Genomic DNA, 144,179 nt, shown 5'->3' with positions numbered 1-144,179 from the left:
GAAAGGGAGAAAAACGTGAACCACGTGAACCCCCTGTGGCTGGCTCGGAACAAAGCCGCCTAATAATCGAAATGTATTGACGTCAAAACTGCTAGAGCAAGCACAGGCATTGCCGCTTGGCCTGTGGCTCGCCGTGATCGTATAGTGGTTAGTACTCTGCGTTGTGGCCGCAGCAACCTCGGTTCGAATCCGAGTCACGGCAAAGTTGTTCGTCCAGGCAGTCACTTGATCCCTTTTGCTCCCCGCAACCAAGCGCGTCAGGGTAAGGCAGAAATGTATTCTGCAACATTCTCTTCCAGCAACTTTAGGGTGCCGTTTTAATTTCTAAATCTATGGCATATCAAATTCATCTCCTGACCACAGCAAGCTTAGCATCTACTAATGTCCGGATCCCCAGAAAACTTCTCTATAGTGTAAACACACTGGCAAGAGTTACTTCTCTGCTGTTCAACACCTAAGGGCCCTGTACCTCCCTCCATTTCTTCCCTACTCCTCTCTCACTGTGTCTCCTTCTCTGTCCTTCTCTCTCTCCTCGGGTACAGCTGAGAATCCCAGAGACACCTGAAACAGAAAAGTGGACAGGTGCAGTCTAATCTATGTCGAAGAACCCAGGTTCTGTGTTGAAAATCTGTCAGCCCTTGCCTGACCTTGGGTAAGTATCTTAAATTTTATGTGCCTCAGCATTTTTCTATGGAAGGATGGGCCACTTCCCGAACTCTGCCTTACACTGCTGTCGTCAGGCATGCCTGGATTTACTGACTATTCAATCAATAATGTAATCACTAGAATTATAAAAATCATTGTCATTGTTCTCTGCCTTATTTGTGAACAATCATTCTCCAGATTGTTTTCACTTTACCTTTGCTTCTTCTAGAACTTCATGTCGATGAAATCACAGTGCATCTACTCTGTTCTATGTGCTTCTTTCTCTCTGCATAATGTCTCTGGCTCTATCCATTGCTGAGTGCAGCACATGTTCATTCCTCTTTCATTGCTGAGTAGTATTCCATTGCAGGGAAATAGCACAGTTTGTTTGCCATTCTCGCCCCACCCCTACCCCTATAATGAGTGTTTGGGTATTGGCTATTCTGAATAAACCGGTATTGGCTATTCTGAATAAACCGGTATTGGCTGTTCTGAATAAACCTGCTTTGAACATTCTTCCCACAAGAGATATTGAGGGTGTCTGTTTTCATGTCTCTTGGGGGAAAACCTAGGTGCAGAATTGCGAATACCAAAGAGTGGGATATGTTCAAGTTCATAAAAACTGACAAAACTTGTCCCAAAGTAGTAGTGTCATTTTACATTTCCACCAATGAATGACATGTGAGAGTTGTGGTTGTTCTTCACCTTCTCCAAGATTGGGTATTTCCTCTCCTCATAAATTTACCCATGCTACTGGGAGTTATAGTGGTGTCTCAATGTGGTTTTAATTTCCATTTTCCTGATAGCTAATAATATTGAGCACTCTTTTATGTGCTTTGTTGACCATGTGTGTACCTTTTATTCTAAAGTATCTGTTCAAGTCTTTTACCCATCTAGCACATTTGGTTTTTTTTTTTTTTTTTTTTTAATTTCCAGTTAGGAAGATCTCACTATACATTATAGTTACAGGGTTTGGGGGTCAGATAGGTTTTGTAACTATTTTCTCCTCATCTGAGGCTGGCTTGTTTCTTCATTTTCTATGTAGCGTCTTCTGATGAGAAGATATGGCTAATGTTCATGAAATCGAATTTATCAAGTCTTTCCTTTTTACATGTTTTTTTCTGTGCCCTGTTTAATAAATCTTGTCTACCAACAAGTCACAAAGTATCCTCGAAATGTTTTATACCTTTAGCTTTTAAGTTTTGGTCTATAATGTGCCTCAAGTTACTTTTGAGTGTAGTGTGAGGAAGAAATAACCTTTTTGGTCTCCCTCTTCCCCCATATGAAAGTCCATTAATTGAAACTATTTCTTTTGCCTCATTGAACTGCTTTTATTGAAAACCTATGGCCAGTCATGGTGGCTCATGCCTGTAATCCCAGCACTGTGAGAGGCTGAGGCTGGTAAGTCACTTGAGCCCAGGAGTTGGAGACCAGTCTGGGCAACATGGCAAAACCTCATGTCTACTAAAAGGTGCCTGTAGTATGAGCTACCTGGGAGGCTGAGGCAGGAGGATCCCTTCAGCCTGGGAAGCAGAGTGAGACCTTGTCTCAGAAAACGAAACAAAATTAACAAACAAACAAAAAACCTATGGACTATATAGCTGTGGGTCAATTTCAGGTCTCCCAAGTCAGTCTGTTGATGTACTTGTGTCTCCCAATGCCGCTTGCACACTGCCTTGTTTATAACAGCTTAGAGTGAGTCTGAAAGTCAGGTTGTGCAAGTCCTCTGGTTTTGTTCTTTTTCACACAGCACAATAACCTTTGAAATAGGTCATAATTCATGTAACCATCACATAGATCAAGATATGCTATCACTTCAACCCTCTCATTTCAGTGTGGGACACATGTCCTCGCTCACCTATGCTGATTGCCCCCTTGGGGCCAAGGATCCTCTCTTCTACCCTCTGATGAGAATAAATCTCCAGTTGTCTGCAGGGAGGATGAACATGCAGAAAGTCCACAACACTCAGCACAAAGTCCAGATTTTAGTGGTGGGGTTGGTTGGAAGGAAACTCATGTTTCAGGCCTTTCAAAATCTTAGGGAAAGTTTTCTTTATTTCTAACTGTGAAATGTACAAAGCTTTGGGTCATTTATAATTTCTTATTCTTCTAGAAAGATCACAGAAGGCCTAATGTTTGTGTCCCCCCAAAATGCCTTGGTTGAAACTCTAACCTTCCCCCACCCACCCCTGGAAAGTGTTAAAATTAGGAGGAGGGGCCTTTGGGAGGTAATTAGATCCAGAAGGTGGAGTCCTCCTGAGTGGGATTAGTGCCCCTATAAAAGCGACACTAGAGAGCTCTCTCTGCCTCTTTCAGCCACTTGCAGATGCAATGGGAAGATGGCATCTACAAGCAGGAAGAGGTTCCTTACCATAACCCTACCATGCTGGCACCTTGATCTTAGACTTCCAAACTCCAGAACTGTGACAAATGTCTGTTGTGGATGAGCTACCCAGTTTATGGTACATTGTTATAGAAGCTCCAACTAAGACAGAGAAGGAGTCCCATGGAGGGTGTCTAATTTTTGATGCTGGTCCTTGAGTTCTTCGAGTGGGATGTTGCAAATTAGAAACTGAGGGAGAGCTGACCTTTCCTGCATATGAAAGAAGAGAGTGGAGTGGCAGGGATACAGAATGGGGAAGAATAAGCTGGTACCAGAAAACTGATTTCAGGGTCTGGCACTTGAATGTCTGATTTTGGAGAAAGAGAAGACACTGGTGGGTGTATCCAGAGAAGAAGACCTTCAGTGGAAACAGCAGATGTTTAAAAGCCATTCGATTACATCTTTCACTTGTTTGTGTGTAGACCCTCTTTTCCTATCTTTGTAAGTGTGGCACAGGTGAACTGGATGCATTTGTCCAATGTGTTTTTGGAATGCACGTGTAAATAAAAATGACTGTGTTATACTTCAAATACTCACCCCGGAACCTCATAGACTTCCCTTAGGCTCCGCCAAATGTGCATTGAAAGTACAACAGGGCAGTTGTGGGGATTAATTTTCATTGTACATTTCTAGGAAGAGGGAGGAGGAGGAAGAGTGGGACAGTCTCAACAACGGTTGCTCTACTCTTACCGAATACATGCTTCTCAACAGATCTGCCCTTACTTCAAATAAGGGCAGTTGGAACAAGAAAAGGTGTTCAGTTGTACCCTTGGAATCCACGGAAAGCTTGGGTAGGGAAGCTCGAGTACCACCAACTGGAAAGAGGGGGATGCCTACTAGCTGATTCGGGCCCATTGTGGTAGGCTTTGTCCACTTTGGCAAACTGGAGACAGGGACTCATCTCCCCTTCGCCAGCCACTGGAGGACCGGGAGGACCTTCAGAGGAGGTTAGATCGACTTCATGGTGACTTTAGATCCTGAAACCTCACAGGATTTTTCTTCTCTTCCCTTCAATCTCTCTTGCACTAACCCAACGGGACAGGACTGGCCGCCTTTCTTTCTGGTCAGAAAGGGGTCCCTTGCGGACAGGACCGAAGTGAGCAGCTTGTTTCCGCTACGTGTCCTTTTGGGCCTGGGCTTCTTGGGAGCTTATGCTGACCGGAGACCTACCTCGGGGCGAGCGGGACCAGCAGGAGCCGGGAAGGGTGGGAAGGGTGTGCACCGGGATGGAGGGCGAGCGCCAGGGGGTCGGGAACCACAGTCACACTCTCCTATTCCCCTCGCACCGCGCACCTGCCCCCTAGGATGCCGAACGAAGTGGGCCCTAAGGCTTCTCTGCAGGCCCAACCGACAGGCCTGAAGTTCCAGGAGGGGCAAGAGGATCCTCCTTGAGCGAACCCAGCCTTCGACCTGGCTGGCCCTGGTCAACAGGCTCGGAAGAGGCCGCTTTGGAGGATAGAACGGAAGGAAAGACCTAAAGGTGGAAACTCAGAGATGTTAAAAGCCTCAAATCCTAAGGTCAACTGTGCTGGGGAGGGAGGGGCTCTCCAGCTGGATCGACCCCTGAGCCTTCATCTGGAAAGTCCTCTGCACAAGCTCAGAGCAGGACTAGGCGCACCAATACTCAACAAGGGGCAACTTCGCCCTCACACGCCTTCCCCATCCCCGCTGAGACACTAGGCCACGAGTGGGGGAAGCGGGGAGGGAGAATGTTAACCCCTGGCATCCATCTAGTTAGGGGAGGCAACGGATGCTGCTAAACACCTTACAGTCCACCGGAGGGCCCTCCCCCACCCCGAAATAGCATTCTGCGGAGGTGGAGAAACTCACGTGTAGATCGATGCCCACGCACTTGGCCGACGGGAAATCACGAATTGGTTACCAGTTCGATCTTGGCTCTGAGGAAAAATCTCAAGCGTCAGTTTGTACCACCAACTGGAAAGACGGGGATGCCTACTAGACTGGACGCCTACGGGAACCAGCCCGTCTCGGTTTCCGCATCCGTCTGAGTCCTTTATTATGTCGGGGATGCCAAGGTCTGAGTCCTTTATGATGTTCGGGGTGCCCCGGTCTCACCCCGGGAGCCTCCTCCCTCCTGCCTGCTCCTGGCTACCCAGTGCGAGGCTCTGGCCCCGGCGACCCGCTACTGTCTGGTCCATGCGCTGCCGCTTCGCAAAGGCACATCTGTAGGTCAGTGGTCAGGTTCTGCCGGGACTCTGCAACTCGCTCCGGGACTCGTGGCTTTGGTGAGCCTTGCGGAATGCCGGGTGTGTCGCCTGCGTGCTCCTCTTTTGGAGAAAGGAGGGAGGAAACGGCCTTATGAGAGGACTCCAGGAGCGACCAGCGAGCCCCACAAGTCCCAAGTCTTCCCAGCGCACAGGGAAACTGTCACTTCAGTGGCGAGAAGGTTGAAAATGCCCCATGCTGTGCCTCCCAGGTGGTCTAGCGGCTAGAACAGCGCTTTCACCGGCGCAGTCCCCGGTTCAATTACCAGTCAGGAAATCGTTTTGCACTGACCGTCATCCCGCAGAAATCTTCCTTTACGCCGCTGTAAGCGGGCCTTCTCCAAGGGCCGGAGACAGAACAGTCTCCGCAGTGAGGTGCAAACCCCGGCGAAGGAGGGCAAGTCCTGGTGGGTCACCTCTCATGACACAGCGCTCTTATTTACCTCCGTGTCTGTCATCCGCACAAGCGGCTTTACAGAGCGACAGAGCGTCTCGCTCAGGTGTACACCGCCGTGCAGGGATGCCAGCCCTCCTGGAGCTGCACCCAAGAAGCCCACCGTCTTTGCCGCCTCCGCCATCCCGGAGGCGCCGATCGGGCTGAGCTGCGAATAACTAAGAGAGAGGCCAAGCCAAGTCGTGGCGTTTCTCCGTGCCACAAGTTGTCAGCTGACACGGGACGGTCAGCGGAGCGTCCTCACCTCCGTTCGCATGTAACGTGCTTCTTAGGCCTTCAGAAGAAGCGACTGGAGGAGATGCCTGCGAGGTTGGAAGTCGGGTGAGCGGCGGGTGAGGTCCTCCAGGACCGCCCGTTTGTAGACTGAGCGGTAGAGGGAGGCGATATTTGCTGAGCCAACAAAGACAGCAGGTGGAGTAGGCACAAATGGAAAACTGTGGCCGGTGCCCTAAGCAGAAGGCAGGCGTGAAAAATCAGCACTAGGACGTTAAAGCGATGGTACCACCGTCAAATCCCACAGTGTCTACACTCTACCAAGCACTTGCGCACGCTCCCCCTTTTCCATTCAGTACTCCCAAGAGGGGTTCCGAGGAATCCCGCGTCCACTGTAAGCTCAGGGGAGAGCGGGAGCCAGGGAGGTGAAGTGCACAGACTCGGCAGAGGCGGCGGGCAGAACCGCGGGGGTGAGAGGGCGCGGTGGCTGCGGGTCGGGAGCCGCTGCTGAAGGGAGGCCTGGGTTGTCTGGAGGGTGACTGTCGGTGGAATCTTTGGCGGAGAGTGGTTTGGAAGGATGGCAACTGGCGAGCAGAGGGGAAGGTGGTGACCCTGAGCGTTCGGACAGGGGAGAGGAGGCTGTACTGTTTCTCCTCTTCCCTTACCTGGCGGAGGACAGACAGTGGTTAGGAAGGGGGTTCTCCCTGGACGAGGCTAGTCCACCGCACTTCGGCTGCGCTGACCCCTGCGATTTCCCCACACGCGGGGCCCTCGTCTGCGGTGCTGTTCGCGCTACCCTGCGGCTGGGTGCGCGCACTCACTCTCCCGATAGGCCTTGGCTCACAGAAGACGCAGATATCGCCGCCACAGACCCTTCCCGCTCTTCTAGGGATTTTGAGTGCGCTTCCTTGGTTTTCTCACTGAAGTTCTCCAACAGACAGATGTGAGCTCTCGGTCTAAACACGCTGAATTTGGCTATTGGCAAAAAAAGCCCTGACCCAGAGCTTGGGTCTCCTCCCGGCCTGCACACTACTCTCCGACTCCCGCCTCCAAGCGTGGCTCTTGGCTCGCTGGTGGGCAGCGTCCACCAAGCGTGGAACCGCGGCAGCTGTAGCCCCCGCAGGCTGGCGGGCCGACACTAGCAGGAGAAAAGACACAAGGCGTCCGTGGTGGGAAAGCATGGGAGACGTCGCTTTCCCACCGGGCGAGAAGATCTCCCTACAGTCTTTGGAGACAAGATGGATAGAGGCACCCCTTCTAGGAACAAGGCGGCTGCTCCTGAGGCCTGGCTCCGCACGGAGGCTCCTGGGTCCCGCGCTCCCTCTTCCTACCCGCTGTAGCCAGAGCTGCTTCACACATCTCAGCTGGCTTCCTCTTCCGCCTCTGCCTCCTCTTCCTCCCCAGCCGTCCTTGGAACAGCAAGGCCCCCAGCCCGTGGGAAAGACCTAGCCTCCTCTCCAGCACTTGGAGAGGGAGTTGGATGCACGTCTCTTAACACCAGGAGGACAGAGACCCTGAGGCGGGAGGGGAACCCTTCCCTTGCTGCTTCTCTTGGCACAGCCGGTCCAAGGGGCTGGCTCAGGGACCAGGACTCCTCGCTCCTCCTGGAGGGCCTGGGTCGCGTGGCCCAGGAGCTGGCCACATGGGCATCTCCCGCACTGCTCCTCAGGGAACGGGAGGCATTATCCTGCAGGGCCCACTCTTCCCCATGAAAGACGCTCGGGAAATGCTCCCGCGGAAGCTGGAGCTGTATGCGCTTGACCACTTCGGGGTGAAGCTTCCGTCTGCCCATCCTTCCTTCGGAGGGTCTTGGGGGAGAGGAGAAATGCTCCAGGACGATGCCCTTTGCAGCGTCTTAGCCGAGACCAGAGGAAAGGAGGGTGCGTCTTCCTAGAAGAAGGTGGCCCGAGGCCTGCGGTGGCAGGGAGGCTCGCGGAGCAGGAGCGCCCTCTCTCCACCCGAGCTATCCGGTGGCTTCCTGCATCCCTCTTGCTTTCTCTCCTACTCCGGCTCTTCTATCCTGGTGTTCCTTGAATGCCTATCTTCCTTTTGTGCCACAGAACTTCTGACGCCCGCTACAAGTTACTCATTTCCTTGGTTGTTCTGAACTTTAAATAAGGTAAGGTATGTTACCTTATGCATTTTTCATTGTTAAAAATAGACAATACTGATGATTCAGATGATGTTACTGATGAAAATAATAAAGAAGACAATTATTGAGCATTTATGGCACTTTTACATACATGGGGTATTGAATATTTTATACTAAAGGAATTTGAGGAAATATTTATACTAAAGGAATTTGAGAAAACAACAGAAGCAGGAAGGTGACTGTCACCCTCCCCCTGCCCTTATTCCCTGAAGCCGATCATAACACTCTCATGTGAGAGGTGCCCTCCCTGTACCCACAGGAAAGGTGCATTCTGGAGTGTGAAGACACAGGGACACAGAGAAGAGCCTGAACACAGAGGCCTGGCTACATTTTCCCCAGTTTCTTACTGTTAGGTCATACTTTTTTTGTCTTATCATACTTCTCCATGAGTATCCACTCTTCATAAAACATACTGTTAAAAAACAACAACAACTGAGATTTAGCTGTTTCCACGGGTCTTCATTTCCTTTGAAGGCACTCCTGTCATGTAAAACTTACATTAAATAAATACATATGCTCTTCTCTTGTTAGTCTGTCATATATATTATATTTATAAAAGTATATATACTTATATGTAATTTATATAGATAATATGTAAGTATATATATACTTTTATAAAATTGAGCTTAGACTCTATTTTACAAATATTCCATTTAATAGTGCATGAATTTAACTGAAGACACAGAGACAGAAACAGAAATCAAGGAATTCCTGAACTCTCAATCACCGATACACTTTTCTAAGGCTAAACATACACTAAATTAAGTAGAAGACATTAAGATTTGGAGGTTTTTTTTCTCTTTTCATATACTATATGTTTTATTAGTTTGTACTAACATATTCTCATATTACAAAGGCAATTTAGTGGAAGAATCTTCTGATATTTGAATCATCTGAAATAACACGAACAGAACTATACATTCAAAATAATTCTCATTTAGATAACAAAAAAAGACAAGTTAAACAACAAAAAAACTTCCTTTCTCACAGGCGGACACTGAAGTGAACCTAATTCGGTTTTCCTTTTAAAAGCCCCCATAAACAAAAGTAGTTTAAAGCCTATTTAAAATGAATAAAAGATTGGTTTACTAAACCACTGGTCTTCAGCACCGTTTTCTCTTTTCTGTTGTTTGGATATAGGTTCTTGTTTGTCTGTTTCTTCTCTTGCTCTTTTCACAGGTCCAGTTGCACCATTTTCATCATGTTCATCATTAGCAAAGTTCATTTTCTTGCCCTAAAACTGTACTTTTTCTTTACCAGACCCAGGATAGGCAGCTTTATTACCCTTTCCTTTTCCTTTAAATCTGCAACCTTTTGACTTCCATATGTTTAGGGATTCTTGTTGGTCTTCTGTTATTTTCTTCAGTGCTTCTTTTTCCACCTCTCCTTCTAGTACTTCCCAAGTCACTTCTTTATTCCATAATTGTAGGTTACCATTATTCGCATCTTTGGCTTTACCCAATGCTTCCTTGGCTTTTACTTTAAATAGAATTATTCCCTCTTTTGCTCCTCTGATGAAGTCTATCCATTTTATTTCACCATGATTTGAGATAAGGATGTGTAAATCTTCTCTACAGGTCTGATCATCTAAATCACCTGAAAACTTCAGCAAGCATCCAATCTTTTTTTCTAGAGATTTCTTTTCAGCATCTTCTTCTAACTTTTGATTTGCTTCTTGCTCTCATTTAGCTCTTAATTTAGCTTCCACTTTATTTTGTTTTCTTACTTCATTTATTTATTTATTTAGGCAAAGTAATTATCCTTGAAAAGTATTAGCAGGCCTGTGTTCTTTGTACTTCTGGCCAGGGGCCTCTACAAACTTCTTAGTAGATTCAATGCTATCAAACACAACAAAAATTGATCCCTTAAATGTTTTATGCAATGTTCTTCTCATCTGAGTATTTAGTACTTGACCTTTATCTTCTAACCATTCTTTTATGTCATCGAGAGTTGCATCAGTTTGGAAGCCTTTAATATAAACAGATCTGTTTCTTCACATCACTTTTGTACTCATCAGTCACTTCAGGTAGGGGTTTGCTTGGAGACCTTCTGATTTTAGTTTTATCTTCACTAATTTCCATGAGTTCTGCCTCAGATTTGCTCAGTGTTTCCACAATTACATTAAAGTCTGTTGTTAGACAGTTCAACCTGTTGAATTTTATCATTATCTCCAAAGATACCCAGCCTTCGTCCAGTTTCATCTGTTCCCTTAAAAGCTTGTCCCGTGGCAAATTGAAGTCTCCAAAATAATATTCAATTTGATGACAGATTTTGGCCTCCAGGGCAGCCATCTTTTCATTATCACCATTTTCAGCCATTGTGGCTGTCTTTAAAGTTCCAGTCCCACAGAGCCGTGCCACAGGCTCACAAACAGCAACAGCAACGACTCCTGCAGTGGTTTTCTTATTACTTTTTACAATTAAGTTGATTAAGGTGTGAGTTGACTATGGTACAACGCATCCATTTCAAGTTTGATGACGTGTCTATTACTCTAAAAGGTCTTTTTATGCTCTTTGCAGTCAGTCCCACCCTCCCCCTGACCCCAGCAATCAATGATGTAGTTTCTGTCACTATATGATGTAGCTTCTGTCACTATATGTTAGTTTTACCTGTTCTAGAAATTCACCTTGATGGCGCCACACAGGATGCACTCTTTTCATCACTCAGCATGAGGTTTTTGAGATTATCCACACTATCTCATGTTTTGTAATGTGTCCCATTTTATTGCTGGATAGTTCCGGTAATTCGAGTAGATCGCAGCGCATTCTGCTGACAGGTGAGACTGCGGTTCTGACCTGCGGGCCTCTGTGAATATGCGCAAGGGCACCTGGGCTCAGAGCCATTCCCATCCACAAAGTAAGCGTGTTATGTCTACAACCGAAGACGGACACAGAGCCCCAAAGACCCTGCTTTCATCCCAGAGAACAGCACCCAACTGCGTAGAGTTTCTACCTGGCTCTATGAGGTGAGAACACATTCCCCGCCAGCACAGAAATCCCACAAACGCCTGTGGGTGCTGCAGTTAGAAGCAGAGGCTGTGTTAACGGTAACTCTAGAGGCTGTGGAAAAACACGAAGATTTTCACAGAGCGTGAGAACCCAGGAGACTGGAGACCATGGACCAATCTCTGCTAAAAGCAGCCCCACGTAGAAAGGAAAGAGTTCTGGGGCCCTCGCGCTAGTTAACTTGTGTTAAACAATCTCACTACGGCTGACCCTTAGAATTTCTCTGGCGGCAAGGACAGCAACGTGTTACTTTCTGTTTCATAGCCTCCTAACTACAAGGAAAACACTTGGGATACCATCCAGGATATAACGCGGTAGAAACTCACAATAACCACTGCGTGCAGTCTATCCTTCCGCACTGAAAACAAACAAACAAATATATATATATATAATCATAAGTATTCTTTCCAAGGGGCTCAGGAAAGAAAGAAAAACAAGAGTCTACATGGATGGAGTTAGCAAACAGAGAGTGGGGATTGTAACCATGGCCCGACTTATTTTCTCTAATTCCCTGAAGTTGATTCCACACCTGGTTACGCCTTCAGGCATTTAGCAATATTCTCAATATCTAGACCAACAAAACTCTGAAGTGAGAGGGACGCCCAAGACAGTAGCAGTGGGAACAGAGCAGAGTTCAGAGAGCAAAGAGCAGATGGGAATGGAAAGTCTTGGCAGGGTGGCAGCCCATGAGACACAGACGTAAGACCAGACAGATGTGACAGCAGCTGCTGGAGAGAACAAATAGGGAAGAGAAAAGCAATGGGAGAATGAGCTGTCATCATAGACAGAAATAAGGAGCGAGTGCAGCTAACAGCCATAGATGTGATTACCTTTGTACCCTAAGCTTGCAGGCCAGGGAATCTGCATGCCAGTCTCCACTTGCTGAACGGTAGTTTTCTTTTGATCATCTTTGGTTTTAGGACACTTGAGGCATGAATGTGGCCAATGACTTGATACCCATGTGTGTTGTCAGCTGAGCCTTCAAGAGCCTCACCTTCCAGCTGGGGAGGGTTCTTCATTCCAAGGGAAGGCTCTAAACCCAACTCTGAAAAGGAAACCACACCTAATAGTGTTCACTGTTATCCATGATCTTATTGTGACTTTCTCTTCCACCCAAGAGGATCATCAGAGAAGGAAAGTGGCCTTGAATAAGAAAGTCCGAGGGGTAAAGGGAAGTCAAGGAAGACATTTTGGTATTTTCTGCATTGTTGGTTTTTCATGCATCACCCAGTAATGACGAGATTGCCAGGAGGAAAAGGTGATCCCAATTGACAAACATATTCAAGAAATTTAGGATTAATAAACACGAGTAGCTTCCAGGTAGACAAGGCAAAGGCAAGGAAGTCACACTGGATACAGGCTGTGTTTTGGGAGGGAGGAGATTCTAAAAATCAAGCAAAATCAACATTAAATGAACATATGAGAGAAAAGAATTGGAAAGACTAAACGTGGGATATTGATGAAATGATCATACAGATATGTATGCAGCATATATACACATTTTATTAAAAATACATGCCAAATATGCACAATGTACATGACAAATGACATAAATGCATATATTTATATATAAAAATCTATTGGAAGAAAGTATTACATAGGCATGTGGAGGATGTTGAATTAACATTATAATCACTAACACTATAATCTGGTCCATTGAAACTGGAAAAAAATTCAGAAATATAAGATGAATGAGAGAGAGAAGACATGGTGAGAAACAAATGCCCTATTAGACAGCAGGGAGAAGTCACCAGGTAAAGGAGAATGAAACAAAAGGCATTCACTCTGTCCTCTTGCCTGGAGCCTGGTTAGTGCTCTGGACTCCTGGGGAAGCCAGCAGATGAGAGTGTTGGAGCCAGCGGGGTGAGTCCTGACTGGGAATCCATGGAGAAGCAAAAGAGAAATCAGTTTAAATACTCAAAGTTATCAGGGCACGTCAGAGACTACGCATCCCCCGACACTCAATGAGCATATTTCATGTGTCCTTTCCACGGACCCAGATGTTGCTCATTACCTCACGTGACCCTCCTTCCTCCTGAGGACTTGGGTCTCCTTATTCCTCAGCTGAGGGCATCGCCTGACAGATGAACAGCAGGCAGCCCCAGGGGATCCAGGAGGAGATGTTGAGTGGGATGGAGAGTAGGATGAACACGACCCAGGGTTTTAAGGAAATCTGAGCAGAAGTGGATCCCTGGGAGAAGGAAACTGAGGACATGGCCGTGGACATGAGTGGAGATGACAGACTAAATGGAGTTTCATAAAAGAGACAGATTTGTACACTTTCCAAGAGAAGGTTGCCATTTTATTCTTTTATTTCAAAACAAGGGGGGAAAAAACAGAGCAAGAAGCTGGGTATATCAGGAGACTGACTTGTGGGCCCAGGATTTGCACTTTTGCTGAATGTGCCTAATAGGTTGCTACTGAAAGTGCTCGATAGGGGAAAATTGACTTTAAAAGGGACGCCGACAGAGAGGAAGAAAACTGGCAAAAGAGACTTTCTAAGAAAACACAGGAAGGGGGTCCCTAGAAAGTAGAGATCCTAACAGTTACTCCTCCTCAGTTGAAACAACGAATGTCAAGTCATTTCCTAAGTGCTAACTTACCAGAAAGATAACAGAATTAGATAACATTTATTCATAGATTTATTGAGCAATTTTAACTGAATTAGCCCTTTGGAAATTACCATAATTAATGTTATCAACAATGATTGAATGAAGATATTATTTTTCAAGTCTTTCAGATGACAGAACTGAGATGTAAATGCCAACACCACAAATGACTTGGCCGAGGTGAATAATGAGTAAGGGTTAAACCCAGGACCTGAGAGCAGATTTGATCCTAAACCCCAGGCTCTTGCTCACTCACTGGGCTGCAACATTGTGGATTTCTACTTGACTCTGAGGGAGCATGAAGAGACCCCATTGCCTCCTCCCCTCACAGCACCATGATCACCAACACCCGGATTAGAGCTTCCTGGTCCCCTTTCCTTCCCTACCTTGGAAGGGCCATTGCTTTCCAGGATCAGCGTTGGCTGTGAAGCTGCAGGTGGCGGAGGAAACGCCCCACCTGGCTAAGCCATAGCCACAGTCAAACCCTTGATCCAGCTGCAGTCACAGACAATTGGGCACCAGGGTTCTCGGCTCCAGCTGTGCCTGTGAAGCCTGCACTTCTGACAGGTGGTGGCTCAAGTCTCCACTCCAAGGCCTATAAGGACAGGCTGCCTGGGTGGGAACTGAAAGGAGAAGGGGCTTCAGTAGGAACGCTCTCAGTTTTCCCTTTGTTTATCATGCCCAGAACACCTATCTCTGGCATTTCCGCCTCTGAGGTAAAAGCCACCCAGTGGCCCAGGCCACAAAAACAGACATCATGTAAATGGGTGATGTCACTTCCTGTCTGTGCCTGGGGATGCTGAGATGGAAGGTACCCAGGCTGGATGTCACTGAAGTGAAAATCCCCCACTTCAGCCCAGAGGGCTTTGGATTGGCTAACAAGACCATGCCGATTATTCTGTTATTATTAATCTCCATCCTGCAGCCTAGAAAGAATGTTCTGGAGAGCCTTCAGAGCATAGGAAATGCTGTTTTTCTCAACACACAGGAGTATAAGAACAGGGGAGGACTCAGAGCCTCCAGGCTTTGGGAAGGAACCGTAGAAAAGGGTTTTGGGACACTGTAGACCAGCAGTCTCCAAACTTTTTGCCCCAGAGACTGGTTTCATGGAAGACAATTTTTCCTTCTCTCAGGGGTGGGGGACGTGAGAAGAGGGAAAGATCATTTCGGAATGAAACTGTTCCACCTCAGATCACCAGACATTAATTAGATTCTCATAAGGAGCGCACAACCTAGATCCCTTTCATGCACAGTTCACAATAGGGTTTGTGCTTCTATGAGAATCTAATGCCACCGCTAATCTGACAGGAGGCGGGGCTCAGGCTGGAATGCTCGCTTGCCGGCTGCTTATATCCTGCTGTGCGGCCTGGTGCCTAACAGGCTCAGGACAGGTAGCTGACCACAGCCCCAGGGGCTTGGGACCCCCTGGAATAGACCAAATACTACATGAGTTGAACATTTTAGGGTTCTAGAACATTTTGAATTTCCGTTGCCTATAATGGTTTTGCCACCTACCCACATATGTACATCTTGTTGCCATATAGTGGGTGTCCACAGCCATAAGCAATGTTGTAGAAGGACCAGTCCCTTCACGGACACTTAGGGGCCACAGGTATTACGGATCAGCATGTGTGGTTCTGTAGGGAGATAACACCGAGCACAGTCCTCATCTTACCCGCTCCTCCAGTGGGGTCCGGGCAGCACCCCTCATAAAAATTATCGCTATTTCCACAGGAAGAGGAAATCACACTCTCAGAAAGTGGACTAAGGAAAGACTTCCGGTGGCCTCACGGCAGTCCAGGTCGGCCTCAGAAGAAGGACGGGGCCTGCAGGGCTTGATCCACGTTGCTGCAGGGCTCCTCTCTCTCCTCCCCTCTGCACATCCTCATTCTCATCAAGATTTCTCTAAGTTTTATTAAAAATGCCTTCCGTGTATCTGTTCTCTTTCATCTTCCTGAGAGCACAGACTCATCACTGATGCCTGGCTTCATACACACCCCCAACTGCTATCTCTGATTCTGCCATCTTCACACTAGCAATTATCTCTGCAATTTTATTGCCAAGAAGTCCTGTTCTTTCCACATTCCTACTCTGCTTCTGAAACCTCTCTCTCCGCTGCCCACTGCATGACTCTCCCCACTCACGCTGCCTTTGTGCTCCTTCTAACTTCTGCCCCATGTTCCTATCCAGCATCACCTCCCATCCCTCCCTCATACAGACTCTTCCCTGGAGTCAGGCTGGCCCCTCCCTGGCGCAGCCCTGCATGGAGTGCTTTCTAGCTTCTGGATCTTTGTCCCTGAGCCCTTCGCTCCACCTCATGTGGCCTCCTTAGTTGCTCAGGGCACAGTTTACTGATCATTAACCATCACTCAGGACACTCAATGTGACTTCATGGTAGTTCATATTGGGCAGACGGGGAAACATCTCAAAAGGACAAATCTGGTCGGGGAAGGCTGGTCAAACCCAGGCTTCCCATTCTTGTCCTCTGCATGTGTGATTTAGAATCAATGTCTAGGAATGTTTTTGATTCTAAACACTTAATTTTGTTAGGTCCTTTTATCTCTCTTTCTCAGAATACTAAGTCTTCTTAAGCTTATACTTTTAATATTCTTTGCATTTTCAGAAGAAAACAAAAAACATCTCAAACTTCTGAAACACTGTACATATTATTAGCTGAGCAGGTGGGGAAAAGTCCTAATAAGAGATCAAGTTATGATTTAGATTGTATTCTCGCTGATTCTACTGTGACTTTCCCTGAAGCGAGAGCATGGGTGGAGCACATCAATTCTGGCACCACGACTGGGATCACAGCTGTGCACAGTACAGACTCTTCACAGGTTATCATCGGAACCCACACACAGATGCCTCCTGGTGTAATTGAGACAGCGCATTCATGCATCTCAGCCTGTCTGCATGGATGAATGTGGCCTCTCCTGGCTTATGTTTCATGATGCCCTGGCAGAGCCGGCCCATATCACAGGCGTCTCACTTCTGAGACATGTGTCTGAGCATTTCCCTTCCTCATCCTGGCAGCCTGGTCCTGACTGGGGTGTTCCTGAGACAAAGCCCAGTAACTTTACAAGGGCTCCAACACTGCCATGTTGAGAGCAGAAACCCAAGTGATATAAGGTAGGAACAGACCAGCACCTTTCACCCCTTGAGAAATTTTCCAGTAAGCACCTTCTGGAGTTGTAGGTCCCCCTGGGGGGACTGGAGGAACCACTGGTTCTGCTCACAAAGTGCACCAAGGTGTTTATCACTGGGTTACATGTGTCAGGGAATATAGGAGTTCTTTGTACCAGACCAGCAAATTTTCTGTTTCAGCTTGAAATCATTTCCAACAAATTTGCTACAAAGGGAAAAATCTTGAGCACCCATCCTAGCCAGTCTCTGAGAGATCCCACTGCAGAGAAATGAGAGCAACCGCACCATGGAGTCAGGCAGACATGGGGCCCATGTTCTCACTGTGACTGGTCGGGGCATCCTGGGCAAGCAAAGGGACCTTGCTGAGCCTCAGCATCCTCAGCTCTAACATGGAGATGCCACTGCCCACTAGGAGTGCCCCTTGAGCACTGTATGGATTATAGCAAGGACAGAGCTTGCTTGGCCAAGGGCAAGGTGTACAACAGGTGGAAGGGTGATGTGTATTTTACTTCATTTTATGAATTGCTGTGATCCTACAAAAGCCTTTGCTTCTTTGAAACTGAAGGAGAAATGAAACACAGGAAAGAGGATGGTTCCAGCAGGAAAGGTGCTGGAACTACTCTCTTTACAACATATTCAGATGGGGGACATCTCAGAGTTACTTGCTCTTCCTACAAGAGTTTTGATAGGTAAAACTACTAACAATCCACATGAAATTCCCAGAATAATGGTATAAAGACCAGAATGAGTGAGAAGAAAAATTTTTTTTTTCCTTACACACCCTATGAAACTGCAACCTCAAGGGGCACTTGCTCACAGGAAGGGTTTGCTGGAGATCATGGGCATGAGAACCACTGCGCTTTGCTCATCAGTTAGGCCAGCACCTGATCAGGGACACTAGTTGTTGATGGTTTACATGAGAACATAGCACTGAGACGACACATGATTGAAACCACAAACCCACACATAAAAGAAACCACCGGGGCTCTACAGAGGATGCAAGCCATGGCCAGGCATGGAGGAAGGGACGCTAACTGCTTCAGTGGAGGGAAGCCACCTCAGAGGAGGTAGTAGAGAATCTGGCTTGAAACACAGGAATCATGAAACAGCCTCCAAAATAATGGGGGAAAACTGCCAGCACAGGTGGATGGCCAGAGAAGAGAGGAGGGCGCTGTGTGATGTGAAGCGTGCTGCTCAACATAATGTCTGAAAAGAGAGATGCCCTATCTTAAGGAATGAAGTCTGTTATACAAAATTCTCCAGGTGAGCTGTTGCGGCCAAGAGTATGCAGTGATCCCTCATCATTCCCCTCTCTGAACTGTTTTGATACCTACCGCCTGATCTTGTGAGAAGGAGTGAGTGACAGAGGAATCACCTGGCACAAGAGAAGGCGGTTCTACCCATTGAATGTCTGAGCTTAAAACTGGATCCAAGAACCAGATTCAAAACACTCTGAATTTACAGGGGCTGCCTGCAGCGATAATCCATCTCAGCTGCACAAGTTACAGGAAACAGAATATATAGAGGCTGCCTGGGAGAATAGTAGAGCTTTGTGACCTTTGGGCTGGAGTACTCACAGGCTACATCCAGAGCAGGCAGGCGAGCTGATCCTCCAATGAGCACACGTGCTGCTGTAAGGCTGCTGCCAGTCAGACAGGTCAGGGGGAAGTGAAGGAATCAAGTAAACTTCATCCAGGGAGTCCTGCGGGACGTCCTGCTCCTCCACCTCTGGCAGCTCTGAGCTCAGTCTGGTGGATGAAGAACACAGAAGATAAACACCGGAGGGAAGAGAAACCACAGTGCCCAACTGGTTCTACAGAGAGTCTGACAGGAGATGCCAGAGGAAGCAAAAAACAGTCCCCTCAGGCAGAGAATGATCCTTCTCTGTCTCCAGCAGGAGAGAGAGCAGCAGGTGCTCAGTGTCCTGGGTAGACAGTGAGCTGGAAAGGAAGGAGACGGAACGATTCCTGTACCAAAGAGCTATGACATGGCACACGCAACAGGCCCCTGTGTCTTCGTAGACTGATAGAGTTACTGGGACCTCAACATCTCTTGTTCTCAAAATTTTGGCATGATATGAATTATTTGTATTCACATTCCTGCTCTCAGATATTTGCAAATATAATGGCAAAGAGGGAGACATCAGATGAGCATCTCAAGTTCACTTTAAGCCAAAAAGGCAGAAAGGGAAACTGCAGAAAATGTGATTGATCAGTTCAACAAAGTCAACTGAATAAAGATTAGTACAATTTTGAAGGAATTAACAAGAGAAACAAATACAAATACAGGTGTAAAATGAAAAGAGGCAACTTTATTAATATTGTACCAATAATATTAATATTAACTAATAATCCTGTTTAATAATTATTCCACACTGATAATCTTAACACGACTAATATGGCGATTTCATGGTTGGCTGAATGAATGGATAGGTATGTTCCGTTTTCCCTGTATCTGGCATCTCCAGGTATCAACAATAAATTAAATGTCTGCAATTGCTCAAAGTTACCTGGGGCATGGTGGGTCTTGGTCTTCTTCTTCTTCTTGATTTTTTTCAATGTCTGCAACAAAGTGGACAGGGACAGACACATTAAGTCTATTCCTCTATTCATGCAACAATCCACCATCAACCCTAAAGCAGGAACATCTGTCTCCTCAGCATGGGAAGAGAACTCTGTGAGAGACATACTCCAGGAGGCCTGAGGGCCAGACGTGATACAGATTCCTTGGTTTTCATCTCTGAACCTAAGGGTGAAATGTCCCCTGTTCTGGTAGATCATTATCCCAGTATCATCTGTCCCGAGTTTGTGCCAACGGTTACGCAATATTTTCCCTATTAATTCAAAGCAAACACCCAAAATAATTTCTGGAAAAAAAAAACTGCAGTATTCAGCCCTGTCTCATCAAATACCCAGCTTGTTCACAAAGGTGAGGATTTTAGACACTGAAATTACAACGAGGGAGAAAATCAATAAACCCTTGACTCAAAAATAAGTCTTTAGCCGGGCGTGGTGGCTCAAGCCTATAATCCCAGCGCTTTGGGAGGCCAAGACGGGCGGATCACGAGGTCAGGAGATCGAGACCATCCTGGCTAATACGGTGAAACCCCGTCTCTACTAAAAAAAATACAAAAAACTAGCCGGGCAAGGTGGCGGGCGCCTGTAGTCCCAGCTACTCGGGAGGCTAAGGCAGGAGAATGGCGTGAACCCAGGAGGCGGAGCTTGCAGTGAGCTGAGATCCGGCCACTGCACTCCAGCCTGGGTGACAGAGCGAGACTCCATCTCAAAAAAGTAAAATAAAATAAAATAAAATAAGTCTTTGGTTCTATAAAAAACATTGGTTATTCATGGCATCAAAAAGTGACAAGGCTCAGTCCTGCTTCCAAAACCGAAACAAAAGGTAACAGACACATCAGTTAAAAAAGCAGACGTTGAAGATACAAAGAATGGGGTTAGGTTAATTAAAATTAGGGTACCACCTTTGCAAGAGCTGTACACAAAGATGACATTGACCTTAAGCAGATGTAGAAGCTCAGAGACTTGCCTACAAAATTAAATCCCTGAGGAACTTTGTAGCTACCCAGAGAGATGTGGTTCAAATTAGAATGTCTGACAGATCACTCCCAGCATGTGCTGCATAGTTATGTGAATGTGTCACACCTAACTTGGGTCCAGTGTCTTCAGACTGAGCACAGGTTGCCACTGCATAGTCTGAGAATAGAAATAGAGCCATGCCCACTGATCCATCCTATGTCTGGGCTTCCAAATGGAACTAGAGTTTCATTCAAACCTACATGTGCCTATAGGTCCTGCCTGTGGCAACATCTCTCAGTTCAGTAAGGGCTGCTCAGTGCAGGAATATGACCCCTATCCGGAAGACCAGGTGGAGCCTTATCACCTTCACAGTAAGGAACCTACTGATCACGTAAAGAGCCAAGCCAACATGCTGTTCCTCCAATGAGCAAAAGGCACTTCTGTAGGGCTGGCATGAGTCAGGCAGTTCAAGATAACTGGAAGGAGTCGAATAACATCTATCCAGTGAGTACTACAAGACTTCAGGCTCTTCCCCTTCCAGCAGCTCCCTGCTGAGCCTGGAGAAGTAGGAAAAGCTAAAGAGTCAGCCAGGGAAAATCAGACACCATAGAGCCCCAGGTAGATTTCATGAGTAGCATAAGGAAGTGGTTATAAAAAGAAAAGGATAGATCCATTAATGAGGTAACAAATTATTGGCTATATGTTGGGAGAGAACAGGGCCAAATGGAAAAGGATGAAAGAGAAAGACAGACAGTGAGAGAGGCAGACAGAGAGAGAGAGAGAAAGAGAGCTCAGTGAATTGTCCAGGTGACACACTGATGAAGGAGTAACAGGACACTTTGAGTTAGTGCTCTAAGGACACACAGCATGCAGTGATCATGAAAAGAATGCACTCAATAATTTTCCATAAAATGTGCTCAAGTTTCCATGCAGTCACCATGAGAATACAGCTTTTGAAGTATGGTCAACCTACGGTAAGTTAGTAAATGATAAGGGGAGGAAGAAATGGAAACCTAAATATCTACTGCCATGAAAATCAACAGCAATGGTTAGGAATAATTCAGGCTTGGTTGAAAAGATGTAATCGATATTGTCAGCCTGCTCTGTTTTCCCTGAACCAGGAGTCTCCAGGTGTCAACACAGAATTAGCTGTTCACAATTGCTCAAAGTTACCTGGGGCATGGTGGGCTTTCGTCTTCTTCCTCTTCTTGGTCCTTTTTAATTCCTGCAATACATTTAGACAGGGACAAACAAAATAAGCCAATTCACCTACACCCATAACACTCTACTGTCTAATCCCCACACAGGGACCTCAGGCTCCTCAGCATGAGAAGAGGACACTGTGAGAGACATACTTCAGGAGGCCTGAAAGCCGGTCATGATAGAGGTTCTTTGGTTTGCATCGCTGAACCAAGGGTGAAATGTCTGCTATTTCTATTCTGCTAGATCATTATCCCAGAATCATTTATCCCAAGTTTGTGGAAACAGTTATGCCTTACTTTTCCCATCAATTCAAAGCAAATGTCCCAGATTATTTCTAGAAGGAAAACTGCAGTATTCAGCCCTGTCTCATCAAATACCCAGCTTGTTAATGGTTGCAAGAATTTTAGATGCTGAAATTAGAATGAAGGAGGAAACCTACAAACCCTTGAGTCCAAATCACAGTTCTGTGAATTTTTTACATCTGCCTGGGTCCAATGTGCTAAGAGTGGGCTCGGGTTGCCACAGACATGGCTGGAGACTAGGAGTAGAGCCATGCTCACTGGCCCATCCTATGTCTGGGCTTCCAACTGGAACTAGAGTTTCCTTATAACCTACATACACCTATAGGTCCTCCCTGTGGCAGTGACATCTCTCAGCTCAGTAAGGGCCACTTGGAGCAGGAATATGACCCCTTCCGGAAGACCAGGTGGAGACCTATTACCTTCATAGTAAGGTACTCACTGTCCCTGCCAAGAACCAAGCCAACATGCTGTTTTTCCAATGAGTAAAAGGCACTTCTGTAGGGCTGGCATGAATCAGACAGTTCAAGATAACTGGTAGGAGTTGAATAACATCTATCCACTGAGTCATGCAAGACTTTAGGCTCTTGCACTTCCAACAGCTCCTTGCTGAGCCTGGAGAAGTAGGAAAAACTAAAAGGTAAGCCAGGGAAAATCAGAAACCACAGAGCCCCAACTAGATTTCATGGGGCATAAGGAAGTGGTTAAAAAAGAAAAAGGATAGATCCATTAATGAGGTAACAAATTATTGCCTTTATGTTGGAATAGGCCATGGCTGGGTAGGAAAGGATGAAAGAGAAAGAGAGAGAGAGAGACTGAGAGAGAGAGAGAAAACGAGCTCAGTGAATTGACCAGTTGACACATGATGAGGGAGTAACAGGACACTCTGAGTTAGTGCCTGCATGACACACAGCGAACAGTGATCATGAAAAGAGTGGGCTCAACAATTTTGCATAAAATGTGCTCAAGTTTCCATTCAGTCACCATGAGAATACAGCTTTTGAGGTTCGGTCAACCTACTGTAAGTTAGTAAATGATAAGGGGAGGAAGAAATGGAAACCAAAAGGTCTACTGCAATGAAAACCAACAGCAATGTCAGTAGGAGGAATTCAGGCTTGGTTGAAAAGATGAAATTGAACACACTCTGGTTTCCCTGGACCTGGCATCTCCAGGTGTCAACACAGAATTAAGCGTCCATAATTGCTCAAAGTTACCTGGGGCATGGTAGGTTTTGGTCTTCCTCCTTTTCTTGGTACTTTTCAATTTCTGCAATAAGTTCAGACGCGGACAGACACATTAAGCCAATTCCCCTACACATGTAACAATCCACTGTCTATCCTTACACAGGGACCTCAGTCTTCTCACCATGAGAATAAGGCACTGTGAGAGCTATACTTCAGGAGGACTGAAGGCTGGTCATAATGGAGATTCCTTGGTTTTTGTCCCAGAAACTACAGGTAAAATGTCCCTATTCTGGTAGATTGCTATCCCAATATCATTTGTCCCAAGTTTGTACAAATGGTTACGCAGTATTTTTCCAATCAATTTAAAACAAATGCCCCCAAATGATTTCTAGGAGAAAAACTGTTTCATCAAAAACTCAGCTTTTTCATGATTGAAAAGATTTTAAACACTGAAATTAGAGTAAAGGAGGAAATCTACAAAATCTACAAAATTGAGTCAAAATCATAGTTGTGTGAATTTGTCACATCTGCCTGGGTCCAGTGTCTTGAGAGTAGGATCAGAGTGCCACAGGCATGGCCTGCGACTACGAAGACAGCCATGCTCACTGACCCATCCCATATTTGGGCTTCCAGGTGGAACTAGAGTTTCATTCAAACCTACATGTGCCTATAGGTCCTCCCTGTGGCAATGACATCTCTCAGCTCAGTAAGGGCCACTTGCAGCAGGAATATGACCCATATCCAGAAGACTCGGTGGATCCTTATCACCTTCATTGTAGGGTCCTCACTGTCCACCTCAAAAGCCAAGCCAACAAGCTGTTCCTCCAATGAGTAAAAGGCACTTCTGTAGGGCTGGTAGGAGTTCAGCAGTTCAAGATAACTGGAAGGAGTCGAATAACATCTATCCAGTGAGTACTGCAAGACTTCAGGCTCTTCCCCTTCCAGCAGCTCCCTGCTGAGCCTGGAGAAGTAGGAAAAACTGAAGAGTAAGCCAGGGAAAATCAGACACCGCAGAGCCCCAGCTAGATTTTATGGGTAGCATAAGGAAGTGGTTACAAAAGAAAAAACATAGATCCATTAATGAGGTAACAAATTATTGCCTTTATGTAGGAATAGACCATGGCTGGGTAGTAAATGATGAAAGAGAAATACAGAGAGAGAGAGAAAGAGAGACAGACAAAGAGAGCTTAGTGAATTGTCCAGGTGACACACTGATGAGGGAGTTAAAGGACACTCTGAGTTAGTGCCCTCAGGACACACAGTGAACAGTGATCATGTAAACAGTGGGCTCAATAATTTTCCATAAAATGTGCTCAAGTTTCCCTGCAGTCACCATGAGAATACAGCTTTTGAGGTATGGTCAACATTCACTAGGTTAGTAAATGATAAGGGTAGGAAGAAATGGAAACCTAAACATTTACTGCAATGAAAAGCAACAGCAATATTAGTAGGAGTAATTCAGGCTTGGTTGACAAGGTGAAATCGTTATTTTCAGCATGTTCTGTTTTCCCTGGACTTGGCATCTCCAGGTGTCAGCACCAAATTAACTGTCCACAATTTCTCAGACTCACCTGGGACATGTTGCCTCTCAATCCTCCTTTTTCACTTGATCACACTGATGTCCTGCAAATAAATTCAGATGGGGCTTCTTACATTAAGCAGTTCTTCCTTGCACACAGAAACAGTCCTCTGTCCAATCCTAACACAGGGCCATCAGTCTTCTCAGTGTGAGAACAGGAGACTTTGAGAGAAATATACCAGGAGGCCTGAGGTCAAGTCTTGAGAGAACTGACTTGGTTCCTTTCATGAGCCTTGGGCAAAATTCCCCTGTTTTGGAATGTTATCTTCCCAATGTGCTCTGTCCTAGGAGTGTGTACACAAATGAGCAATTTTTTCCCCCAATAGATTGTAGGCAAATAGTTCTAACACCTCGTAGGAGAGATACTTCAATATTAAGGTTTCTCTCATCAAATACCCAGGATTTGATACTTTACGAGATTGTGGACACTGAGATTTGATGAAGGGGTGCAATGTACCAGCTCTTGAGTCAAAATTAGTCTTGGTTCTACACAGAAGCATCAGCTATTATGGTTTTGCGGGTGAAAAGTCAGTCATTTATCTAGAAAACATACCAGCAAGATGATGGACAGCTGAGCTAAAACAAGCCAACTTAGAAGACACAGAAAATGGGGATGAATTCAGTGAAACCTGGGTCACATCTTCCACTAAGAGGTAGACAAGGGTGACACTGGCCTTGGGCAGGTAGAGAACCGCAAAGACATGCTTGGGGAACGAAACTCATAAGGAACTTAGTAGCTGGCAAGAGACATTTAATTCAGATGAGCTGATCTGACAGACAACTCCTGGGCATGTGCTGCAGAGCTTGGTGTGAGTTCGCCACACCTGCCTTGAGTTCAATGTCCTGACAGTCAGTCAAGGGTGCCATGGGCATGGCCTGAGACTAGGAAGAGAGCAAAGCCCACTGACCCACCCCATGCCTGTGCTTCAGACTCAACTCCAGAGTGATTGAAATCTACACTGATATATAGGTTCAGCCCACAGTGATGGCAACTCTCAGCCCAACCAGGGGCACAAGGCCCAAAGATTATGGGGTCCACCTGGGACACGAACTGGAGCTTTATCACCTTCACAATGGAGTACTCACTGCCTATGTCAAGAGCCAAGCCGACTTGCTGTTCCTCTAATGAGTGAAAGGTGTTCTTGTAAGACTGGTACGAGGCAGACATGTCAGGAGGAATTGAGAGAGTCAAATAACCTTCATCCCAGGACTCCTGGGGGCTTCCTCCTCTTCAGACTCCTGCAGATTCCTGATGAGCCAGGCAGGACAGAGATGACAGAAGATTAAACCAACAAAGATTAGACAACAAAGCCTTTCAGCTGATCCAATGGGAAACAGAATCGAGTGATCACAAAAAGCAAAGGCATTTTTCCTTGAAGAGAAAAAAAGCTATCCTTCTAAATGCAGGGTGGAAAGTGACTGTCTTGGGGAGAGATCGAAAATGTGCTGGTCATGCTCAGTGCATTTGCCACAGATGAGCCACTGCAGAGCACCCAGACTCTCCCTGTAAACTACCATCATGACTTGCAGCACAGAGAACTGACACAGGACTTCAACTACTTTGCATAAATTATGTTGAATTTTACATGCATCATTCAAGTGAACAGAGCTCTTGAGGCAGTGCAGACATACAGCCTGTGTATTAAGGGCCTCCTTTTTCCAATATTTTGATATATGTTTGTTTTCTGAATTTCTTCTCTTGCACAGATACTAGCAAACATACTAACAACAAATGGGCAGAAAGCAAATATGCATCTCTCCCTGTATTTAAACACACGGGAGAGAACAGGCAACACCAAGAAATCCCTGTTTGGTTAGTTCACTTGGCTCATCTGATTGCAGGTTCCTATCTTGAGAGGACTACAAAATTAAAACCAACACAAGTGCCATGAATAGCCCCCAACAGTGTTAATAAGAACAATTTGTAGCTGGGTGAATGGAAGAAATAGTTCTATTCATCACTTCCTCGTTTTCTCTGGATCTGCAGTCTCCAAGTGTCACTATTGAAGTAACAGCCCACAATTCCACAGTGTTACCTGGGAGACACTGGCCCTTCTTCCTCTTCCTCTTGATCACTTTGATTTTCTGTAAATAAATTCAGAGAAGCAGGTCACATTAAGCAAATCACACTTCACATATGACCAAATCAGTGTCCAGTCATAGCACAAGGAAATAAATATTCTCAGTGCAAGAATATGGAATCTGACAGGAATGTTCTAGGGTGCCCTAGATTAAGTCTGGTGTGAAGTAGATGAGCCTCCTTTCCAGACCCACAGGCCAAAATCTCCCTCTATGGGTAGACCATAATGCCATATTCCCTGCCTGAGTCTATGCAAGTTAAACAAATTTTTTTCCCAAAAAAGTCTCCAAAAATTGGTCAAGCTACTTTCTGAGAGTGTTACTGCAATACTGACTTATCTCACCAGATAACATGGTCATTGAATGTTTAAAGGCATCTATATATGAGACTGGACTGATGGATGAATTCTAACAACTCTGTCTTAAAAAATAATCTGCGATTTGGAAGGCCAAGGTGGATGGATCACTTGAGGCCAGGAGTTCGAGACCAGCCTGGCCAACATGGTGAAACCTTGTCTCTACTAAAAATATAAAAATTAGCCAGGCATGGTAGTGTGCACCTCTGGTCCCAGCTACTCAGGAGGCTGAGGCAGGAAAATTGCTTGAACCCAGGAGGCAGAGGTTGCAGTGAGCCAAGACTGTGCCACTGCACTCCACAGCCTGGGTGACAGAGTGAGACTCTGTTTCAAAAAAAAAAAAATCTGTGATGCTACAAAGAAACATTGGCCATTGATGGGGTGGAGAACTCAGGGCCCAGCCTATGGAGACATATCAGCAAGGTAAAGAATAAATGTTTCCATCCTGGTTTCAAGGTGACTGTGCAGCTAAGCAAGCTGACTTAAAGGAGATCAAGACTGAAGCTGAGAACAGTAAAACTGGGGGAACAATATCTCCAAATAAAAGGCAAGGCTGCCAGTTTCCTTAAAAAGGCATAAAAACTCCATGGACTTTGTTCAGGGACAGATGACATAATGACAGATGATGAGAGATATTGGATCCAAGCTAGAAGGCTTGATAGATACCTCCTGTATACCTCCTGGACAAAGGTGACTATGAGTTTGTCCCAATTGCCTGGGGTCCATGACACTGGGGACAGGGAGACAGGGCTGAGGAGGAGAGGAAAACTCCCTAAACCACCTGATATCTGTATTTAGTACCCCATCCTAATTTCTGATTCAAACCAATTTGTTTGTATAGAGCTCTTTTTCAGAGTTGATCTTCCTCAGCCTAGACAGAGGTATGAGGGGGAGAGAATATAGAGTCTACCTGGGAGAATGTGTAGAGCATCCTCCCATTCATTATGAGAGGATTCACTGTCTATAACCAGTGTAGAGTCGACTTTGTCTTCCTCAAATGTGGTTTTGGTGTTCCTGTGTGGCTGGTTGGAGTCAGAAGGGCTGTGGCTATTTGAACAAGTGATGGCACATTCCTCTAGTGAGTCCTCAGGGACTTCCTTTTCTTCAGCCTTCAGCACCTCCCTGATGAGCCAGTGGGGAGAGAGATGACAAAAGATTAAACACAGAGAAATTGGACCCTCAGTTGGACCCAGGGAGTCCTAGCCAGTTTTGACAGAGGTATAAGAGAATTGTCCCAAAAAGCAAACGGGTGGCTCCCTGTAAGAGGGAACAGGCACTCCTCCTTTCTCTGCAAGAGATTGTGGATGCCATGGGAGCCAAAGAGGAAGGGAACAGCTGGTGTTCATTGCACTGGGAAGATAGGAGCTGAGGAGGACGGAGGCTCAGCTATCTCTGTGTGTGCAGACATGACACACACAGAGAAACATACGTGGAGAACCATAACAGCTGCTACACTGTGTGCCAAAGCTGGGTTGCATTTAAATACTGTGACCAAGGGAATACAGGCTCTTGAGCCACTGTAGGCTTCAGAAATGGTGTGCCTTCTGGGTCTTCTTAAAAAAATAATATGTGAAATGTACAATTTTTTTCTAGGTACTTCTCTTGATGTTTACAGTTTCTAGAAACTTCCTAAATAATTCCTCTGCTTTTTACCTCTTTACTATTTTTTTGAGACACATTCTCGCTCTGTCACCCAGGCTGGTGTGCAGTGGCATGATCTCGGCTCACTGCAACCTCTGCCTCCTGGATTCAAGCGGTTCTCCTGCCTCAGCCTCCCAGGTAGCTGGGACTACAGGTGCCCCCCACCACACCTGACTAATTTTTGTATTTTTAGTAGAGATGAGATTTTGCTATGTTGGCCAGGCTGGTCTCAAACTGCTGACCTCAGGTGATCCACCCACCTTGGCCTCCCAAAGTGCTGGGATTACAGGTGTGAGCCACCGTGCCTGGCCCACCTCTTTGCTATTTATCTTTCTTAACAAGAACCTGAAGACAATCATGTAGAAAGCAGCTTTGCATCTCCTCCTGGTTTTCATTACAGGAGAGAACAGTTCTCCTCTGTGAGTGCAGGAAGTCCCTAGGGCTGGTGACTTCATCCAGGGTCATGCTTACAAGGCCCATGAAGACAATGGACCAGGCCTATTTCCTTGTTGGGTGAGCACATGAAATCAGTGCACTCTGCAGCTTTCTTTATCCTGCATCTGGAATCTGTGACTACCTTCAACTCCCTCGTATTCTAAGACCTTTTCCATGGTTTATCCACCCACTACCCGCTCCTGATTGTTCAGTGTAACCTGGGGACAGGTGATGCTTGTACTTTATGAATCTCCTCATCTTTATCATTTTCACTATCACCTTCATCATTCTCTGCAAACAAATACAGAAGTTTCCATTTAGATATTCCTCACTTCACACACTGCAAACACAGTGAGCCCTATGTGCACAGAGACATGAACATCTATGCATGGGTCAGTGTTGGACTGAAAGCTTTCATGTTTTATCTTTAATAAAATGCCCTGGCATGGTTTCCTGATCCATCAGGCAATGCATTTCTGATCTGGAGGGTCACCATCAAGCTGTGGTCAAATATTGAAAAGATGTTTTGGTCCCCATATCACTGGAGGCTTGTCCAGCATCTTTCTGGACTTTGGCAGCTGTCTCCCCCATCCCGCCACAGATCTGATTCCCAGGCACGGGCTTGGTGTCCTGTCACAGCTCTCATATTTAGAATCTATTTCTTTCTCTTAGGGGAGGACAAACAACCTTATCCCACCTTTCTTCATGCATTGGGAGGCTTCACAAGCCCTCCAAGTTGGCTTCTGCTGTGTTATTCAGGGACATTCTCTCCATGGGGAGTGCTCCAGTCTGAAGCCCTTCCTACCACCAAATGCCCCCACATCAAGTGCCTTCTCCAACACCACACGGCGAGGGGCTTCATCTCATTTTGAAAGGTAATCATAAGTGTTCCCATATTTGAATGCTGTATCTACCATTGAAGAGACAATTTGACCTCTTTGCAGGTTTAGACAAAGAAATCCAGAAAGGATAAATCAATCACTCACCCACGGTTACTAAGGACATTGCTGAAGATACAGCCTGGGAACCTTCATTCTTAGTCCTGGACTCTTTTTACTCTAACAACTTGCCTTCTGTCATAGCCTCCTTCCTGTCCTTTAAAACTGAATGGATATGGCCTCTTGCTCCAAAGACATGACTGTCAAGGAGGAGGAGACATTTGCAATACTGTGACCTCTAACCCCATGGACTTCTTACCTCTGTTTCTATCCAGGAAGTCCTGGTCATGTCATGGCCATATATGTTTAATGGAAAGAAACACCACCAATATAACTGTCATTGTGAAGGTATGGAGGTGTAGAGTCTCTCATAAGCCTGGGCTTTGTGTCATCAGGGCCTGTGGTCACCTTACCTGGGCTGAGCTTGTGGACAAAGTGCTCTGCCAGCCTGCTCTCAGAGGTCCTGCCCCTGGGAGTTGTCAGAATCATCAGGAGTGAGAAGGACCTTGAGATGCTGATTCAGTGAGAGGAAGGCGTGTCTCCCTTCCTGTAACATGTCCTGTAACTGGGCCAGCTCTCAGGTCTGAGAGTGAACAGAGACTTTATATTGCCTAAGGTGGAATAGTAGAGAAAATTTAATAGTGGAAAGGGATGAGTGATCCGTTCTAATATTGCAACAAAGGAGCACTCCATGCAGAAAGTCAGTACATGTTAAGGGAAATGCCTGTGGCAAAGGAAAGAAAAATATATTTTTTAAATTAAAAACAGGTCTTCCCCTCTGCAATAGAGAGAGAGAGCTCCAGGAAGATTTTTCAGCATTCCATTCATCTTTTTCTTCTGTAACCAAATGAGTTCCAAAAGGATTTTCCTTCGATTTCTCATTTTGGTTGTGGACATTTTCATGTTAAAATACACATAGTGCATTATTCAGTGACTGGACACAAAGCCGTGCACAGAAATGTGGCCAGGTACAACTGGAAAGATGAGAAAAGAAAAGAATGACAGGGTCGAGAAGGCAATATTGATTGAACAAATGAGAAGCCCAAGTCAGTCAGGAGGTGATTCTGACTAAGAGTAAATGCAGTGGTGATCGCACAGCATTTTGAGTATACTAACTGCTGCTGGGTAGTTCACTTTCCTTTGGTTACTTTTGTGTTATGCAAATTTCACCTCAACAATTACTTGTTTGAAAAAGAGAAAACGAGGCAACCCATAACTTACTATTATTTTCTCTGTTTTATAAATATTTGTGTGACATGTGCCTGCCGTGGCAATTCCTGCCCTTCCCCCGGCCCAGCTTAGCTCTTACTTCTCCCCGCTGAGCTGCTGTACAGAGATTCACACACCTGCCCACCTGCCTGCCCCCACGGGGCCCCCTCAGCTGAGCTCCTCCGCTTGCCTGAGCTCCTCTGCCAGCTTCTCCTCCTTGAACTTTAGTTCATCCCTCAGCATAGATTTTATCAGGTCTTTGCACTCTTCATATTCTAAGACAGACACGCCTGCCTCAGTGGAAGGCTGGACATGCTGCTGTGGTCACTGCCTACAGGGCAGGAGCCAGGTCCATGCCAAGGACAAAACTGTCCCTAGTTCCAGGCTGTAGGTAGGGATGTCCACATCTTTACTCTTCAGCCTCCTGACTTTCTGGCATCTGATACTCCCTACTTAGATACAGGAAAAAAGAAGCTCAGGGGCACATTAAGCAACTTGACAAGATGATTCACCTGGAAGGAGGCAGGGTCAGAATTCACAGCCCCTGAGGTCTGACTCTGAATCATGGGATGCTTTCCCAAGGCTTGCAGCCTCTGCTGCACTGGGGAATGAAGTGGTGATTTTCTGTACAGCTAGGAAGGCTTCTAGGGCTGTGAGACTGTGAAAGGAAAATATCCTGGGCCCCCAAAATCACTAAGGAAAACTCAAGCTGGGAACTGCTTAAGGCAAACCTGCCTCCCATTCTATTCAGTCACTCCTCTGCTCACTGAGATAGATACATATCCGATTTGCCCCCTTTGGAAAGGCTAATCACATACTCAAAATAATGTAACCATTTGTGTGTCACCTATCTGTGACCGGGAAGCTCCCTTCCCTGGTAGCTCCCTCTCCACTTTGAGTTTTCCTGCCTTTGCTTCAAGTTTTCCTGTCTTTCCAGACAGAACCAATTTACCTCTTACATATATTGATTGATGTCTCACGTCTCCCAATGTATGAAACTAAGCTATGCCCCGACCACCTTGGGCACATGTCGTCAGGTCTTCCTGAGGCTATGTCCTGGCGCATCCTCAACCTCGGCAAAATAAACCTTCCAAATTAACTGAGACCTGTCTCAGATTTGTTGGGTTCACATTTTGGTAACCACTACTGGGGGATTCTGAGTGGAGATGCCCCTGACCTTTGACACATGTGTCAGTGCTTGGTACCAGCATGAACTAACTTTATGGCTCAAGCCAACACGACAATTTGCTGAGGTCTGAGAGCAGCCCCTCCAGAGAATCCTTGGTCTACCCAAATTTGGTCGAGATCTTAAATTTATTTTACTGTACAACTCTTCTTTTTCTGGAGTTTCGCTTGCTGTCAACAGGAAGGCAAGTTTTCCTGCTTCCATGACAATGGAATGCAGGTAACTGCTTTATGAAGTTCGAGCTTGCTTCTTCCAACAGGGAAGATGAGTCATTTTTCCTGCTTCTAGGATGGTGGAGAGCAGTCTACAGCCTGAGACCAATCACTATCACTAGGTAAGAAACTGGTTTGGGATTGTATCTTGCAATTTCCTTTTAAACGACTATAATAAGCATTTAACCAGCTGGTGTTAATTTCTGCTTACACTTAGAGTGCTCAGAAATCATATAATTTGGGTCTTCCTGCCTTTGCTTCAAGTTGTCCCACCTTTCCAGACTGAACAAATGTACTTCTTACATACATTAATTGACGTCTCGTGACAACGTTGGGCACCGTCAGGTCTTCCTGAGGCTGTGTCCCGGGTGCATCCTCAACCTTGGCAAAATAAACTTTCTAAATTAACTGAGACCTGTCTCAGATTTTCTGTGTTCACAGGACTGATTTTTTTTTTTTAAACTGGGAATTTTAAGCACCAACATGTTCAAGATTTAAAAAATCATATCTGGATATAATTGCATAAAATATGAGACATAAGACCATAAGGCCATGAAGGAAGCATGCCCAAATACTAATCAAATTTCTGTTAAGTTAGAAACAGTAGAATGAAGAACTAATAGTGTTTACTCTGTGCCAGCAACTGTTCCAGGAGGTTTGCAAGCAATAGGTTGTGTAATTCATTGCAGCAATTTACCTAGGTAGGTATTATTATAACACCCATGAACAGATGAGGAAACTGAGGCACAGAGAAGACGAGCAACTTGGATGGAGCCCAGGAAACTGGCCCAAGGTTCCTGCTTTACACACTGCTACCTCCACAAAGTCTTGGGGGCTCTCTTTTTTCCTCTTTAGAAATAAGAGCCTGGGCCAGGTGCCGTGGCTCACGCCTGTAATCCAAGCACTTTGGGAGGCCGAGGCAGGTGGATCACCTGAGGTCAGAAGTTCGAGAGCAGCTTGACCAACATGGAGAAACCCCATCTCTACTAAAAATTCAAAAATTAACTGCGTATGATAGCGCATGCCTGTAATTTCAGCTGCTTTGGAGGCTGAGGCAGGAGAATTGCTTGAACCCAGGAGGTGGAGGTTGTGGTGAGTCGAGATTGGGCCATTGCAGTCCAGCCTGGGCAACAAAAACAAAACTCCATCTCAAAAAAAGAAAAAGAGAGAAATAACAGCCTGTGGCCCAGAAAGCAGGACTTTCCTCTCACCAGGGTACTCCCTGCTCTTGATGCTGTCACTTATGGATACCACAATTTCTATTAGGTGCAGACTCCTCTTTAAGCTACTTGGAGTTGGTACTGTGTGCTATCACCACGTTTCCACCAGGGTTCTCAGCATGGAACTTTGCCTATCAGGCCTCAACAGCCTGAAATGAATGGAAATTCATTAGTCCCAGATATGTAAAGCCACAGATTAGATGCTATTTGTCTGCAGGATCTTATATGGTACAGAAAGAATTCTCATAAACACAATTTAGCCTCTTGCTGAGAAAAACAGGTGGTTCTGTTCCTATGTCAGACACCAATAACTGGTATTTTAACTCTAGTTCCACCCCATGCCAAATTACAAACATGGAAAAGCTGCTGAATACTTTGTGCCTCTGTTTTCCATCTTTAAGAAAATGATGTTAAAATACCCTCTTCTTTTTTTCTAGAAGCATGGAAAGGATAAAATTAATTTTGATTAAGAGAGCATTTCACCTCTCAGGGAGAAGATGGGTAGTCATTCATCATTTTTGATACAGTGAACCTATAGAACTTAGTGTACTTCTTCAGCTGGTTGCCCAGGGAGTAGCCAGTAGTTTGAGGTATAAGAAATTTCTCTTTGAGGTCTCAGAACTGCTGTTTGCTCTCTGCCAGCTGTAAGCGCAATTCTTGGTTGATTTCTAGGATGTTCATCTCTGCCCTTTCACTCGACAAAAGGCTGGCAGATACAGTCATGCTGACATTTGTGCCAGAAGAGATAGAGCCAGGGACTAGGGAGAAGAAACTCAAACACAAAATGGGTTGAAAACTGGTGAAATCAAATAGGTTTGATCAGGACTGAGGGATGACAATAACTGGAATTGTTATCTTACCGCTGAGAAAACCTTGATCACTCCCCACAGCAGTTTAGAGTCCTTAACCACAAAAACAGGGTCTGAGATGCCAGACATTTGAGCCAAGGCACTGCCTATAGCTCAGACTCTGACAAGAGTGAGGCAGATAGTGGCCAGTGTGCCAGGTAATGGCCTGCAGCTGCAATAACAGAATTAGAAGGAGGGAATGTCATGGAATCTTAGGAGCCCTGCATTACAGTTGCCCAGGCTTTGCTGAAACACAAGGCCCCTTGGTCTTACCTGAGGGTCACCATTGAGGGGGACCATTTGTTCAGCAGTCATTCTCAGTATTTGTGTACTTTTGTGACAACGCCACAGACCCATCTCTTTCCCAATACATCTAAGCATATTCCTCATTGTTCGTTTCTTGTGTGTACCAGTCAGAAACAGTTTCCCAATGGGTTACCCATTTTCTTAATGGTAGTCATGAAGTCACCACACCTTCTCTTTCAGTTAAAACAGATCTGAAGGCTTTTCCACAAGTGAAAGATATCAAACTGTTAGACTGCCGTGATATTCTCACGGTCTTCTGCAGTTTTTTTCTGTATCCACTAAAAAGTGAATGAATAATTCATTTTTAAAAAATGTTTTCTTTCCTGTCTCAGTATTCTTCTTGCTGCATCTCATCGTCAGGTTGATTTCTATTCTCTTACTGGATTGGAATTTTGGCTTTCCATTGCACTTAAGACAAGTTTGACATCATTATCTTCAAAGTTTTTCTTCCATGCGTGGGTTGATTTGTTTTCTAATGTCAGTGAACACTACATTTTATACTTGTCACTTATCGATGTCATTCTAGTCCCACAAGAGCTCTTGTCAAGGTATCAAGTAATCCAAATTATTTATATATGTATCTCCTGAAAACATGTGTGACCATCTATCTTGGGAAGTTTTGTAAACCTGATGCTATTTTGTTGTTTTCATTCAGTTTTCCCGTGTAATGAACAGAACAGGGTTGTGAGCAGTTCTTATGGAACATCGTTTGACATATATATATTTTCTGAGTTTGTCTAACACCATTGAAGTGTGGTTGCATTCCACTAACAGAACATGGCAAGATCAAAGGGGCAAGACATGGTCAGGGTTGGTTGGTGGTCCTCAGTGTTTCTGTGCAGTAGAAGGTGAGTTTGAGGTGAGAGGAACGAGTAGGAGAGAGTGATCCCCTGAACCACCTACTCACTTTCTCAGCTTTTATCCCCACCTAGGTTTTGTGAGCCTGGGACTGGGGAGATAGTCCCATAGCCCAGGTCTCTTTAGTTTGGCTGCTGGACTTGAGTGATTTGAGGGTGCAGTGAGTGTGACCCTGGGCTACTCAGCATTCATTTGGAAGCGAAGCACAGAGGACTGGCTCAATCTCATTTGAAAGCATACCTCTCAGCAGTCCCCACCATCCTGCAACTATGCTGTGTAAGGACATTGCTTTGAAATGTCTCAATGTAAATAAATTTATTTTCTGGTGTCTATGAGACCTGACATTATATGGCAGGAAAAAAAAATTGTAAAATTTCTTTATTTTAAAAATGGTGAAGGTCGGGTGCGATGGCTTACGCCTGTAATTCCAGCACTTTGGGAGGCCGAGGCAGGTGGATCACCTGAGGTCAGGAGTTCAAGACCAGCCTGACCAACACGGAGAAACCCCATATCTACTAAAAAAAAATATATATATATACAAAATTAGCCAGGCATGGTGGTACATGCCTGTAATCCCAGCTACTCGGGAGGATGAGGCAGGAGAATTGCTTGAATCCAGGAGGAGGTGGTTGCAGTGAGCTGAGATTGCACCACTGCACTTCAGCCTGGCAACAAGATGTGTTCTTACTTCCCTGAAGTTAGCAGTGATGTCTTAGGACAGGAAGGAATGCTTTCCATTTTTAGAAGGTCTTTTCTTCGTGTCTCAATGCCTGTGGACAACTGTCCTGAACATGAAAGAAATTGCTAAATTTCTGATCTCGTGTTAAAAAAAAAAATTGTGAAACTGCAGTCACAAAGTTACATGACTTACTTGAGGTCACACAGGGATGAGTTCTGAGCACTGCCAATAAAAGCAATCACAATAATTATTCAATAATTATTCATAGAATTCTTATAATTCAGCAATATTTATATAATTATTCAGTAATTATTCATTGACCAATTCGTACCAGACATTTTGCTTAAAACTGTGCACATATATGGGCATTGTATTTTCATCATAATCCTTAAGGTAATGCTGTTATTTGTAAAAAACAGATAAGAGACCTGAAGAAGAGGGAAAACAAATTATTTATTTGACCATATTTCCATTTTTTTTTTGTTTCTGTGATTCTGAAAGAATGAACAGAATGAGTCAAGGGAAGAATATTCATTCCTGTGTCATTTTCCAGGACAGAGGTGTGACCTCCTAGAGTATTGGGACCAAAATTCAGAAGTGTCTGAAGCATGAGACTTGGGTCTTCCCTTGACTGTGTTTAATTTACTCTTCTGTTGAACACCTATGAGTCTTACTAAGATTTTTGCCTTTTTATAACCACAATATATGTTTTATGAAGAGGATTTTACTATTGGTTCTATTTAGAAAGAATACATATAAGCTATTGTTTAAGTTTTATGCACTTCATATTTTTCTGATTTCTGTTTTGAGATTAAATTCTCATGTAAAAAGAAAAATAACTGTTATTACTTTTAAAGAACAAATTACTTATTGGTTTGAGTTTTTGAAGATGAAGCACAAACTTCTGATTTTATCTTTGTTTACCCCCATCGGCGCCACCCATTGTCTCTCAGAATGACCCGGCCTTGCTCCTGCACTTACCCGTGCAGTGTTGAACCATCTCCATGCACTGTCCAATTCACTCAGTGATTTGGGCTCCTCTCAAGGCTCCCTGAAATGGGTACAGGTCTTAGGATGTCGGACACATTTTAGGTGCAAAAGCAACCCATGCTGTAGAGTGGACAGCTGTGTTCTTACTTCCCTGAAGTTAGCAGTGATGTCTTAGGACAGGAAGGAATGCTTTCCATTTTTAGAAATGCCTCTGGACAACTCTCCTGAACATGAAAGAAACTGCTAAATTTCTGATCTCAGGTTAGATAGCTAGAATAGATTTATAAGACCTCCTTACTTTCCCATGTCTGCTGAAGTGTGATTTCTTAGCAGTATGATTCCTTTTCTTATAAGCTGAGCAGCTTAGGAAAGATGTGCCATGTTGCTGTGCAAAAAGAGGTAAACTTAATTTCTACTCAAAGCATGCTTGAAATTGAAACTAGGGCTTCCACTCTTCCAAAGTTGGACTGTCACTGCCTCAGGCATGTGTCCCGAAGGGCTTCTGTCTCTGCTTTACTCAGGATAAAGTTTAAATAGAGCCCAGCAAGCCAGGTGTCCTTTACTTCTAGGTTCCCCCAACAGTTTCTCCTCTGCTTTAGGGACTGCATTGAAAATATTCTTGTTCTGCTGTTGTGTTTTTGGCTTTGGAATGATGTGATGCAGCTCAATGGGTCCTACCCCCAAGTTGACCAGAGTAAGAAACACCTGGGAAAGTCAGTGCAAATACAAGTTCATTGTCCTTCTGGCACGAATTTTGATTCTGTGGGCTCAGGTGGAGCCTGGAATGTGTTTAACATGACTCAGATGTGCAGTCAGTTTGGGGACCCACTGATACCATCGACCTTACAGTTTATGGGATGATTCTTTCTGTTTTGCTGATGAAAAGACCAAGGCACAGAGAGTCTGTAACTTGCCCAAGTTGCCCTTGCTGTAAGCCCTGGAGTCAGATCTGAAGTAGAGCACCCTCTTCCCCATCCCCTTCCCACATTTTCCAATTCAGTTGTGTCAGTTCTTTCCAAGTAGATGTTTCTCTTCCCTTATTTCTACAAACAACAACAACAACAACAACAACAACATCTTTTTGAATTTAATTTGTTTCATCTGATACATTTCATCACAGCATGCTGTCAGCATCATATTCTGGTCACTTACTATGAATGCAAGATGCTTTTTTTTGAGATAGGCTCTCGTTCTGTCCCCCAGACTGGAGTGCAGTGCTGATGATAGCCAACTGCAACCTCAAACTCCTAGGATCAAGTGATCATCTTGCCTCAGCTTTCCAAGGAGCTGGAACTGTAGGCACACATCACCATTCCTGGCTAATTTTTAAAAAATTTTTTATAGAGATGAAATCTTGCTATGTTGCTCAGGGTGATCTAGAACTCCTGGCCTCAAGCAATCCTCTCACCTAGGCCTCCAAAAGGGCTGGGATTACAAGAGTAAGCCACTGAGCCTGGCCCTGAGATGATTTTTTTTTTTTCCATGAAAATACAGAGCATGGAGATGTGGAAAGACACCTCGCTTTATTATTGTTGTTATTATTTCTAAAGTATAATTCATAAATCAGAAAATTCACCATTTTTAAGCATACCATTCAATGTCTTTTACTATATTCCAAAGGTTTTGCAACCATCACCACCATCTAATTTTAGAATATTTTCATAATGCCAAAAAGCATGCCTGTACTTCCTGCCAGTCACTCTCAAATTCTCCCCTTTTTGCAGTCCCTGACAACCACTAATCTACTTTATCTCCCTATGGATATACTTGTTATGGACATTTCCTGTATATGGAATAATACAACATGGCCTTTTGTACATGCATCTTTTACTTAGCACAATATTCTTAAGGTTCATTCTTGTTATAGCTTACATCAGTACTTCAATCCTTTTTATGGCTAAATAATATTCCGTTATATAGTTATACCACATTTTGTTTATCCATCAACTAATGGTCAGTTGGGATGTTTCCACTTTTTAACTATTATGAATAATGCTGCTATAAATGTTTTTGTAAATGTTTTTGAGTGAACATGTTTGTAATTTTTTTGGTTGTATAACTATGAGTGCAATTGCTGCATCGTAAGTCACTTTATGTTTAACTATTTGAGGAACTGACAGACTGTTTTCCAACCTCAGTGGCTATACCATTTTACATTTCCACTAGTAATGTATGAGAATTCCATTTTCTCCATAACTTTTCAAACATATGTTATCTTTTTTTTTTAAGTAACACTAGTGGGTGTGAAGTGGTATCCCATTTAGGTTTAAATTTATATTTTCCTAATGATGAAAAAATTGAACATATTTGCAGGAGCTTGTTGGCCCTTCATATGTACCCTTTAGAGAAATGTCTATTCAATTCTTTTTTCTCATTGTTAAATTTGGTTGTCTTTTATTGCTGTTTTATGAATTATTTATACACTCTACATACTAGACCCTTGTCAGATAAACGACTTGCAAATAGTTCCCCATTATGTGAATCATCTTTTCACTTCAATGACAGAGTCCTTTGAAGCACGAAATTTTTAAATTTTAATTAAGTCCATTTATCTATCTATTTTCAGGTTGCTTGTCCCTATTTAAGAAATCTCTGATCCAGAGTCACAAAGATTTATACCTATGTTTTCTTCCAGACATCACTTTTGGAATGAGAACTTTCCTGGGTTTTAGTGGAGGATGGATATTGTTTATTTATGCCTCCTGTTCATTAAAATATTTTCCCTGATCGGTATTCATAAGTCCACCATCCCTCCATGGAGCATCCCACGGCCTGTAACAGAGCTCTGGGGACTGGTATCCTTCCACTAATTTTGATGCTGGTGAGAGCCCTGGTCATATATTTCAGCCTGAACTTAACCCAACCCAGTTGCATCTATAGCTCAGGGCCATTAGAGTTGAAGTCAAGAGCCACTCTGAGAATGCTTGGCAGCCTGTGCTGCTCTGAGACTGGAGTGGGCTTTCTCAGTTCATTCGGGACAGAAGAGACCACAGGGGTTGGACCCAGTCAAGACTTTCATCTCTGGTGTTAGAAAGTAGTCCTGCTTCAGGGTTTGGGGAAGGTTATTTAATGCAAACTAGATCCTCTCTAAATATTTATACTGCATGTGTGACTTCTTTCTAGAAACAATGGAAGAATATTTATGTTAGAACATTTTGTCTATTCTTTGTCAATTGTTGTTTGTCTACAATTTTAAAGAAGATAAAGGAAAGCTCAGTGTAACTATATTCTTAGCACTTAATTAGGGTTCATGTCCACTGCAATGTGATCATATTTAATTCTATAAACTATCTTATTACATAGATATTATCTGGTTCCTGGTGAGAAAACAAACTCAGACAGATTAGAAAATTTCTCTAGGTCACAAATCTAGTAAGAGGAGGAATAGGAATTAGAAGCCAGTTCCTTTTGGCTTTCAAAGCTGACCTTGTACCATTAGATCAAACTGAATGACAGTACTTTTACAGGAATTGGCCTCAGAGTTTGTGGTTCTACATTGATTTTCCCAAGGAAACAGTGTGTCATTTTCTTTTCTTTCTTTTTTTTTTTGAGACGGAGTCTCGCTCTGTTGCCCAGGCTGGAGTGCAGTGGCACGATCTCGGCTCACTGCAAGCTCCGTCTCCTGGGTTCACGCCATTCTCCTGCCTCAGCCTCTGAATAGCTGGGACTACAGGCGCCGGCTACCACACCTGGCTAATTTTTTGTATTTTTAGTAGAGACGGGGTTGTCATTTTAATATTATTTCAAACTTTCAAATTTCAAACCTTTTTAAAAATTATACATTTTTTGTTTGTTCTGTTCCATTGCTTTTGGTTTCTTCTCAATGGATCCCTATTATTTATATGCTGAATATTTGTTACCTATCTTTTGTCACTTTTCACTTTTTCTTGAGTGTCTGTCAAGACACTTTATATTAACAGTTCTTCACTGAGGTGTAATTTGCATAGAGTAAAATTTAAAAAACATAAGGGCACAGCTTAATGAATTTTAATGTAATTATGCATTGTATAATAACACCCAGGTCAAGATAGGGAACATTTTCCCCTATGTCAAAAAGTTCTGATGTGCTTTTGCCAGTCAATACTCATCCCCCAAATGAAGAATACAATCTGAATGTTGTCACTGTCTTAGTCCCTTTGTGTTATCAGAAAGGAATACCAGAGACTGGGTAATTTATAAAGAAAAGAGGTGCATTTCATTCATAGTTCCGCAGGCTGCACAACAAGCATGACACTAACATCTGCTCTTAATGAGGGGTAAGACTGCTTCCACTCATGGCGGAAGGTGAAAAGGACAGAGTGTGGCCGGATCTCAGCTCACTGCAAGCTCCGCCTCCCGGGTTCCCGCCATTCTCCTGCCTCAGCCTCCTGAGTAGCTGGGACTACAGGCGCCCGCCACCGCGCCCGGCTAATTTTTTGTATTTTTAGTAGAGACAGGGTTTCACTGTGGTCTCGATCTCCTGACCTTGTGATCCGCCCGCCTCGGCCTCCCAAAGTGCTGGGATTACAGGCTTGAGCCACCGCGCCCGGCCGAGAGGCACTTTTTAATAACCAGCTCCTACAGGAACTAAGAGAGTAAGAATTCACTCACTACCTTCTCCCAGGGTGGGGATTAATCTGGATCCACTCACACGACCCAAACACCTCCCATTAAGCCCCACCTCCAACACTGGGGATCAAATTTTAACATGAGATTTGGAAGGGACCAATATCTAAACTATAGTAGCCACCATGGATGAATTTTTTTTTTATTATTGTGCTTTATAAAAATGGAATCATTTAGTATGTTCGCCTTTTTTGACTTCTCTTACTCAGGTGGTTATATATGCTACTAATTTGTTTGTGTTTTTCTCTCATTTTATATTGTTTTGGCCAAGTAATATCCTATTTATTGTAGGATTATCACACAATTTGATATCATTTTTCTTTTTTCTTTTTTCTGAGACAGGGCCTCGCCCTGTCACCCAGACTGGAGTGCAATGGTGTGATCTCGGCTCACTACAACCTTCACCCCCCAGATTCAAGTGATTCTCCTGCCTCAGCCTCCCAGGTAGCTGGGATTACAGGCATGCACCTCCACACCCAGGTAATTTTCATATTTTTACTAGAGACGGGGTTTCACCATGTTGGCCAGGCTGGTCTCGAACTCCTGACCTCATGATCAACCCATCTGGGCCTCCCAAAGTGCTGGGTTTACAGGCATGAGCCACTGCGCCCGGCTTGCTATCGTTTTTCTAATGGTAGGCAGGTTTACTTGCTGACTATTATGCATAAGTAACTATGAATATTCTCATACAATTCTTTCTGTGAAGATACATACACATTTCTCCTGGGTATATGTAGCTAGGGATGGAATTGCTTGGTGAAAGGGTAAAAACTGACACAAAGTTTTGGGAAGTAGTTGTATTATTTTACATTTCTATGGAAAATATAAGCCATTTCATGTTGCTCTACATTCTAACCCACTTAATATTTTCAGTCTTTTAAATTTTGGCCATTCTACCAGGTGTGTAGTGACATCCTATTTTGGTTTTCACATGCCTATTGGTCATTTAGATATATTTTTATGTAAAGGATCTTTTCAAATTTTTCTGCTCATTGATATACTGGGTTGTTTGTCATTTTCTTTGTGATCTATAGTTTTTTATATATTTTGAATGAGTCCATTTCAAATGAATGAGTCCATATGTGTGTGTGTGTGTGTGTGTGTGTGTGTGTATGTAGCAAATAATTATTCCTGGTTTACAGATAGCTTTTAACTTGTTAAACAATAACCTGTAATAAGCAGAAGCTTTTTAAAAATAAAGAACAATTTAATTTATTTTTCATTGTGATGAGTGCTACAGTATCTGGTATAAGAAATATTTTCCTATGTCAAGTTCACAAAAATATTTTCTATTTTTCTTTTAAAGATTTCTAATTCTAACTTTCACATCTTAAATTTAATGTATTGTGGAAAGTGGTTGTTAATATTAAATTTTTTTTTTTTTTGAGACGGAGTCTCACTCTATCGCCCAGGCTGGAGAGCAGTGGCGCAATCTTGGCTCACTGCAAACTCCGCCTCCCAGGTTCATGCCATTCTCCTGCCTCAGCCTCCTGAGTAGCTGGGACTACAGGCGCCCGCCACCAAGCCCGGCTAATATTAAAATTTTAAAGCAACAACTATTATTTTACTGAAGAACTTTTTTATTGAAAAGTCTTTCTTTCCTCAATTAAGGGCATTAGCATACTTGTTTTTTAAAAATTTAAATAACTGTACATATGTGGGCATATTGTTTGAAACTGTATTTTTTACTTTGATATATTTATGTATACTTACACCAGTAGTATAATTTTAAATCATTGTAGCTTTAAAATGAGTTTTAAAATTTAGCAGAATAAATCCTCCAATTTATTGATTCTTTAAGACTGGCTTGCCTGTTATAGATTCTTTGATTTTTAAATACATTTGGAAATTAGCTTTTAAATTTCTCTAAAAACTGCTGCTAAAGTTATTAATCATAATTATGTTGAGGTAATAGCCTAACAAAATGGAGTCTTCCAATCCATGAACATTATATATATATGTATTTAATTTCTGTCACCAATATCCTTTAGAGGCTTTGTATCTGCTTCAGTGTATGTATTCTTAAGGATGTAATGATTTTGGATACTAATTTCTATTCTGTTTTATTGAATTTCATTTTCTAGCTGCTAACTGCTAGTATGGAAAAAATAAGATTATGAAATCCACTTTATAAATGTATAATTTAGGTACAACAGGCTGCACCACTTTAAAACGTGTAATTCAATGCATGTTTACAAATGTATACACTAATGGAACTACTGCCACAATCAAGATTTAGGAATTTCCCTATATTTTCCTGTGCCCCAAAGTTTCTTGTACCTCTTTGCAGTTCATCCGTCTTTCAACCCTCAGCCCCAAAGAGCCACTGTCACTTTAGGTCAGTTTGCAGTTTTGACCATTTTCTATAAGTGAAATTATACCTGTGTTCTTTTGTGTCTGCCTTCTTTCATGCATCATCTTAATTTTAAAATTTATCCAAATGAGTATCTGCATCAATAAATAATTCCTTATAATTGCTGAGTAGTATTCTTTTGTGTGGCTTTACCATGTTTGTTTATACATTCACTTGTTATTGGACATTTGTGTCATGCCATGTTTGAGCTATTATGAATAAAGTATAATGAGCATCCACATACAGAATATAGTGCAAACATAGTGTGTAAATTCCTAGGAATGGAATGACTGTCCAACTGATTTGTATATGTTTAACCTTATAAGAAACTGTTAGCCAGATTTTCAAAGGAGTTGTACTACTTTTTATTCCCACAGGTATAAGACTTTTAAGTGCTTTATATCCTGACCAACATGTGGTATTTTAAATGTTTTGAATTTTAGCCACTCTCATGGATACATAATGGTATCTCATCCTTCTACTGATTGATCTTTCTGGTGACTAAAGAGTTGAGCATCTTTTCATGTGCTAATCAACGATTCATGTATCTTCTTTTCTGAAGTGTTTATTCACGTCTTTGGAGAAACTGTTTTATAGTGCTGTTTATCTTATCAAACTCCATTATATATATATACTCCAAAAATCCTTTGTTGGAGATAAATATGATATCTCCTATATTGGCTTCTTTTTATGTTCTATTAATGCTCCCTATTTTGGACATAAAGATAAATAATCTTCAAAAAGGTGATTTTACATGTACATATATAAATTCATGCCTAAGAATCATTTATCAGGCATATACGTAAGGATCTATTTCTGGATTCTCTCTTCTCTTCCATTGATGTATGTTCTATTTTTTTCAACAATACATATGATATTGATTTCCATAGCTGTATAGTAATTCTAGAAATATGTAGTGAATTCATTCACCATTGTGTTTTTATAATATTACTCTTTTATTATTCTTGATCATTGACATTTCCATATAAATGGTAAAGTCAACTTGTAAATTTCTACCAAAATGCCTGTTGGAATTTTTACTAGAATTACATTGGATCTAGAGATCAGTTTGGGAAAAACTGACTTTTAAACTATAACAAGTCTTTTGATTCTTGACAAGGTTTATCTCCCCACTAATTTAGTTCTTTTATAATTTCTCAAAGCAGTGGTTGGTAGTTTTTAGAGTACCAGCCTCATATAAATTTTGCTGAATTTATTTCTAAGCACATCATGTATTTAGAAGTTACTTTAAATGAAATTGTATTTTTATTTCATTTTCCAAATGCTCATTGCTAATATACAGAAACACAACATACTATATTTATATTGAACTTATATTCAGCAATACATTGCCAAAATAACAGTTTTTGTAGATTTTTGTAGATTTCTAGGATTGTTTACGTACACAATCATTATCTGTGAATAAAGACAGCTTCAATTCTTTCATTTCAGTCTTTTCAATGCTTTTATTTATTTAAGTTTATTTTTTTTAACTTCATTGCATTGGTTAAGATGTCTAGTATAGGCCGGGCGCGGTGGCTCAAGCCTGTAATCCCAGCACTTTGGGAGGCCGAGACGGGCGGATCACGAGGTCAGGAGATCGAGACCATCCTGGCTAACATGGTGAAACCCCATCTCTACTACAAAATACAAAAAAAAACTAGCCGGGCGAGGTGGCGGGCGCCTGTAGTCCCAGCTACTCGGGAGGCTGAGGCAGGAGAATGGCGTGAACCCGGGAGGCGGAGCTTGCAGTGAGCTGAGATCCGGCCACTGCACTCCAGCCTGGGCGACAGAGCGAGACTCCGTCTCAAAAAAAAAAAAAAAAAAAAAAAAGATGTCTAGTATAATGCTGGATTAAAAGAGTAATGGAAGATATTCTACCTTTTTTTCTCTGATTTTATACAAAAGCATTTGACCATATGCCATTCAATATAATGTCACCTGTAGGTTTTTCAAATTTGCCCTTAGTGGGGTTGGAAGTGTTGCCTTCTGTTCTTATTATGCTGAGAGTTTTGAGGGGTTTGTATTTTTTCATCTTGAAAAAAGTTTCCAATTTTACCAAATACTTTTTCTGTGTATGTCAAGGCAATCATATGATTTTTCTCTTTTGTCCTGATAATATAGAGTATTATATTGGTTTTTTTTTAAAGCATAAAAAGATTTATTGAATCAAGCTATGACAGTTTTTAAAAAATATTTTAAACTGTTTTAACAACTATATTGAGATATAACTTACATGCAAGAAACTACACATAATTAAAGTGTTTCATTTTAAACGTTTGAACATAATATGCATCTGCAATCACGATAGTGGATATAGGTCGGGCACAGTGGCTTACACCTGTAATCCTGGCACTTTGGGAGGCCAAGGTAGGCAGATTGCTTGAGCTCTGGATTTTGAGATCAGCCTGGGAAACATGGTGAAACCCCATCTCAAAAAAAAAAAAAAAAAAAAAAAATACAAAAACTAGTCAGCCATGGTAGCATGTGCTTGTAGTCTCAGCTACTTGGGAGGCTGAGTTGGGAGGATGGCTTGAGCCCAGGAGACAGAAGTTGCAGTGAGCCAAGATTGTGCCACTGCCCTCCAGTTTGGGTGACAGAACCAGACACTGTCTCAAAACAAACAAACAAACAAAACAAAACAAAAAACCTATAGAGGATAGATCTACCACTTCCAAAGTTTCCTTGTGTCCCTAGTAATTCCTTCTTCACTTTTCTCCCCCCACCGCAGGCAACCACTGGTTGTCTTTCTGTCATAATAGATTAATTTAAATGTTCTAAAGTTTTCTATAAATAGAATCATATAGTATATACATTATTTTGGCTTGATTTTTTCATTCAGAATAATTATTTTGAGATGTAGACACGTTGTCAGGTGTATCAATAGATCACTCTGCTATACTGCTGAGTAATATCCCATGTGATGGATGCATCACAATTTATTTTATTCATTCACCTGTTCATGGATTTGGATGGCTTCTAGTGTTAAGACTAAAGTTTCTATCAACAAATTTGCATGGACATATCCTTTCTTTTCATTTAGATGTAATAGCAGTATCATATGGTAGGTACAGGTTTACTATTTTAAGAAGCTGCCAAATTGTTTTATAACGTGCTTGTAAAATTTCACATTCTCATCAGCAGTGTATGAAGTTTTAATTCCCGTACATCTTTGCCAGTATATGGAATGGTGGATTTTTAAACTTTAGTCATTTTACTTGGTATGCAGTGGTTTAAATTTGCATTTACCTAATGACTAACGATGTTGAATACCTTGTCATATTGTTATGTGCCTTCCATATTTTTTTTTTTGCCCAAGTATCTTTACACATCTTTTACTCATTTGAAAATTTGATTTTTTGTCTCCTTATTAATAACCTTTGGGAGTTCCCTTAGTGTTGTAGACAGGAGCTTTTTATGAGATATGTAATTTCCAAATATCTTTTCCTAAGTGTGGCTTGCTTTTTCATTCTCTTACAAATGTCTTTTTTTTTTTTTTTTTTTAATTGAGACAGAGTCTCACTCTGTTGCTCAGGCTGGAGTGCACGGGCATGATCTTGGCTCACTGCAACCTCTGCCTCCCGGGTTCAAGTGATTCTCCTGTCCTAGCCTCCCGAGTAGCTGGGATTACAGGCACCTGCCACCACGCCTGGCTAATCATTTTTGTATTTTTAGTAGAGACAGTTGTTTCACCATGTTTGACAGGCTGAGCTCAAACACCTGACCTCATGTGATCCACCTGCCTCGGCCTCCCAAAGTGCTGGGATTACAGGTGTGGGCCACCGTGTCCAGTCACAAATGTCTTTTGAAGAGCATTTTTCTAAAAGTGTTCTTTTACCAGTTCTTAGAGGGAATTCGTTCAGCTTTTGCCCATTCAGTATGATGTTGGCTGTGGGTTTGTCATAGATGGCTCTTACTATGTTGAGGTATGTTTCTTTGGTGTTCAGTGTGTCGAGAGTTTTCACATGAAGGAATGTTGAATTTTATCAAAAGCCTTTTCTTTATCTATTGAGATAATCATGTTGTTTTTGATTTCAGTTCCATTTATGTGATGAATCAAATAACATATGTTGAACCAACCTTGCATCCCAGGAATGAAGGATACATGATCATGGTGGATTTGCTTTTGGATATGCTGCTGGATTGGATTTGCTAGTATTTTGTTGAGGATTTTTGTGTTCATGTTCATCAGGCGTATTGGCCGGAAATTTGTGTGTGTATGTTGTGTGTCTTGGCCAGTTTGGTATCAGAATGATGCTGGCCTCATAAAATGAGTTAGGGTGGGTCCTTCCTCCTTGATTTTTAAAATAATTTCAGTAGGATTGTTATCAGCTCTTCTCTATATGTCTGGTAGAATTCAGCTATGAATCTGTCTGGTCCAGGCCTTTTTCTGGTTGGTAGGTTTTTTATTACTAATTCAATTTCAGAACTCCTTATGGTCTATTCCTGGGTTTTATTTTATTTTTTTCTGATTTAATCTTGGGGTTGTATGTTTCCATGAATATACTCAATTATTGTAGGTTTTCTTACTGCTTTCATTGAGTTTTGTATGTAGTTTCACATCTCAGTTTTATTCAGTTCAGCTCTGATTTTGGTTTTCTTTTCTTCTGCTAACTTTGGGGCTGGTTTGCTTTTTTTTTTTTTTTTTTTTCCCCCTAATTCCCCTTGGTGTAATGTTACGTTGTTAATGTTCTTTTTTTTTTTCTCTATTCTTTTCAGCACAGAGTTGTTGATCCATAGATTGTTAATTTGAGATCCTTCTAACTTCTCCAAAAATGCCCACTCTCACCACTGCTATTCAACATGGTACTGAAGTCCCAGCCAGAGCAATCAGGCAAAAGAAAAAGAAAAGGCATTGAAATACAAACGGAGGAAGCCAAACTATCTCTCTTTTCTGATGATATAATTCTACATCTAGAAAATCCCATAGTCTGTCCAAAGGCTCCTGGAACTGACAACTTCAGTAAAGTTTCAGGATATAAAATCAATGTACAAAATTCAGTAGTATTTCTATACACCAATAACATCCAAGCTGAGGGCCAAAACAAGAATGCAGTCCCATTCACAATAGCCATGAAAAGAATAATATTTCTAAGAATACAGCTAACCAGGGAGGTGAAAGATCTCTACAACAAGAATTACAAAACATTGCTGAAAGAAATCAGAGACAAGACAAATAGAAAAACATTGCATGCTCCTAAGCAAATTAATGCAGGAACAGAAAACCAAATACCACATATTCTCACTTATAAGTGGACATGGCAGTGCAGGTATCTCCACTAGGTGTTGATCTCATTTCCTTGAGATATATAACCAGAAGAGGGATTGCTGGGTTATATTTTTAACTTCTTGGGAAACCTCCATACTGTTTTCCATAAGGACTGCACCAGTTTACATTTCCACCACCAGTATGCAAGTGTTTCCTTTTCTACCCACCCTTGCCAACACTTCTCCCTTGTCTTTCATGCAATCACCAACTTAACAAGTGTGAGGTAAAATATCATCATGGATTTTACCTGCATTTCCCTAATGATTAGTGATATTGAGCAATTTTCATTTACATGTTGGCCATTTGTACACCCTCTTCGGAGAAATATCTATTCAGTTCCTTTGTACAATTTTTAGTCAAGTTATTTGTGATTGAATTCTATATGTTCTTTATATTTTGGATATAAACCCTTTAACAGATATATGGTCTGCAAATATTTTCTCCAAATGAGTAGGCTGCCTTTTCATGTTGTTGATTTTTTATTTTTATTTTTTTGCTGTGCAGAAGCTATTTGGTTTGATGTAGTCCCATTTGTTTATTTGTTTATTTTTGCTTTTGATGTCCTATCAAAAAAATTATTGCCAAGATCAATGTCAAGGAGCTTTCCCCTATGTTTTCTTCTAGAAATTTTATGATTTCACATTTTACACACAAGTCTTTAATCTATTTTGAGTTGATTTTTGTGTATTTTGTTTATGTGTCCAATTTCCTTCTTTTGCATGTGGATATCCAGTTTTCCAAACACCATTTGTTTAAGACTATCTTTTCCCCATTTTGTGTTCTTGGGGGCATGGTCGAAAAGTAGTAGACTGTATGTACCTGGATTTATTTCTGGGCTATCTATTCTGTTTCTGGTCTATGTGTCTGTTTTAATGCCAGTCCCATACAGTTTTTATTACTAAAGCTTTGTAATATAATTTGAAACTAGGTAGTATGAAAGCTTCAGCTCTGCTTTTCTTTCTTAGGACTGCTGCGTCTGTTTTGGGCTTTTGATGATTACATACAAATTTAGAAGTTTTTCTATTTCTGTGAAAAATGCTATTGGAATTTTGATAGGGATTGCTTTGAGTTTGTAGACCACATTAGGTCAGTACAGGCGTTTTAACAATATTTATTCTTCCATACTGTATCTTTCCATTTATTCATATCTTCAATTTCTTTCAACAATGTTTTATAGTTTTCAGAAGTCTTTCGCCTCCTTGGTTAAACTTATTGCTGATTTTATTCTTTTTGATATTATCATAATTGTATTTTTAGATGTTTTATTGAATAGATCATTATCGATGTATGGAAATCCAACTGCTTTTTATTAGTTAATTTTATATCCTACGACTTTACTGAATTCATTTATTAGTTCTAACAGGGTTTTTTGTGGAGTCTTTAGAAGTAGCTACATGTAGGATCATATTATCTGCAAATAGGAATAATTTCATTTCTTTTTTTCTGGTGTGAATGCCTTTTAATTTCTTTTTCTTTCCTGGTTGCTCTTGTTAGTACTTCCAGTACCATGTTGAATAGAAATGGTGAGAGTGGGCATCCTTGACTTGGACTGGATCTTAGAGGAAAAGCTTTCAGTTTATCTTGATTGATTATCATGTTAGCTGTGGGCTTCTCATAAGTGGCCTTTATAATGTTGAAGAAATTTTTATCTATGCCTTATTTGTTGAGAGTTTTTATCATTAAAGGATGCTGAGCTTTGTCAACTGCTTTCTCTGTATCTACTGAGGTGATCACGTGGTTTTCATCTTTCATTCTGTATCACATTGATTTGCATATATTAAACCAAACTTCAACCACAGGGATAAATCCCACTTGGTTAAGACATATATTCTTTTTGATGTGTGGTTGAATTTGGGTTGCTAGTATTTTATTGAGGATTTTAAAATCTGTGTTCATCAGTGATATTGGCCTGTAGTTTTCTTTTCCTTTGGTGTCTTTGGCTTTGGTATCAGGATGATACTGGCCTCATAAAGTGATTTTGGAAGTATCCTCTCTATTTCTATCTTTGAGAAGAGTTTAAGAAGAACTGGCAATAATTATTTTTTGAATGTTCGGTAGATTTCATCTGTGAAGCCCTTATGTCCTGAGTCCTGGTCCTGGCTTTTCTTTTTTGGCAGGTTTATGGCTATTGCTTCAATCTTTTTATTTGTTATTGGTTTGTTCAGGCTTTCTACTATTTCTTGATGGAATATGGGTAGGTTGTATGTTTCTATGAATTTATCCATTTTTTCTAGGTTATCCAATTTGTTGGTATATAGTTCTTCATAATAGTTCTTTATGATTCTTTTTATTTCTGAGGCATTTGTTGAAATGCCTCCATTTTCATTTTTGATGCTATTTATTTAACTCTTCCCTCTTTTTTTTAGTCTAGTTAAAAGTTTGTCAATTTTGTTTATTTTTTTGAAAAATTAACTCAGTTTTGTCGATTTTTCTATAGTTTTTCTATTCTTTAATTGATTTGCTTCTGCTTTGAATTTTATTATTTTCTTCCTTTTGCTAATTTCATTTTGATCTTTTCTTAGTTCCTTGAAGTGTAATGTTAGGTTATTTATTTGAGATCTTCTTTTTTAATGTAGGCATTTATTTTTTATTATGATTTTATTTTATTTTATTTTTTGAGTCAGGGTGTCACTCTGTTGTGCAGGCTGGAGTGCAGTGGCATAATCTTGGCTCACTGCAACCTCCCCAACCAACTCCTATCATCTCTCCATTCTCCTTCCCAGTCTCTGGTACACACTAATTTTTATATATGGAATGACACATGGATCTGATTTTTTACTTATTTTTATGTGCAAGTGGATATGTCATATTCATTTGTTTAAAAAAATCCTTGACCATTTGTTGAAAGATTATACATTTTTTAATATATATTTTTCTTTTTCATGTTGATCAAAAATCTGTTCTCCAGATATGTACTGGTTTATTTTTGGACTGTATATTTTGTTCCTATTTTATCAATCTATTTTATTGATCATATCCCAATGCCATTCTGTTTTGATTACTGTAATAGTTTTTCAAATTAGGTAGAGCTAGTCCTCCAAGTTCGTTCACTGTACAGGCATTTTGGTTAGGCTAGTTCATATTCATTTTAGAATCAGCTGATCGATTTCTACCAGAGATGCTTGCTGAGATTTCAAGTGGAATTGCATTGAATTTATAGTTCAAATTGGGGAAAATTAACATCTTAATAATATTTAGTCTCCTGACCCATGAACAAATAATGTCTCTCTAGTTTTTAGGTATTCATTGTGCTCTCTGTGCAACATTTTGTAATTTTCAATCAGATTTATCCCTATGTATTTTATACGTTTGATACTATTGTGAGTGGTATTGCTTTCTACATTTCAATTGTGCATTGGAATTACACAAAATAGAATTGATTTTTGTATATTGATCTTGTATACTGCTAGAAACAAATGTTTTTCAGATTCAAGTTACATTTGGCAGTGACAATATTTTTGGGGTCTTGTGTATTTACCAGGTGAAAAGAATCTTTTTTATTTCACTTGGAGCTTTATCATCAGCCCAAGGAAGAGGAATGTCCCAACCCGTATGAAGTTCTGAGACTGGGCAGAGTTTGTACCTTGTGGACCAATGCATGTGAAATGTTCTGCATGTTTACCAATAAGTTTTCCTTAAAACTACTTATGCAGTTGATGGGGCTTCTCATGTGCATGTCTGTCTGCAGTGTTACATTTGTAAAATTTAGAAGCCAATGTTATCCCTTATTTTCAAATTTCGTATTCAATAATCTATCCCGGCATTACGTAGTGTCAGAGACTTTGGGATGGTCTTCAGTGATATATCCATCAAGTTATCATGAGTAGGTACCTGATCCTGACTAGTTTTATTTCTGATGTGATCTATTATAAAATGAGACCAGATCTTTAAAATAACGAATAATAATGGACTTGAGAGGGTTTCTTTGTGGAATACTCAGCCTTAGGAGCCAGTAGATCCTACTCCACATGTGAAGTAGGATCTACTCCCTTCAGTATGTGAGCATCAAGACCCTGATTCTGCAGTGGAATCTGCAGCAGTCCTCTGCTGTATCAGCCTCATTCCCTCAAGGGAGGGTGAATGGCCTTCAGTTTGTTATGTCACAATTGACAAGTGTAGCGTATTTGAGTACCTCTTCAGTTATTGACCTAGATTTATGTCCAATCATGTCAAGCTTGCTCACCTGGGTGAATCACAAGGTCACATTCCCAGTCGGTCTTTTGACTGTGTCACAAAAAAACAAAAGTATTCATTTGTCATTATGTCTCTCTCCTGAAGGTCAACTTTGATAGCCTAAAACACGGCCCACCAACAGCTTTAAAGGTGGTTTTTTAAATGTTTGTCTATGGTTTACTAAAGTCCTATCACTCAAATGAATTTATCTTTTACTCCAGTTTTTCATTTCTCCATGTTCTGTCTCTATGACAGAACCCAAAAGTCAGTATAAACATAAATTTATTCCCACTGATTTATAACCAATCAACAGAATGTATATTACATAGGATTCTGTACATTGGGTTGCCAGCCTTCTTCCTTCTTTTACCTGTTTCCTATTGGATGGTAAGAGAATATGGACGAGGTTTGATGGCTCAAGTTTGTAATTCCAGCACTTTGGGAGGCTGAGGTGGGAGGGTCACTGGAGACCAGGAGTTCAAGATCAGCCTGGGCAATATAGTAAGACCTCATCTTCTTTTTAAAAAAATAAATGTTGTAATGTTATTTGTCACTTTTATTAACATCCCTGGACTATAGTTCTACCATTTATTTTTTTTAAAGCATACCTTATTAATGTAAGATGTGCTTAAATCTGTATATTTGTGAGCATCATTAATATTATTAATAGTTAAAATCTATAGTAGTGAATTATTTGGTTGGGTCAGAGACTAAAGTCTGAAAATTAGAAATTCACTATTTCTTTCAGGTGCGTGTGTGTGCTGTTTTGCTAATCCCTCACCTCTCTCAGAAAAGCCACTGTGGGCCCAAGCCAATAAGTAGACAGTCTGAAAGAATGCATGAAGATCGGCCAGGTGTGGTGGCTCACTCCTGTAATGCCAGCACTTCGAGAGGCCGAGGTGGGTGGATCACCTGAGGTCAGGAGTTCGAGACCAGCCTGGCCAACGTGGCGAAACCCCATCTCTACTAAAAATACAAAAAATGAGCTGGGCATGGTGTTGCACGACTGTAATCCCAGCTACTCGGGAGGCTGAGGCAGGAGAATCCCTTGAATCTGGGAGGTAGAGGTTGCAGTGAGCCGAGATCACGCCACTGCACTCCAGCCTAGGCAACAGAGCGAGACTCCATCTCAAAAAAAAAAAAAAAAAAAAAAAAAAAGAATGAAGATCCTAAAATAAATATGTAGTGTCCATTGAGTGGAAAATTTTGCAAAAGTTGTTTTTCTACAATTGTGCAATGTTTCTCTGAGCCAGCTCATCTGTTGCTTCAAAGGCCCCCCATTTTTTTTTTCATCATCTTATGGCCATTGTCATTAACTCCATTTTGCTCCTGCCTATGTCATCTACATGCAATCTGTTTCACTGCATGGCCCTAGAGGCAGAGCCATTTTTCCAACTTTAAGTGCATTAAAAGACTCGTGTCTCTGAAAGAAAATGGAAGTCAGTGGTTCTCTTTGTTTTTTGGTATTTAAAGTCATCATTAGGGTCAAGTGGGAAATATGTTTTCTCCAGAAGTTATTAGGGGCTGTTCAATGAAATAACTTTTCACTTCCTGCACTACAACTGATCCCATCGGTGATGGTTAATACTGAGTGTCAACCTGATTGGACTGAAGGAATAGAAGTATTGATCCTGGGTGTGTCTGTGTGGGTGTTGCCAAAAGAGATTAATATTTGAGTCAGTGGGCTGGGAAAGGCAGACCCACCCTTAATCTGGTGGGCACAATCTAATCAGCTTTCAGTGAACATAAAGCAGGCAGAAAAACATGAAAAGGAGAGAGATGGGCCTAGCCTCCATCTTTCTCCCATGCTGGATGCTTCCTGCCTTTGAACATTGAACTCCAAGTTCTTCAGTTTTGGGACTCGGACTGGCTCTCCTTGCTCCTCAGCTTGCAGACAGCCTATTGTGGGACCTTGTGATTGTGTAAGTTAATACTTAATAAACTCCTTTATATATATATAATAAACTCCTGTACACACACACACACACACATATATATATAAAAATATACATATATCCTATTAGTTCTGTCCCTCTAAGAGAACTCTGACTAATACAGATTTTGTGACCAGGGGTGGTTCTAGAGGAAGAGAATATTAAGGATGGAGTTTTTCATTGGTTTTGGGGTTTCTGGAGTTGGTTGCTTAATATTATTAGACTCAAAAATGCTAAGGACTCTACTTTAATAGTATGGAAAACACTGGTAGTCCTCAGTGGAAACAGTTTAGAGAGATATGCAAAATAGATGCATTTGACACTCCTGATTCACTGCTCAGGAGAGGCAAGGAGTTTAGGAACTCTATACATAATATCTTTGACCATATGTGAAGAACTAAGGAAAATAATGAAGCTGGTTAGTTGCTCATAAGTTCAGTGGACAAAGTGATGAAAGAAAATGATGAACTCAGGGATCGTGTCTCCCAGCCTCAGAAACAGACACTGCACCTCAAATCTGCTAACATTGCCCTGAGTGAGAGTCTTATATCCTGTAGACAAAAAGCTGAAATCGTGGAAAAACAGACACAAACTCGCATGATGCGATTGACTGACCTGCAATGAAAGATGAGTGCACAGCCTCGCCAGGTGTCTACCGTGAAAGCGAGGGCATTGATGGGAAAAGAATGGGACCCTGTAACTTGAAATAGGGACGTGTTACTGCCAGGGAGCACAATGCAAAGAGGAGAAAAATGTGGCCAGAAGCCTCTGCCCCACACCCCAGAGCTCAAGAAACAACTATTGGATTAGCAGGAATAAAAAATGCTTGAAGAAGTGTTAGAGACTTACCTTTAACAGTTCTTTTTAGGACCTGGAGAGGTTAAGGAAAAAGGACCATTTCATCTAGAGAAATAGTAATAATTATATTCTTCTGCACTTTCAGTTTACAAAGGGTTTTACTTGTTATCTCATGAATATTTATTGAGTAATTAATTTTCCAGACACCATGCTAAGCACTGGAGATACAGAGGTCAGTGAATAAGATCTCCTTTAAGACCTCAAACTTGTAGAAAATAAGCACTCAAAAATATACTTTTATCAGAATGTGGGAATTGTTCTAACCTCTGAATATTATAGTAAGGTAGGGACAGGGCACATAGGATAAGACATTTTTTTCCTAATCAGAAGGTGGAACATTGAGAATTCTCAAGGGCAATCCCATTCTCATCCCATTCTCATCCACAGAAGAAAGGATGGCGTAAGGCAGGGTCTTCTCTAAGGAAGAGTCTTTGCCACAACCCTAGAGAGTGCAGAGAATCTCCCAGAGGATTACTGGGATAAGAATACAGGGAGCTAAATGGAATTCAAATTGGAAAGAAAGAAGTAAAATTACTTCTGTTCATAGGTGACATAATCTTAAATGTAGAAAAACACTAAAGATTTCACAAAAAAACTATTAGAACTAATAAATGACTTTAGCAAAGTAGCAGGACACAAAATAGCATACAAAAATAATTTGTGTTACTATATCCTAACAATTATCAATCAAAGGAGGAAATTAAGAAAATAGTTTTATTTACAACAGCATCAAAAAATATACATAGGAATTAGCCAAGGAAGTGAAAGACTTGTACAATGAAAACTGCAAAACATTGCAGAAAAATATTAAAGAGCTCATGAAATATGAGTTCCCATATTCATGGATTGGAAGACTTAATATTGCTAAGATGTCAATACTACCCAAAGTGATATAGAGATTCAATGCAACCTCTATCAAAATTCCACCTTTTTTTTTTTTGCAAAAACAGAAAAATCCATCCTACATTCATATGGAATCTTAAGGGGCCCTGAATAGACAAAACGATATTGAAAAAGAACAAGCTGGGTGTGGTGGCTCATGTCTGTAATCCCAGCACTTTGGGAGGCTGAGGCAGGAGGATTGCTTGAGGTCAAGAGTTCAAGACCAGCCTGAGCAACATAGCAAAAATTTGTCTCGACAAAAAATTTTTAAAAAGAACAAAGTTGGAGGACTCATATTTCCTGGCTTCAAAATGTAATACAAAGCTCAAGTAATCAAAACAGTGGGGTACTAACACAAAGACATATAGACCAATGGAATAGAATAAAAAGCCCAGAAATAACTCCTGTATATGTGGTCAAATGATTTCTAACAAGGGTGCCAAGACCATTCAATGGGGAAAATACAGTCTTTTCAACAAATGTTTCTGGGGAAGCTGGATATCTACATGCAAAAGAATGAAGGTGGACCCTTGTTAGGCTGCCCCTTTCCTGGTCCATATGGGCTAAAGAGAGCCGACAACTCACTGTGTCATTTTTTGGATCCTGAAGTTTCTAGTCAGTATGCCCTTTTCTCTTCATCTTTCAGAGTCTCCTTATGTTAATTGTATAGAAAATGTCCAGGGTTTTAGTTCTACTTACTGGGAGGAATAGGGAAAAGCATGCCTATTCCATCTTCCCAGAAACAAAAGTCACTCTGCCAGTCTTTTTGTTTTTGTTAGAAACAAGGTCCCACTGTCACCCAGGCTGCAGTGCACTGCATCATAGCTCACTGCAACCTCCAACTCCTGAGCTTAAGCAACAGCAACCCCTTGCCCCAGCCTCCTGAGTAGCTAGAAACACAGGTGTGTACCACCACAGCTGGCTAATTTTTTTTAGAGACGGGGTCTTGCTATATTGCCCAGACTGGTCTCAAAGTCTTAGCCTCAAGCAATCTCCCTCCCTCAACATCCCAAAGTGCTGGGATTATAGGCATGAGCCATCATGGCTGGCCTCAGATTTTTAATGTAAGTTCTTATTTCACCTTCATTTTTTGAAACATATTTTCATTGGGTAAATAATTCTAGGTTGCAGGTTTTTTTTTTTTTTTTTCCTTTCAGTACTTAAAGATGTTGCTCCACTGTGTTCTAGCTTATAATTGTTTTGATGATAAATCTGCTATCACCCTTATCTTTCTTCCTTTGTACATAACTAGCTGTTTCTCCTCTGGCTGCTTTTACAGTTTTCTAACAGGTTTTGAGAGATTTTATTATGATTTGCCTTCATTTAGTTGCTTTATTTTCTTATTTCTTGTGCTTGGGGTTAATTGAGCTACTTAGATCTGTGGCTTTATAGGTTCCATCAAATTTGGGGAAATTTGGGTTGCTATTTCTACTAATATGTGTTCTATTCCTCTCCTACCTCTTTTGGGTATTCCAATTGTCTTGGTCCATTTCTGCTTCTATAACAAAATACCACAGACTATGCAATTTTGAAATAATAGAAATTTGTTTTGTGCAGTTCTGGAAGCTAGGAAACCGTAGATCAAGGCACTGGCCCTGGCGTCTGGTGAGAGTGGCTCTTCACTTTCAAGATGGTGGCTTCTTGCTGTGTTCTCACATGGTAGAAGGCAGAGGGCAAAAAGGGCCAAAACTGTGTGAAGGCTCTTTTATAAATGCTGTAATCCCATTCACATGGGAGGACCCCTCAAGACCTAATCTCTTCCCAAAAGGTCCCAATTAATACCACCACAATGGAGATTAAGTTTCACCATGAATTTTGGAGGGGACACATATAGTACCAAATATTATGCCACCTGAAGTTTTTCTGCAATTCACCGATGTGTTGTTCATTTTTAAGCCTTTTTTCAGTTTTGTGTAGTTTCCATTCTCACATCTTTCAAATATAATCTTTCTTTGCAATGTCTGATCTAATGTTCATCCTATCCAGTTTATTTTTCTTCTCATGATTTGTAGTGTTTTTTGTTTTTTTTTTTGAGACGGAGTCTTGCTCTGTTGCCCAGGCTGGAGTGCAGTGGCTAGATCTCAGCTCACTGCAAGCTCCGCCTCCTGGGTTTAGCCATTCTCCTGCCTCAGCCTCCCGAGTAGCTGGGACTGCAGGCGCCCGCCACCTCGCCTGGCTAGTTTTTTGTATTTTTTAATAGAAACGGGGTTTCACCGTATTAGCCAGGATGGTCTCGATCTCCTGACCTCGTGATCCGCCCGTCTCGGCCTCCCAAAGTGCTGGGATTACAGGTTTGAGCCACCGCGCCCAGCCATGATTTGTAGTTTTAATCTATAAAGTTCAATTTGGGTCTTTCAGACATGTGACAAAACATACATACATATTTATATATATATAAACATGTTTGCTTTTCTCTCCAGTTTTTGAACATATAAACTTATTATTGTTTCAACTGTCTGCTATTTCTATGTATTAGTTCTGAGTCAATTTCAATTGATAGATCTTTTTTCTCAAAACAGTTTGATATTTTCTATTTTTTTGAATGCCTCAGTTTTTTTCTGAGGTCAGATATGGTAAATTTTTTCTTTTTTGGTGCTGAACATTTTTGTTTTCCTATATATATTCTCGAGTTTTGTTCTAGGATGCAGAAAAGTTACTTGGAAACAACTTGATCCTATGGCTCTTGCATTTAAGATATTAGATCAGACCATAGCCGTGTTGTATTCATTTTTGTGTCACTGCTGTTGACAAATTTCGACAAACTTAGTCACTTAAAACAACACAAATTTATTATTTCCATGTCCAAATGCGTCAAAAAGACTGCTGAACTAAAATAAAGCCATTGTGTTTCTTCCTGGAGGCTCTGAGAGAGAATACGTTTCCTTGCTCCTAAGGCTACCACATTCCTGGGTTTATAGTTATTTTTTCATCTTCAAAAGCCAGCAACAGCAAGTCAAGTTCTTTTGATGTCCTATCTGACTTCTCTCTTGCACTTATTAGATTGGGCCTAACTAAATAATCCAGGGTAATATTTCCATCTCAAGGTCAGCTGATTAGCAAACTTGATTCCATCTGCAATCTTAGTTTCCCTTCAGCATGTAACCTAATATAATTATAGATTCTGAGAATTACTATGTAGCCATCTTTGGAGGGCCATGGTTCTGCCTACCAGAAGCATTCAGTCTTGGGCTAATTGTTCTCCACTACCTATGCAAAACTCCTCTGAGTTCTGTACTTATGTTCTCAGTTCAGGCAGTTCACCAGGCTAGAAACTAAGTTTTCCAGTTGTAATCCAGAAATACTCCCAGAGTAGTAAGCTGGGCAACTAAAGGGCTCACCTCATTTGTTTCCTGTATCTTATGGATCCAGTGCTTGGTAGTTAATGTCATTTGACCCCATCAAATACCCTGTGTCTGGGCAAAGGTCAGTCCTTACTCCATGTGTAGAGTCAACAAATGGGCCCAGGGGATAAAATGGCTAGTAATCTCACTTCACCTTGGATAGTTCCACTTTTTCTCCTGAACTTTAGTTCATCTAGTGCTGGTTAGTATTACAATGTTCAGCTCCATCTAAAAGTAAAATGCCATGCCTTGGCTCAAAATCCTTTCTGAGCTCAGACTGGCTCTTAATCTGGTAGATTTCTGGACTGTCATATTCCTTTACGTCATTCCTAGATATTCTAACTCTAGATTGATCACTCTACCAGATGACCAACAGAACACAGCGTCTGCTAATTGGGAAACAAAAAGAATCACCATCTTCAGGTTGGCATAAATGTTTCCAAACATCTGTAATATTCTCAGTCTATCCTCTAACCCCCAGAAATACTTTCCAAGATCCTGTTGAGTCCAACACCTATTCCACTACCCAATCCCTATACCTAACTGTAATTGTGATCCACAAATATTGTAATCAATAATAGAGGTCCCCCCGCAAAAACTAAGTTAGGGTTATGGGTTATAGTCTCGAATATCAGCTGGTCTGAAGTCAGAGTCCATCCCTCAACCCCATCCAGGTATACAAGTCTGTAGTAATCTCCATGACTCTTTCAGGTGTTCAATATCCTTACCTAATGTTCTCATCATAAGTTGTCACTAGCAAGAGGACTTTGGAAGATGTAGTAAATGGAAATTAGTTCAGGAGTTGTTGAGAAGTCTGTGAAACCCTACTTTGTGTTTAAAACATCACCGGCAACTGGAAGAAAGAGTATCAATGATTGAAGATCAAATGAATGAAATGAAGCGAGAAGTGTAGAGAAAAAAGAGGAAAAAGAAATGAACAAAGTCTCCAAGAAATATGGGATTATGTAAAAAGACCAAATCTATGTCTGATTGGTGTGCCTGAAAGTCAGGGGGAAAATGGAACCAACGTGGAAAACACTCTGCAGGATATCATCCAGGAGAACTTCCCCAACCTAGTAAGGCAGGCTAACATTCAAATTCAGGAAATACAGAGAACGCCACAAAGATACCCCTTGATACTCCAAGACACATAATTGTCAGATTCACCAAAGTTGAAATGAAGGAAAAAATGTTAAGGGCAGCCAGCGAGAAAGGTCGGGTTACCCACAAAGGGAAGGCCATCAGACTAACAGCAGATCTCTCGGCAGAAACTCTACAAGCCAGAAGAGAGTGGGGGCCAATATTCAACATTCTTAAAGAAAAGAATTTTCAACCCAGAATTTCATATCCAGCCAAACTAAGTTTCATAAGTGAAGGAGAAATAAAATCCTTTACAGACAAGCAAATGCTTAGAGATTTTGTCACCACTAGGCCTGCCCTACAAGAGATCCTGAAGGAAGCACTAAACATGGAAAGTAACAACCGGTACCAGCCATTGCAAAAACATGCCAAAATGTAAAGACCATTGAGGCTAGGAAGAAACTGCATCAACTAACAAGCAAAATAACCAGTTAATATCATAATGACAGGATCAAGTTCACACATAACAATATTAACCTTAAATGTAAATGGACTAAATGGTCCAATTAAAAGACACAGACTGGCAAATTGGATAGTCAAGACCCATCAGTTTGCTGTATTCAGGAGACCTATCTCACATGCAGAGACACACATAGGCTCAAAATAAAGGGATGGAGGAAGATCTACCAAGCAAATAGAGAAAAAAAAGCAGGGGTTGCAATACTAGTCTCTGATAAAACAGACTTTAAACCAACAAAGATCAAAAGAGACAAAGAAGGCCATTACATAATGGTAAAGGGATAAATTCATCAGGAAGATCTAACTATCCTAAATATATATGCACCCAATACAGGAGCACCCAGATTCATAAAGCAAGTCCTTAGAGACTTACAAAGAGACTTAGACTCCCATACAATAATAACGGGAGACTTTAACACCCCACTGTCAACATTAGACAGATCAACAAGACAGAAAGTTAACAAGGATATCCAGGAATTGAACTCAACTCTGCACCAAGCGGACCTAATAGACATCTACAGAACTCTCCACTCCAAATCAACAGAATATACATTCTTCTCAGCACCACATCGCACTTAGTCCAAAACTGACCACATAGTTGGAAGTAAAGCACTCTTCAGCAAATGTAAAAGAATAGAAATTATAACAAACTGTCTCTCAGACCACAGTGCAATCAAATTAGAACTCAGGATTAAGAAACTCAATCAAAACCACTCAACTACATGGAAACTGAGCAACCTGCTCCTGAATGACTACTGGGTACATAACGAAATGAAGGCAGAAATAAAGATGTTCTTTGAAACCAATGAGAACAAAGATACAACATACCAGAATCTCTGGGACACATTTAAAGCAGTGTGTAGAGGGAAATTTATAGCACTAAATACCCACAAGAGAAAGCGGGAAAGATCTAAAATTGACACCCTAACATCACAAATAAAAGAACTAGAGAAGCAAGAGCAAACACATACAAAAGCTAGCAGAAGGCAAGAAATAACTAAGATCAGAGCAGAACTGAAGGAGATAGAGATACAAAAAACCCTCCAAAAAAATCAATGAATCCAGGAGCCGGTTTTGTGAAAAGATCAACAAAATTGATAGACCACTAGCAAGACTAATAAAGAAAAGAGAGAAGAATCAAATAGATGCAATAAGAAATGATAAAGGGGATATCACCACCGACCCCACAGAAATACAAATGACCATCAGAGAATACTATAAACACCTCTACACAAATAAACTAGAAAACCTAGAAGAAATGAATAATTTCCTGGACACTTACACTCTCCCAAGACTAAACCAGGAAGAAGTTGAATCCCTTAATAGACCAATAGCAGGCTCTGAAATTGAGGCAATAATTAATAGCCTACCAACCAAAAAAAGTCCAGGACCGTCGAATTCTACCAGAGGTACAAGGAGGAGTTGGTACCATTCCTTCTGAAACTACTCCAATCAATAGAAAAAGAGGGAATCCTCCCTAACTCATTTTACGAGGCCAACATCATCCTGATACCAAAGCCTCACAGAGATACAACAAAAAAAGAGAATTTTAGACCAATATCCCTGATGAATATCGATGTAAAAATCCTCAATAAAATACTGGCAAACTGAATCCAGCAGCACATCAAAAAGCTTATCCACCATGATCAAGTGGGCTTCCTCCCTGGGATGCAAGGTTGGTTCAACATATGCAAATCAATAAACATAATTCAGCATATAAACAGAACCAAAGACAAAAACCACATGATTACCTCAATAGATGCAGAAAAGGCCTTTGACAAAATTCAACAGCCCTTCATGCTAAAAACTCTCAATAAATTCGGTATTGATGGAACGTATCTCAAAATAATAAGAGCTATTTATGACAAACCCACAGCCAATATCATACTGAATGGGCCAAAACTGGAAGCATTCCCTTTGAAAACTGGCACAAGACAGGGATGCCCTCTCTCACCACTCCTATTCAACATAGTGTTGGAAGTTCTGGCTAGGGCAATCAGGCAAGAGAAAGAAATCAAGGGTATTCAGTTAGGAAAAGAAGAAGTCAAATTGTCCCTGTTTGCAGATGACATGATTGTGTATTTAGAAAACTCCATTGTTTCAGCCCAAAATCTCCTTAAGCTGATAAGCAACTTCAGCAAAGTCTCAGGATACAAAATCATTGTGCAAAAATCACAAGCATTCTTATACACCAGTAACAGACAAACAGAGAGCCAAATTATGAATGAACTCCCATTCATAATAGCTTCAAAGAGAATAAAATACCTAGGAATCCAACTTACAAGGGATGTAAAGGACCTCTTCAAGGAGAACTACAAACCACTGCTCAGTGAAATAAAAGAGGACACAAACAAAAGGAATATACCATGCTCATGGATAGGAAGAATCAATATTGTGAAAATGGCCATACTGCCCAAAGTAATTTATAGATTCAATGCCATCCCCATCAAGCTACCAATGACTTTCTTCACAGAATTGGAAAAAAGTGCTTTAAAGTTCATATGGAACCAAAAAAGAGCCTGCATTGCCAAGATAATCCTAAGTCAAAAGAACAAAGCTGGAGGCATCACGCTACCTGACTTCAAACTATACTACAAGGCTACAGTAACCAAAACAGCATGGTACTGGTACCAAAACAGAGATATAGACCAATGGAACAGAATAGAGCCCTCAGAAATAACACCACACATCTACAGCCATCTGATCTTTGACAAACCTGAGAGAAACAAGAAATGGGGAAAGGATTCCCTATTTAATAAATGGTGCTGGGAAAATTGGCTAGCCATAGTAGAAAGCTGAAACTGGATCCTTTCCTTACTCCTTATACGGAAATTAATTCCAGATGGATTAGAGACTTAAATGTTAGACCTAATACCATAAAAACTCTTGAAGAAAACCTAGGTAATACCATTCAGGACATAGGCATGGGCAAGGACTTCATGTCTAAAACACCAAAAGCAACAGCAACAAAAGCCAAAATAGACAAATGGGATCTAATTAAACTCGAGAGCTTCTGCACAGCAAAAGAGACTACCATCAGAGTAGTCTCTTTTTTTTTTTTTTTTGCAATCTACTCATCTGACAAACGGCTAATATCCAGAACCTACAAAGAACTCAAACAAATTTACAAGAAAAAAACAAACAACCCCATCAAAAACAAACAACCCCATCAAAAAGTGGGCAAAGGATATGAACAGATATTTCTCAAAAGAAGACATTCATACAGTCAACAGACACATGAAAAAATGCTCATCATCACTGGCCATCAGAGAAATGCAAATCAAAACCACAATGAGATACCATCTCACACCAGTTAGAATGGCAATCATTAAAAAGTCAGGAAACAACAGATGCTGGAGAGGATGTGGAGAAATAGGAACACTTTTACACTGTTGGTGGGATTGTAAACTAGTTCAACCATTATGGAAAACAGTATGGCGATTCCTCAAGGATCTAGAACTAGAAATACCATATGACCCAGTCATCCCATTACTGGGTATATACCCAAAGGGTTATAAATCATGCTGCTATAAAGACACATGCACACATATGTTTATTGCAGCACTATTCACAATAGCAAAGACTTGGAATCAACCCAAGTGTCTATCAGTGACAGACTGGATTAAGAAAATGTGGCACATATACACCATGGAATACTATGCAGCCATAAAAAAAGATGAGTTCGTGTCCTTTGTAGGGACATGAATGCAGCTGGAAACCATCATTCTCAGCAAACTATCGCAGGAAAAGAAAACCAAGCACCGCATGTTCTCACTCATAGGTGGGAATTGAACAATGAGATCACTTGGACACGGGAAGGGGAACATCACACACCGGGGCCTATTGTGGGGAGGGGGGAGGGAGGAGGGATGGCATTGGGAGTTATACCTGATGTAAATGACGAGTTGATGGGTGCTGATGAGTTGATTGGTGCAGCACATCAACATGCCACATGTATACATATGTAACAAACCTGCACGTTGTGCACATATACCCTAGAACTTAAAGTATAATAAAAAAAAAAAAAGGAAAAGAAAAAAAATTAAGCTCTCTACCCCTTCAACATTCTGGTATATTATAAATACATTTGAAAATAAAATAAAATAAAATAAAATATCACCCGGCATACAGACCTTAAACCTTCTAACTTCTGACAAAGAACTTTGCCTTTCTACTTAGGAATTCAATAAAAAGGGAGAACTCTCAAGCCTCCTCTGGAACACAGCTAAGTGCTGAGGAATGCTAACTTCCAGGAGAGCATAGAGCGGTTCATCTTCAGTCAATGTACATGCCCTGGAGCCAAGAAATGGGTTAGAGAAAGGGGCATGGTACTCCAGACCTGCATATGTGATTCTGGATGAACAGTGACCACAGAGGACAAAGGAGTAGGGAGAGGAAGAGACTCATGATGTACCCAAATCACCTGTGTCACGGTTAATTGTCAACACAGTTCCCGAAGGAGGTCTTTGGAAGGGATACTACAAGACTCCAAGCCAAGTGAGCCAGAAATAAATGCTTTAGAAAGCACGTCAGTGCAAGTTTGGACCCTGGTGAAATTCTGGTGCCGTTTTGTTTTCAGTGACTGGGGTACATGTTTCGGCGACCATTCTTCCTGAGGCTGAGTTCATACCATATCCCATGTTTTACCGCTAGCCTGGAGGCAATCTCTGGACCTGCTCTTGAGGTTTGAGGGGAACTGTTCTAGTTGATTTCTACTGTCACAGGTCTTCCTTTCATGTCCTTCTGTCTTGCATTTCCACTCCCCCTCAGCAACTCCCCTATTGTTCTCACGCTCCACATTGTCAGTCTCTTTTCTCCCTTAGTTCAACCAGTTGACTCTTTAGAGCTCCAAAAATACAACAGTTTGGTTGTTTTAGGAAAAGAAAGTCCGGAGGGCAGCTATGTAGAAACCTTGTGAAATGATGGAACAGAAAACAGAAATTATAATCATGTCCCTGAACAAGGCTATCTGAGGTGAATGATCTGTCAGAATAAAGTATATAATGTTTTCATATATAATGAAGCATATAATCTGACAGAGAAAGAGAAGTAGGAAGGGTCCAGGATAGCGATCCTTAATCCTAGATGTCTATTAGCATTATCTAGGGGAACTTAAAAATACAGATACCTGGACCCCATACCAGAGATTTCCATTTAACTAGGGTGGAAATGGATTGACCATCAATGTTTATAGAGTCTCCATAGGTGTTATGAATGTGCAGGCAGGGATGAGAATCATTGGTCTGATCAGAGCTCAGCTAATCCAGTACAGGATGATAGCTAAATATACAGCCAGCAGAGAAAATGCTGAAAAACAAACCACGAAGTCTGCGTTCCTGTAGTTAATGTTGGCATAGCCTGAAACAAAAAGGAGAAAAAGTGATAGGTAGAAGGACTTCGTGTCCCCTACTCCATGACTCCTCTCTTTCAAATGTGTTGTCTTGCAGTTTACATTCTTTAGGCCCTTGGACACCAAGGCAAACAGACCTTGATAATATAATCAGTCATCAATCAATAACTCAAATATTATTGCTGTATAATACTTTTATTAAAGTTTTATGGAAAAAACCCACATTTCTGTATGTGTCATATCATATAATTTCCAGGTGTGTCAGAGTCCAGTGACAAATTACGTTTGAAGAACAGCTTTAAAATCCACTCTTGTCTGCCACTCCTTTATGAAATATTGAAAAGCAGCTCTGTACCTCAGCATTAAAGGTTACAAAAAGCACCATTAAAAAGAGGACTCACATATTGAATTCCCTTCAAATTAGTCTTATCCCTCCTTTTGGACAGATACAGAGCTGCACTCATTTGAAATGCTGCTGTGTAATACCAACCAACATGCTCCAATTTACCAAAATTCAAACAAGTCTCATATATGAAACCTGTGTAGCGATTAGGACTAACCCACCACAGTGAGCTTTGGCTGTCCTAAAACCACAAGCTGGGTTAGGTAAGTGTTTTGTAGAGGGGAACAGAAAAGAAGTAAGATCATCAATACCTAATATATTACTTAATGTAGGTATCCCTTGACGATTTAACCTGACACCTACAAAATCCATAGTGTTTAGTATTTCACACCAATCTCACTGCAAAAGTGCTGTGCTACATACAATTCAAGTTAACTCCAACTAATATTGGAACTAATAAAAAAGTAATTTATAACAAAGCTTATTCACTTCAAAGCACAATTAAGAAAAGCAAATCCAGACAAAGCCCAAACTAGAATCCTAGAGGGATTCCATTGCTAAGAATTGCCATGTGTTATGTAATTTCTGTAATGTAGTTACTGCAAGTAATAAACTTGAGTTTTTTCTCTTTTTTCCCTTCTTTCATAGAATTTAAAAAAGATTTGGCTTTTTATTCTAAAAGTTTGGGTTCATTGCAGAAATCACAGTCCTTCCATATCCAATTGTGACTGGCACTTAAGGAGAGACAAATGCTAAGATCCAAAGAGTTTTGAAAGACCCTAATTGCTACCCCTCCCAGGTCCCGCATTCCATGGGTAACTGGAGTCAGCAACCCCTGGTAGAAGACAGCAAGAACTGGGCTTTAAGGGTGAATCAGAATTATGCAGGAATACACTGTACATCTGCTAGTAAGCCCACGCCCCAAATCACTAGAACGTGAGAATGTAGAAATCTCTGAGAACAGAATGTATTTCAAACACACACAAACATAGACTATTGCATATCATTTTTAGTTGAGGTCAAAATGATTAAAGCCCTATTTCCCCAATTAAAAGCAGGGAGTTCTATTACTATGTCTTCTTCATTTATATCACAGATTAATATAAACCCAGTCTAGAGGTATCACTTCTTTCCAAACTTAACTTCATTTCAGCAGCATACATGGAATATTAATTCTTTTCAAAGTTTTTATTCCAGACCCATTAGGTCTACAAGAGACTAGAAAGAATTGGAGAAAAGTAAGTGGGCCTGGGTTTGTAGGATCCTCACAAACTTCTCCTGGATTCTTCTTTTACAAAGTTTCTCCACCATACAAGCCTACGTTTAAAAAGCCAACATTATTGAGGTTAGGTATGCCCTTCAGGGGTGTTGCCTAGAATGGTTAAATCCCATTCCATTTCAAGCTTAAAGGAGGCTAACAATCATGGTGTGGAATTTTTCCATACCAGCAGCATGGCTAACGTATGTGTTTTACGTAATGTCTGACACTCTGGGAAAGTCTGCCTGACAAATGAGCTTAAAGCAGAGTGGAAAGGAAAGAGGAGAGAATTGGAACACGATGCAAAGGGAAGATGGTTATACACTGCTAATTCTGTACAGTGAGATCCAAGGACACCACCATGTGGTGTCTGATTTAATTTCTTTTTAAAAGAGGACATTTTCAGTTCTAAGTTACTCAAGACTTTATTCTCCTATTATTACTCCTCAGCTCAGTCACTCTTCTCTTCCCCACAATTCCAAAACTATGTTGCAGTTCTTTAAGGGTCAGCCCTCATGAAGAGCTATTTTCTTACTTTGCCTACTTTGACTCTGTAAAATTCCAACAGGCAAAATAAAGGCTAAAAAAATTTTTTGCCTTTACTCGTTTTCAAAATCTGTCAAACTCTCCTCAGCATAAAATTAATTATCCCTTTAACTAATCAACACACAAGGACAAATGAGTAGTACTTTGGGTTACTTCCTTCTCTTCCTCCCTCTCTTCCAAATAGACTGAGATAAGTCTTCTCAAAACCATGGGATGTATTAGCAGTATAGAAAAGGGACAGCACCCAGTGCTGAATGAGTCAGCAACCAGTGCCTCCTACCCATTCCCTTCTATACCAGCTGGTGGGCTCCCATTTCACATCTGGCTGAGAGTTACCTCAGAACTTGGGAAACTGACACTCTCTGCACATTTCCAGATAGAAAGATCTGAAGGTCACTAGCATCAAAATCTACTGTCGGGAGGCCGAGCTGGGTGGATCATAAGGTCAAGAGATCGAGACCATCCTGGCTAACATGGTGAAACCCTGTCTCTACTAAAAATATAAAAAATTAGCTGGGTGTGGTGGCGGGCACCTGTAGTCCCAGCTACTTGGGAGGCTGAGGCAGGAGAATGGCGTGAACCCAGGAGGTGGAGCTTGCAGTGAGCCGAGATTGCGCCACTGCACTCAAGCCTGGGTGACAGAGCGAGACTCCGTCTCAAAAAAATATATAAAAAAACCTACTGTCACTGGGGGCAGACCCATTTCACAAAAGCCTCAGGCCTGAGAGAAATTGAAGAGATCTCTTTTCCTGCCCCACTCTACTGTGTGGAGTAAAAATTGTCATACACGAACACACAGATATTACGTTTCAATACTGTTGACAAGAAATATGAATATAACAAACTTCATGTAACAACCAAGATTTTGAATCCTCCTAAATGGCCCACTTATTTAATGGGTATTGGATAAAAACAAAATTCTAGTACAACTGAAGACTGTAAATCCTGAGAGTTGGTTATAATAGGATCTGGCCTGGATTTTTAAATGGCACACCATTCAAAAAGTGGTTGGGAACATAAAAGGTTCTCCACAAAAGCCTTTTGCTGCAGAAGGTGGCCTTGGATGGTTAAAGTAGTATTTCTTAGCAATTAACCACCAAAGCATTTAGTTATTTGCACCCCAGCAAAACAACAATCCCATACTTTACTCCATCACACCTGGAATCCAAGAGGTCTACAAGTCCGAAGACAACTGCGTTGTCAGCTTTGCATGGAAAAGACAGGAGGTAGCTAAACTGACCTGTAGGTGCCCTTTCCGTGTGGCTAGGCTCATCTGAGCAGTCAGGGAGTCTCTCATTCATCAATAGTTTAGCCTCCTTTAGTACTATTTGACTTATCTGTGAAATGGAAGAGCCCCAGCTACTTGGGAAAAAATGTTTTATCTCTGAACCCCAAAAGTGGATTGAATACTTTTCAGCTCACAAATGGAATTCAGTGACCCCAATTAATCATCAAACCCTTTAAAAAGAAGAGGCAGGAGATCAAAATGATTTTGTTAACACTTGGTGCAAAGAACGATACTTTTCATGGTTGGGAATACTAGGAATACTTTCTTGCTTCTTGGCCTAACAATCTTTAAAATGAGGGAACTCTTTAGGTGCATCAAATGAATTAAATGAACTTGAGCAGTTTATCTAGAGCAGTGTTTAGTGCAGTGATGTGTACAGGGTTGGCCATATTGATCTAAGAATGTGGAAGGCTAGACTAGAGAAGAAAATCTGAAGAAGCATTTATCAAAAGCCTGAAATTCTCCAACGCAGTCTCTTAAGACCAATGAAAAGGCATTTTTTTAATTAAAAAAAAAATGCAGGCACATAAAAATCTTTCAAGGATGAAAGACACGAAAGTACTCCCCGGTTCCACTCCTACCTTCAGAACTGTTTGCTGAGAGAGAAAAGACAGAAGCAGGGCCAGGCAAAGTGTGAAAACTTTCGGGAATTTGCCAATACAGCCTGAGCCGTGGCACCAAACTATAACAAAAAAGTAGATGTTCTGCATTCTGCTTTTCTTATAATGAGGAGACATATTTCCTTTAGAAGTTAAAACAAACACGTCAAAGTGGCCTGCGCCTGTGCTGGGCTAAAAAGGGACCTTCTGACAGCCCTAGTGTCTGGGGTGGATCAGGTGCCACAAAACTTTTCAGTCACTTACCCAGTGAGTTTTGTGTTAGAGAGGGGTCAGGTATGGGATCTGAAGGAGGCTACTAAAGGAAGAATGTGAAATGAGAGGAAAAAGGGTTCTTGTGGGGCATCTGGTATCATATAAACAACACACATTGTGCCACATACTCTGGGAATATAGAGAACCCATGCAAGAAAAGCTGCCCTTGCAATTAGGCAGCTGTTAAGTAGGGCAGCAGTCTAGCACAAGCCCATTCCTTGGAGAGCCAAGGTAGCAGTGATAGAATCTCTGCCCAACAAGGATCCTAAGAGTTTGCTGTTCTTTCATTTTAGGAAAAAAGCTTCCTATATAGTTATTCCTGCAGCGCCCCCAAACAGGTCTTGGTGAAAACCCATAGGCAGAAATAATACTTCTAGCTGGGGCTAGGAGGCTTTCATTTACCTTCTTCTCATATGTATATATTTTTTTCTTAAAATAAATTCCGTGAACTCATAAAGCTCTCATCTGCAATCAAATGCAAAAGCAGAGCGTCCTACTCAGAGGCTCTGAAACACACATATCGGCCTCAAAGCAAATCAGCCTTCCAGTCTCAGGTAAGACTGGTTCAGTCCAGAAAGGCAAGGGAGATGCTTCTCTTGAATCCTTGGAGGCAAGAAGGGATTCCTTCAGATGGGCTTGTATAGCAGAGTAGTAACATACTTCTTCTTGTAGCGATGGGTTGCGCTAAGGACCATCACACTATCCTGCAAGGAAAAGAAACATACGCAGCTAATTCATTAGTTCAGACAGTAGGTAGCTCTTCCCAGCCATCAGTCCTTCAGTCACTCACTTTTAACAGAGATAGTTTGATGTAAGAGAAGGAGGTCAGATAAGTTTTAGTTCCAATTCTGACTCCTGTCATTATTCTACTTGTGGCCTTGGGTAATCTACTTAGTGTGTCCAAGTCTTTTTATCTCATCATTACAAAAGATAACACCTACCATTAAGGTGGCTCTGATGATTACATGAGAATATCTGACATAGTTTCTGACACATAAAAGCGCTGAAGAAATATTAGTCTCCTACCCTGCTCCCTTCCCTACTTTAAATTCTAATATTGGGCCTAAAACTAGCAAGGAAAAAAAAAAGAAAGAAATATTCTGGCATCCATTTCCAGAAGAAAGTCTTAAAGACAATGAGAAAAAAAGAAACAATCCTTCTGAAAAACTATCTCCAAGTCCCAAAGCAGGTCTAAGTTCCATTTAATGCCAGGGATGAATTCAAAAAGATCTCTCTGATTTAGAGGGAACCTAGGAATCCCTCTCCATCCTCGAACAAAATACATGCCAAAATCCTCTTCAGAAAGACACCCAATCCAATGGATCAATTCCAAACCGCCTAAACAATCTGAGAGAATCAGGAATGGGTCTGAACCAAGCTGAGCCACAATAACCAACACCTTCACCTGAGTCAGAACCAGTAAGAAGAGAGCAAGAGGCACCATTTCCCAGGCTGTGCTGCAGACTACAGATGTACCACAGGAGGAGATGGCAAGCCTAGGTAAATTAAATGACACCCAACAAGCAGTTACAGGAGGCAAAATCCATCAGATCCCAAAGAACCTAAGCAAATCCCATTAAGAACAAGTGTATCCTTCTACTTTCCCCCATACTGTATTATCTACCATGAATGCTTCTCGCGTTAACACTCCAGAGTTGACACAAAGCCTAAATACGACAGAAGGCAGGTAAAAAATTCACTTTTACACTTCCACAGATTTTGTGGAAATGAGGAATAGGTGAGAAAAACCTACTTGGAAAGACCTGGCATAATGATAATATAGGAAAGAATATGAAGTTAGCATAGGCGGATTGGACCTCAGCAGTCCTGTCTCTGGTACTTACTGGCAATTTGACCTTCTCTGAGCCTTAGTTTCTTTATCTATAAAACAGGGGTTAAAAATAATACTTACAAGGTTATTATAAAAATTAAATTCAATAATATATTTTTAAGTATTATATTGTACCACATAATTTGTTAGCTGTATCAGTGACTTCCCGAATCCAGCTATATAGCCAAGTAAAAGCAGCTTAAAAAAACTATAGAGCCCATCCTAGATGCACTTATTCAGAATCTCTAGGAATGGAGCTGCTGAATCTGTATTTTTACAATCTCCCCCAGGAGACTCTGATGATAATCAGCCTGGTTTGATAATCACAGAGCTATATAACTTTATTCCAATAGCCAAACCACAAAGACACAACATGACAGAACAGAATGGCTATTTTCAACCCAGACTCTAAAGCAGCAGAAAAACCAAGGAGGACTCTGGAGTTGAAGAGACGGGCAAATCTGGTCACATCTCTCCTTTAACTCGTGTATAGGAGAGATGCAAGCACCTGAGTATATATGAATGAGGCACCTGAAAGTAGCTCAATTCCACCTTCAAAAAAGTGAAAGCCTTAATATCACATTAAAGCATTCTTTGAACTGGAAGCTAAATTTGAACTGGAAGCTAAACCTGCTTTTTCTGCAGAATAAATCCTATGCTATGAACTGAAACTTAAGTAAATAGCTGGTGGAAAGATTCTAGCCACCCAAAAAATAACTGGGCAGCAAAAAAGTCCTATCAGAGGGCAATTCAGCCAGCCAGAACACAGAGACTGAGATTTTAAAACAAACAACCTATTAGTTAAAAAAAGAGAGTTCTTCTATAATTTGATCATTACTGCCAGTTTCAGCTTCAATGAAATAGCAGAGAAAGTAACCACTGAGAACATATGTTACCCTTGACCTCTCATTCCAGGGAGCTCTGTGAAGAGCCAGGGCCACCACTCACCTTAATGGACAATGCATAGAGATGGTTCAGCATAACATGGTTGGGCTCAGGGAGTAAGGCTGGGTCACACTAAGAGAGAGAGAAAAAAATTACTAAATGAAATTAAGGCACAGACAAACCAAACAGCTTACCCTTCCTCAGAGCTCTTTGAGAAATTTAAACTAGAATGCGCTCTCTCTTTTCAATAATGTACCCACTCCAGTATGTATCAATAATAAAATCCTATTACAGAAAATTAGAAAAATTATCAGTCCAGGGCAGAAATCTTACGCCTCAGCATCTACTAATCTTCCTTAAGAGAGTTAGAACAAAAATCTTGCCCACAACACACAAGGAAGAGTTGTGTTACAAGGTAAAAATAATCATAGTAGGAATCAAGTAGATTGAATACAGACATAAATTATATACAAAAAAACTTTTATAATTCTTTTGTACATCCCCAAATGATAACTACTACTTCATGCTGTGCTCAAACAGAAGTCCATAGCTGTGATCCTGATTTTATTACGATGAGGAGACAACTACGATTTTTTATATGAATGGCTGAAGCAGCTGTGACTCAGCACTGGAAAAAGGCAATCTGTAATGTTACTGATATGTGTATGACTTGTAATCTCAACACACCTCTGTAATCATCCTAACCTCCAGGATCACTGAACTTTGGTCCAAATGGTCCTAGACACTCCCAGATGCCCCAGTAATACTGAGGATACTCACAGAAATATTAGTGTCTTTGTTAAGAATAACTTGAAGTAGATGAGGAGGAAGGATGGGTGGGGATTTGAATCTTTCCTCAGATCGAAACACATACATTTCTTGACCATAAGGCCCTGGGGGTGAGCTGGAAAGGTCTGAAAGATATTTATACAAATATGAGAAAGAGTTGGAGAATTAGCAAGAATGCATGGAAAAAGTTATCAATACATGGCAGCTAACATTAAATATAGTAGAAGTCCTGGATCACAAACTTGTGACCTGTGGGATCTACAGCTGTAAGGTAACCAGAGAAAAAATCCGAGTCCCCTGGACATAAACCATGAAGCTCCTCAACATGGCAACATGATTTGGGAGACAAAGAGATAAAGACTCAAAGACCCAGGCTCAAGGAAGAGCTATTACATTTATCAGTTGTAGGACCTTGGAAGAATCCCTCCATAATGGTCAGTTTCTTCATAAAATAAAAATAATCTTTGCCCTATTTCATGATGTTTTTGAGGAAATCAAATTAGATAATGGATGTGAAGATGTCTTGTAACTTTCAAACAATGGGAAAAGATTAGATTTTTTTTTCCAGCCAAACAACAAGTTTATAAACCCCTAACACTACCAATACAATAATGATTACAACAATAAGGACAAAATGTATGTAACTGTCATTAGGGAAATGCAGATCAAAACCATAATAAGCTACCATTTCATACTCACTAGGACAGCTAAAATCAAACAGATAGACAGCAACAAGTGTCAACAAAGGAATGAAGAAATTGGAACGCTCACACTATTCCCACTGCTAGAGGGAATGTAAAGTAGTCCCGCCACTTTGGAAAACAGTTTGGCAGTTCCTCAGATAGTTAAACATAAAGTTACTACATGACCCAGCAATTATACACTGGGTATATACCCAAAAGAAATGAAAACATACGTCTACACAAAAACTTGTATATTCATAATAGCATTATTTATAATAGCCAAAAAGTGGAAACAATCAAGATGTCTATCAACTAATGAAAAGATAAACAAACAGTATGTCCATACAATGGGCTCTTATTCAGCCATAAAAAGGAGCAAAGTACTGATACATGGTTACAAGATGGATGAATCCTGAAAACATGAGGCTAAGCAGCAAGTCACAAAAGACCACAATTTGTAGGATTCCACTGATATGAAATGTCCAGAAGAGGCAAATCCTTAAGACAGCAAGATTTGTGGTTGCCAGACGCGGAGGGGAGGAGGGAATGGGATGTGACTGCTCATGGGTACAGGGTTTATTCTGCAGGTGATAAAAATACTCTGGAATTAGATAATTGTGATAATCACACAACTCTGAGTATACTAAAAATTACTGAGTTGTACAATTTAAGAGTTAATTTTATGATGTATAAATTACATCTCCAAAAAAAATGAAAAAAGTATGCAGACAAGAATAGAATGAAATATAGTAAAATGAAGAGAAATATATTATGATAATATCTTTTATTTAAATGTTATTGTTTCTTTTTTGAGACAGGGTCTTGCCCTGTCACCTAGGCTGGAGTGCAATGGCTTGATCACGGCTCACTACAGCCTTGACCTCCTGGGCTCAAGCAATCCTCCTACCTCAGCCTTCAGAGTAGTTGGTACTAAAGGCACATGCCACCATGCCCAGCTAATTTTTTGATTTTTTTGTAGAGACAGAGTCTCACTATGTTGCCCAGGCTGGTCTCAAACTCCTGGGCTCAAGTGATCCTCCCACTTCAGCCTCCCAAAGTGCTAGGATTACAGGTGTGAGCCACCAAATTCATTGTAAGAACTAAGTTCCAGTGTTCTATTGCACAGTAGAGTGAATATAGGTAACAATAATGTAACAAAATAAAATAGCTAGAAGAAAGGATTTTGAATGTTATCACCACAAAGAAATGACAAATGGGCCGGGCGCGGTGGCTCAAGCCTGTAATCCCAGCACTTTGGGAGGCCGAGGCGGGTGGATCACGAGGTCAGGAGATCGAGACTATCCTGGCTAACATGGTGAAACCCCGTCTCTACTAAAAATACAAAAAACTAGCCGGGCGTGGTGGCGGGCGCCTGTAGTCTCAGCTACTTGGGAGGCTGAGGCGGGAGAATGGCGTGAACCCGGGAGGCGGAGCTTGCAGTGAGCCGAGATCACGCCACTGCACTCCAGTCTGGGAGACACAGCGAGACTCCGTCTCAAAAAAAAAAAAAAAAAAAAAAAGAAATGACAAATGTTTGAGATGATGAATATGCTAATTGTCCTGACTTGATCATTACACATATGAAATGTATTGAAACATCACATTGTATCTCACAAATATGTACAATTGTTATGTGTCAATTAAAGACCAAAAAATACATATAAGGCAAAAGGAAAAAAAGTAAAATACTCTGATATTAAATACTATCTTTAAAACATATGGAACTTGAAACTTTACAAAGTATTATGCTTTGTTATTTCATTACATGATCCACAAAATACCCTTGGGAAATGCACAAAATAGTTCTTATTGCCTTTTCACCAGAAAAAAAAAAATACAAATTGGTTATTTGCCTAAAGTTACATACATGACTAGATAGTAAATGAGGGCAGACTAAAATCCATTATCTGTAGATTCCTAGTAAAAAATGGATTATAAGCGTTACCTCAATAGATTGGGAAATTAGGGGAAAGAGGGAAATATCAAAAGTATGTTAGTCTTCTCTCTATATAATTATGATTACATGTCTATTATTTATTGGTTACTTAGCCAGAATCATATAATACAAAAATTAGTTATAAGTATCCTCATAATCTAATTCAGCATTTTTTTTTTTTTTTTTTTTTTTGAGACAGAGTCTCGCTCTGTCGCCCAGGCTGGAGTGCAGTGGCGCGATCTCGGCTCACTGCAAGCTCCGCCTCCTGGGTTTACGCCATTCTCCTGCCTCAGCCTCCTGAGTAGCTGGGACTACAGGCGCCCGCCACCGCGCCCGGCTAATTTTTTGTATTTTTAGTAGAGACGGGGTTTCACCGTGGTCTCGATCTCCTGACCTTGTGATCCGCCCGCCTGGGCCTCCCAAAGTGCTGGGATTACAGGCGTGAGCCACCGCGCCCGGCCTAATTCAGCATTTTTAAACCCTTTTAAATTATTGTCCTACCAGTCAAAAATAATGTCCAGTTTAACCTTCTGAGTTTATATGATGAAAACAACATTTTCAAAATTTTCCTCAACAGATTACTACACTATTGATAAATCTTTTTTTTTTTTTTTTTTTTGAGATGGAGTCTCGCTCTGTCTCCCGGGCTGGAGTGCAGGGGCGCGATCTTGGCTCACTGCAATCTCCGCCTCCTGGGTTCACACCATTCTCCTGCCTCAGCCTCCTGAGTAGCTGGGACTACAGGTGCCCGCCACCACGCCTGGCTAATTTTTTGTATTTTTTTTAGCAGAGACGGGGTTTCACCGTGTTAGCCAGGATGGTCTTGATCTTCTGACCTCGTGATCCACCCGCCTCGGCCTCCCAAAGTGCTGGGATTACAGGCGTGAGCCACCGCGCCAGGCTTTTTTCTTTTTTTTTGAGATGAAGTCTCACTCTGTCATCCAGGCTGGAGTATAGTGGCGCCTTCTCAGCTCACTGCAACCTCCCTCTTCCACGTTCAAGCGATTCTTCCACCTCAACCTCCTGAGTAGCTGGGACTAGAGGCGTGTATCACCACGCTTGGCTAATTTGTATTTTTAGTAGAGACAGGGTTTCACCATGGTAGCCATATTGGTCTCCAGCTCCTGACCTCAGGTGATCCACATGCCTAGGCCTCCCAAAGTGCTGGGATTACAGGCCTGAGCCACTGTGCCCAGGCAATAATTTCCTTTAGAAACAGCAAAGCCACCCTTCTCCCCTGAAATTCAAATATGTTCCACTTAAGGTATTGTGCCTCCTCAGCTGAGAATCACTGAAAGTGTAAGTCCCTGGTTTTACTGTGAAGAAACTCAGAATGAAAAAGGTTGAGACATTTGTTCATGATGGCAAAACTAGTTAGTAGCAGAGGTAGGCTTTGAACTCATTAGATAGAAGTGTGCTCACTGGGAATACAGTGCACAATTCTTTAGATAGTCTTAGCTCTTATTGTAAAGTAACAAAATGGTAACTACAAGTGTGGTTAGCAAAACATTCTCTGATACTATAGCAATTGTAAGTAGAGATGAAGGCCTTGGATCAAGTAATATTATAGGAAATAAAAGTGTAAAGATCTTTTCCGCTACCAAAGACTTTTTTTTTTTTTTTAAACCAAAAACTTACAAAATTTCAATTACCTACAACAGAATTGTCGGGGGGTGGTAGGGGCAGTGGTTGTCTTGTTTTTGAGGCAGGATCTCACTCTATTACCCAGGCTGGAGTGCGGAGGTTCAAACATAGTTCACAGCAGCCTCAACCTCCTGGGCTCAAGTAATCCTCATGCCTCAGCCTCCCAAGTTGTTGGGCCCATAGACTTGTGCCATTACACTCGGCTAATTTTTAAAAATTTTTTGTAGAGATGAGTCTTGCCATATTGCCTAGGCTGTTGGTTTTCTTTTTTTTTTTTTCCCCCACACTTTTTGTGCCTCATAAAATCATGAAACTGCTAACTGAGCTCTCAAACTGGCAGGATTAAGATGGGGCATACCGAACAAACTACATACATGTATCTCCTCTGCTGGGTAATATCATCAAAGGTCAGTGGAAAACTTGAAATATTACTAGAAACAGCTTTTCAAACTATAGGCTGTAGCCCATTAGTGGTTATAATGTGTGTGTGTGTGTGTGTGTGTATGTTTGCTGCAAAGAAAACACTTAAATGTTTATAGGAGAATTATCTTTGTCGCTCTATTGCCTCCCCCCGCCCTCCACTTTCTCTCCCTTTCTCTCTCTCTCTCTCTCTCTCTCTCTCTATATATATATACACACACACACAAACAACTTTTAGGAAGGAACATACATTACAAGAAAGACACAGCAAGAGAGAGTAAATACTACAAAATTACCTCTACAAGATGTCTCAGAACTTTCCATAGAATCTAGCTTTAAAGCATCGAACACCTCAAAATCAGATTTCTTGACATGGATCAAATTGTTAATAGTGCCGAGCTGACTGGTAACCACAGGCTGAAACAGTGAATACAAAAAATTATTGAATCTTTCAAATCTCTCTCTCCCATCCAACCTTCCTTTTTTACTAAAATTTACACATGATTGTACTCAGCACCTCCACATTTTATCAAGAGAGAAATCCTCCAGTGTAGAGGGGCAGTTGCCCATCAGTCTTGACAGAAATGACAGCTAAAATGAGACTGCTAAGTCAATGGTTACCCTTGGAGATCAAGGCCTTACCTCTGATGGATCATGAACCCACTGTCCATCCACAAAGAACTTGTATTGGTGCTCTCCCTCAGGGAGGTCCAGGATGGCAACAAAGTCATTATGGCTACAGAAGAAAAAAGAAAGGCAGACAGGCCAAGTTTCTTTTAGAAGACTGAATGTAAAAAACAAATGGCAATCATAGTATCATATGAATAATTTCCCAGATTCCTAAGCCTTGTATCCCTGGTGTAAAAAACAACATATAAACCCATTCTCCTTTTCTGTATCATCTTGGACATGTATTTACCAGCTCCTCCCAACAACGTTAGTTCTTAACCAATATCTGGAAAAGAATAATAAAAACATTAATCCCCTCAAATGGTTCACCTAGTATAACTATTTTGCTTCAGTAGAACAAGTTCCTCAGCAGTGCAAATGAGATAGGTAGGTTCAGGATACAGAAGTGCCTCAAGGTACTTTGTTTTGGTGAACCTTTTCTGGAAAATGAACTACCATACAAAGGCTCATTCTGACAACCAGTTAAATCATTCATTATTGCTTTGGAAGCAACGAATAACACGACTACCTAGAACTTCAAAATATGTTTTGCTTTAGTGCGGAAGTCAGAGCAACAAGACTCAGCCAGTTACAGAAGACTTCCCACAAGCAGAGACAGGACTTGTATGACACAGTCCTAAAGAATGTAGTCACAAAGCTATTATGAATCCCTCTGAGGCAATGAAATTCTAAGGGATAAAAGACCTCTGACTCACTATGAGGTTAAAAAAATCCCACAGATATACTAAGTGGCCACAGAGATATGTTCTAGAGAGAGTCCTTAGCAGGTGGAGAAAAGTAGTCCAGCTGGGTCTCTCTTCTGAGAAAAGAAATCAGGTCTCTATTCCTGGACCCTTAGATTCAACCAAGATACTTGTCACCTCTTAATCAGTGGAATCTTGGTGCTCCAATTGTTGAAGGACCCAGAGATGAAGACCTCCTTGCCTCCTTCAGACCAGCGGATAACAGTGGGCCGGGCCTGCTGTGTGGGCTTTACGGAGTCCTCCAAATCCTGCTGCCATGATACAAACTCTTTGTCCCCAGGGAGCTGTAAGAAGGAGTAGGTCATCCCTAGAATAAACTGTGACCCAAGAATTCTAAAAAGGTCACTCTCCTTCCTAGAGTAGAGAAGGGTGCTAGGCTTTGGCTAAGGATATAAACCCCAAAACTAGCAACTAAATCAGAGTTTGAACAAATTATAGAAAAAGAACTCATCTAGGACCAAAAATGGTCAAATGGCCTATGCTCAAGCACTGCCTAAATCACAGCTTAACTTTTGAGTCTACCTATATCACTCACCCTTTCACAGCCTTAGACTCTCCCTTTAAAAAAAAAAGAAAAAAAACTAACTCCCTACCACTAGTTTAACTCATAGGCAGGCAATTATGATATGCTTCTGAGTCTTTCTTATTTTTTATTTTTTTTATTTTTTATTTTTTGAGACAGAGTCTTGCTCTGTCACCCAGGCTGGAGTGCAGTGGCGTGATCTCAGCTCACTGCAAGCTCCACCTCCCGGGTTCATGCCATTCTCAGGCCTCAGCCTCCCGAGTAGCTGGGACTACAGGCACCCGCCACCACGCCTGGCTAATTTTTTTGTATTTTTTAGTAGAGACGGGGTTTCACCGTGTTAGCCAGGATGGTCTCGATCTCCTGACCTCGTGACCAGCCCACCTTGGCCTCCCTAAGTGCTGAGATTACAGGTGTGAGCCACCGTGCCCAGCCTGTTACTGAGTCTTTTTTTTTTTTTTTTTTTTGAGACGGAGTCTCGCTGTGTCTCCCAGGCTGGAGTGCAGTGGCGTGATCTCGGCTCACTGCAAGCTCCGCCTCCCGGGTTCACGCCATTCTCCTGCCTCAGCCTCCCAAGTAGCTGGAACTACAGGCGCCCGCCACCTCGCCCGGCTAGTTTTTTGTATTTTTAGTAGAGACGGGGTTTCACCATGTTAGCCAGGATAGTCTCGATCTCCTGACCTCGTGATCCACCCGCCTCGGCCTCCCAAAGTGCTGGGATTACAGGCTTGAGCCACTGCGCCCGGCCGAGTCTTTTTTAAGAGAGAGAAAAAAAATGAAAACAAAGTATGGTTCTGTAAAAAATAATTAAGTCAGCCATATACTTTTATAGGCAAATATGAATAGTTCTCAATTACCAGTTGTAATGGAAGTTAGAGATATCAAAATTCTAGTTTATAAGTAATTCATAAACTCTATTTCAGCTAACAAGTTACAAAAAGAAGAAACATTAAAAATTCAAAAACCAGATCACTGATTTCTTAAAACTTGAGAAGTGGCTATGAAATCTTACTTACTCCCCTATCCCAGGTTTACACTAATTATTTCAGGAGTAGGAATAAAAATTCTAGAACCTCAAGGAGCAAGAGATCAAAAAAACAATTTCCTTTGTCAAAAGTAGCTCTCTTATTAAATGAGGTTTGTGGGATTGTAAAAACAGTAACTCCAGTTTCTTTTCATTACTATCCTTTGGACCAAGAGTTGGCAGCCAGCCAGTGAGCTAGATGCTTTTATCAAGTTTTATTTGAAAATAGCTCTGCCCGTTTGTTTACCTATTATTTTATTTACTGATTGACTGAGAAAGGACCTTGCTCTATCACCCAGGCTGGAATGCAGTGAGTGGTGTGATCATAGCTCACTGCAGCCTTGAACTCCTGGGCTCAAGCCATCTTCCCACCTCAGTTTCCAGAGAAGCTGAGACTAGAGGTATGAACCAAAATACCTGCCTTGCTTACCTATATTGCCTATAGTTGCTTACATGCTAGAGTGGCAGAATTGTGTAGCTATAGCAGAGACTGTATGGTCTACAAAGTCTAAACTGTTTACTATCTGGCCCTTTACAGAAAGATTGCTGACCCCTGTTTTAGACTGGTTTAAGTGACTTTGGTGAAGAAGTCTGTATAGTATTAAGTCTAAGTATTACTAAATAGAATAATGTGGGGTTTTTCTTTTTCTTTTTCTTTTTTTTAAAGGACTAGCTTATTCATATGGGCTTTCTTTTCAAAATGGTTGACATAGTTTCCCCTCCATACATTCTCTTGATATTCCTCAAAACTACAGTATAAGACAGCAGCAGGATAATCCAAAGTAAACAGAGAAAGAGAATTGAAAGGACTTTCACATAAGGAATTGACTTCAGAGAAAACTACATATTATCACAACGATGCACCCTTGCCTAACTGGCTGCGTTAGAATCAAGAATTTGACATATGCCTAAGAATAACCCTCAGATTCTGATATGAGATCTGGGAATCTATTTTTAAAAAGCTTTCTAGATAATACTGGGATTACGTTAAAATAAAGAAAAAAAGCTTCCCAGATATACCGTGATTATGTTAAAATAAACAACCCTCATCTTTAGAGGTACATCCTAAAATGTTACAGATAAAATAATATTTGATATAACGTCTGGGAATCTGCTTCAAAATAACTAGTGGGGGAATAGTGGACTGGGGTATAGATGTTATATGTTCATTCAAGATCTGATCATTGTTCAAACTGGGTGGCACGTATATAGATGTCATTATATTGTTTCCCCCTACTTTGACAATGTTTAAAATTTTCCAAAAAGTATGTAAAGAAATCTGAGGTGATTCTAATGTGCAAACAGGATTGAGAACCACTGAGCTAGTCCACTGAAAAAGGCAGGCATTCAAGCAAAGTAGGCCCCCCTACCACTGTTTCTATCAGTTACTTTTATGACAGGATTTTCAGTTTAGAATTTGAAAGCTACAAACTATTAATATGCCTAGCCTTGGAGGAAAGCCCTTCCACTTATGACATGACATTTCTGTAGTAGGAATGAATGCGGCTGACGAGCAGAAAGATTATTTACTCCAAGTTACTCAGCAAAACTACCAAGAAAAGAGGCAAAACAACAATTAGAACTACAGTTTGATGTTTAAGTAAAATGTTGAGGTTAGAAGTAAAGAGGGTAGATTGAGAACTATAAAATATTAGATTTAAATGAGACCTTAGGAATTATCTGAACTAATTTTCAGACAATCTGAAAATTATATGAATAATTTTCTTAATTCACAAATGCCAAGACTGATGTGAGAGATAAGAATAATACAAAATAGGCCCCAGTTCAGACAGAGCAACCTGGCTTTTAATCAGGACACCAATTACTGCAGTCACAGTTCAACAAATACACTGTATTTAAATCCTGAGTCATCAGCGTAGGAAAAGGGTAAAAATATAATGAGGCAGATCATCTTTCGAAAGCTTTGAATAAGTAAATTCAGATGGCTTGTAGATAGCCCAAATAAGAATGGAGAATAAACACCAATAAGTGCTCCTTTTAATCACTCTCACTTCTCTGTGATTATGGTTTTTTTTTTTTTTTTTTTTCTTTTGAGACAGTCTCACTCTGTGGCCCAGGCTGGAGTGCAGTGACTGGATCTCCACTCACTGCAGCCACCACCTCCCAGGTTCAAGCGATTCTCCTGCCTCAGCCTCCCGAGTAGCTGGGACTACAGGCATGCACCACCACGCCCAGCTAATTTTTTTGTATTTTTAGTAGAGACCGGGTTTCACCATGTTGGTCAAGCTGGTCTCGAACTCCTGACCTCAAATGATCCAACGGCCTCGGCCTCCCAAAGTGCTGTGATTACAGGCGTGATCCACCGCGCCCGGCTGTGACGATGTTATCAATTGAGATCCAAGGAAATAAATCATGGAATCCAAATTCCACGTGCTACCAATATGACAAATAATACTCTATTCACTCTCTAAAGCCCCAGTTCCCTGGGAAGTGACGAAATGATAGGAAACATCAAACACACCCCAATCTCCTCAAGCCCTCCATTTTTCTATCTCATCCAGTCAGTCTACCTGGAGAAACTACATGTATTTCATGCTGACAGCTCTAAAAGCGATTAGAAACATTAGAATGGTAATCGCTGCTATCAGCTCCATCTGTCCTTTCTTACAGAGTGAAAAAACAAGTTGGCTCTTCCTGAAAGTCCTTGGAATTGAGAGCAAGGTCTTCAAGGCAGCTATGGATTGTCGCTTTTTAGCCACGCAACATTTTGAAGTACTACTGGAGAGTAAACAAGTCGTGGAATCATTGGCTCTTCCACCTGCGGAGCAGCAGCGGGGCGTGAAAGAGGCACAGCCTCAGCCACCACAACTATAAAGTATGGGACAAAAATTAAGCAGTCAACCAAATGATGTCCTTAATTGATCCCCAAGACTAGGGGAAAGTATTCAATAAGCAAGTAGTTGCTGCTTACAGCCGTGCCAAAAGGGAAGAAGATCACAAGTGCAGAGCTGCTAGAAGGGCAAAAATGATACTGATACATAGAAATTTTCAGAAAAAGAATTTCATGTAGCCACCTCAGGGCAAAGGTGAGAAACTACCACCTATGGTCAGCAACTCGTGCAACCTACCCTCTGAAGTTGTCCACCAGGGCTAACAAACTACAAATTCAGCAACGCTATAGAGGAGAGCCACTCGTGCATGTTAGGAAGAACCAAGGATCGGGGATGTCTATTGTCCCCATCCTAAAAATGTGGCCAACAGATTAGTCAGAACACCAGGAAAACAAGAACTCCGCCTCTTTATCCTATTTTGAGGCGGCACTGCAAGAGGGATTACCATCCAACACCTCTGTCCCCGAAAAATCCTTTTAATTCAAAAAACCATAGCCCGGTTCGGCGCGGCAGAAAAGAACCAAGAAAGGGAAGAGGAGCCCGGAAATCAACCCGCTGCAGTACTGCCACCAACTGCGGGCGTGGGACGCTTACCTTGGAGTCGGGGAGGCTGAACACGCTGGGGTCGTCCGTACTGCCCACCATGATCTTGTGCTCCTTCCCCGGGGCATGACCGCCTGCGCCCTCGGAGCGTGCAGCCTTGGCACCGTGGCGCTCCCCGGACACCCGGTCGCTGGTGGTGTTTCCCATGGCTGCAGCTCGTCGGGGACCACCTACCGCGGAGAACCACACCGGGCTGGGAACACCTCAGTAGCCGCGTCAGGGGCGCCCCCCGGCCCCGCCCATACGCCTTGGGACGGGGCAAGGGATTTCCCCGCCCCAGGGAGGCCAAGCCCCGGAGCCTTCTCCCTCCTGGCCTGCGGGAATGCCTGCAAATACCCCGGTGCCCTCGCTGCCCCTAGTCAGGAAACCCGCTATCGGGACTCCCCCGCGTCCCCGCGCTCACTGCCAGGGGCGCCCCCACGCCAGTCACCTCGGGCGATGCGCTCCCTCCTCCAGGGACCACTGAAGTGATGACTGTTCTGCAGATCAGGCCACCAATAAAGTTATTGAAATTGAAGCCGCACCCCTCGCTGGCGATCAGCGATTCCTCCTAAAATGGCTACAAGGCCGGCGGCGCGGAGTCGGCCCCGTGCGCGTTCCCTGCGGCCTGCAGCCTCGGCGTCCCGGGCCCGCCGGCCTCTCTAGCCGCCGCCGCCTCGATGGTGGGCAGTCGCACGCAGCCTCCAGCGCCAGGAGGGGGCGCCAGGCAGGGCTTGTGCCGCCTGGGGAGACTGCACCCGGGATAATTGGAGCGCTGGGCCTCTGAGACTACCCGGCGGAAGGGACGTTCCCACAGGACACTCGGAGGCCGCCTCCCTGGGCTCCGGCGCTCGGTGCCGGGAGAAGCGACGCGGCTTTCTACCCCGCCTCAGGTGCGCCAGCACGTTTTCTGGGCAGCATCTGTGTGTTAGGCGACGGGAGAGGGGGGTTCCTTACAGGGAATAAGAAAACTGAAACTGACTTCCAACTGCAGGCAGAAGGAAGCAATGGCCATTGCTGGAGGTTAAAACTGTTCTGGCCGGGCGCGGTGGCTCACGCCTGTAATCCCGGCACTTTGGGAGGCCTAGGCGAGCGGATCACGAGATCAGGAGATCAAGACCATCCTGGCCAACAAGTTGAAACCTGGTCTCTACTAAAAGTACAAAAATTAGCTGGGCGTGGTGGCGCGCGCCGGAAGTCTCAGCTACTGGGGAGGATGAGGCAGGAGAATAGCTTGAACCCGGGAGGTGGAGGTTGCAGTGAGCCGAGATCGCGCCACTGCACTCCAGCCTGGCGACCGAGCGACACTCCGTCCCTCCGCCTCCCCGCCCCCCCCCCACAAGAAAAACCTGCTCAATAGGGAGCGACAAGGAAGGAGCTGTCAGCCCGACTGGGGTCGCAGGGAAAATTCAAGATGGCGTATTTAGGAGCTAGACCTTGACAAATTAGTAAAATGTTAGTCTTAGGAGAATAACGAAAAGGCTTTCCTAGTCTAAGAAACAGCATATGCAGTGAGAAACCTCAGAAGAAATAAAATTCAAGGAAGATGGCGACAACGAAAACATCAGAAGGAACCCTAAAGGTATAAAAAAGGCAAAGACAGTCGTAGGGTTGGGAGGGATCCAGGTTTTTTATGAAAATTAGTGGAATCCCTAAGGTACTTACCTTTGTATTAGAAGTATTTGCATGTCGCCTTCTCTACTAGAAACGTTTATCTGTGTTACACAGACCAGCAGCGTTGGCATCACCTGGGAGCCTGTTAGAAATGTAGAATCAGGCCCCATCCCCAGGGTTCAGAATCTGCATTTTAACAAGATCACATTAACGTGTGTGAGAAGCAATGCTTTGACAGCTGGCAGAGAGCAGATCCAGATTTGATACCTTTTCATATTCTGCATGTACCTTGTACAGAGCAGGCTTTTGTATTTGCGGAATGAAGGATACAGGAATACTGTTTACTGTAATCCATTTCTATCAAGATATGCCACTTAGGCTTAAACACGGCCAATGATGGAGAACCCCAAGTTACATAGGCCACCCTTTCTGAGTGAGCAGCTCTATTTGTTGAAAAGTTCATTTTTATATTATGAAGTTGACAGCCCACTTAAGTACAACAAATTCACTACTCCCCCATTCTTTGCTCTGCCCCTTATAAACTCATTCTTTGGCTCATAAACCGAAGACAGTTTACAGGAAGGAAAAAAAAAAGGTACGATTTTACTGCAACTTCTTGCTCACCCCTCTGAAATCTTTACTGTCTGAGTACATTCTTTTTGGTTATCCCTACCTTTCTCCCTCCACCCCTCAATTCCTTACCATAGGACACTGAAGCAAGGCCCTTCAAGGTGTGATACATTAAACCTTGACTTGTGTAGTATTCAGTTTTCTGACCCCAAGGTGGTTTCACCATGCCAAATAATATGTCCTTGGTATGTATTTCCTTGCAGTAGTGAAATCAGCTTAGCAGAAACAAACTAACTATGTTAGCCAATGGAAAACTGAAGGAGAGAAATAAACTGTTTTTACACAGCTAAATGGAAATGACTTTTGTATTATCTCCTTTGGAAGATTATCCATGACACTGTTCTGCCCTGCTCTGCTCTAACAACATTTGTAAGTTACTCAACAGTTAATAATAAAAGTCAATTTTGAATATTGCATGTTTTAGACACAGAACAAATGTAATATGACACTGTAGGAAGAATGAATTCTCCTTAGTCCCAAATTCCTTTTTTTTTCTTAGATTCAGGAATAAGTAGGTAAAGATACAAGATCTTCTTAACCAGTATCAGTATAATTGTTCCCTTTAGATTTATTGCTGTCACCCCAATGCTCTTCTTTCTTTTTTTTTTTTTTTTTTTGAGACGGAGTCTCCCTCTGTCGCCCAGCCCAGGCTGGAGTGCAGTGGCGCGATCTCGGCTCACTGTAAGCTCCGCCTCCCGGGTTCACGCCATTCTCCTGCCTCAGCCTCCCGAGTAGCTGGGACTACAGGCGCCCACAACCGCGCCCGGCTAATTTTTTGTATTTTTAGTAGAGACGGGGTTTCACCGTGGTCTCGATCTCCTGACCTTGTGATCCGCCCGCCTCGGCCTCCCAAAGTGCTGGGATTACAGGCGTGAGCCACCGCGCCCGGCCCCAATGCTCTTCTTTCTAAAGGGAAGGAAAAGAAGGGGCTAATAGGAAAAGTAATTGGTGGGGGTTGTCCTGATGTTACTGTGTCTAGGACATCATTGCCACTGGTCTCCTCAGATCGACCATTCTGCCTAATAAACAGGAAAATAACATGGGCAACCTCACATGCAAGCGTTTACACACACTGCTAAAGAGATCTCGCTTCCTCTGAGAGGTGAGGATGTGAGAATGAGGGAAGAGTATATTGATTTTACAGAACTGGATGACAGGTTAAATTGGGCATCTGGAGGCTTATATTCCCATCTCCACTCACCAAGTTTCATCCTCCATTTATGACCAAGGATAGGTATAACATCTGATCTTGATGGTTACTGTTTCAAAAAACAATCTGGTCTTTTTTTTAAAGTTAAGCATTTACTTAATCATGTAGCATAGTAATTCCCACTCCTGGATATTTATCCAAGTGATATAAAAACAAGTTTACACAAAACCTGTAAGCACATATATGTCTTTATTCATATAATAGAAAAACACAAACCCTAAAATGGAAAAAAAAAAAACATTAATGTCCTTCACCTGGTGATATGGTTTGGTTCTGTGTCCCCACCCAAATCTCATCTCAAATTGTAATCCCCATGTGTTGCAGGAGGGACCTATAACCTCCACATGTCAAGGGAGGGAAGTGATTGGAGCATGGGGGCGGTTTTCCCCATGCTGTTCTTGGAATAGTGCATGAATTCTCACCAGAGCTGATGGTTTTAAAAGTGTTTGGCAGTTCCTCCTTCATTCACACACACTCACTGACTCCCACCTGCTGCCACATAAGACGAGCTTGCTTCCCCTTCTACCATAACTAAGTTTCCGAAGGCCTCTCCAGCCATGCAGAACTATAAGTCAATTAAACGTCTTTTCTTTATAAATTACCTAGTCTCAGGTATGTCTTTATAGCAGGGTGAAAATAGGCTAATACATCTGGTGAATCAATAATTAAAATGTAGCATAGCTATAAATGGAATACTACTGAGTAATAAAAAGGTATAACTCAATACATACAATAATATTGATGAATCTCAAATGCATTATGGAAAGTAAAAGAAGCCAGGCTCCACTTATATGACATTCTGGAAAAAGGAAGACTATATAGTCAGAAAACAGATCAGTGTTTGCCAGGACTTGGGGATGGGGGTGGGGAGTGATTGACTACAATATGGCATGAAGAAATTTTGAAGGGGAGTTATGGAACAGGTCTAGATCTTGATTATAGTGGAGTTATTTATACTCACCAAACTGTACAATAAAAAAGTAAGTTTTTATTGTATGAAAACTATGCCTAAATTTAAAAAACTATTACTAAAATCAGCGTTAGCAAAAGATACGAGTTTATACACAAGAGACTTCTCAACCATTGGGTAAACTAATTATTTTTAAAACAAATACCATTGATTTTAATCTTTTTATAGTTTTTATACAGGCAGAGAAATAGTAGTGATTCTGCTCACCTAAAGGAAGATAGACCCAATTCAAAGGTACAGAATTTTCCCCAAATAGTATCATACTTTTTCCTTTCCGATTCCAAAGGATTTGCATGTAAATTCTATCATGTGATCCTCAGAACCACCCTATGAGGGTTAGCAGAAGAGATATGATCAATGATACTCCATTTTATAAATGAGGTGCAGGTTAAATATTTAGCCAGTATTTCTTGAAGTGATAAGTATAGTCCATTTATTTCAACAAACCTTGATTGAGGGCCCCAATACTTGTTGAGCTTTTGCTGAGCCACCCCTGCTCTAGAGGCGCACACCCTCTTGAAATCTCTAAGGAAACTACTACAACTCTAGATAGATATGGTTTATAGTGATACTGTGACTAAATATTCACTGGAAATTTCCTCTAAAATTATAGACATACATTATTGGAATAATTAGTAACTCAATTAGCATCTTCATTAACTATGTATCTACTATGTATATATCATCACCATATGAGTATTAATTTGGTGCAAAGAGGCTGCCAACTTTAAAATTATTTGATGTAGGACAAGTACTTTTATCTTTCTAGCCATAAATTTTCTCATCTGTAAAATGAGAGGATTACGCATGTGATCATTAAATCCTGGGTTAGGGTAGGAGACATCAATATGAAATGTTTAGCTTAATATAGATACAGATCAGTAAATATTGAAATACTTAAAAATACATGTGGATTCATGTGTAATACATTACTATACACACATATATTTCCAAGTTCTGTCCTCCAAAGGCCTAGAAGCAATGACAAGCAGAAGCAAGGAGCACACCCAGCATACAGTTCTTGGTTTCTAATACTGTTCTCCAACAAAAGGAACCAGAACCCTTGAGAGAAATGCCTAATTCTAGGACTGGGGCAGGGGATATACAAGATGAGTCTGAAACATCTTATAGTGTCAGAAAGTAAACAAGTGCTTTAAAAAGACACAAAAAACTGATGGTAGGCCGGGCACGGTGGCTCAAGCCTGTAATCCCAGCACTTTGGGAGGCCAAGACGGGCGGATCACGAGGTCAGGAGATCGAGACCATCCTGGCTAACACAGTGAAACCCCGTCTCTACTAAAAAATACAAAAAAAAAACTAGCCGGGCGAGGTGGCGGGCGCCTGTAGTCCCAGCTACTCAGGAGGCTGAGGCAGGAGAATGGCGTAGACCCGGGAGGCGGAGCTTGCAGTGAGCTGAGATCCGGCCACTGCACTCCAGCCTGGGCGACAGAGCGAGACTCCGTCTCCAAAAAAAAAAAAAAAAACTGATGGTATATCAAAGTGACATTGGAGCCAACTAAAAGAGTTCCCAATGGCTAAAGCTAGAATAATACAAAAAATAAGTAATTTAGCATTGGATTATAACCCAAATTATAAAATAAGATCCATGAGTTCATACTGATACAAGTAAATGATTGAAGAAACAAATAATTGGGAGATAATTCTCATATTGAAAAATTCCAAAAATTTATGTTCTCTACCCTTGAGAAGATGGAACATAATTCTCTACCCCATAAGCGTAAGTCGAGCTTAGTAAATTTTTTTCAAAGAGCACAGTATGGAAAGGAGGAAGAACACTACCTCAACCAGCTCATCAAGGCTGACATCTCTAGCAATGTCATTAGTGGCATGTAACCTTGATATGATATGATGAGAATAGCATTTGATCTTTGATCTCTGTTTCCTCCCTGAAACTCATTGCCCCAGCCTAATCATGAAGAAATATCAGACAATCTCAAATTAAGTACAAAATACTTAACCAGTACTCTTCAGAACTATCAAGGCCACCGAAAACAAGCAAAGTATAAGAAACTGTCACAGTCTAGAAGAGCCTGGTGATGACTAAATGTAATGTGGTATCCTGGATTGGAATCCCAGGACGGAAAAAGAACATTAGGTTAAACTAAATCCAACTTGAGTATGAAACTTCCTTTTTTTTTAAGTGCCTAAGTCCCGAATGACAACAAAAGACTGAGGAACTGACAAAGATTAGAGGACACTAAGGAGACTTAACAACTAAATGCAAAATGGGACCCTGAATCTGATCCTGGAACACAAAAACTAAATTAGTAGAAAAGTGGTAAAATAGGCATGCAGTCCATGATTTACTTAATAGTATAATATCAGTGTTCATTTTTTTATTTTGATAATTGTCATAATGTTGTATGAAATATTCTCTTTAGGGAGCCTGGTAAGGAATATATAAGAACTCTATTATTTTTGTAACTTTTGTGGAAGACTGAAATCATTTCTAAATAAAAAGTCTTAAAAATCACTAACGTAATAAAAATATTTTTTTTATTAGTATAAAATAGGAATTATACCAGTGAGGAAGTCCGGTGTCATGTTCTATAGTCAGAAGAGTCTTCAAATGAGAGAATGTGCATTTGAATATAGACAGAAAAGACTCTGAAAAGAGCTTTTTTTTGTTTGGTTGGTTTTTGTTTTTGTTTTTTTGTTTTGTTTGAGATGGAGTCTTGCTCTGTTGCCAGGCTGGAGTGCAGTGGCGTGAACTTGGCTCACTGCAACTTCCACCTCCCGGGTTCAAGCAGTTCTCCTGCCTCAGCCTCCCAAGTAGCTGGGACCACAGTTGCATGCCAAAACGCCCAGTCAATCTTTGTACTTTTTAGTAGAGATGGGGTTTCACCATTCTGGCCAGGATGGTCTCGATCTCTTGACCTCGTGATCCACCCGCCTTGGCCTCCCAAAGTGCTGGGACTACAGGCATGAGCCACCATGTCCGGCCTGAAAAGAGCCTTAAAATAAGTTTATTTAAAATTCTCAGAGAAAGGAAGATGCCAGTTTGAACACACCCCAGCTCCATGCCATTTCTACCCCTACCCACCCAATTTCCACAAGTCAGAAGCTATTGGTACTAGCAGATTATTAATAGAGTACAATAAAGGCCTAAGGATCAGTGAGAGGCCTGACAGAACAGATACGGGTTCACCTCTCCTTTTGACGAAATCAGTGGTTCTGAAACTTTTACCATACATCAAAATTACCTAGAGGGTCAAATATACAGATTGCTGGTCTTTGTGCCCAGAGTTTCTGATTCTGTAAGTCTGGAGTGGGGCCTGAGGACTTTTATCAAGTGCAAGGCTGATTTTCTGCCTCAAGGACCACATTTTGAGAAATGCGGGCTAGGCAAGAGTCTAGAGACCAGTATTCAAGATCCCGAGTAAAAGGCATTGTGCAGAAAGGAGTTAGCTGACTCTTAGAACCATAATAATACTTCCCATACCTAAAAAATAAACAATTAAAAGCAACTAGGATGTGGGGGAACAAATCTCTCACACAGAATTCCAAATAATTTGTGTAGCTACTGCCCCCTCAGGGAATTAGAGCACAACTGCATGCTTGTGACTGTGTTATACCCAGACCGTTTGTTCCCCAAAGAAGACCACCAGAGTCCAGAGTCAAAGCCAAGCGGCAAGGATCTTTTACTGCAAGTTCGAACTTGGTCCCTCCATTCTACAGCATACAAGAGGGCCCCGAACAATGCGAGTGCTTGCTTTTTATAGCCCGATGTAAATAGGTTACGTAAAGTTACAGAGGTACAAGGGAATTCTTTTGGTTACAGCATTACAATTGGTTTACATTTTAAGTTATACATTTAGTAGTTTTTCTATTGGTTCCCGTGCTTTCAGTAAAATCACAAACGGCTGTGTCCTTATCGGGGATTTTCCAGGTGGTGTTTGTACTGGGCTCAGGAAGTTGAGAGATATATGGTGGGATGTGTTTGTACTGGGCTCAGGAAGTTGAGAGATACATGGTGGGATGTGTTTGTACTGGGCTCAGGAAGTTGAGAGATATATGGTGGGATGTGTTTGTACTGGGCCTGTTTGTGTTGAGCCCGGGGCTGAGGAATGTGCCTGATTTCTTTCAACTGCTTAGCTTGTAAGTTTGGCCCATGGGTGGGATCTGGGAAGTTGGATTTTGGGAGGTTTCTTACCACCTTAACTGATAAGAGTGGCTCACTTTTTCTAAACTGTTTGTACAAACAATGTGATTTATGCTGAACACTTGCTTTTCTTCTGGCAGCCTGGAATTCTGGTATGTGCTAAGCAAACAGTGCCTATGTGACTAGCCCCCACTGAAAGCCTCATCACAGAGTGAAGATATGTGAAAGTCTTTTGATTGTTTCCATTTTCCTAGAGGAAAAAAAGAAGTAAGATGATCAGCTGACTGTGAGGAAAGGAGACAACATATTTGAGGTTTGAGGAGATAGGAGATATGCAATAATCAACTAGAAGGGTGGGACAGAGAATTGTCTAGAAAAATGAAGTGTGATTGGCAGTAGCACTGAAGGCCTACCTATGTTCAGTGGTTATGAATTTAAGATAAGGCAAGTCACCATACTGGTATTTTTCTCTTGTCATGTTTAGCTGCTTTGATGCAGGCATGTAACCAAAGATGAAGTTTTTAGCTAAGCAAGTATGGAGGAGAGCAACAAAGGAATTGAGAGTGCATGGTAGGGTGTGATTATAATGTTGGACCGTGCATTTTAAATGAGGTGGGCTGGGAAATGAAGACAGCAGGTTGATGGGCAGCTCAGTGGAGTCAAAGAACTGCTGGAGTTGGAGTACCAGAGTGAATGAACTGAAAAGGCAGGAGTTTTAGAGAGCGGGATGCTTGAAATTGAGACTTTAGTGGTGTTGCAGTTATTCATGACAATGTCTTAGATATGTCCATGTGGGTATAGGTAGTTGAGATGAGGTAGATTATAAAATCACTAGAGTAAGAAGATCACATAACTAAAGGGCCAGATAGCAGAGAGTGTTAGAGATCTACCTCAACATTTATTCTCTCTTCCTCCTTAATAACAGAGCCTTGATTTTTTTCCTGAGCATATTGCCTCTCTGTATAAAGACACGTTTTGTAGCCTCCCCAGTAGCTAGATATGTAACTAAGTTCTTCCAATAAGACTAAGTGAAAATGTTATGTGGAACTTTTGTAAAGTCTCCTTAAAAGAAAAGGGGCGTGCCCTTGTTACATTTCTCCTTCCTTCTGTGTAGAATGTCCATATAATGGCTATAGCTACAGTGGCCATGTTGGACCATGAAGTATAAGGTACATGCTGAAGATAGTGGAGCAGAAAGAGAAGCTGAAGAACTGTTATATCATCTCAGGACTATCTACTTCCAGACTTTTTTAATATAAAAGGAAAATAAACTTAAATCTTATTTAAGTTATTGTTATTTGGGGTTTTTCTGTTAAATGTAACTGAAGCTAATCCTAAGACATTGGATTGGTGAAAGTATTACCTACCTCAGTGTTAAGGAGTAGTTTTATATTATGGAGAGGCAGAGCGCTTGGTGCTAAAATCTTTACTGAATGAAGGGGAGTCAACAATTCTGTAAATAACTTCAATCAGAAGTTATGGGTGCTTCAAAGGAGCTGGGGAATTTGGGAAAGCAAGGCAGAACAGTGAAGGGGTGTCCTGCCCCTCCACACCCGTGGGCATTTCTCGTTAGGTGGAACGAGAGACTTGAGAAAAGAAATGAGACACAGAGACAAAGTATTGAGAAAGAAAAAGTGGGCCCAGGGGACCGGCACTCAGCATACAGAGGACCCACGCTGGCACCGGTCTCTGAGTTCCCTTTCTTTACCATCTTAAAGATAAGGGAGTGGCAGGACAATAGGATCATTGTAGGGAGAAAATCAGCAGTAAGACATATGGATAAAGATCTCTGTGACATGAATAAGTTCAAAGGAAAATGCTGTGCCTTGATATGCATATGCAGACATCTCCATAAACCTTTTAGAAGCATTGCTCCAGCAAGTCCCACCTTTTGCCGTAAGGCGGTTTTCTCCTATCTCAGTAAACAGAGCATACAATCGGGTCTCACACCGAGATGTTCCATTGCCCAGGGACGGGCAGGAGACAGATGCTTTTCTCTATCTTAACTGCCAACAACTGCCAAAAGGCCTTCTTTCCTGTTGTACTAGTCCTCCTCAGCACAGACCCTTCATGGGTGTCGGGCTGGGGGACAATCAGGTCCTTCTCTTCCCACGAGGCCCTATTTTAGACTATCACATGGGGAGAAACCTTTGACAATACCTAGCTTTCCTAGGCAGAGGTCCCTGCGACCTTTGGCCGTGTACATGTCCCTGGGTACTTGAGATTAAGAGAATGGTGATGACTTTTAACCAGCAAGCTGCCTTCAGGCACTTGTTTAACAAAGCACATCCTGCACAGCCCAAAATCCATTAAGCCTTGAGTCACCACAGCACATGTCTCTTGCAAGGACAAGGTTGGGGGTAGGGTCACAGATTAACAGCATCTCAAATACAGAACAAAATGGAGTCTCTTATGTCTACTTCTTTCTATATAGACACAGTAACAGGCTGATCTCTCTCTCTCTTTTCCCCACAGAACAGCAGTGAAATTAGGGCAGCATGAGGGTCAAGGATGACATATATATACCCTACCTTCTTTCTTGTACTAAGATCTTGGCTTTTTATGTCTTGTGTTTGATTGAGGAAATGAATTATAGACAAGGACATAACACTTTTGTTTTAAACCACAACTGAACATTAAAGATAACAAACTGATTTAGATCAATGACTCAGAATATGTTTTGGAAGAGCATGCTTGTCCTGCAGACATTTCAAAATGTTAATCACCCTTTAATCTCCTTCATCACTTTTTAAAATTATTCACCGTTTGATTTAATCCTTCAAAAGTCATCTACCTCCCATATTGAATGTATTCATTTAACTAATTAATTCTTAACTTACTGAGGTCTTACTATGTTCCAGCCACTACATCAGGCACTAGGAACACACAGATTAAGTACAAAATGTATTCCATCAAGTAGTTTACTAGTTCAAGGAGGAAACAGGTGAGAGAACCAACTATTGTTATATAGTATGATAAGGCTATTCATAAAATGTAATTGAGAAGGACACCATAGAGGAAGGTGACCTATTTCATACTGAGGGTCAGAAAGATATTCCCTGAAGAGATAACAGATGACCTGAATCTGGACAATGGTATAGGTGTTAGCCAGCTGGGCCAGTGAAGAATTTATCAAGAGGAAAGTACAGCACAAGAATGTGTATAAAAGCATGGAAAAACTTGGCGCTCTGAGAAATTCCATTAGGCAGTCTGGAGGTTGTTTAAATGCTGTATTATTCCTAACAAAACTAACGGGCCCAGTATTAAGTAAAATAATCTTATTTATGAATGTACATGACATCAACATACCATAAATTTGCTAGTGGGGTCTGCTGGCTTAATGTGCGCAGCTTCAAGAAAGAACATATCTAAGTGATTTTAAGAAGTTGTATATTTTGACTTTATATCACCATTTTACATTCTCTATAATTATAGTCCATACTTACTCAGCAAAGGAAGCAAAACTGCTGCATTAAGTTATCTTATGCATTATTAAAACAACTTAATTTATGGAGAAATCATAGAAAAACATAGTAATTTGAATGACTGATACTAGCCAGTTTTCCTCCTCTGAGAAAATTCTGCCAGACCATAGCTCTGGGTCAAATCCTGAGCCAAAAAATAATAATAATAACTCCACATTTCTTCTTTTTATTTTTTAATTTTATATGAGTTTTAGATTTAAGAAAAGTTGCAAAAATAGTACAGCATTCTCATATACCCCACATCCAATTTCCTTTATTGTTGACATTTTACATTCCTGTGGTACACTTGTCACAACTAATAAACCAATATTGATACATTATTAACCAAAATGCATACTTTATTAATATTCCCTTAATTTTTACTTAAAGTTCTTTTTCTGTTGCAGGAGCCCATCCAGGATACTACATTACATTTAGATGTCATGTCCCCTTAGGCCCCTTTATTCTGGGACAATTTCTCAGACTTTCTTTGTTGATGATCTTGATGGTTTTGAGGTAGTCAGGTATTTGTAGAATATTCTTCAACTTGGGTTTGTCTGATATTTTTCTCATGGTTAGACTGGATTATGGTTTTTGGGAGGAATATCACAGAGAGGTAAAGTGGCCTTCTTATCACTTCATCTCAAAGGTACATACTATCAATGTGACTTATTACTGTTAGTGTTAATCTTGATCACCTAACTGAGATAGTGTTTATCAGATTTCTCCACTATAAAGTTATTTTCCCCCTTTTCATACGTAATTTTTGGAAGGAAGTCACTATTCAGCTCACACTGGAGAAGTAGGAAGTTCTGCTCCATATCCTTGAGGGCAGAGTTCATAAGTTATTTGGAATTCTTCTTCATGGGAGATTCATCTATTCTACCCCATTTATTAATTTATTCAATCATTTATTTATATCAGCATGAACTCATGGGCATTTTTCATATTTTATGTTATAATTCAATACTAGGTTATTTTATTGCTCAAATTATTCTAGCTTTGGCCATTGGGACCACTTTGAGATGGCTCTTGTGTCCCTTTGACATATGCCATTGAGTTTGCTTTTTGAGCACTTCCTTATTTTCTGGCACTACAAGAATATATATATATATATATATATGTAATCGGCTTTAAAATAATTAGGAAAATGATAGAACATTTTAATGTAAGAGCAAGATATAGTAAATTGATGAATATTATTAGACATTATCAGTAACAAGAGCTTTGTATCTTAAGTTGTTTTTAGTTCAATTTCCTGTTCACATCTTACTTTTAGCTCGGTTGAGCTAAAAAATCATTGACCAATGATTTTTTTTATAACCTTACATATAATATGTACAATGAGAGAATCAATTAATTTAGAATTACATACTCCTAATTTTAAAAAGAAACCGGTGTACTTATTGCCGATAACTAGGAATTATATTATGAAAGGGCTGTTAATTCAACAAATTTATATGCTAAAAGAGAAACAAATTTATATGTTAAAAGAAATTAAAAGGAAGCAAGAGACATTCAATTTGCTTTTGATCTGCAGATTTAAAAATACTAGGTCCATTTTTTTTTTTTTTTTTTTTGAGACGGAGTCTCGCTCTGTCACCCAGGCTGGAGTGCAGTGGCCGAATCTCAGCTCACTGCAAGCTCCGCCTCCCGGGTTCACGCCATTCTCCTGCCTCAGCCTCCCGAGTAGCTGGGACTACAGGCGCCCGCCACCTCGCCCGGCTAGTTTTTTGTATTTTTTTAGTAGAGACGGGGTTTCACCGTGTTAACCAGGATGGTCTCGATCTCCCGACCTCGTGATCCGCCCGTCTCGGCCTCCCAAAGTGCTGGGATTACAGGCTTGAGCCACCGCGCCCGGCCGGTCCATTTTAATAGATGATAAATCTCCAGTATCACAAGGATTATGGAAAGCAAAAGACCTGAAAAGTAATACCAATTCTCAGTTCTAACTCTCAAAAGGCATTCCACAGGTAAATTCAGTGAAAGGGTAGGCAATTGTCTAAATGCTTAAACAAGAAGACGTTGTAGTTCTCACATTTCTGGTTCTCTTACATGTGTTTGTATTTGGAAAGACAATAATCTCTAATGTTGTTCTTTTCCATTGTTCAGATTTATCCTGTTGTTAAGTAATAAGCAGCAATCCAAATACAAACATATTGTACAAGAGCTATTTATGAACATCACCTGAGTTCAATGTGCCTGACAGCTGACACTTAGTGAATTTCTCCATGAAACAAGAACAGTGAAACTTCCACAGATGAGAAAACAGAATCATCAGTGGCACTGGGATGTAAACGTAAGTCCCTGCTTTGCATTTCATTTGCTCTGTTTTTCAGAACTACACTTTATGACATGAGAAAAACTGGTATAAGCAGAATGTTCGTACATTTAGTTAATATCAATTCTAATTTAATACATAAATGACTTGTTCAAATACTTATTACTTAGACTCCATGTAAGGGAGGAGAAAAGGGGAGAAAATTAGAGTGGGGGAAGATGAATCAAATCACATTTGTAGACCACACTACAACAGTTGGAAGCTACTTATCATATTTCCTAAGATAAAGTTGTGTTGGATCCTAATATGGGAACAAAGAGATTTAAGAAGGTAGGACAGCTAATTTAAAATCCCCAAATTCTCAACCAAGTTGATCTCATTGGCAGATGGTAGATTATCTGAATGACTGTGAGCCTAGAAAGTTGAAAGTAATTTCTTTATTGAGAAAATAAAGACATGGTCCCTAAGGAAAAGGGCTAAAAATGACCATGTATCAAGTACACTAGTGAACAGCAAGTGAAACAAAATGTCTTAAGCATCTATGTCTTATCTTAGAAACATACAACTATTGTAAGAACATTATTTCTCTTATCTCTCAGGAAACATTTAGTTATAATATGAAAAAAAAATTGAGCTTCTAATAGAAAATCAAATCCTATCAGAAGAAGAGTTACGTGGAGTAAGCAATTTTACACAGATGCTGACTTACTCTCCCTACCATAAAATTTGATAAACAACAAACATTTATGAAGCATCTACCACATGTCAAGAACTCTGCTAAAGACATACAAAGATGACTAAAAGGTACCTGAGCTCACAGTCTAGGGATTACCACAAGGAAGAGTGATGGATCACGAGTGGAAGGGAGATGAGTTACTACAAATGAAAAACAGGTTTCATTGTAGGAAAAAGGAAAGTGAATTAATGCTTTTGAAAGAGACATTAAAGTAGATTTCTGGGCAATATGAAACTGAGAGTCAATCTTGTCAGATTCTGAAGGCATCTGTAGATAAGCTGCCCAATGAAAAACAGGGCAGTGATAATAGGATAACTAGAAATAAGCTATAATTATAGCAAAGAAGGCAAGAGCTAGCATAAACTTGCCCATTGTCATTGTTGAAGTCATAGAACTACTCCTTTCAACTACTCTTGTCATCAGAGGCTTCCTGATGCGATCATCTGTGGTGAGGATAGCTTTTCGGGCCCCATCCCACTTTCCAGGGCCCTGTAGACGATAGTGGATTGGGGTGCAGGGTCCCAGTAATAAGTGTAATGCCAGCTTGGGGTCAGTGAAGGCCAGAGACAGCAGATTGGGCCTGACCCCCACCAAATCAGCAAGCTCTTCCATGGTATCTATGTAGTCTCCCTGAATGGTATGGCGTTGGCTCTCCACATACCTAAAGTAGAAAAGACAGAAACCGTGGCCTAGCAATAATTCAATCAGTCAGTCAATCAATTACAGCCTTCTGAGTGCCTGCTATTGGCTTAATATCGGACTAGGAGCTGTGGAATATAGAGAAGAAAGATAAAACATTTGTCACTGTCCTTAAGGATCTTAGGATCTACAAAAGGAGATAAAAGAGATAAACATGAAGCAGAGACTTCTGAGTGGTTTCAGACTGCTAAATAGGAATGTGGAGAGGGGATAGTTAAAAGAGCTGTAATCATTAGGTTCTTGAAGGATGTGAAAGATACAGATAAGATGAGGGCCAGGTATAGCACATTCAGATACAAAGGACTCTGATGTTAGGAGAAAGAGAAAACCCATTACAAAAATTCTCAAGTATGGCATCCTCAATTATTTTATGAGGGAATGGTGACAAGGTCCACAGGGCAGGACTTCCCAGGGCCAATGCTAATTTGGAATCCTGAAAGGATGAGGGAGAGTGACTTACTCCACAAGAGGAAGTAGCCCTCCAAATGGAGACAAATGGAATGATTACACCAAGTACAGATTTAAAGACTTAAAACAACTTTTTAGGGGGAAAATGTGTTTGATTAACAGTGATATCTGTGTGGTGGAGTGGGATTTGGTGAGCTAATGAGTGACTTTCACTTTTTACTTTCTGTAATGAAAAGAAAGAACTGTAGGACAGAGAAGAAGAGAAAAGCCAAATCAAGCCAGTTGAGATTGAAGAATCCAGGGATAGGGACAGGAAAAAAATGATAGAAAATAAATTTGAGGTAGAACTGGTGAGATGGAATTTCAGAGGACCTGATAGAGGGTCAAGTAGGAATTTATTGAAATGGGACTAAGTTTAGGAGAGAAAAAGGTAAAACTGTAAAAAATTTGAGAGCTTTCCGTTATGAACCATATGTTGGCTTAAGGGTTTGTAGGCATACATTTATTTATCCTATAATAGTAGGTCAAGATCTATACTATTCATGAGGTTGGGCGTGGTGTTTCATGCCTGTAATCCTAGCAGTTTGGGAGGCTGAGGCAGGCAGATCACTTTGAGCTCAGGAGTTCGAGATCAGCCTGGGCAACATGGCGAAACCCCATCTCTACAGAAAACACAAAAATTAGCCGGGCATTGTTAGCGCGCCTGCAGTCCCAGCTACTTGGGAGGCTGAGGCAGGAGAATTGTTTGACCCCAGGAAGTGGAGGTTGCAGTGAGCCAAGATCACACCACTTCACTCCAGCCTAGGTAACAGAGTGAGACCCCATCTCAAAAAAAAAAAAAAAAAAAAAAGCTAAAGTATTCATGAAAGTTTCACAAAAGAGGTTCACTATTTTCTACTTTAATTATGCAGATTAAATAAACTCATATAAAACAATGTATATACATAGCCTTTAATAAAGGTTATATTATATCCTTGGGTTACTGACTACTCAGGGTCAGAAGGTGGTTAGACAAAAATAAGTCAAAGGAAAGAGAGGAGGAAAGTTAAAATAAGATACTTTAGAGCCAGAAAAGAAAGCACTCCAAGAAGGAAGAAATGTTTAAAAGCACCAAACTCAGTAGTGAGAAGAAGGAAAATGAAGCTGGTCACAGGTGACCTTTAAGAGAGCAGTTTCCGACCGGTCCGGTGGCTTCCGCCTGTAATGCCAGCACTTAGGGAGGCTGAGGCGGGTGGATCATGAGGTCAGGAGTTTGAGACCAGCCTGGTCAACATGGAGAAACCTGTCTCTACTAAAAATACAAAAATTAGCTGGGTTTGGTGGTGTGCACCTGTAGTCCCAGCTACTTAGGAGGCTGAGGCAGGAGAATCGCTTGAATCCAAGAGGCAGAGGTTGCAGTGAGCCAAGATCGTGCCACTGACTCCAGCCTGGGTAACAGAGTGAGGCTCCGTCTCAATAAATAAATAAATAAATAAATAAATAAATAAATAAAAATAAAAAGGGCAGTTTAAGGAGTAAGGATGGAAGTTAACAATGCAGAAGGCTTAGGAGGGAGCAAAAGGTGAGAATTTAGAAAATTTAGTGCAGGCCGGGCGCGGTGGCTCAAGCCTGTAATCCCAGCACTTTGGGAGGCCGAGACGGGCGGATCACGAGGTCAGGAGATCGAGACCATCCTGGCTAACACAATGAAACCCCGTCTCTACTAAAAATACAAAAAAATTAGCCGGGCGTGGTGGCGGCACCTGTAGTCCCAGCTACTCGGGAGGCTGAGGCAGGAGAATGGCGGGAACCCGGGAGGCAGAGCTTGCAGTGAGCCGAGATCGCGCCACTGCACTCCAGCCTGGGCGACAGAGCGAGACTCCGCCTCAAAAAAAAAAAAGAAAATTTAGTGCAGAAGTTTGGCAGTGAAAGGAAGGAGGAAAATAGGAGAGCGCCTGGAAGTGGTAATGGAATTAAATAAAAACTTTATTCTCCTCCTACATGAAGGAAAGTCATGCTAGTATAATCAGTTGAAGATAACCACCTCTTTAGGCCTGGAACGATTGTCTGTCAGTTTTCCACAGAAATTTGGAGACTTACCATCAATTTTCACTTTGTCCAAATAAAAAACACCCAGCGATTGAGCTTAAGTTGTGAAATTCAGACTGCTAAATGACTGTGTTCACCAAAACACTAAGCAGCTGGCTGTTACCATGTTCCCAGCTCACATGGACTCTTCATACCATGAGCCACTGTGACTTGAGCATGCTGTCACATGAGCATAGCCAGCAAAGCGGCCACTGCAGACTTGTAAATCTACCTACAGATTTGTAATTCACCCATAGCTGCCTCTCATTCATCCACTGTCACTCTTCCTTCCTCTGGCAAGTCTACTAGCACGTCAAGTAATCCTCACAAAAATAATACACCTTCTGCCTTCTGATTTTATTTCCAAATGTGTTTTCCGATGTGACTTTTTTAAGGCATTAAACATGGGATTTTAGACACCTAAAACTTTTCTCTCCTTTCTTATCCATATTTAGACTACTAGTGCTATTTCTCCATTCTATTGTCACAGACTATTTTTCCTTTTTTCTTCATAATAGAATCTAAATCCTCAAGCTAACATGAGGAAGTTAAATATAGTACAATATTTCTCTTATTAAGAAATAAGTAGAAATGTAACCGTATATCTTCCTGGGAGATCTTCTTACCTTTTTTCAATTTTCTCTTGAGTTTTAGATATTTCTGCCATCATTTCACTCTGTGAGGGCAATGTCTTTAGCCCTAAAGATAAAAATTAAAATTTTAACTGTAAAATTACCTCAGTAGGAACACTAATCCTATAAACAATTACTATGCTATGGAGAATTCAAAGAAATACAGGATAGTTTCCTGTACTCAAGGAGGTTACAATTCCCTTGATCATTACTCTACCACCACCACAATATAATATTAATGTCTGTAGCTTACTCTACTTATTCTCCTTTGTCTTTGGAAGAGATTTCCCCTACTCTGACTTCCAACCAATACCTGCCTCCTCCCTGATGTAGTCTTTCAATTGGGAAATGAAATATGGACATGAGAAAATGACCTTAAAAGTATATGGAAAATCAGTTACAAAGTTAAAGGGCAGGGGAGTGGGGAAACACACCTGCACCTGTATTCTTCGTAACAAAGGGGCCTTATATCAACAGAAAGAGAAGGAGTAAAAATAATTTTTTTTTTTTTAGACGGACTCTTGCTGTGTCGTCCAGGCTGGAGTGCAGTGGTGTGATCTCACTGCAACCTCCGCCTCCCAGGTTCAAGCAATTCTTTTGCCTCAGCCTCCTGAGTAGCTGGGACTACAGGTGCATGCCACCAAACCCAGCTAATTTTTTTTTGTAATTTTAGTAGAGAGGAGGTTTTATCATATTGGTCAGGCTGGTCTCGAACTCCTGGCCTCAGGTGATCCATCCGCCTCTGCCTCCCAAGGTACTGGGATTACAGGCATGAGCCACCGCGCCCGGCCAAAATAAAAAATCACTTTTTAATGCCTAAAGTCCTGTGGAAGATAAGCCTCATCTTTAAACATGTTTCTTTGATAAGAGTAGGGGTTAAGGCCAAGGGGAACTCGTAATACCTAATCTTGACTGATAAATTTAAGTATGATGCATACACAGTTCCATTTGTAGGAATTATATACCAAGGACAGGGCTAGACAAAGGCTAAATAGTATTTAAATCAGTATGAATAATGCTAAGCTTAAACAATTAGTTGTATGCCCCTATAACTAGGGACTATGCCATGTAGAAGATTTTGGCCACATCCAGTCCTAAGGTGTCACTCCATAAAATTGTGGAATATAGAATTTCAGAATGGCAATATATTTTACCTGATACAAGTGTTCTTTCTACAAGTACTCTAACCTTGTGGTTATCTCATTCCTCTTTAAACATCTCTGGTAAGGCCGGGCGCGGTGGCTCAAGCCTGTAATCCCAGCACTTTGGGAGGCTGAGGTGGGCGGATCACGAGGTCAGAAGATCGAGACCATCCTGGCTAACATGGTGAAATCCCGTCTCTACTAAAAAATACAAAAAACTAGCCGGGCGTGGTGGCGGGCGCCTGTAGTCCCAGCTACTCGGGAGGCTGAGGCAGGAGAATGGCGTAAACCCGGGAGGCGGAGCTTGCAGTGAGCTGAGATCCGGCCACTGCACTCCAGCCCGGGCGACAGAGCAAGACTCCGTCTCAAAAAAAAAAAAAGAACATCTCTGGTGATGGGTATCTATAATAATTATATCTGAGGTGATTATACAATTATTTGACTGCTCTAGCTGCTGGAACATTATTATTTTTATTGACCCCAAGATCCGACTCTGCATTTGTACCATTGACCAAGCTCTGCCTTCTGGAGCCACAGAGTTTAATGTTAATACATGACAGCTCTCGAAATATTTGGAAATGATTGTAGTAACTCCTTTAAGTCTTCTAATTATCAAGCTAAAAATACATGTTTCCCATATAACGGGTTTCACATTCTCTGCCATCTTGCTTGCCCTTCACTAAGCATACTCTAATAACTATCCTGGTGTATCCCTCTTAAAATATGGAACTCAGAAGTTCATCACTCTCAAATAGCCTTCTGTGGTTTTCCATATGTTTTTACATTTTAGCCATGGGAATTATTACTTATCTTCACAAATCAATTAGGAAACACTGAAATGCTTCATTGAAGATTAATCATAGGTCTCTTTGGATATTCAAGAAATGCCTTTTGAGAGTCAATTTCCAAATTACTTCTCCACAACCACAAGTTTTACTTCTATTAGCTAGAAACATGAAGGAGGAGGTGTATTTCTTGATTGTGGGAGACACCCAATTCATAAATGAGAGAAAAAAAACAACAAAAACCCTGTATTTCTCTGTCTGTCTATAGATAGATAAAGATGTATATACATCTTAGTCTAGATCTCATGGGGTGAAAAAATTTTTACAAATTAAAAAATTTTAAAAAGATGTATACATCTTTTTACCTATATACCCTGTGGTACAGTTATGTCTTAATTCATAAATTTTGTTTTTGCAGTGTTTCCTTGTTTAGACATATTAGCTTTACCATATTTCTTATCTCCCTCCAGGTCTTTCCTCCCCATCCTAGATTCCCAATTCAAATGAATGGCCTCAACACCTGAACAGATTCTTTTCTGTCTCTCTTCTCCAATATGCTTTCTGTCACCAAATTCTTCAGATTTGCCTGTGAAATTTCGTTTAAGTCTGGCTTCTCCAATTCCTTTAGATTGTCATTGCCTTGGTTTAAAGCCCTCATGATGTCTTACTGAGACTTTTACCACAGGCTCTTACTGACCTATTTCCCATTTCACTCCTCTCTAACATATCTTCTAAACTGCACATCTGATTTGACTCCTCTTCCACTTAAAATCCTTCAGTGGTTCTCCACTGTGTACCTTAAATACGAATTTCTTGATATTGCCTGTGAATATGCCTAGTTTCATTTTCCTTCATTCCTATAACACTTTATTTACTAGCATTCTGAACTACTTGCAGTTCCCAGAACTCTATTTGTTCTGTCACTTTTATCTAACTTTGCATAAACAGTAGTGATTATATCCCCTCCATGGTCAATATTTCCCTGTTCTTTTAGTAAATTCCTATGTAGTTGTAGGGAGAATTGGGTACTTATTGCCCGTTACTCCCATGGCAGCTCTTCTGCATTGCTACTGGAGCACTTGTTTAGGGTCTAGTTAAATATCTGCTGAATGAACAAATCATTAAGTGTCTGTTTACTTGTCTGTGTTTGATATGGTTTGGCTGTGTCCCCACCCAAATCTTATCTTGAATGGCGGGTCCCATAATCCCCATGTGTCATGGGAGGGACCTGGTGGGAGGTGATTTAATCATGGGGTGGTTACCCTCAGGCTGCTCATGCTGTTCTCATGATAGTGAGTAAGTTCTCACAAGATCTGATGGTTTTATAAGGGGCTTCCCCTTTCACTCAGCACTCATTCTCTCTCCTGCCACCCTGTGAAGAGGTGCTGTCTGCCGTGATTGTAAGTTTCCTGAGGCCTCCCCAGCCATGCAGAACTGTGAGTGAATTAAACCTCTTTCCTGAGTAGTAGAATTAAACCTCTGAGTAGTAGAAACTACTCAGACTCAGGCAGTTCTTTATAGCAGCATGATAATGGACTAACACAGTCTTCCTTGCTTGACTCTGCATTCTAGAAAGTTAGGGATTTTCTGTTTGGTCATATTTGCATCTCCAGCCCCTAGCAGAGGGCCTGGTACATACTAAGAGGTCAGTATATGTTATCTGAAGAATGTTGAAGAACAGTGAGGAACTGAAGTTCAGAGATCTTCCAAGGGTTCCAAGACAAGGTGGGAAGGAAGAGAGCCTGAATTATAGTTCTGTGGTAGCAGGCCTTCAGTCTGCTGTCAGCCTAAAGCAGGTTGTATCTGTGTACTCCTGACTTGCCCCTGCATATTTCAATGTATAGCTGATGTTACGAGACAAAAGAGATCTGGCTCCCATTCTGCAATTTCAGTCCAGTTCAGGCTTTTCAGGCTTTTAACATAACTGGAAATTGGCTAAGGTAGCCCAGAAGCTGAGATCCTCAGGTAAGAAATTTCTACATCAGAATTTAGAATTTCATTTACCTCAAGGCTAAACTGGCATTTATTAGAATAGATGTTTATTAGATACCTCTTATGTGCTAGGCACTGGTCTAGACTTGCAATACAAAGGCAAATAAACATGAGTCCTTTACTTAAAGAGCTATCACTATACTATGAAGGGAGGGAAGAAATATGCATAGGCTTTTCCTATACAAATAAAAAGTAAAGGGAGGCATATCAAGGAGAAAGGACAGTGGAAGCAAAAGCACAGGGTACAAGGGTACCTGCTGTGTTTGCTGCTTAGTGGGTATGTCATCCAATGCATCTAGAGTATTATGGGAAGTATGGTAAAGACTAGTGAAAGATGGGCCTGAGGCCAGGCGTGGTGGCTCACGCCTGTAATCCCAGCACTGTGGGAGGCTGAGATGGGTGGATCATGAGGTCAGGAGATTAAGACCATCCTGGCTAACACGGTGAAACCCCATCTCTACTAAAAAAATACAAAAAAACTAGCTGGGTGTGGTGGCGGGCGCCTGTAGTCCCAGCTACTTGGGAGCTGAGGCAGGAGAATGGCGTGAACCCAGGAGGCGGAGCTTGCAGTGAGCCAAGATAGCGCCACTGCACTCCAGCCTGGGTGACAGAGCGAGACTTCGTCTCAAAAAAAAAAAAAAAAAAAAAAGATGGGCCTGAAATTGGAGGTTGTATCCAATTTGTGGAGGATCTTGAATGCCAGGTTATGACATAATGCCTTCTTGTGATCCAGAGATTTGGTGTAACTTGATATAGTTTTCTAGGAAAGAAAGTTGCTGAGTGAAAATAAAACACTTGCAAGGGCTGCAAAAGAAGCAATGAAAAAAACTACGTTTCATTTCAGTCAAGGCAAGGAAGTAAATTCAGTGTTCTAGAAAAGAGTAGAACATTTTCTTGACAAGAGAACAATAATTCCAGAGAACAGAAGAAGAAGGAAAATGGGGCTTGGTAGGGGACAGACAAGGAAGGATGCAGGCTTTGTTGGGCAGACATGAAAAAATGGGAAAACCAAGCTAATCCAAAGGGTCTAAAATTGGCATAGTGAAGGGATAATTCAGGGAAGAGAAAGGCAAGAATGTGGGAGGCAGACAGATTGGTCATGGACAGAATAAAAAACCCAGGGTTCCTGTTGGAAGTCTGGTAAAGTTATAGAATTCTGAAGATTTCTTCCTTCCAGGTGTTAGAAAAAAGCTAGAGGAATTAGCACTAGGCTTCTGCTACCATAGGAAGCTGGGCTTTTTGTACATTTTCCCTAAGATCCCCTAATCTCATAGCCATAATGTAGACTCTTGCAAATACTCATTTTCTCTATTTCCTCTCAATAATTCACTTGGTCTTAGAAAAGAGTCCCAGTTGCTTAAAGTATACTAAGATGCTGTGGCCTGTTTTAATGAACTGTTCTCCCCTTATATAATTGACCCAATTAAAAGATCACTTTAATATGACTAGAATTAGGCCAACCTAATGGGCTATTTGCGTTTGACTACTTGTATAGTGCTCTCAGGTAGTACATAATCTGCTGGATAGGACTGGAAGTAATAGAAATTTGGGGAAATTTAGAAAGGTTGTTGAATTATCAACTCTAATAACATTGGTTCTTTTTCTCTCTGCAACTGTGAAGATTTTCACTAGGGGAAACAGAAAAGGTGTAATTCCAACAGGAACTCTGAGTTTTAATTAAATGCTAGTAACAATAGCAAATTTTGTTATAACAACCATAGAATCAGTGAATTTCTTCTTTAGAAGGACCCTTAAACATCACCTTGTTTCTCTTTATCCTGAGGCTTGAATCTACTCCATACCTTCCCCCATCCCGCCCCGGCCCAGTGAGTGTTCAGTCATTTGGCATCCTTTTCCTATTCTGCTTAGAATTTCAGAGGCAGCCGGTTCCATCATGAAATGGCATTGGCTGATAGGAAAAAGGTTTTGGATTTTCTTCTTAATGGTAAGCTGATGTGTAACCCTCAAGATTTGACTCCTTGATTCTGGTTTGACCCTTTAAAGCTATACTGAGTAAATCTAATCCTGCTTTCATGGGCCTTCCCTTCAGATATTTGAAGGAAATTCTCATATCTCTCCTGAAGTTTATCTTCTCCAGGCTAAATCTCTCTTCAACTGTTTCACATGTACTTCAGATGGCATGTTTTCAAATCCCTTAAACCATTTATTTAACGCACTTATTTAACGCACTCCAGCTCTCCTTATTTAACGCACTCCAGCTTCACTTTTAAAATGTATCATTAGGTGTGGTCTGGCCAGTTTAGAGAACAACAGTTGTAATGTTCTAGGACATTATAGTTTTTAAATGATGCTAGATTTAATTATTTATTTGGAAGCTATAGCATTCTACTGACTCATATGAAACCTATTCCCCATCATTTTTTTCATATATTCCTAGCCAAAACTGAAAGAGGGGATATAAAAGGAGAAAAGTGAGAATTTGGGAGATTGAATATCCTACATTATTGACTAGTCTCCAATCAGGTCTTAATTTTTTGCCGAAAGCAAGTCATACTATTTCTATATTTTATTTTATCTATAATGAAAGAAGATAAAACTATTTTACTTCATAAATATATGCCAGTTGCCTAAAATCTAGATGAGTAAATTCTAATTTGGAGTACACATTGGAATCACTGGGGAATATTTTTCTCAAAGATGTTATGACTGCCTCACCCCAGGCTAACTAAATAAGCATCAGCAAGGATGGTTTCAAAGCATGCATAGCTTGGAAAAATTTCCCAGGTATGATGTATGTCCATGGTTATAAATTGCTACTTTAGATACACTCAAAAATAAATTTTTCTGTACTAACTTTGTGCTAGGCACTGTTGTAATCATACATGCTATCTCTAGCTATTTAGAAACAACTATCTAAACAGAGGTAAACATATCACCAAGTAATTAAGTAGTCTATTTGCATGGTCACTTACCTTTAAATACCTGAGTGGCCCAGCGTCCTTGGAGCTCTGAAATGGGCATAATGGCTCCTAAGGGCTGAATCAAGCCTATGATTGCAAGAGTTGGCCTTTCCAGGTTAGGAGGGAAGACCCTTTTATACAAGGATATCTTGTTTTTGACCACTTTGACGGAATCTTCCAGAAATGGAAAGGCAAAGCTATAGCCTGTGGCAAAGATAACAGCATCAATGTCATCCTCCCTGGAGCCATCCTCAAATATGGCAGCTGTCTCCGTGAATTCCTTCACATTTCCTTTCACTTTCACCAAGCCAGAAATGATACGATTTGGCAGGTCATCATTTACGGTTGGATGCTGACTCAGAGCTCTGTGAGTGGTGACAAAGATCAAGTGAAGGAGAAATGAGAGAAAGAGAAATCAGTACCATATAAGTAAAATTTTGCTTTGGTGGAGGTAAACAGTATGCCAATAATCTTCCCCTTGGTCTATGCATGAAGTTTGGGAAAGGTCTAATTTACACTAGGTTGGCACAGATGAAGATCAGAGCTGAAGTTGGACCCTGGATGCACTGAAAGGGACAGTGTTGGAGGGGTGAAGGAAGAGTGTTGTTTGAGGAGTGGATATATGATTTCTCAAGTAACAGTAATATTCTGTGTGTGATATGATAAGGCCACAGGTCAATAGTTTGTATCCTCATATCAAGAAGTCTGACACAACTAAGCTGTCAACATTCTGTTCAGTCTCATTTCCAGTTTCAAAGGCTCAAGAGCTAGGTTTAGGCCACTGTGTTCCAAACTGTATAATAAATTACATGTATGTAGCAACTTACAGTTTGTAAGTGGCTTTTACATGCATTAACTTATTTGACTCTCACAAAACTCTATGAAGGAAGCAGAACAGGTGTCATTATCCCGGTTTTATAAATGAGGAAATTGAGGCCTAGAAAAGTTACGTGACTTGTCCAATGATACACAGCCTGGGATTTTAGAATTTATCTCAAAGTTGTTTTCAATGAATTATCTTGGTATACTTTGGGCCTGTTATTGTTTCCTAGGGACAGCGTAGGATATGGATACTGGAAACATTGGGCTGGTGCAAAAGTAATTGCTTTTTTTTGCCATTACTTTTAATAATAATAAGGCTGGTTCCTAGTATCATGGATCTTTCTAAAAAGCAGTCTTTTTTTTTTTTTTTTTTTTTTTTTTTTTTTTTTTGAGATAGAGTCTCACTCTGTTGCGCAAGCTGGAGTGCGGTGGCACGATCTTGGCTCACTGCAACCTCCACCTCCCAGGTTCAAGTGATTCTCCCGCCTCAGCCTCCTGAGTAGCTTGGACTACAGGCACCTGCCACCATGCCTGGCTAATTTTTGTATTTTTAGTAGAGACGGGGTTTCACCATGTTGGCCAGGCTGGCCTCGAACTCCTCACCTCATGATCCTCCCACTTTGGCCTCCCAAAGTGCTGGGATTGCAGGCATGAGCCACAGCACCTGGCCTAAAAAGCAGTCTTAATGCCTGAATACTAAATTAACTCATCTTCAGACGGAGCTATCCTGGCCTCAGGAACTTTATATGTTTAAATTACCACTACTGGTTTATTGCATTTAGTTATGCTTTGACACTAGGTCGATTGTGTTCTGCATTCCAACCTAATGATTTCATCATTTTCTCCAAACCTACTCCTTTTCACCAGCAATACCACCATCCATCCATATAGTTGCCGAACCCACAAAACCATGAGTCTTATATCTGGTCACCAAGCCTTTTCCCTTTCTCCTCTTAACATCCCCAGAATAGTTTTATCTACTCTTTATCTCAACCAGATGATACAATTGTCTTTAGGACCTTCTGTCCCATCCCACTCCCACACCATTTTCAAAATGGTCTTTCTAAAATGTATGTATTATTATGTTACTCACTTGCCTAAATCTTTGAATGGCTTTGGACTGTCTTCATTCCATACTTTTTATGTAGTAGAGCAAAGGCTGTCATGCCTGATGAACCTAGAGATACATTCAGTCACTCTTCCATCTTTGCTATATGGTCCAGCCATTCCAGACTACATGCAGGTCCTGGAGCATTATGTATTTTTTGCTGTTCCGAGACTTTGTTTTTATAATTAGAATGCTATTCCCTTGTTCTATTTGTTTGGCTATCTCCTATTATTCAACAAAGCCTCAATTTATTTTGCAACCACCAAAAACATGCATGCTAAAATAATTAGGTGAAAGGTTTTTAGGAAACACAGTCTCCAAATGTCACCACACTGATTAACTTCAAAGGGAAAAAATATCTTTATAGTGGAGAAACTCGGTGGTATCTATACCACCTTATCTAAGTGGTCAAATTTAGCATAATTACTGTGAGAGACGCTGACATCATGTAACTCTTGATATGACCCCCTAAGACCAGCATCCCCTATGTAGTATATGTGTAAAAAACATTTCACCTGAATATGAAAAAGGAAGAAAACTATGCAAGTCTAAATTTAGAGACTCTCTACAAAACAATGCCTTGGGTTCTTAAAAAGAAAGCCCATGTCAAAGAGAGAATTATTTCAGATTAAGAGAGATTAAAGAGACATGACAACTAAATGTAATGGGGTGATTGATGACCTGACAGGACACTAGATTTAAAAAGATTTTTTAAAGCTATAAAAAATATTATTGGGGCAATTGGGGATATTGCCAATGTAGTAATGTATTTTATCAACGTTAAATTTCCCAGGTGTGATAATTATATGATGGTTATGTAGGAGAATGCCCTTTTTCTTATTTGATACACACTGAAGTATTTAAACTGTCTTAATGACTGTAACGTACTCAAATGGTTTCAGAAAAAAAAAATGTACTTGTGTATGTATGCCCTATATTTGTGGATGTATCTACAGAGAGGGGGAAGGAGAGGAAGCAAATATAGCAAACTTAACAGGTAAATCCAGGTGAAGGGTATATGGGTGCTCATTGTACTTATCATTTTGCAACTTTTCTGTAGATCTGAACATTTTCAAAAATAAAAAGTTGGAGGGAAAATAAATTTGGAATCAGCCTCTAGAAATGTTTTCCCTCCCTGGTTCTGTGAGGACCCCATCCTTTGTACTTTCATAGCGCTCTATGTATTTCTTCATTATACTCTGTCCTGTTTCTTCTCATTAGAGTATTTAAGGTAAGATCTATTTCTTGAGTCTGCCATTTATTATTTCTGTTGCCCTCGGGAAAATTGCTTACTTTTTCTACATCTCAGTTTTTATATCTGTAAAATGTAGATAAAAAATTGTGGAGGCCAAAGCAACTCCATCTTAGAAGCTAATCTACCATATTGACTTCTGATCAACCCTGGTTCCAGGAATACCTCTGAGATTTCCAGTTAATCTGTTGTTTAATAGCATGTACTTACCGTAAATCCCACTCTTAGGGCAAACTCCTACCCATTCGCTCTGAAGTATGTGTGCCCCTCCCCTAATGTATATAATCCCTGGGTCGGGAGGTAATGGTGTGGGGATCTACCATCTTGTCTCACCACTGCCTGAGACAGACATGGCTTCTGTTTGTAAGTCCCTATAAAATGTTTCTAAGAAACTGAATCTGTCAGCTTTTTCTTCAGTCTCTCAGCTTCCTCAGCCTTTGGAGTAGGTTTGCATTGACCTCCTCACTGTGAAACAAAAATAGTCCCAACTTATAGGGCTCTTGTAAGGATTAAGTGAGATACTGCATGTAACTCATTTAGCACTGTGCTTATCTTATAGAAAGTCCTCAGAAAGGTGAGTGTTATTTCTATTACTATTACTATTATGTCTTTTCTCTCTGTATTTCATGCCCATGTATGATGCCTGGCTCATAACAGGTGCTCAATGAGTAAATGATGTGCTGCCCTCAGCTCCCATTTTGTTGTTGGGCATCATGCAAAAAGAACTGATACCTGGGGGAATGAGAAAAGCATTACTGCCAAAGAGAATTCTAGACTAAAAACCCACAGAGCAATAGATCTTGGACATCTGTGGGTACAAGTTAGAAATCTTATTTCAGATTCTATGAGTCTATAGGCTTTCTTTTCTTTCTTTTTTTTTTTTTGAGACGGAGTCTCACTCTGTCACCCAGGCTGGAGTGCAGTGGCACAATCTCAGCTCACTGCAACCTCTGCCTCCAGGGCTCAGGCGATTCCCCCTGCCTCAGCCTCCTGAATAGCTGGTACTACAGACAGGTGCCACCATGCCTGGCTAGTTTTGTATTTTTAGTAGAGATGGGATTTCACCATGTTGGCCAGGATGGTCTTGAACTCCTGACCTCAGGTGATCTACCCACCTCTGCCTCCCAAAGTGCTGGGATTACAGGCGTGAGCCACCACACCCAGCCACTATGGGTTTTCTTAATGTGTGGGTAGAGGTAGCTCTACTATTAGCCAGTGTGAAGAGTCCTTATTCTTGTGCTTTGGCCATTATCCCTGTACTCCCATCCTGGGAACATACCTGTGTTTAGGCTTCAGGCCAAACATTTCATGGTCAAACCTTTGGTTTATCTTTGTTTCCAAATATTTGTTTGCTAATGATTGGCCACAGATCTTCCACATAAAATGTGTAAGTCGAGAAGAGAACAACACATCAAAAGGATATCCATAGTTCCCTACACGATTCAGGATCCAAGCCCCTCTCCTGGTGCTGAGGAAAACCTGGGGCATGGAAGAAATTGTTTGCTTTTGTCACTCAGATCCATAAACTTTCAAAAGCACCCCCATTTTCTTCAAGAATCAGTTCGAACTCATTAGTCTGGCTTTTTAACCCCTGCATAATCTTTGTGGGTTTTTGTGTTTGTTTCCTGCCATTTTCCTTCCCAAACACTAAACTTACAATTAAATTGGTGTATCTACTGTCCAAGAATATGTCTTGCTCTAATCCACCATTGTATTTCTGTTTAGTGCCATTATGCCTGCCTGAAATGCCTTCTCTCTTCTTAACTCTCCAAATCCTGTTCATTTTAAAGACCCGGATCAAGACTGCCTCCTCCATGAAGACACCAGTGACCATTCAGGCTGACAATTTTCTCCCCATCCTCTGAACTTCTCTAGCACTTATCACCTGTAGAACTCATTAAAAATCATGTACTGGTAAAGTTGAAAGCAGCTGGAGACCATTTAATCTAAAACCCTCATTCTTTTGCCATTGACATTGTTTGCATTGTTACAAAAACTCCTGCTATTTATCATTTTTGTTGATATTAAACTTTCTACACTCTTGATTTCTGTCTCTTCAAATGTGTTTTCTCAAGGGTAGGAGATAAAGCCTACACATCCACAGCAGATTATCATCACTTCCGTTTATTGGGATTTGTGACCTTTACGTCATTGTGCTAGGTCCTTCATCTATATTACAACCACCTCTTGAGGAAAGTATTATTACATCCATGTTATAGATGAGGGGTATGGAAAAGATGAATAACTTGCCTGAGATCACAGAGCTAGTAAGTGGCAGAGCTGAATTTCCAACCCAGGTCTGACTAACTCCAAAGCCTGTGCTTAAGAAATGTTTGACTGATTATTTAATGGAGAAAAATAATATTGCTAGTAGAACAACAGGAAGCTAGTCAGTCTTTCTGTGTCCTCCACTGGCTAAAGTCCATGTTCAGAGCTGATAAAGATTTGATATTCAGTTACCTGGCAAAAGAATCACTTTTCCTACATTATGAAACTGTCTGGAGATGGCTTCCAGATGGTAAGTTATGTAAGTACATTGCTTCATAGTCTTTTTGTCTAAGATGACCTGTCTACAGAGGGATAATTGTTTACTTCACAAATCTTATCTTCCCTGTGGTGACTGTAAGCGCTGTGATAATTATGTACTTCCACAGTCACAGTTGAAAGGGCATATATGGTCTTAGAAATTGAACAGTTTTGTGTGCCGGCTATATAATTTCTGATGAGTAACGAAAACACTTAGAGCCCTAATTAAAAGGTTTCATATTTATGAAATAGTAACAATAATACATAGATCACAAGGCTGTTGTGATAATTAAGAAGTGTTTTTGTAAAAGTTGTGGTATATAGTAAACACTTGATAAGTGCTTAACTGCTGTCATATTTCTTAATTCAGTTTTCCATTTATACCTTGTTTTAAGCAAATACCATTTACAAATCAGATATATAAGGAAAATTGTTTAATCAATGTGATCTTATATGAAATTAATATTGAAAGAAAGGAATGTTTTCTCTTTACAAAAGCATCCACAAGAATTATATGAAAAACTTCCATGATATACTGAAACATATAGGTCCATTTAAAATGTTTGATTTATAAACAAATCTTCATGAATACAATTTACAAGTAAAGCAAAAAGTTAGAACTCAGCAATTGAGTTTCTTCAGCTTGCATTAGTGGTGTGACAGTATTGCCTCTGCTATGCAGACATAGTTTTCCTTTGCATTTTCCCAGGCTTTCTCACAGACACAGCCACCTTATGCAGAAATGCTTTGTTATTTGGCAACCTGCAGTTCCCCAGGGCAGGTAAGGCCAAGATCCCTTAGAACTGCCCATTTGACAAGCCAATGATATTAAAGAAAGCTCTTGCCATGGGTCCCCACTCTTCCTTTTTTGCACATTCTTCTACCATAACACCCACACGTTTTAACCCTTGTTTATATAATTACTTTAATTATTTTTAATCCTTGTTTTTATATTGTTATTTCCTGATAAATGTCTGTTGAATTAATTCATGAAGTAACATATGAAATAATTTTTGTGGTTGTAGATGAGGATAGTAATGAGAAGAAGTGTTTTTCAAACAAAGTTGCTGAGTAAGAGTCATTTAACAGAATTGTAGCACTAAGCTTCTCATTAAAATAAAACAAGTTAAAACATCTTTGTAGAGAAGCATGGCTTAATTAAAGTTACTAAAGAACAACCAAGATGTTTACCTATTGCCAATAGAGTTTAATTCAATAAAGACATTAATAACAAAATACAATATTGGCATGTCTTTTTCAGGGAATTCATAGTGAAGACACTTGCTTCTCAGTTCAAAATCTGCTATACAAAAACCAAAACGAACAAAACAAAAAGCCAAGGAGATATAATTGCTTTAGAATGAATGTTATTCTGAGTTACCTAACTGTATGCAAAGGCAGGGGCAAGCTGCTTGCATGTGCTACGGTTTGGACGCTATACGGATACCTACATTGTCTTTGGGAAGATAAGATTGCTTCTTTTTGGGGAGTGTAAAGGAAAATTCACCCACTATCCTATGAGTGAAAAGTTTCTAATGATCACAGTGTGTTTTCCTTTATATAAGAACATAGCACTTCTGCTGGCCAACAGAAGATCCTCACTCTCAATACTGCTCTCTAACAACCTCCAGCAATTACTTGGTCTTTATCAAAGCCAGAGGCACACTCTAAGAAGATGCCTGATTAGGATAATGAGCCCAGACTTTAGCCGATCCAGTTCCTTGGTATGAGGCCAGCTGCATAATGGAACTCTAACTGGTAGCCTTAACTCCTCTATTAGCATCAATCACAATGTTGCCAACTGAGGTAATGAAACCAAGCCCTACATTTGCCACTGGCACTGATGGGCTATGTGCAGGTATCCCTACTCTCTGTTGGGCCCACCTGCAGCTTCCTTGGAGAAACTGAAGCTAGAGTTAAGCAAAGTAAATAATGGAGTGATTCAAACCTGCTTGGCTGTGTGGCTAATCTCTACAGCCAGATCCCCTCCAGAATTCCCAATGCCAATTATAATGACTCTCTTTCCAGTGAATCCCTCTGGGTTCTTATAGTCTCGACTGTGGAAGTACTGCCCTTTGAACTTCTCAATTCCTGCAAGAGAAGGGAAAATAATTATTGGGTAATGGTTTATATGATGGATATCATTTGTCAAGTCACTTGGTCTTTTTGCAGACTTAAGTTTAAGCATATATTCTCCAAGTGTTCTCTTTACTCAGCTACTTTCTTGCCTTTCTCAGTATTTTTGCCTTTTTTTTTCCCCGTAACCTCAGAGTAGTACCTTGTGATTTCCTTGTCATAGGTACTTTGCTTAACTCAGGATGTGTTTGTATTTTGGATTTAGAGACTATAAATAAAAACTGCCTCAGAAAACCTCCATTCTCTTTTGTCCTTTCATCCCCTTAAATACCTACTCCCATTTCGCTTATAGCACATATATTCTTATATACTTTAGAGTATACAGAGTACTTTTTAAAAAAATGAAAATCCAGGCCAAAGACTGAAGTTCTTCAAGCTTTCATTCCTTCCTTAGAAACTCAATATTCCTGTTTATCGCTGAAAAATTCCTCATTTAGCCTAATGCTCCTCAAGAACTCCACATTCTTCCTTTTGATACTTAGAAAAACTAAAGTCATTGTAAAACTAAAGAGACCTCACATTTTGCTCTAATCTCCAAAATTACAAAAATGACAATAATACAAGTTACCTCAACATCTTTCTGGGGAACAAGAAGAATTAGGGTAAGTCTTACTTCATTCCAAAGTAGGAATTACTCAGACTACAATCCTCCCATTCCTCAGGGGTCAGGTCACAGGCATGGGTCAAAGGTCTTCCTTCCTGGTAAGTTGCTCACCAGGGAAGCTTTCCAGAGGTAGATGAGCATCGGTGTGATGGCCAGTGCAAACCATGACTCCATCAAAGACATTCATCTCCTTTTTCCCTTCAGACTCAGTGACCACTTCCCATTGGCCTGAAGTTGAAAAATCAGGCTGCTTCTTCACACTGCACACAGTGGTCTGAAAAGAAAAGTGATAACCACAGGGACATCCCTGACATGGCTCTCCTTGCACAGTGTCACACAAAGGGCTGGCATCACAGGCACTATCACATAATAGGACCCACGCGGGATATCTGATTTTCATATTCCACAAATAAGAACTGTTTTGTGTTGGGCTGTGGTCAGAATGAGAAAACTTCCCCAAGACAGAAAAAAATAACATAGTGTTGGCAGGCTAATGTACCCTCCTCTTCTAGAAAAGTGCAAGTCACTAGGTCTCTCGGTCCATGTCCTAAGGCACTGTAACACCTGATTAAAGCCTGGGCTTCTCCTGTGTTTTTATGATACTCCATGCACTAAATGCCTATTCTTCTCCTGATCCCTATATGTCCTGAGATCTTCTGATGTCTTCTTACCCCAGGTTCTCTTCTCCTGGCCACCTTTAAACAAGTGACTGCCTTTTCCTGGCAGGGTAGAAAAACACCTCAGTGGCTCTCACTTTATAGAAGTGAATCTCCCTTTAGCTCCCATAAATACCCATTTTACAAGGAACTATAAAGAAAGAGGCTGTGAAATAGGATAGTGTTACGACTTTTAACTTTATAAAAATAATAAATATGGGTTACCCTACTTAGGTTAAGGAAACAGTATGTGCTTCTAAGGGCCTATGACCATAATGTCTTCATGGACTATTAGAGACACCACCCCTGGCCAGGTGCGGTGGCTCACGCCTATAATCCCAGCATTTTGGGAAGCTGAGCCAGGTGAATCACCTGAGGTCAGGAGTTCAAAACTCACCTGGCCAACATGACGAAACCCCGTCTCTACTACAAATACAAAAATTAGCCGGGTGTGGTGGCACGTGCCTGTACTCCCAGCTAGTTGGGAGGCTGAGGCAGGAGAATTGCTTGAACTTGGGAGGTGGAGGTTGCAGTGAGCCGAGATTGTATCACTGTACTCCAGCCTGAGCAACAGAGCAAGACTCTGTCTCAAAAAAAAAAAAAAAAAAAAAAAGAGAGAGAGAGGGAGAGAGAGACCACCCCTGCATGCCCTGGCCATCCAGCACTATTTATAGTTCCTCTATCATGTTCTTTTTTACACAGGCTGGTGCCTCTGCCTAGATCACCCTTTTATTCCTTATTTGGTCGATTCCTACTCACCCTTCAAGACTCAGCTTTAAGAAAACTTTATCTCCTTTAAGAAAACTTCCTTGGAACCTGTCCTGTTGGGTTCAACATCTCTCCTCCAAACTGCAACGTATAGATCTCTAGCATTTGTCCCCACGTAACTCTTTATTTTTATTAATTATATTTATAATAAAATTTTTCTTCATTTGTTACCCCTTAAGTAGACTATGAAGTTACTGATTTTTCTTTTCTGTCTTTGCATATTCAATGCTTAGTATGATAACAAACTTGTTCAATAAGTATTGTTTAAACAAATGAAGAGAAGCATTAATGGAATGTAAATGACTTACTTTAGAAGTTCACTAGATGTTTTCATTTTCTTATTGTCGTTAAGCAGAAAAAGGCATGAGTTAGCAGGATAATCAGAAGGCAGAAGCTTTGGGCTTTTTGCCAGCTGTCAGAAATATCTGTTCTTTTATGGTCATGATCATAAATTATAGAAAAGTCCTAGAATACTTTAGAGCAGGAAGGAACCACGGAAGTGATCTAGTACAGTTATCTTGTTTTACGAACAAGAAAATTTTGAAAAATTGAAATTGAGGAAATTGCTTGTCTAACATCTAAGTTAGTTAGTCGTAGGGCAAGCACCAGAATTCAGGTTTTTGTTCTGCAATTCCATGTTCTTCCCTCTACACCAAAGTTAACTATCCAACAACTATACTTCACTGGGTTTTATGATGTTTATGTAAACAAATGTATTGGAAAGTACTTCAGAAAGTACAAAAGGGCAAAGCAGTAAAGGACTGTGGAACCAGAAAGTTTTAAAGTTCCCATACCTCTCAGTTCCCTTCTGTAATGGGGAAAGCAATTCCCTTCACCTGTTTATTGCAGTTATGTGCAAATAATGTGAAATGAAGGTGATGAAAACACTCTGCCAGGGGGCTCCCTGTATCTGCAGCCAAATATATGAAAGCGAGACCATCCCTTGAATATTTTTGAGGAGCAAGGAGGGCAAAGAATGGAGTTTTTCCCTGAGTAGGATAAATACATGTGCAAATCAAGCCAATCTTTAGAAGTAAACATTGGTAATTGAAATCACATTATTCATTTACTTAGCAAACAACATCAAACACAAAGATATCCACACAATTTTCTACCTTAAATCGAATATACTTTAGAAGGTCAAATTCTTTGGCATACATCTTGAAATACTCCAGGACCTGGGCGTTATGCATGAAGTTAGGATAATGATCTGGGATTGGATAGTCACTGAAGCACATCATCTCTTTAGAAGTATTGATGATCACTGATTTGTAAATACTGGCTCTTCCTTCTTCAGGATTTTCCTGCAATAAATAGAAAATATTCATAGCAACTTGAGAATCATCTTCATGTTTTATAAATAGTCAATAAACATCTGAAAAAGTTTTCTGAAGGAAGTGTCAGTCACACACACACACACACACACACACACACACACCCCTACCTTTCAGTATTTGTGCCCTTATCTAGTCCCTTCCCTTTGAATCTCAGTTATCTTTATGACTTGCTTTTGACCAACAGCATACAGTTGAAATGACACTGAATGACTTCTAAGACCAAGTCATAAGTAGCCTTGCAGATTCTGCCTGGGTCTCAGAAAGCTCTCTCTGGTAGAAGCTAGCAGCCATATGAGAAATCCAACTACCATGAGACCACCATACCATGAGGAAGTCCAGCCTCACCACATGAAGAGAATGTCTGGGACAGAAGATATGTGGTCAGCCCCCAGAAATTCTACCTATTCTATTCTATCCCAGCTGAAGTTCTAAACATGTGAAGACAGTGTTACTAACACTGAGTAATAGTCTTTTAAATGAGTAACAGTGAGGCAAAATGGGAACATATACAGGAAAGAGTGTAACAGTTTCCATGTACTGGAAACAGTATAACATCTCCACTGTTTTCTGGAGAGCAGTGTCAAAATGTATATGAAACTCCTTGCAATTTACCTAGCCTTTTAAAAAAATATTCAGCATTGCTGAGGAAGCTTTATGTTAAAGGATGTTAATACCAGCATTATTCATAATATAAAAATGAAACAAGCTAAATGCCCAACAAAACAACTGAAATTTGAGAACCACTGGTCTAGATCCTTACTACCAAAGTGTGGCCTATAGACTAGCAGCAGGGGCTTCACTTGAGAGATGGTGTTAGAAATGCAGACTCTCAGGCCCCACCTCAGACCTACTGAATCAGAACCTGCATCTTAGCAAAATCTTCACGTGATTCAGATGTGTATGCAAACTGAGATGCACTGCATTAGATGACATTAATCCCCAATTCAGTGTTCTTTCCCCTACAACAAACTTCTTTGCATCCTCAAAAACTTCCTATTGAGGCTGGGCGTGGTGGCTCATGCCTGTAATCCCAGCACTTTGGGAGGCCGAGGCGGGCGAATCACCTGAGGTCGGGAGTTCAAGACCAGCCTGACCAACATGGAGAAACCCCGTCTCTACTAAAAATACAAAATTAGCTGGGCGTGGTGGCACATGCCTGTAATCCCAGCTACTCAGGTGGCTGAGGCAGGAGAATTGCTTGAACCCGGGAGGCGGAGGTTGCTGCAAGCTGAGATTGCGCCATTGCACTCCAGCCCGGGCAACAAGAGCAAAACTCCATCTCAAGAAAAAATAAAAAAATAAAAAAAAACCTTCCTGTTAACTACCTTATAGCATTGTTGTGGTGACCACATAAAGTAATGCAATGATGCAATCTACCCAAACTATTATTCTGTCACAGAGATTTCACAAATGAGGAGTTTTCAAATTTTTAGATTTTCAAAAATTGTTTTGACTATGGAAAATCACCTTAATCAATTTGCATATCCTCCTCCCTTTTTATTCTAGAAATGAACAGATATTGAAATATTGAGTATTATGAAACATTAAATAGCCACAAAGGAGAGTGTTTGTTGGCTTTGTCCTCCTTTAGTATTGATTTTCTCCCATTTTTATTGCATAATTATTCAGTCTAGGAATCCTAAATTGATCATTCCCATTTCTCTGACCCATAATCCAAAATCTCATTTCTTTAACTGCTAATAACATTGTCACAAGTCTCCTTTGAAGTCTCTTCTTCTAACCTATCCTACCTATTTCAGCCAAAGTGTTCTCTCTGAGGTGTGGCTGGACTATATCTCTGCCCTAATTAAAATTTTAGATGTTGCCCCATTTCCTGTAGAATAAAGTTCCTATTTCTCAGCTTAGGATTCAAAGACCTCCGTAATGTTTTGTAGTGTATTCCTTATCTCCCCAACTAGATTGTAAGCCCTTGAATTGTACTCATGGTTTTTCCCCCAGCATCCACAATGATACATAGCACTCAATAAATGTTTAATGGATGCATATCAAATTGTATTGGGAAAGGGATATACAGAATAAGATGTAAGTTTCGCAAAATGCATAATAAAACTAATAATATACATCAACATTTATCTCAAAAAGAGTTCAATAAGACACATGTATCTCCCAAAATTTTGTCCTAAGAAAAATTGCAAAATAATATAAAGTCAAATGCAGAAAGACATATTTTTGTATAACTTAAATAGCAATTAATTAGTAACAATGTTAAATGTTCCCAAAATAGATGAATGGTTTAGTAAGTTACAGTATCTCAACATGCAGAATTTTTTTAAGTTTTTCTTTGAGACAGAGTCTCGCTCTGTTGCCAGGCTGGAGTGCAGTAGCACGATCTCAGCTCCCTGCAACCTCTGCCTCCTCGGTTCAAGCAATTTTCCTGCCTCAGCCTTCCCAGTAGCCGGGACTACAGGCGTGCGCCACTACACCTGGCTATTTTTTTATTTTTATTTTTAGTAGAGATGGGGTTTCACCAGGTTAGCCAGGCTGGTTTCTATCTCCTGACCTCGTGATCCACCTGTCTCAGCCTCCCAAAGTGCTGGGATTACAGGCGTGAGCCACCGCGCCCAGCCTCAACCTGCAGAATTTATCTTCCACACCACTCTATGGGTATCCTGATAAATACGAAGTAGATCCTGCCACTCCACTGCTTAATAGTTTCTCTTGATTCCATCTGGAAAACAAAATTCCTTATTTTGAAATTTAGCACATTTCACAATCTAGCCCGGTTTATCTTTTAATCTTCATCCAGTGTTGTCCTTATTTAATCTCAAATTTCTAAGTCATTAAATTGTTCCTGAAACATTCTAAGCTCTTGCGCAACTTTCAAACCTCTGTACATATTACTATTTCTTCACCTGAAAAATTTCCTGTCCTTCAAGAGTTATATCAAATGTCACTTCCTTCAAGAAGACTTTTCTAATTTCTCCAGGGAATTAGATTCCCCTATTCATCCTCCAAGCTCCCAAAACTCTCTGTTCATATTTCTATAAAGATAACTTAAACACACTATATTATCAAGCATTTGTTTCCATGACTGTGAGAAACCCGAGAGTAGCCATATCCTTCTTTAAATCTCTATTATCATGAACCTGGTGTGTACTGGACGTGCAATAAATGCTTTGAAATGAATTAGTTAATGAATTATGGAAAGTGAACTTGGGGACACCAAAAACTATGATTTTGAAGTCTGTGCAGGAACATTAAAAACGGCCTATGATATAACTTGAAGTAAAAAAGTAATTGTAAAATTAAATTTACATTCTATTCACCAAATATGTAATATTATGTCTAGCTGTGGGTATATAATTATAATTGTATAATCTCTCCCTGTTAGACATGTCTCTTTTGAGTATACTTTATTTATTTTAAATAGAAAAAAATGTGAAAATAGAGAAAACCAGTTGATTTATTAAGGCAGTAGGATTTCTTTCTTTTTCTTTTATTTTTGTTAAAATGTTGTTTGTACAACACCCATTCATGATAAAAACTCTCAGCAAACTAGAAATGGAGAGAAACTTCCTCAATTTGATAAAGAACATCTATAAAATACCTACAATTAACATCATACTTCACAGTGAGAAACTAGACACTTTTCCCCTAAGACTGTGAACAAGGTAAGGATGTCCTCTCTCACCACTCCTGTGGAACATTGTACTAGAAGTCTTAGCTAGTACAATAATACAAGAAAGAAAAGTAAAGGATATACTGATTGGGAAGGAATAAAGATAACTTTTTATTTGCAGATGACCTAACTGTCTACATAGAAAATCCCAAAGAATTAAAAAAAAAAAGAAAAAAAAAAAGAAAGAAAGAGAGAAAGAAAGAAAAAAAACTCCTAGAGCCAACAAGTGAGTACAGCGGGGTTGCAGGATACATGGTTAACATACAAAAGTTAGTTGCTTTGTTTTTGAGACAGAGTCTGGCTCTATTGCCTAGGCTGGAGTGCAGTGGCGAAATCTTGGCTCACCACAATCCCCGCCCCCTGGATGCAAGCAATTCTCCTGCCTCAGCCTCCTGAGTAGCTGGGACTACAGGTGCATGACACCATGCCCGGCTAATTTTTGCATTTTTAGTAGAGATGGGGTTTCACTATGTTGGCCAGGCTGGTCTCTATCTCCTGACCTCGTGATTCACCTGCCTTGGCATCCCAAAGTGCTGGGATTACAGGCATGAACCACTGTGCCTGGCCATTTGCTTTTTTATATACCAGAATGAACAACTGGAATTTGAAATTTTAAAAACTCCATCTATAATAATGCCCCCGAAATTACACAGTAGGTGTAAATATAAAAAAAGTATAGGATTTATAAGCATGAATTATAAAACACAGATATAAAACACAGATGAAGAAAGTCTAAGATTTAAATAAATGGAGAGATATTCCGATTTGTAGACTGGAAGATTAAATATTGTTAAGATGTCAGTTCTTTCCAACTTGACCTACAGATACAATGCAATCCCAATCAACATCCCAGCAAGCTGTTTTAGAATCCAAGTTAACACATGGATTCTAAAGTTCATATGGAAAGACTGAAGGCCTAGAATAGAAGACTTTGTCCTTAGTTGTAGGCTGTGTATAGTGGCTTTGTTCCAAAGAACACAGTATGGCAAGGGAAAAACAAGGAGCAACTTTACAGTGGCAAAAACTAATAAACACTGTTTCAAGCCAGGACATCAAGGTTAACATCAATAGTGATATTATCTAGGGTTTTTATATTTTGAGGTTTTACATTTAACTTTTTAATCCATGTTGAGTTGATTTTCACATATGGCAAAAGGAAGGGATCTAGTGTCAATCTTCTGCCTATGGCTAGCAGTTATCCCAGCCCCATACAATTTATCCTTGTAACAAACTTTCATATGTACCTCCTGAACCTAAGATAAAAGTTGGAAAACGAAAAATAGAAAAGTGAAACAAACTTACACTTCAACAAAGATATATTTTGGCATATATTGAATGCTAATTTCTTACTTACAATAACATAAAATGAGTTTTAAGTTTCAAAAAAAAGAAAAAAAAACAGTGGGTATAATGTTGATAGTATGTACCCTTGATGGGAGGTTAGGAGAATGGCACTTTACCTTTATAATATTCCTCCCCAAAATTCATAACTGCAGTTTAACCATGAGAAAAAAATCAGATAAATCCCAACTGAGGGATATTCTACAACATATCTGACCAGTAAGTAATCATCAAAACTATCAAGGGCATCAAAAACAAGGAAAGTCTAAGAAATTTCATAGCCAAAAAGAGCCTAAGGAGATATGACTATTAAATGTAATACGGTATCCTGGGTGGGATCCTGGAACAGAAAAAGGACACTAGGAAAAACTAAGTAAATCTGAATAAATTATGGAATTCAGTTAATAATAATGTATCAATATGGGTTCATTAATTATTTACAAATGTATCATACTAATATAAGATGTTAATAATGGGGTAACTGGACATGAGGTGTACTATAATTCTCTGTGCTATCTTCCTAATAAATTTTGTAAGTCTAAAACTGTTCTAAAATTAAGTTTGTTTAAACATGTTTGTACACAAGTATATCTTTTTTAAATTAAGGTAAATTAATGAATGGCAGGGTCATTTTGGAATTAAGATGTTTGTAAGGAGAACAGGGGAGGCACGTTCCTAACTTCTGAATTTTATTTCATTTATTCATTCAAGAGAGATTTATAAAGTCCCTCTGTAATAAAATACTTTATGAGGTACTGATAAATGCAAGCCTGTACCTGTATTCCAAAAGTTCAAAGTTTACAAAGAGTAGAGCCATGCTTTCCACAGCAGGTCTGTTGGGATCAGTGAGTGAAATGAATGACAGATCTCACCTCTTTGAGGTACTCCTATACTTCAACTCTTTTTCAAATCACTAACCACAACAAAGTGTTATCCTGTGTCAACAAAATCCTTCAAGTCCTTCGAACCACCCGACTGGACCTTACGTAAGTTTTATCACTGTGCCAATCCACTGCTTTACAGAAGAGTGAGCACAGAGCAGTATTGGGTTAGTGAGTAGAAGAAAAAGAAGCTTCTGCTCCTGGATTTTACAATTTTCTACCATTGATGAATAAATCTTCCCTCTACACATTCTATACACTGATTATATTTCCTACCTAGGCACAAGGCTCACACATTTATTTGATCAGGAAGTCTGTGTAAGAAAAGAGAGGCCAGGCATGGTGGCTCATGCCTGTAATCCCCACACTTTGGGAGGCTGAGGTGAGTAGATCACTTGAGGTCAGGAGTTCGAGAATAGCCTGGCCAACATGATGAAACCCCGTGTTTACTAAAAATACAAGAATTAGCAAGGCGTGGTAGTATGTGTATAATTCCAGCTACTTGAGAGGCTGAGGCATGAGAATCGCTTGAACCCAGGAGGCAGAGGTTGCAGTGAGCTGAGATGACGCCACTGTACTCCAGCCTGGGTAACAGATTGAGACTCTGTCTGAAAAAGAAAAAAAAAAGAGAGAGAGAGCAGGGGATGGAAGTTGGGGTAATTGGAACTGATGGGATTGGAAGAAGTAATAAGGACAGAAGAAAGAAGAAAAATTTAAATGGGAGGAATGAGGACAGTTCGGGGCTACTGTTCCTGCCAGATTCTCAAAATCCCATGAAATAGAAACTCTCTTTGAACTGTTATTCTTAACCTGGTCTGCACATTGGAATCATCTGGGGAGCTTTAAAAAACGGAGACAGTAGAATACATGCTTGGCTCTAGAAATATAATGGTGAACCACAGGTGTGGTCTGTCGTAACAGAGGTCAGAGCATTATGATGAAACACAGCTTATTTATTTTCAAAGAAGCAGTTTATAAAGTGTTAAAATTTTGCCAAGTGGATAATCAGAAGAAAAACCTCCACATTAAGTCTTTAGCAGATAATAATTTTAAACCACATTGGAGATAAAAACCAGAAACTTGATAATCAGACAGGGTGATGGATGCCCTCCCAACCTCCTCCCATCCTTAATTGATTTCATGCCTTTTCAGTAACTGCCAAACCTGGCTAAGATGCTTAGTAAAGACACCACATGTGTGAGTCCCATCCTAGGCATACTGAATAATAACCAACATGTAGCACTATGTTCCTGGTACTGTTGTAAGTGATTGGCATAATGATCCATTCATTTACTCCTGACAATAACTCTATTAAGTGGATACTATCATTATCCACTTCTTAAAGATGAAGAAACAGAGGTACAGAGAGGCTTAATGATGTGCCCAAGGTCACACTGCTAGTAGGTGACAGAAATAACGTTTGAGTTTAAGACTGCGTTCTTAACCTCCATACCATATTGTGGCCAGATTTTAAGAGCAGAATTTTCTGCTGTTTACTAAAAACAACGGGCTTTTTGCCCATGTCCAAGACTGATGATGATATAGGTATGCAGGTCAGCCAAGGGGATCCACTCCAGATCTGAATAAGGACCATTGTCACATAAAATTGGTCCCCAAAACAGAGTCAGGGTGCAAGAGGATTGTATTTCTGTTCAACTAAGAAATGCTATAAAGCCACTTTTATGTAGCTGGCCAACACTGTGTTAGTTTTTATGAAATATGAAATGTAAAACTTATCTAGGGCACCTCAATACTATTCACTGTTCAGAAAGCTAGCTTAAAAGCAAACCTGTTCTCCTCTAGCCACCCAAGATGCCAATAGGAAAGAAGGCTAAGGGAAAGAAGGCGGCCCCCACCCCTGCTATCGTGAAGAAGCAGGAAGCCAAAAATGTTGCAAATCCTCTGTTTGAGAAAAAGCCTAAGAATTTTGGCATTGGACAGGACATCCAGCCCCAAAGGGACCTCACTCTGTTTGTCAAATGGCCCCCCTGTATCAGTTTGTAGCAGCAAAGAGCTATCCTTCTATAAGCTGCTGAAAGCACTTCCTGCCATTAACCAGTTCACCCAGGTCTTGCACTGCCAAACAGCTACTGACTGCTTATGGGGGCCCACAAACACAGACCAGAGACAAAACGAGAGAAGAAGTAGAGACTACTGTCCTGGACTGTGAAGAAAGCTGCTGGCAAAGGGGATATCCCATCCAGACACCACCCCGTCTCTCCAGCAGGGGTTAACACAATACCACCTTGGTGGAGAACAAGAAGACTCAGCTGGTGGTGATGGCACACGATGCGGATCCCATAGAGCTGGCTGTCTTCCTGCCTGCCCTGTGTCCCAAAATGGGGGTCCCTTACTGCATTATCAGGGGGAAGTTAAGATTGAGATGTCTAGTCCACGGGAAGACCTGCACGACGTTGCCTTCACACAGGTTCACTAGGAAGACAAAGGAGATGTGGCTAAGTTGGTGGCAGTTTTCAGAACCAATTACATGGACAGATATGATGAGATTCGCTGCCACTGGGGAGGCAATGTCCTGGGTCCTAAATCTGTCGCTTGAATCACCAAGCTGGAAAAGGGAAAGGTGAAAGAAGTTGCCACTAAACTGGGTTAAATGTACACTGCTGAATTTTCTGTAAATAAAAATAATAAAAATTATCCTTCAAAAAGTGAAAAAATAAAAAATAAGGCCAGGCGCGGTGGCTGAAGCCTGTAATCCCAGCACTTTGGGAGGCCGAGGCGGGTGGATCACGAGGTCAGGAGATCGAGACTATCCTGGCTAACATGGTGAAACCCCGTCTCTACTAAAAATACAAAAAACTAGCCGGGCGTGGTGGCGGGCGCCTGTAGTCTCAGCTACTTGGGAGGCTGAGGCGGGAGAATGGCGTGAACCCGGGAGGCGGAGCTTGCAGTGAGCCGAGATCACGCCACTGCACTCCAGCCTGGGAGACACAGCGAGACTCCGTCTCAAAAAAAAAAAAATAAAATAAAATAAAAGCAAACTCAGCAAACCCAACGCATGTCAGTTTGGAGATCAATAAAGATGGCTGGTATTCTTTGGAATATAATAAGTTTAACTGTCTTTTTTATTTTATTTTTTTCTCGAGACGGAGTCTCGCTCGGTCACCCAGGCTGGAGTGCAATCTTGGCTCACTGCAAGCTCCGCCTCCCGGGTTCACCCCATTCTCTTGCCTCAGCCTCTCGAGTAGCTGGGACTACAGGCGCCCGCCACCTCGCCCGGCTAATTTTTTTTGTATTTTTAGTAGAGATGGGGTTTCACGTGTTAGCCAGGATGGTCTCGATCTCCTGACCTCGTGATCCGCCCGTCTCGGCCTCCCAAAGTGCTAGGATTACAGGCGTGAGCCACCGGGCCGGCCACCTGACACTGTTAAGATAAACTGTAGTATGCACCTAGTTGCAGGGAGGGTTTCAAGTATTAAGGGACTAGGAGATGTATGTACCTGGAACCTCCAGAGCCCTCCGATGTCATCAGTCCTTTCAAAGCAGACAGGTTCCAGGCCTTCTTCTACGCAGCACTTGATGGAAGAGAGCCCGCTCACTCCTCCCCCAATCACAGCAATTCTTTTCTTTGTCATGATCTCCAGAGATCTTCACCTGTGGGTCAATGTCGCCTATCCTAAAGAAAAGATGACAAAAGACAAAAAGCACACATCGGTCAACATTTTTCAAGGAAGACCTTGGCCATGGCATTCGAATAAATTGTGTACAAGAGCTGCCTTGAGGAGGACAGATTCGACGGTCCTCTTCACTAGAGGAAATCCCTCTGCTGGCACGCGGGAGCCCTGCGCCTGCGAAACCCAGAGCCGGGAGTGCTCTGCTGCGGTACCGGATCTCACCGCCTTTCCCGAAGCCCTCAACAGACCCTTCAGCTGCGATCAGGAGGCGACTCAACAGCCGGCTGTTGTCAAATCAGTATAAACCAATAGTATACAAACAGCGAGAGCCAACGGGGAGGGGCTGTAGCGCTCCACCTCCTTTCAGAGACTACTCCCCCGCCCACTCAGCGGCACCCATTCTCCCTCCCTTGATGGGAATGAAACGTGGGCTGAAGCTGCTTTGGGCGAAAAAGTTAATCCTACAACTTCTTTATATTTCAGCTGCTGTTGCCAGGACTCTCAACTACTTTCTCTGAAAACAGAGTGCCCCCTAGTCCCATCTGTGCTCGCCTCTGCATCCACTTTTAACTTCCTGGTTTTTGCCTTTAACTGACAAACACTTCCTAGTGAAAAGAAAACTGTCAACAACCCCAAAGCAAGTTCTGCTCCAAATGCTTCAGTGAACACCTACCCCTCAGGTGATCTGTTCAAACAGATGACCCTGCCCCCGCTTCCGCCCCCGCCTCGCCTATACCTCTCTCCTCCCCTCCTCACAATCTGGATCTAAGAATCTATACTTCTGGTAGAAATTTACTTTTAAAACCCCGTGCACTGAGCTGAGTGCTGGAACATAGTGAGGAATGCATTGTTTCCTACTCAGAGGCGCTTACAGTTTAGTGGAGGAGACCAAAACATAAGCAGATAATTTTAATGAAATAAAAGTATTTTTAATAGTGCTTTCCTACAGTTAGATGAGTAACCAAACATACAAAATATCCACTTCTAAAATGTAACTTTTCAAATATAAAGTCATGTAGAACCACCAATATAATAGAAACAAGATTGCAGGCACTGGCCTAGAACAAGGGCCCATCCCGCCAAGGGTTCTATATGACAGATGTGAGGGGTTGTAAGAGGCATGGATTGTGACTCATGCCTTGGATCCTTGCTCACCTTCTACCACTCCCTGAGTCAGTTTTGCTCTTCTAATCTGCACCTGCTAATCTTGGACTTTTACATGAGGCAACTGATACTTTGTTTGTGCCACTGAATTTTTTGTTGTATTTATAGCAATTTAGCGGACTCTAATTAACATGAATACGTTTTGGAACTGTCAAACTTTTTTTTTTTTTTGAAACAAGGTCTCACTCTGGCACTTGGGCTGGAGTGCATGGTGAAATCATGGCTCACTGCAGCCTCTATCTCCTGGGTTCAAGCAATCCTCCCACCTCAGCCTCCTGAGTAGGGACTGCAGCTGTGTGCCACCACATCTGGTAATTTTTGTATTTTTTGTAGAAATGAGGTTTCACTATGTTGCTCAAGCTGGTCTTGAACTCCTGGGCTCAAGTGATCCACCTGCCTTGGCCTCCCAAAGTGCTAGGATAACAGGCATGACCAACAAGGCCAGCCTGTAAAATATTTTAAAGACTACTATCTTTCACAAAAGCATTCAGCTATAAATGTGAATTTATACTAAAATAGTATCTTTTAAAAGTAAAATTCTGAAGACAGTGTTTCAACACAACCATTTTATATGCTGGACATTAACTTAAAATGAATTATTTGTAAATTGGATAATTTTGAATGCACTAGAAGAAATGCCTAAAGGAAAACATGAATACTTTTATAAACTGAGTATTAATTTCTTCCTACTGAATCAGTTTTACAAATAATGCAAGAATTACTTTTAAAATCTAGTAAACAATGTAATTTTATTTTAATGTCCCCCTACTTCAATTGTGTCTTATAATCAATTGCTTTCGAATGTAGCAAATATGTTTTGTGTTGTTTTAAAAATTACTTACATAATGTTTTAAACCTTGACTCAAATTTTCTCTCTCAGCTAGCTGACAATTTGCAAGTGAGTCAATTTCTTCATTGACCAATAACTTGATACACCCAAATTAATATACAGACTCAACTCAATTACTCATGCTATTACAAAAGAGCAATATTATGAGTGAGAAATAACAATGACTAATTCCAAGATAACATATGAGGCTTTTGAAGGAGTGTATGGGTATGGATGCACATGCATGTGGAACTGGGTTTGCAGAATTTCTGCAAAGGCCCATCCCAGGAAGAGCTTTCAAACAATACAGTCTCACTTCTACTCAGATGCTATCCTGTTTTCCAATTCTATTACATTTGCATTTTGCCTATATTCATTCAGCAAATAGTCTCTTTTGGAGGCCACTTTTTTTTTTTTTTTTGAGATGGAGTCTCACTCTGTCGCCCAGGCTGGAGTGCAGTGGTGTGATCTTGGCTCATTGCAAGCTCCATGGAGGCCACTTTTAAATGGCATCTTTGTAAGATAGAATAGGCTTGAAGCTTCTTTGAGGGACAGCTGCCAAGGAAAGGTACCTGACAAGCATTGGACTGTGACATGAGTGAGAAATATACTTTTGCTGAGTTAAAATGTGGAGAGCTATTTGTTCAGTAGTAATGTTATGCCCAGACTGTTTGTTCCCCAAAGAAGACCACCAGAGTCCAGAGTCAAAGCCAAGCGGCAAGGATCTTTACTACAAGTTCGAACCTGGTCCCTCCTTTACACAGTATACAAGAGGGCCCCGAACAATGCGAGCGTTTGCTTTTTATAGCCCGAAAGTTGTAGGGGAACAAAGAAATTCTTTTGGCTCCTGCGCTTTCAGTAACCTTGAACGGCTGTCCCCTTATCGGAGACTTTCCAGGGGTGGTGTTTATACTGGGCTCAGGGAGTTTGAGAGATATATGGTGGTGGGATGGGAGGATGGGATGTGTTTGTGCTAGGCTCAGGGAGTTTTGAGCCCGGGGCTGAGGAATGTGCCCAGCTCCTTTCATTCCCCCCTTCTCTTCAGGTATCTTTAGAGCCAATCTTGGGTCTTATAAGTCTGATTCTGTTTCAGCGTTTACAGGTTGGTATTGGGCTCTGAGGACCATAAGTTGTACAGTGTCAGATCTTTTCTTAACAAATTGTAAAATTCTGTTAACAACACAAGGTCCTACGGTAAGCAGAAATAGTAGACTTAGCAGGGGTCCAAGGAAGGGGGCTAACAGAGAAAACATAGAGGAATTCCACCATTGGTCTGCAGCTGAAGCAAACTGCCGTGTTTTTACTTCAGTGCTTAACTTGCGTAACTGTTGGACCCGGTCCTCTACAAGTCCTGATTCATTTATGTAGAAACAACAGTCTTCTTTTAGAAATATACATGTACCACCTTTTTCTGCAGTGAGTAGGTCTAGGGCCCTCCGGTTTTGTAAGGTTACCTGAGCTAGGGACGTGAGCTGCCGCTGAAGGGAGGCAAGGGACTCAGCCGACTCCTCCATAGCAACGGCAAATTGTTGGTACAACTTGTTACTTTCTATGAGGGTGTGACCTAGGGCTCCCCCCGCCAGTCCGGCCGCAATGAAGGATGCGGTGAGGGAGATTCCTGCAATGAGGGGGAGAAATATGGCTCGTGCAGGTCTTGGTCTAGGGTCTGGGTGAATAACAGCACTAGTCCAGTTACCGGTATACCCTAGGAACTCGCCAGCAGTTAGTAGAGTCAACCGGGGAACTAATGTGACAGGGAGACACAGTAGGTTATTAACAGAAGGACTAGGTAGGTTCTTAGATAAGGTTCTATTATACCAGAAGAATATGCCTGATGGAGCCCTTAAGGTGATATTAGGGGGCGTTGCAGTGATGCTGCAGAGGCTGGAATTGGTTCCTGAGAAACAGTAGGGAAACTTCTCCTGACTGGGGTTTAGGTATAGGGGCACGTTCAGGATAGGAGCATACGAGAGGTTTCGGAGATTGTTAGCTTGGGCAAAGGTAGAGGATCCCCATGGCAGAGGGACAGCGGTTAGCGGTGGACGCCCTAGAGTGGCGCACAGAAAGCAGCCAGACAGGCTATGAAGTCCTGTAAGGTTAGCAAGTTCTAGTCCTTCTTGTAATAACTTTAACCAGGAGAAAGGACGTAAGTCTTGTGTTAGTCTGTTTTCCTGTCGTTGGATATTCCCGTGGACCAGGGGCAGTACTTGCACTAGGCCTCGCCACAGATAGAGGTGACTGCTAGGCCATGTGGAGGAGGGGGAGTAGTATACAGCCCCATGTTGAGGTGTGGTCCAGCGGGAGTTCCAGGGGTCTCTAACTATTCATGTATATGAAAAGTCTCTATCCCGTCTACGATGGAAGGGCCATTTAGGGTCTAACTGTTTTCTCTTTCCCCAATAACGGGGTCTATGGATGTTACAATAGTTATAAGGACAGCCGGCATTTTGGTGCCACTAATAGTGTTTACAATTGTATTTAGTCTGATCAAACTCAAAGCATATTATTGGTGTCATAGGTTTGGCTATTTGAAAACCAGTAAAATTTAGTAGAATTGGGCTGTTGCACCCTGAGGAAGGGCAATCAGCACTGGCCAATAATTTTCCAGGCTTATGAGGTTGCCCAGGGTGGGTTCGGTTTTTATAAAGCCAGAATCTCCAGACAAAGGGATTATGAGCTGGTTTTGTGATTTCCCCAGCGGCCACTAGGGCGACTAACGTTAGGGTTAGACTACCTAACTGCATGTTTGCAGTGAGCTATGCTGCCGGTGCAGGGTGAGTTTTAAGGGGTTGTTTCTAGCTCTGTCCACAGTCCACGCGTCCGGTGCTTCAGCCGCCGCCGTGATTGGTCCCAGAAGATCGGAGGTTGGGTCCACTGGCTTGACGTGGGTGTAGTGGATCTACGATGCGATGCCTTCTACCTTCAGGGCGGTGAGTGTGGTTAGGAGTACCTGGAGTGGTCCTTTCCACCTGGGTTCTAGGGTCTCTTGTCGGTGTCGCTTGACCAGGACCTAGTCTCCCAGCTGGTACGGATGGGGTGTCGGCGGGGGACCGGTCTCATATAGTTTCTTCAGCTTGGGCCAGATTTCTTGATGAATTTTCTGCAAGGCTTGTAGGGAAAATAAGAGTTCAGAGACATTTTCTGTTTCGGACTTGAGCAGATCATCTTTTAGGCCGGGAACTAAGGGTGGGGGTCTGCCATACATAATTTCATAAGGAGTAAGGCCCAGTCTGTAAGGGGTATTACGGGCCCGGAACAGAGCGTAGGGGAGAAGGACCACCCAATTAGCGCCAGTCTCCATAGTCAATTTAGTTAAGGTCTCTTTTAAGGTCCGATTCATTCTCTCTACCTGTCCTGAACTCTGGGGCCTGTAAGCGCAATGTAGTTTCCAATTTGCCCCAAGGATGGAAGCCAAATCCTGACTTACCTTAGCGACGAAGGCCGGCCCATTATCCGACCCTATCTGGACGGGGAAGCCATACCTGGGGAGGATATCTTCCAGGATTTTCTTTGCTACAACCTGAGCAGTTTCTTTCTTGGTGGGGAATGCTTCAGTCCACCCTGAAAAAGTATCTACAAAGATAAGTAAGTACCGATACCCGTATTTTCCTGGCTTTATCTCAGTAAAATCTACTTCCCAGTAGATACTGGGCCTGGTTCCCCTGAGCCTTGTTCCCGTTGCAGCCTGGGATTGGGGATAGGCGTTGTTAAGCTGGCAGACTTTGCAACTTGTCACGATGTTGCTGGCCATCTCGGCTGTATGTCTGAATTTGAGCTTAGAGCGTTTGATCAGGTCTATCATCCGCCGAGCACCTAGGTGGGTGGTTCGGTGGATGTGTTTTAACACTTGTTGTTTTAATTTTTCTGGTAGGATGGTTTGGTCATTAGTATCAGTCCACCACCCATTCTGGATCTGTTTCAGGGGAAGCTTGTCAATCCACTGGAGATCTTGTTCTGAATAATCAGGGAAATATGGCAAGTCCCGGGGGCCCGGGTCAGGGAGCTGGAGTGCAAGGAGTTGGCTGGGAGCCTTCGCTACCTTTCTTGCAGTTTGGTCCGCCAGAAAGTTGCCTTGAGCAGTTGGAGTAGTTAGTTTTTGATGCCCTGGGCAATGCACAATGGCTAACTTTTCTGGCCTCCATAGGGCTGTTAGCAGGGCTAGGATTTCTTGCTTGTTTTTTATCTCTTTTTTTTTAGCCGTCAGTAACCCCCGCTCCCTGTAAATGGCCCCATGTATATGCGCTGTTGCAAAAGCATATCGGCTGTCTGTATATACTGTCAGCTTTTTTCCCGCCCCTAAGGTAAGAGCTTGGGTGAGTGCTATCAATTCGGCCTTCTGGGCCGATGTCCCCGGGGGCAGGGGTTCTGCCCAGATTACCTCAGTCTCTGAAGTCACTGCCGCTCCAGCGTACCTCTGGCCCTGATGCATGAAGCTGCTCCCATCAGTGAACCAGACGAGGTCGGTGTCAGGAAGTGGGTGATCCTGCAGGTCTTCTCGAACTCCGTGCACCTGAGCTAGTATCTCGGTGCAGTCGTGGAGTGGGGCGTCCAGGTCCGGGTTGGGCAGCAGCGAGGCAGGGTTTAAGGTCGTTGGGGGCAGGAAAGTTATCCTGAGAGGATTTAGTAGTAGTCCTTGGTAGTGGGTGAGTCGGGCGTTACTCATCCATCGATTAGGTGGCTGTTTGAGTACACCTTCGATGGCATGTGGGGTAACAACCCGCAATTCTTGCCCCATGACAAGCTTATCAGCATCCTGCACCATCAGAGCCGTGGCTGCAATCATTCGGAGACAAGGGGGCCACCCGGCAGCCACTGGGTCTAACTTTTTTGACAGGTAGGCAACTGGCCTCCGCCAGGGGCCTAAGTTCTGAGTTATTACTGCCTTGGCGATACCCTTATTTTCATCTACGTATATGTGGAAGGGCTTGGTAACATCAGGTAGTCCCAGTGCAGGCGCGGAGAGTAGGGCAGTTTTAATCTGTTGGAAAGCCGACTCGGCTTCGTCTGTCCACTTAAATGGCTGCTGCCCCCGTGTTGCCTGATATAAGGGTTTAGCCAGTTCTGCGAACCCAAGTATCCATAGTCTGCAAAACCCCGCTGACCCCAGGAATTCCCTCACTTGTCGGGTGGATTGCGGCCTGGGGATCTGCAGAACAGTTTGTTTTCGGGCGTCTGTTAACCAGCGCTGCCCTTCTTTAAGCAGGTATCCTAGGTATGTTACCTCTGATTTACAGATTTGAGCTTTCTTTGCTGAGGCTCGGTATCCTAGATTTCCCAGAGCTTGTAAGAGACCTTTGGTCCCTTGGATGCAAGCTTCTTGGGTCTCAGCAGCAATCAGGAGGTCATCAACATACTGTAGTAAGGTTATTTCAGGGTGTTTGCGTCGGTACTCACCCAGGTCTTCATGGAGGGCCTTATCGAACAGGGTAGGAGAGTTTTTGAATCCTTGCGGCAGTCTGGTCCATGTCAGTTGGCCACTTATGCCTCTATCAGGGTCATTCCACTCGAAGGCGAAGAGCTTTTGGCTCTGAGGGGCTAAAGGCAAACTTCTGCCGTGTTGTAGTCCCATGCCGGCCTGGTCAGAGGAAAGGTCGCGTTTATGAGGTCGGGGTTGGCAGTTGGTTGACCGTCGTCCCCCGGGACCAGCTTTCTAGCTTCTACCTGTATTTTCTCTCGCTCCTCCGTGGTAAACAAGATTCGGAGGAGCTGCTGACAATCGTCCCAAGTGGGCTGGTGGGTGAACATGACACTATCCAGTAAAGCCAGTAGATCTTTGGGGTTGTCTGAAAACCGAGCACTCTGAGTTTTCCAGTTATACAGATTACTGGTGGAGAATGGCCAGTACTGGAGCCTGGGGATTCCTGTGTCATCTGGGGGTCCTATTTCCCGGAGGGGTAAAGCCACCGTGGAGTCAGGCGGCTGGGGGGGGGCTAGTCCGCGAAGTACGCCTTTGCGTCTGCCCCGCCGGCCCCTCAAAGTTACTTTCCCTTTCAGCAGGCCCGTGAGTGCCGGCTGCCTCCCCTCCGCCTGCTCTCTCCTGCTCTTTTATTCGTGCGCGCTCTCTTTCTCTCTGTCATCCCGTGTCTTATGGTCTCTCTCTCCTTCACACTCAGTCTCTTTTTCTTTCTGTCTCTCTCTCTGATTCTCTACGTCTGCCATTTCCTCCCCTTTCTCTTTCCGATTTCCTTTCTCACTTTCTCCCTCTCCCCAGTCTCACTTTCTGTGTCTCTTTTTGTAAAGGAATGTGGGTTAGAATCCCTGTAAAGGAAATCTGCGCTGGAAGCCGGGAGCCCGGGGACCGGGGCCGCAGGCGCGGTGCCGGAAGCCGGGAGCCCGGGGACCGGGGCCGGGAGCGCAGCGCTGGAAGCCGGGAGCCCGGGGACCGGGCCGGGAGCCTGGGGACCGGGGCCATTCAGACCGCGAGCGCACACCCGGGGACCGGGGCAATTCAGACAGCGAGCGCGCACCCGGGGACCGGGGCAATTCAGACAGCGAGCGCGCACCCGGGGACCGGGGCCATTCAGACAGCGAGCGCGCACCCGGGGACTGGGGCCATTCAGACCGCGAGCGCGCACCCGGGGACCGGGACAATTCAGACAGCGAGCGCGCACCCGGGGACCGGGGCAATTCAGACAGCGAGCGCGCACCCGGGGACCGGGGCAATTCAGACAGCGAGCGCGCACCCGGGGACCGGGGCAATTCAGACAGCGAGCGTGCCCCCGGGGACCGGGGTCAGATTCAGCTGTTGCCCGGATCGCGAACGCGCTCCGGCAACTCAGATCGCAATTTAAATCAGAAGAGAGCCAGGGGACGTCTTCCACCGGTCTCCACTGGCTGTCCTATAGCACGTCCGCCAGGACTGTGCCAGCTTCAGTTTCAGACCTCGCGAGTCACAGATTCAGATTCAGAACAGACACTCAGACACAGACAGACAAACGGAGACGAGCCAGCTCACCTATCAGTAGATCGATCTTAGCAGATCCGTTGACCAGGGGTCTGGTGGGCTTGGGGAATCCCGGACGGGCCCCCAGATGTTATGCCCAGACTGTTTGTTCCCCAAAGAAGACCACCAGAGTCCAGAGTCAAAGCCAAGCGGCAAGGATCTTTACTACAAGTTCGAACCTGGTCCCTCCTTTACACAGTATACAAGAGGGCCCCGAACAATGCGAGCGTTTGCTTTTTATAGCCCGAAAGTTGTAGGGGAACAAAGAAATTCTTTTGGCTCCTGCGCTTTCAGTAACCTTGAACGGCTGTCCCCTTATCGGAGACTTTCCAGGTGGTGTTTATACTGGGCTCAGGGAGTTTGAGAGATATATGGTGGTGGGATGGGAGGATGGGATGTGTTTGTGCTAGGCTCAGGGAGTTTTGAGCCCGGGGCTGAGGAATGTGCCCAGCTCCTTTCAGTAAACCCTTAATAAGTCAATCCTGACTACTGCAAGAGTCATTTCTAGCACAGCATCTGTTGGGAAACAGCTGAGTGTTGGGAAGAAAGCCGAGGCAGGGCTTGCATGTCTGACATAATGTCCTCTGCAGTGTGTGTAGACTTGCTGGCTCCTTGCTTCTAGCCCTCCAAGCTCCTAGATTGATTGTATTCCCATTATCTCAAATAGCAGAATATGTTCCATATAAATGCTAAACCGTCACAGCTGTAGATCATGAGCCTGCCCTTTTGACCCCCACATTCTCACCACCTGTTTCTCTGTTGGATTACCAATAAATAGCGTGGGCTCCCAGAGCTCGAGGCCTTCGCAGCCTCCACAATCGCAATGGCCCCCTGGTCTCACTTTACTTCTCAAACTGTCTTTTCTCAGTCCTTTGACTCTGTCAGACTTCGTCGCCCCCACGACTGGGTGTTGGGTTTGATCTCCCCAACATCATCCATTCTATGCCTGCTATGTGCTAGGTACTTTGTTACTCAGAGAGGAGGAAGGGAAAGTGCATATCTGAAAAGGATGAGGAGATAAATCACAGACATCACGGTAGGCTGAAAACATGGTCCCCAAAGATACCCATGTCCTAAGCTGCAGAACCTATGGATGTTATAAGATAATACATGTAAAGTGCCCACACATGGCCTGGCACGTAGTTGGAGTTCAAGTATTAGTCGGCATTAATTGTAAAGAATTATTTTATTTTCTAACTTAAAAATGTTTTCACTAATTTATTTTGAATTGACAAATAACAATTGTCTATATTTATGGAATAATAGTGAAAAATTTAAAATGACTTCATAAATGTTCATCAAGATGGGGAAGGACTATATTACATATTTAATGAGATGAATTTATACTGACATGAAAAAATTAGGAAAGATTTTAACCAGCATGGCCCTTATTTCATTTGTATAGCTTCCAGGGCAGAGGGTAGGAACAATCTGGGCAAGCACATTTAAAGCTTCAACTCATATGCTAGGGTAAATCACATTCACTCATATTCCACTGGCCAAGGCAAATCACAGGGGTTCTTCCTAGTAGGAAGCACTGCAACTCATATGACTAAGGGCATAAATGTATAACCATCTTATGGAGAGAAAGTGGATAGTTAGGAACAGTAATACAATCTATCAAAGCTGGTTAGAGGCTACCATGGAGTAGATATCCCACAGTGTGTGTGTGTGTGTGTGTTTCTGTTTACCTTTATGATATGACCCATATCTGTGGGCCACACATATGGGGAAAACACTATGCCTGTAGACACCCCAAGCAAATGAGATTACCATGGAACCTCAATAATGAGGGATAACTTGCAATTTCTTAAGTCTCCACTGATGAGATGCGGATATTTGAGTGACCCCCAGGCTCATTCCCAAGTAAAGGTTTTTGATCCTTCATAATACCTTGGACTTTCAAATTTGTATTTAGTTTCTTGTGAAAAAAAGTTGCATTTAATTTTTACAACAGCATTATAGGATAGCTACTATTATCCTTATAATTTACTACGCATTATGGACC

At 41.6% G+C, this 144,179-nt stretch overlaps 3 protein-coding genes, 1 non-coding gene and 2 pseudogenes across 16 annotated transcripts in view; 1 reads left to right on the top strand and 5 right to left on the bottom strand.

Moving 5' to 3' along the window:
• LOC708768 (NBPF member 20) overlaps positions 1–34,627 on the bottom strand; it is an 853,661-nt gene extending 819,034 nt beyond the window's left edge. Inside the window, 6 exon segments of the mRNA XM_077949597.1 lie at positions 27,974–28,185; positions 29,358–29,430; positions 30,491–30,528; positions 30,530–30,688; positions 31,432–31,561; positions 34,450–34,627. Coding sequence (XP_077805723.1) covers positions 27,974–28,185; positions 29,358–29,430; positions 30,491–30,528; positions 30,530–30,688; positions 31,432–31,561; positions 34,450–34,627 — 790 coding nt within the window.
• TRNAH-GUG (transfer RNA histidin (anticodon GUG)) lies at positions 131–202 on the top strand. Its single transcript has one exon. It is a non-coding gene; the product is annotated as a tRNA-His (tRNA).
• On the bottom strand, positions 8,862–10,476 carry LOC699562 (lupus La protein pseudogene; annotated as a pseudogene).
• LOC144338657 (NBPF family member NBPF4-like) lies at positions 11,888–27,789 on the bottom strand (annotated as a pseudogene).
• Positions 34,628–68,128: 33,501 nt separating the features above from the next.
• PRKAB2 (protein kinase AMP-activated non-catalytic subunit beta 2) lies at positions 68,129–88,659 on the bottom strand. Of its 4 annotated transcripts, XM_077949329.1 has the most exons (9): positions 87,310–87,355; positions 86,871–87,049; positions 81,995–82,161; positions 81,087–81,180; positions 80,741–80,861; positions 75,753–75,886; positions 75,036–75,104; positions 74,101–74,137; positions 68,129–72,960 (listed from the first exon to the last, which is right to left on the bottom strand). In XM_077949329.1, the coding sequence occupies exons 2-9, from the start codon at positions 87,024–87,026 to the stop codon at positions 72,956–72,958; spliced, it is 783 nt and encodes a 260-aa protein (XP_077805455.1). In that variant the 5' UTR covers positions 87,027–87,049; positions 87,310–87,355; the 3' UTR covers positions 68,129–72,955. The 4 variants fall into 4 exon arrangements, with proteins under 4 accessions (XP_077805455.1, XP_015005225.1, XP_015005215.1 ...); XM_015149739.3 differs by lacking the exons at positions 74,101–74,137; positions 87,310–87,355 and adding an exon at positions 88,524–88,659; XM_015149729.3 differs by lacking the exon at positions 74,101–74,137.
• Positions 88,660–93,921: 5,262 nt separating this feature from the next.
• FMO5 (flavin containing dimethylaniline monoxygenase 5) lies at positions 93,922–133,616 on the bottom strand. 10 transcript variants are annotated; one of them, XR_013398882.1, is made up of 10 exons: positions 133,458–133,589; positions 133,062–133,237; positions 123,520–123,708; positions 121,092–121,254; positions 120,189–120,331; positions 116,994–117,193; positions 114,448–114,531; positions 112,545–112,897; positions 105,687–105,759; positions 101,573–102,547 (listed from the first exon to the last, which is right to left on the bottom strand). XR_013398882.1 is itself a non-coding variant. In XM_077949310.1 (9 exons), the coding sequence occupies exons 2-9, from the start codon at positions 133,194–133,196 to the stop codon at positions 94,128–94,130; spliced, it is 1,386 nt and encodes a 461-aa protein (XP_077805436.1). In that variant the 5' UTR covers positions 133,197–133,237; positions 133,458–133,589; the 3' UTR covers positions 93,922–94,127. The 10 variants fall into 10 exon arrangements, 7 of the variants coding, with proteins under 7 accessions (XP_077805436.1, XP_077805444.1, XP_015005201.2 ...); XR_013398885.1 differs by having other exon boundaries at positions 133,448–133,578; XR_013398880.1 differs by having other exon boundaries at positions 133,338–133,536.
• Between the last annotated feature and the right edge of the window lie 10,563 nt (positions 133,617–144,179).

This window comes from Macaca mulatta, chromosome 1, assembly GCF_049350105.2.
Source record: "Macaca mulatta isolate MMU2019108-1 chromosome 1, T2T-MMU8v2.0, whole genome shotgun sequence".
NCBI classification, from domain to species: Eukaryota; Metazoa; Chordata; class Mammalia; order Primates; family Cercopithecidae; genus Macaca; species Macaca mulatta.
Note: the sequence above shows the minus strand (reverse complement) of the source record. Positions and strands in the feature narration are given on the sequence as shown.

What these genes read in the sequence shown, in the direction of transcription:
- PRKAB2 (XM_015149739.3), bottom strand. Translation starts at nt 87,026, where the DNA reads ATGGGAAACACCACCAGCGACCGGGTGTCCGGGGAGCGCCACGGTGCC. An exon ending in GGGTTCATGATCCATCAGAG is followed by an intron (nt 80,862 to 81,086) that starts GTAAGGCCTTGA and finishes TCACTGTTTCAG; the next exon opens with CCTGTGGTTACCAGTCAGCT. An exon ending in TTCTGAGACATCTTGTAGAG is followed by an intron (nt 75,887 to 80,740) that starts GTAATTTTGTAG and finishes AATATCTTTCAG; the next exon opens with ACCTTTCCAGCTCACCCCCA.
- FMO5 (XM_015149715.3), bottom strand. Translation starts at nt 133,196, where the DNA reads ATGACAAAGAAAAGAATTGCTGTGATTGGGGGAGGAGTGAGCGGGCTC. An exon ending in TTAGCCACACAGCCAAGCAG is followed by an intron (nt 117,194 to 120,188) that starts GTTTGAATCACT and finishes TCCATGCCCCAG; the next exon opens with GTTTTCCTCAGCACCAGGAG. An exon ending in GGCCACTCAGGTATTTAAAG is followed by an intron (nt 105,760 to 112,544) that starts GTAAGTGACCAT and finishes TTTTATCTTTAG; the next exon opens with GGCTAAAGACATTGCCCTCA.